Source organism: Sus scrofa, chromosome 1 (assembly GCF_054392235.1).
Source record: "Sus scrofa isolate SSC_HxYL_T2T_F1_AM1 chromosome 1, Sscrofa_HxYL_maternal_Yorkshire_Landrace_v2.0, whole genome shotgun sequence".
Taxonomy (NCBI): Eukaryota; Metazoa; Chordata; class Mammalia; order Artiodactyla; family Suidae; genus Sus; species Sus scrofa.
Genome location: NC_139383.1, coordinates 130,740,472 through 130,884,650, shown reverse-complemented (window position 1 = coordinate 130,884,650; position 144,179 = coordinate 130,740,472). Strand labels below are relative to the sequence as shown.

At 39.8% G+C, this 144,179-nt stretch overlaps 3 protein-coding genes and 2 long non-coding RNA genes across 34 annotated transcripts in view; 2 read left to right on the top strand and 3 right to left on the bottom strand.

Annotated features, from left to right (window-relative positions):
* Positions 1 to 22,293, top strand: part of SLC27A2 (solute carrier family 27 member 2) — a 48,550-nt gene extending 26,257 nt beyond the window's left edge. Inside the window, exons 5-10 of the mRNA NM_001278777.1 lie at positions 8,588 to 8,782; positions 12,727 to 12,817; positions 13,930 to 14,128; positions 15,838 to 15,935; positions 20,220 to 20,350; positions 21,823 to 22,293. Coding sequence (NP_001265706.1) covers positions 8,588 to 8,782; positions 12,727 to 12,817; positions 13,930 to 14,128; positions 15,838 to 15,935; positions 20,220 to 20,350; positions 21,823 to 21,999 — 891 coding nt within the window. The 3' untranslated portion in view covers positions 22,000 to 22,293. The remainder of the gene's footprint in view (positions 1 to 8,587; positions 8,783 to 12,726; positions 12,818 to 13,929; positions 14,129 to 15,837; positions 15,936 to 20,219; positions 20,351 to 21,822) is intronic.
* A 4,651-nt stretch (positions 22,294 to 26,944) lies between these two features.
* LOC146406369 (uncharacterized) lies at positions 26,945 to 37,646 on the top strand. Its single transcript, XR_014811840.1, has 3 exons — positions 26,945 to 28,854; positions 29,771 to 30,726; positions 36,696 to 37,646. It is a non-coding gene; the product is annotated as an uncharacterized LOC146406369 (long non-coding RNA).
* Positions 27,326 to 47,037, bottom strand: HDC (histidine decarboxylase). The gene is made up of 12 exons (XM_001925342.6): positions 46,904 to 47,037; positions 43,869 to 44,041; positions 40,338 to 40,451; positions 39,298 to 39,420; positions 37,124 to 37,258; positions 36,733 to 36,876; positions 35,922 to 35,988; positions 34,659 to 34,821; positions 34,477 to 34,567; positions 30,062 to 30,160; positions 28,946 to 29,047; positions 27,326 to 28,810 (listed from the first exon to the last, which is right to left on the bottom strand). Exons 1-12 carry the CDS (start codon positions 46,932 to 46,934, stop codon positions 28,064 to 28,066), a joined length of 1,989 nt encoding a protein of 662 aa, XP_001925377.2. The 5' UTR covers positions 46,935 to 47,037; the 3' UTR covers positions 27,326 to 28,063.
* Positions 47,038 to 64,568: 17,531 nt separating this feature from the next.
* On the bottom strand, positions 64,569 to 140,139 carry GABPB1 (GA binding protein transcription factor subunit beta 1). Of its 29 annotated transcripts, XM_084970603.1 has the most exons (11): positions 111,566 to 111,918; positions 111,064 to 111,182; positions 107,567 to 107,698; positions 97,737 to 97,844; positions 92,898 to 93,065; positions 90,377 to 90,571; positions 89,146 to 89,293; positions 88,703 to 88,816; positions 74,213 to 74,398; positions 70,871 to 70,986; positions 64,569 to 66,091 (listed from the first exon to the last, which is right to left on the bottom strand). In XM_084970603.1, the coding sequence occupies exons 4-11, from the start codon at positions 97,842 to 97,844 to the stop codon at positions 65,939 to 65,941; spliced, it is 1,188 nt and encodes a 395-aa protein (XP_084826729.1). In that variant the 5' UTR covers positions 107,567 to 107,698; positions 111,064 to 111,182; positions 111,566 to 111,918; the 3' UTR covers positions 64,569 to 65,938. The 29 variants fall into 29 exon arrangements, with proteins under 29 accessions (XP_084826729.1, XP_084826740.1, XP_020951360.1 ...); XM_084970614.1 differs by lacking the exons at positions 111,064 to 111,182; positions 111,566 to 111,918 and adding an exon at positions 139,360 to 139,539 and having other exon boundaries at positions 70,852 to 70,986; XM_021095701.2 differs by lacking the exons at positions 111,064 to 111,182; positions 111,566 to 111,918 and adding an exon at positions 139,360 to 139,539.
* LOC146406368 (uncharacterized) lies at positions 125,667 to 132,455 on the bottom strand. Of its 2 annotated transcripts, none has more exons than XR_014811841.1 (2): positions 130,560 to 132,455; positions 125,667 to 128,977 (listed from the first exon to the last, which is right to left on the bottom strand). It is a non-coding gene; the product is annotated as an uncharacterized LOC146406368 (long non-coding RNA). The 2 variants fall into 2 exon arrangements; XR_014811843.1 differs by lacking the exon at positions 130,560 to 132,455 and adding an exon at positions 129,730 to 129,747.
* Positions 140,140 to 144,179: the final 4,040 nt, after the last annotated feature.

The window sequence follows — 144,179 nt, the reverse complement described above, 5'->3', positions numbered from 1 at the left end:
CAATGACAATTCTGCCCTCCGTGTGCATGAAGGAAGAAATAAAAAACATTCAAATTAGTTGATCTCTCTCATCTAAGGTCGAGTGGGGTTGGACAGCAAAGCTATTGACTCAGATAATTTTACAGTATTGTTGATGAATATTTTGTATCTATTTTACCCATTTTCCATGGTTATATTTGGGTCTTAGCATCCAGAAGTACCTGTTTATAATGAACGTCCAGTTTGGTTCATCTCACACAGTGTACAATTGTCAGCTCCAATTTTGTTTTATGTACTTGTCCGCGAAACAATGTCATTCAGGCAAAAAGTATTTATTGGAACAAGATATAGCTACAGCTGAATGTTTCTCTACTGTGATCAGGGATTGAAGCTACAGAGAGGGGTCTGAATGAGGCTTTGAACTACCTATAGGGAATGTGAGCAGGGTGGGAGGAGGAGAAGGAGGAAAAGGAGATCAGAAAAGACTTCCAGATGTCACACCTAGAAGTCCTGGTATTTGGAAAGGGAAATAGATAGACCAGAACCCTGAAACAGCTGAAGACTCAACTCACCTCCCTAGTGTTGTCTGCCTTCCTTCCAAAATTAGATAACCTCTCTGGTCCTTTCCCAGCCTGAAATGACTGTCTCTGCAGCACCTCCCTTTTGATAGAAAACAGAATGGAGAATGAATAATTTGACCTAGGGGCACCAGGAGAGAGGTAGACCAGGGGAAGGACAGAGAGCAAAAGGGAAGATTTTCAAGAGAAGATGAGTTTTGAAGGGTGCAAAGAAGTTCTCCAGCCATACAGAAAAAAGAAAGGCTAATGGTTAACTGGAACAGCATGTGCAGAACAGTGGAATGAAGGGCCTGGCATATTGGGAACTGCAAGCAATGTGCCAGCAGGCGAGACTAATTGGCTGGGCCAGGTAGCAAGAGTTTTTCTGTGCTGAGATTCAAGTGTGAATGTGATAAAACACCATTAAAGTGCCTGAGAGTGATGTGGGAGGTGGTTTATTAAGACAGTCCCTTTGGCTGCAGTGGGACAATACACTGGAGGCAGAAAGTCCTCTTCTGTAAAGCCGAAAGGCTGAATTTCACCCTTTCGCTCCTGTCAGTGGGTGCTTTCTTTTCTCCTCAGGGAGCCATGCAGAAGTACAGCATATTTGCTGTTAAGAACACAGGAAACTATATGTAATCATTTGTGATAGAACATGATAGAAGATAATATGAGGAAAATAATGTGTATATATATATGTGTGCGTGTGTGTATATATATGCACACGCACACACATATATATATGGGTCACTTTGCTGTACAGCAGAAATTGACAGAACATTGTAAATCAACTATAATAAAAAATTTTAAAAAAGAAAAACAGGAGTTCCCGTAGTGGCACAGTGGTTAACGAATCCGACTAGGAACCATGAGGTTGCGGGTTCGGTCCCTGCCCTTGCTCAGTGGGTTAACGATCCGGCATTGCCGTGAGCTGTGGTGTAGGTTGCAGATGCAGCTCAGATCCCGCATTGCTGTGGCTCTGGCGTAGGCTGGTGGCTACAGCTCTGATTAGACCCCTAGCCTGGGAACCTCCATGTGCCACGGGAGCGGCCCAAGAAATAGCAAAAAAAAAGACAAGACAAAAAAAGAAAACAGAGTTCCTGTTATGGCTCAGTGGTTTACAAACCTGACTAGTATGCATGGGGATGCAGGTCTAATCCCTGGCCTCATTCAGTGGGTTAAGTTTCCGGCATAGCTGTGAGCTGTGGTGTAGGTCAAAGACATGGCTCGATTCCTGTGTTGCTATGGCTGTGGTGTAGGCCAGCAGTTGCAGTTCCAATTCGACCCCTAGCTTGGAAACTTCCATATGCTGCAGATGTGGCCAAAAAAAAAAAAAAAAAAAAAGGACCTCAGGAATTTTTCTAAGATGGTGAATAGCTTCTGCCTTTTTATCTCTTGGAAGTCTGCCAGAAACATAAGATCTAGCATCTTTAAAACTAAGAGACTAGGCAACCAGGAACTACATAGTTGAAAAATGAAGGTCACTGGCATAGCAGGGCTGAGAGGGGTGAAACTTGAGAGGCAGTTACCAACAAGAAGGAAGCTGATTGACTTCCTGAAGCCTGAGAATTTGGAGGGACCAGATACAACGTGAGATGAGGTACCAGGCTTGAAAACAGGAGGATTTTTCCAGGTCTCTGCATGAAACAGCTACTCCTGTCTCTCACTCCTATAGGAGACATGGGGTTTATTCTCTGGAGAAAAACTAGAGAAGCTTTGAGCTTAAGGACCTCAAGGAGGGCAGGGGTGAGGCACTGAGAGCAGAGGTTGAGTAACTATCTACTTACTGGCCAGGGAGATCCCAGCTCCCTTCCCCTGCACAGCTTCCAGAACTCCAGCGGGCAGTTTATGCTTGCTAGCAAGAGACTCAGGAGGGTTATTCTTAGAAAGAACTAAATTTTCCCAGAAAAGAAACTGGACATTGGCCCACTTCCCATCACCAGGTGGTGCAGCTCACCTGGCAGTAACCCCTCCCCACTACACAGAGCTTGTCAAACATCTTTTTGTTGCCTTACTCCTACAGATGAACAGACACCGAAAGAAAGCCTCTAACAGGGAAGATCATTTTGTTTGGTTGTGCCAACAACATGTGGAAGTTCCCAGGGCCAGGGATTGAACCTGCACCACTGCAGTAAACCAAAGCCACAGCAGTGACAATGCCAGACCCTTAAACTGCTGAGCCACCAGAGAACTCCAGAAAGGTCATTTTCAAAAAAGAAAAAGCAGCATCAAAGAACAGGAGAGGAGTTCCCGGCAGTGGTTAACGAATCCGACTAGGAACCATGAGGTTGCGGGTTCCATCCCTGCCCTTGCTCAGTGGGTTAACGATCCAGCGTTGCCATGAGCTGTGGTGTAGGTCACAGGCGCGGCTCGGATCCTGCGTTGCTGTGGCTCTGGCGTAGGCTGGCAGCTACAGCTCCGATTGGACCCCTAGCCTGGGAACCTCCATATGCCGAGGGAGCGGCCCAAGAAATAGCAAAAAAAAAGACAAAAAAAAAAAAAAAGGAACAGGAGAATAGCTCCAGAAAACAGTAATTAATATTCTCAGAGATATTAGAGAAGATTTTATATGCATGGAACAAAAATAATATGCTACAAAAAAAAAGAATAAGTCCTCCTGAAAAATAAAAATATGATTTAAAAGTTACTTAACCCATAGAAAGATTAGAAGATAAAGTTGAGAAAACTTACAGAAAATTGGAGAAAAGATAAAGTAATGGACACAAGGGGAGGCAAAGTAGGAAAATTAGACAATTAATCTAAAAGAGCCAGTATCTGATTTAAAAGGAAATTGGAGGGAAAAATAGAAAAAAATGGAGAGGAGGAAAGCATTAAAGAAATAATACAGGAAAACTTCCCAGGACTGAAGGGCAGATTGAAAAGGCCAATTGCGTACCCAATAAAATCAGTGGAATTTTTTTTTAATTTTCACTATGCTCTGATGATATTTAAGACTACCGGAGTTCCCATTGTGGTACAGTGGAAGTGAATCCGACTAGGAACCATGAGGTTGTGGGTTCTGTCCCTGGCCTCACTCAGTGGGTTAAGGATCCAGCGTAGCTATGAGTTGTGGTGTAGGTCACAGACGCAGCTCGGATCTGGCAATGCTGTGGCTGTGGCATGGGCTGGCAGCTGTAGCTCTGATTAGACCCCTAGACTGGGAACCTCCATATGCCATGGATGCGGCCCTAAAAAGCAAAAAAAAACAAAAAACAAACAAACAAAAAAAAACTACCAAAAAGAGAGAAAAAAATTTATAAGAATAACATTTGAGGCATTCCTCCTGTAGCTCAGTGGGTTAAGAATCTGACTGTAGCAGCTCAGTTTGCTGCAGAGGTACAGATCCGATACCCGACCTAATGCAGTGGGTTAAAAATCCAGCACTACCACAGCTGCAGCATAGGTTATAACTGCAGCTCAGATTCGATCCCCAGCCTGGGAACTTCCGTATGCTGCAGTTGTGGCCATAAAAAAGAAAAAGGAAGACACAGGGAGTAGTGCCTTCAAAATGCTAAGTAATATTGCCCATCTAGAATTTTATATCCAACCAAATTACGAAACTGTAAAATAAGAATGTTTTCAGACATTCAGTCTTAGACAAAACTTAGTTCCCATATACTCTCCTTTAGGAAGTTCCTAGAGGAAGTATTCCATCTAAATAGGAGAGAAAAAAAAGAGGAAGACAAAGAATGAAGGAAAAAAAGATAAAGGGTATTCCCAGGCCTAGAAAACAACTAGTCCAGATTAGAGCAGAGATAAAAGGAAGAAAAATGGTAAAAAGGAAATTAAGTCATCTGGTAGATTTCACCATGGGGAATATTGTATTTAGAGCTTTGGGGGAGTAAGGAAAGGACTTCAAAGAGAAACTAAGACAATGAAGCAAATGGGCAGGGAGACATTTATCTCAGGAAGGTCAAAACGTTTGTTCAAAAAATGTGTTCCTCATATATTGCTTAGCTCATCGGTGGTGGATTAGGAGCAAAGTAATGTGAGCACTGAACATTGATTTACCCAAAAATTGTGATTTTGGAAAAATGGGACGGAGTTTACTCCTTATCCAGCTCAGTAGGAAATCAATAAATAATGCCTAAAATGATTATCAAAAAATAAAAAATAAGTATTTAATTTAGAAATATGGAGATAAGAAATAGCTACTAGGATTAAAAATTATCTGCCTCTGGGTGGTAGGCTGGATGCAAAAGATGAGGACAGATAAGTGGAGTAACAGCATTCTGCATTTCAAAGCTTTCATTTCAATCTGATTCTTAAAATGTACATGTCACCTTTTTTTTTTTAATTAGGGAAAAGGGTGTTTTATGAAGTCATGTAGATTTGGGCTTAAATTTGGGGGCAACTATGTTGCTCTCTGTGTGATCTTGGGAAAATTATTTTAAGCTTCTCAAGGCTCTATTTCCCGGTGGTAATGTGAGGCAAACACTTGATTCCATCTCCCATCCTTACAACCTTAAGTAAAATAGTGCAGGGCAATTGCCTGTCACATAGTAGAGCCCTCAATCAAAGCTTTTGCCTCCTCTGACTACCTGGTGCCCTCATGGGACACCCTGACTTCTTACCCTTCTTCAGTTGTTCAATCTCGGTGCGGATTAAAGTCCTCTAGGTGTGTTTGCCTATTGTGCCTCACCTCTAATTGTGGAACAGAATGTTCTATCTTTGTTAAATTAAAAATGAGCAGGTGACCCTTGACCTAGAATAACAGCACGTTTGAAGGGTAGCTTTGGTGATGAAGAAATCCCGTTTCTCCTTTTGGAGAAATACCCGGAGTCCAGGATCTCCATGTCTATGTCCACAAACACTTCCAGCCTAGAGCTTTAATCTCTTCTGCTGGTGTAATAAGATCCCTCAGTTTATGGTGAAAACTGAGCCAAAGTTATTATGACTATGAGCCCAGCTACCTGCCACCCATAGGTAACAGCTGCACCTGTGAGGCTGACCCACTTCCCACTTATCCAGGGCACTGCAGCTTCTTGCACCCAAGTCCTGCCCTGATACTAATGTCCCGGCCATTAACTGCTCAACAGGGAAGTTGAGGGTTTCCTGGTGCAGCTTATTTCTTCTTTTATTACCAGAATGGCCCTGTGTGTAAAACACTCATCCAGGCACTGTGGCTGAATATAGAGCTATTTGGCCTCAAAGGAGCTTACAGTCTAATGGGAAAGATGGATGTTTACCACCCATTAGACAAGGAAATGAACTAAGAGGGTGATTGTGGGCCGCATATGGAAGAAGTGAGGTTTTAAGTTTACACACTGGAATACTACTTTGGAGCTTCTCATGCAGGTCTGGGACCAGGTCAGCCCCAAGTCAGGTGATTCTTTTTAAAAGAAAGTATTTCACACATATTTGTGATGTTTTATTCTCAGAGTGGCAGTGAGGAGGCAAGGGTGGTCTCTGGAAAGGGATGATCCTTGTTGAGGAGAGAAGTGCCTTATGGACAGGGTGACTCTATAAACCATTATCCAAACAGGAACATTTGAGAGTGAAAGGAGTGTAGTTAAAAAGCACATCGGGACAATAGGCACAAATCTAGCAAGCCAGATCCACGGTCTCCAGACTTATACATTCTTGGGAATTATAAAACAGAATTGATTCAGTGACTTTGAGATGGGCGAAGCTGGTGAAGAGAGTAGATTGCCACTTAGTCAGAATGAATAGGTTTATTCAGGTTCAGAAGTCTTCAAAGATAAGTCTCCTCAACACCGTGGTTAAGAACCTCTGGCAGTGCAACTAGAGACTCATACTAAGTGAAGTAAGTCAGAAAGTGAAAGACAAATACCATATAATATCACTTATATCTGGACTCTAAAACATATAGCAAATGAACCCATCTACAAAAAAGAAACAAACTCATGGACTTGGAGAACAGACTCGTGGTTGCCAAGAGGGAGAGGGAAGGAGTGGGATAGACAGGTAGTTTGGGGTTAGTAGGTACAAACTATTCCATTTAGAATAAAGCATTGAATCCTACTGTACAGCACAGGGAACTATATACCATTTCTTGTGATAGAACATGATGGAAGGTAGTATGAGAAAAAGAATCACACACACACATATATATGGGTCACTTTGCTGCACAGAAGAAATTGAACAACACTGTTCATCAGCTACACTTTAATAAAAAAAATAATTTAGAGTTCCCATTGTGGCGCAGTGGTTAATGAATCCGACTAGGAACCATGACGTTGCAGGTTCGATCCCTGGCCTTGCTCAATGGGTTAAAGGATCCGGCATTGCCGTGAGCTGTGGTGTAGGTTGCAGACGCCGCTCGGATCCGGTGGCTACGGCTCTGATTGGACCCCTAGTCTGGGAACCTCCATATGCCAAAAAGCAAAAAATAATAATAATAATAATTTTTTATAAAGAACCACTAGCACAAAGCCCATAGTCTCTCTCTCTACACATTACCTCCTCAAAAAGACTGCACAAGGGGCCCAGTTTTTACCAGTAACAGGTGTTAGACTCCTGAAAGAGCGTCACCACCTAAATTTTGACCATAAAGCTACTGAAAAGTGGAAGGCATCTACACTGCTCCTCCCCTGGCCCCTTGGCTCCTCTCACATGGAAACCAGTTAATCATTTGGTTGGTTTTTAAGTGCTGTATCAAAAGTCCTCCCCTTGATAGAGAACTGTCAGCCTCTCTCTTTAGTTTTTTCCTAGAAAGCATCTCTTATTCCAAAATCACTTCACAGTGATTTCACAGAGTAGGATATAATGTAGAAAAATGCTCTTTAGAGCATTTGTTCTTTTAATCAAGTTGCTGTTCAGAGAAATTCTTATTTCATAGGCAAGGAGAATCCTAGTTTCCTGGCACTTCTACCTCATTCCGTCCTGTTTTCTGTTAGAGCAAAGGTCATCCAGTTACCAGTTTTGCAAGTTAACATTAAACTTATTTACCTGTCCCTCTAGGCTGTGATCTCCTGCCTGGCATCACATTAGCTGCCTTATTAATATAAATTATCTGGGATAGAATATGATAGGGGATGATATAAGAAAAAGAATGTATGTGTGTGTGCGCGCGTATATATGTATACACACACACACATTCTGTATATATATATATATACACACACACACATATATGTATGACTGGGTCACTGCAGTGCAACATAAATTGGCACAACATTGTAAATCAACTAGACTTTAATAATAACATATATATAATTATCATTAAAATTACCCTAGGTTTGGACATATTTGTAGGGCCTCATATATATGGTTGAATGGAAAGCAACCCAGTCCTCACCCACTCCTCTTGCTGATACAGGCTGTGCTTTCAGTTCTTATACTCAGAACAGCTTTTCCTTTGTGATATTTATTTATAGCAAAGCCTATTCCTCCCAGGACACCTGAGGCAACTGGGAGCCAGCTTCCGCTGTCTCTCCTCCTTCCCGTCCCATCAGGACCGTTTCATTGTATTGGTTCAGTTCTACCTGCTCTTGTGACCTCTGGGTCTATCTGTTAAATGAGCATGAGATCAGCAGTCTTCTCTCCAGTCCTGCCAGGCCCTCCCATGAATTCTCTGTAATGACCTACAAAAGATAATTCTCTCTCTCTCCCTCTCTCCCTCTCTCTCTCTCCCTGGACTGCATTCCTATTTTCTTCTTCCTTATCAAGTGGAGGTCGTTGCTTCAGATTGTGTCAGTCTCTGACAGACCTTCCCCATGGGGCGCTTCCTTTCTGGCCTTTCCCTGAGGTTGACCAGCCTCATCAAGAAAACCATCAACCCATGATTTAAACTTCAGATTGGGTATGGATGAAATGTTGGCAGCACTTAATTCTGTCAAATTGTCTCACCCTGACTCTTAAAAATTAAAATGGAAAAGTCCAAGACTTGCGGCTTCCAAATCAGAATTCCCACCATCAGCCCATACTGTGAGAGGGAGGGGGACTAACATGTAGGGGTGACAGAAAAGGCAGGCACTGAGGTGAATTCATAACCAACATAAACACGGAGAAACATAAAGGCCACTATGAATATGAAAGTACAGGCTCCAAAGGTATTTTAATTTGGTCTCTTCTTCTTCCTGCTGCAGAAACCAAATGATCGTGACCATAAAGTGAGAATGGCCATGGGAAATGGCTTGCGAGCAGATGTGTGGAGAGAATTCATCAAGAGATTTGGGGACATTCACATATATGAATTCTATGCTTCCACTGAAGGCAATATCGGATTTATGAATTACACGAGAAAAATTGGTGCTGTTGGAAGAGTTAACTACCTACAGAAAGTAAGTATACTGAAAAACGAGGGCATCTCTAGCCAGCTTTCAGCTTTAGAGATTTCTAAAAACCTCTATGAAGATGATATTATCAGAATTCCATCCAGCCTCAGAGCCACGGCCCAGCCACATCACCAAGAGATGTTTTGCTCATTGTCTGTGACCATGACCTAAAAATGATGAGATCCTCTGATTTTAAAATCTTTATTTCTGTTGATAAGAGCCCATTATGCCTTTTTCACCTGTAACTTGTGTAAGTCTTCTAATGCCGTTTATGCTTGTATGTGATAAAACACCTGAAGTTTATTAGTTCTGGACGTTTACCACACACTGTGAAATGCGGTATTTCCCTGTGTGTTGCCATCATCTGGGGTGTGTGTTGCCATCATCTGGGGAAATTTTTCTATGTATAAGATGCAGGGACCCACCCCCTGAGCTTTAGATTCAGTTCTTTGTGGGGGCCCACACATCAGTGTTTTTTCCAAAGCTATACAGTTAAAGAACCACTCCTTTGAAATTATACACCAAAGTGTGTTTGACATAAGAACCAATGTTTTGGTTATGTGTAACTTGGTGAACTTCCTTTGGTATAAATAGTAAACATAGTCAACATGATGATGTGGAGCTAGAATGGGTCCTGGTGACACCATGGGTCATCTCCTCCTAAACCCAAGACAATGGTCCTGAGTTAAATTGTCTTTCCTCAGCCATCTGAGTTTTATCCTTATACCAAATTGTACTCAAGGAACAGGACTTAGGAAAATGCACAATTATAAATAAGAAAGAATATGTAGCAACTTCAGCTAAATGGAATATCTCTCTTCTTGTGTATTTTGATTAAGCAATGCCTTACTGTATAAAAATAAAATTGTAATCTTGGCGGGGTCGGGGGAGAACCACTCCTTTGAGAGAACCAGATGCATCCCAGTTCTAGGACCTAGTAAACATTTTGTGTTCACCTACTAACTACACCAGAAAGATACTTCTTATGTGAAAGCCAGCTCAAACAGCAGTCTCTTTTCTCTCTCAGTCATGTTATTGCATCATCTCCAGAAAATCTCTTTGCCTTTTACTGTGCTCGAGCAGTCAGTCTTCCGGATGACCACGTAGTCTGCACAATTCCAGAAACTGTCAGCAAATGCTGAACCTTCTCTGGCTTGAGCAGTCCTTACTGTTATTAATGCCTCTGGCACTTATCCCACCTGGGCATGAAACAGCCACAACAGAGCTCCCTGGCAACTTGTGTCCCCAGGGACTGATCAGCAAAGTACAAAGAACAATAGTCCATGTGCATAAAAAATCTGGTCCAGAGATAAAATTTCACCACCAGCACAGACTAGCTGCACAACTTCGGGCATGCACTTGGTGCCCAACTTCAGAATCTATAAAACAGAGATAGAAAGAGAAACTATAGAGCCTTGTGCCTGGCCAAAAGTCAGTGTTAATAAAAGGAAAGAGGGAGTTCCTGTCATGGCGCAACGGAAACGAATCCACCTAGGAACCAGAAGGTTGAAGATTCGATCCCTGGCCTTGCTCATCCCATGTTGCCTTGAGCTGTGGTATAGGTCGCAGATGCAGATCAGATCTGATATTGCTATGGCTGTGGCATAGGCCAGCAGCTGTACCCCTAGCCTGGGAATCTCTATATGACGCAGGTGCGGCCCTAAAAAGCAAAAATAAATAAATAAAAATTTTAAAAAATAAAAGAGTTGTTAAAACGATTGCATTAAATAGGATTTAGCCCAATGTCTGTCATATAATAGCCTTGAATAATTATTAACTATAAAGATTATTATCATTCCGTTCCTTATATTCTGACCTGGTCTCCAGGCATTCCCAAGTCCAAGGAACCCCTCTGACAATAACAGCCAAATCTACATGACACATGTAGTCCCTCCACTTCCTCCACACCTGTGCCAATATTTTAGTCCCTACCTACTTGTGGCTATTTAAATTGTGTCCATTTTTTTTCTTTCTACAGCCATGCCCAGGGCATCTAGAAGTTCTCAGGCTATGGGTTGAGTCATAGCTGAAGCTGCTGGCCTATGCCACAGCCACATGGGATCCAAGCCACATCTACGGGCAACATCAGATCCTTAACCCACTGAGCAAGGCTGGGAATCAAACCCGAATTCCCACAGAGACTGCATCAGGCCTTAACCCAAGCCACAATGAGAACTCTATAAATTGTGTCAGTTTTTAATCAGTTCTTCATTCACCCTAGCAACATTTCAAGTGCTCAGTAGCCACGTGTTTAGTAACCCCCACATTGAGTGGCACAGTTATAGGACATCTCCGTCATCCTAGAAAATTCTACTGGGCAGCACTGATACAACCTGAGCATTGATTTCCTTCTCACTGGGACTGCTATTGAGTCAGTCAGGCTTCTCTGTTTAGCTTCAGGCCAACCTGGACTAGAACAAACCTTGGAGATGCAGACTAAATGCAGTTCAAAGCAAAAGAGAGCAGAAAGCTGAGCTGAAGCCTGGTACAAGCTATCTATGTGGTCACTACTGACCCTCAAAAGTATGAATTGCAGGAAAATTTTTATTTCAAACCAGACCTGACGACCTAAGAAGTTGGTGCTGTATATTCCTGGTTCCTTGCTTCTCATCCATTGAGTGCTGTTTTATTGTCAGCTTTTCTACTTTAAACAAAACCATGTTTTTTAACTAAAAAAAAAAGAAGAAGAAAATGCCCTTGCATTTGATAGGGAAAGAAGCTTTAGTTACTACCCCAATTTTTTTACATTCTTGCAATTAAAAAAGATTTACATTCGTCGACTTGTTTTTAATGGCCATCGGCTACTATGAAACTGTATGATCAGTTAATTTACCATACAGATTTGAATATAAACTTGAAATGGACATAGTAATTATATTTAAAATTATATATAAATACTGCCATTATTTGTATTTTTCTGTAAAATACAGAATATACTTATTGCTCTTACTGAATTATATAACTTTAAATTCTTATGCCATTGAATTATAATGATATAAATTCTGGTGGAATTATAATAATTTTATAGCCATGGGCATGAAATAAATTATACTGTGGAATCGGAATGTGAAACATCTAACAGTGGTGTATTAAGGATACACAAGAATTTTTTTAATTTTTTAAATTATAGTTGATTTACAATATCCTGTCAATTTCTGCTATACAGCAGAGTGAACCACTTATACATACATATACTTTCTTTTTCTCATATTATCTTCCATCATGTTTTATCACAAGTAGTTGGATATAGCTCTCTGTGCTATACAGTAGGACCTCATTGCTTATCCTTTCTAAATGTAACAGTTTGCATCTACTAACCCCAAACTCCCAGTCCATCTCACTCCCTCCCCCTCCTCCTCCCCCATGGCAAACACAAATCTGTTCTCCATGTCTGTGAGTCTCTTAGACACACAAGATTTTTAAAATGCACATGTGATATGTCCACCAAAAATACATGTATGAGAATGTTCGTAAAAGCTTTATTTGTAATAGGCCAAAAACTACAAATGGTCCAAATGTCCATTAACAGAGGGAGATAAACTGTGGTCTATTTGTGCAAGGAAAGTTGCATGGCAATAAAAAGTGAGGCATTGACACAAATACCAGCATGGAGGGATGGATATCACAGGCATTATGTTTAGTGAAAGCAGCAGATACTAAGGCATGTATTTATTTACTTTATTTGATGCTTAAAACTACTTGATGGTGATAAAAGTCAGAAGAGTGGCTAAATTGACAGAAAGGGGCAGAGGGAAACTTCTTAAGGCAATGAAAAGTATTTAATATCTTGATCTGGGTGGTAGTTACATAAGTATATGCATACAATAAAATTCATCAAGCTGTATACTTAAGGTATGTGCATGTTATATACTTTACATATGCTATACTGCAATGAGGCAGAAAAATTTGTGGAAGAATGTGTGCTAAAAATAGTGTTTTAATTTTGCTAGAAAGTCGTAACTTATGAACTAATTAAATATGATGTGGAGAAAGATGAACCTGTCCGAGATGGAAATGGATACTGCATCAAAGTTCCCAAAGGTACAATAGATTTTTTTTTTCAGTTAACCTGGGCCTTTTCTTACCTTAACCAAGTGACTTTTAAGAACTAACACATCACAGCTAAAATGAACACATGGTAAAACTTATCAGAGACGGGAAGGGGGTAGGGGGAGAGGTTTATTTCCATATTCTTGGACATAGAGAAATTCCAAAAGGTAATCATTTACCACTATATATAATGTAAGTATAATTTGAAACCTAGCTTAACAACTTCTTGATTATGAGGTAAGCATTTTGCAAAAAGGGAAATGTAATTATGATTGCAAAACTATAGTTAGCTGTAGGGGGCCTTTAAACTCAGACCAGCTATGCATTTGTCTAATTATGTGTGTAAATCATTATTCAGTAACAGATGCATACTAAAAGAATTAAAGGTATATACCCTGACTCCTCCCTAATTCTTCAGAGCAATCCCGCAAATCTATCTAGAGAGGCTGTCTTCCAGGCTAAAGTCCTCAGTTCTGTCCGTCAGATAAAACAGAATTCTCAATTTTTAGGTTGGGTATTTTTTTTTTTAGTCAACAGTACAAAACCTGAAAATATATACCACTAGGTTGGTGATACCCATGACCAATGAGACATAATTTTACTCATATGACAACAGTATACATAAAGGATGATGAAAATCTTTTGTTATTTGTATATGAACAGATAGGAGGAGAGGCTTTGTTAATTGGAGAAGTGCCATAATGTGGCTACTGTGTGGCTACTGTGCCAGTGGCCAATAATTTGGTCAAAAACTACCTCTGCAAAAGGCATTCAAGTTTAAGATTGACCAAGTTTACACTCACACTGACACATATAAAGGCATAGAAACTTCTAGCTAGCTATTTTAATGTTCAAGAAAAACTGGTGAAAATGAAAATTTCTTTAGAAAATGAGAAACTGATCACTAATGAATTTTACCAGTCACTGGATTTTTCACATACTGATCATTATTTTGCTATTCAAAATTCTTTTGCTTTCTTATTTTTAGTTTATTTTTAGCCAATTGTATATGTCCTGTGTTATACAAATTGGGGAGAAGCTATAGTAATAAAATTTGCCTGCTGCTAGCACATAAAATAACAATTTACTTTCTTCTGTCTTAGGTGAAGTTGGACTCCTGGTTTGCAAAATCACAAATCTTACCCCATTTAATGGCTATGCCGGAGGAAAGACTCAGACAGAGAAGAAAAAACTGAGAGATGTCTTTAAGAAAGGAGACGTCTATTTCAACAGTGGAGATCTCTTAATGATTGACCACGAAAATTTTATCTACTTCCATGACAGAGTTGGAGATACTTTCCGGTTGGTTTCTCTGAATTACTGGGCCAGAAACAAACACATGCACAATTTGGTTAACTCCTAAATTAGAATCTCATTCCACATTGGTTATGTGTTTGATTTCCTTCTACTTCTCTGGCATGTCAGTCCAACGCCCTATATTCCCAGAAAATGAGCAAAATACATGAGGCAATGCACAGTTAACTTGGTTGAGCAACACCAGATGAGAATAGGAGAGAAAGCCTGTGTCTGATTTTGGGCACTTCAATAGCTTAGCCTGTCCAATTCCTCTCATTTATCCTCAGTTCTTACTCATCACTCAGGTCAGCCAGAGATTTTCACACTGTTTTCAAGCAGGAGGCTTTTCCTCAGATAAAATCAAAGGCAAATTTCTGTGAACTGATCTAGTTGAAGAGGAGGTGAGGAGTTCTGAGCCCCATCTGCTCCTCTACTTTCCACTCTTCATTCCCAACCAGATGGTTTCCCACAGAACCCCCAAGTCAGCACAAATGAGTGTGAAAGTCATCATAACAGTCCATGAAATTAATTCTCAACAACAGCACGGTCCTCCAGCCTCATGGCACTTTTGTTTAACCAGCTTCCTTCCTGTGTAAACTCCCTGAGGCCAGGCTCTGTGTCTGCCTGTTCACACCCTCTCCCCAACACCTAGCACCTTGCCTGATACTCATGATTACTATTTGCACGAATGAATGAGAAAAGCATGGAAGTTTTCTAGCTGGAGCAGGAAGAACATGGATATAAGTGAGAAGAGCTGAGCTCCCAGGCTCGCCTCTACACCTAAGCGGCTGGGTTATCAGGGCAGGTAACCTTCACCTACCTTGATTCCTTTACCTATGAAATGAGGGTCCCAAGAATCCTCAGGGCTCCTTCCATCTCTAATATTCCATGACTCATTATTTTATGCCACCTTCCTGTGACTAAAAAGATACTTCTGGGAGAGCTACAGAATTGTTCAATGTAAGACAAAATTTAACCCTTCATTAAGTAGAAAAATAGCTCCTGGTTGGGCACTAACATTATTCTCCCTACAAATAAAGCATTATATTTTCTTTCTTATTAAAGGCTTTTTGTTGCCTGAAATATAAGTGTGAAATTCTATTTAATAGAAATTTACTAAGTGGGAGTTCCCGTCGTGGCTCAGTGGTTAACAAGCCCCGCTAGTATCCATGAGGACCCAGGTTCCATCCCTGGCCTCACTCAGTGGGTTGAGGATCCAGCATTGCTGTGGCTGTGGTGTAGGCCAGCAGCTACAGCTCTGATTCAACCCCTAGCATGGGAACCTGCATATGCCATGGATGTGGCCCTAAAAGGACAAAAGACAGAAAAAAAAATTTACAAAGTGAATGAAATAGTGACCAAAGTTAGTAAATGAGGAAAGCAAGAGACCTAAATACAGCAAAAAAAGTCATTGAGATTGTTGCTTTCCAGTGCCTCCCCTAGGCCAAACCTATATTTTAAAATTAGAACATCCTTCTGTGTATTACATTGCACATGGCGGGGTCAAAATTGCACATCTTATTATTTAAGTCTATGCCCTAGTTTTTTATGCCTCAAGCAGGATGCCTCTGCCATGATTAAGTTGGGGAGTTTGGGGGCCAAAGTTTGGAAGACGAGTGTAGCACCCCAAAGAGGTCTGGAGGAAACACCTGCGGTCATTACAGCCTGGGCCACAGACCACCAGTGGCCTCTGCTAACCCCTCCTTTTCTTCCAGGTGGAAAGGGGAAAATGTGGCCACCACTGAAGTCGCTGATGTAGTAGGAATGGTTGACTTTGTCCAGGAAGTGAATGTTTATGGCGTGTCTGTACCAGGTATGCACAAGATACTATAAATCAATGCCAAAACCCATAGAGTAACTGAACATAATTTTAACCCCAGGGCAAAGCTTGTCATCACTTTCTCCTACCAGCTGGAGATTCAAACTCTTTCCTGGCCACAGGGGAGCAAGGGGCTTTTATGTCTGGTTTAGGTGCTGTTATAAATCAGCCAAGTTAGTATAGCTGAACCTGACCCTCCTCTTGGTTCAGCTCCCCAGCTGTTCTTCGGCTCTCAAGCAAGCCAAGTCTCTCTGAGATACAAGGTTCATGCTGCGTTCGGCAGGCCTCAAGAAAAGATGTGTCGTGCTTGATAGCTTGGAAATGGTACCTTGGCCTCTGAACTGGGAGGCAGAAATAAGAGCAAGTGCAGTTGCTAGGGGAAAAAAAAAAAGAAAAAAAAAAAAAAAACCCAAGAGGAAGCTGACTTTTTTTTTTCAGACTCTTCTTTTAAAGCAAGTCCCTGACCCCAGCTCACCCCACTGAGTTTCAGAATCATCACACAAAGTGATGTCACCAAGCCTCCATCTGCAGATCTGCTTCTACCAGCAGAGTGGGGAGTGTGAGGGCTGACTTTGGGTCCTGGCTCTTTCACCTACTGGCTGTCTGACTTCAGGCAAATCACTAAATTAGGGACAATGCCAGCCCTGCAGTTAAGATTGTTGAGAGAAGTAATCCATCTTAAATACCAAATGTGTATATACATGAGGGTTATCATGAATTTTTTTTTTTTTTTTTTTTTTGTCTTTTTCAGGGCTGCACCCACAGCATACGGAAGTTCCCAGGCTAGGGGTCAAATCGGAGCTGTAGCTGCTGGCCTACACCACAGTCACAGCAAACCATATTCAAGCCACATCTGCAACTTATGCCACAGCTCACAGCAACACTGTATCCTTAACCCACTGAGCGAGGCCAGGATCGGACCTATGTTCTCATGCATATTAGTTGGGTTTGTTACTGATGAGTCATGACAGGAACTCTTGAAAAGAAATCATTTTAATTCTGGATGCCAGAGAGGATGAAAACCTCCAAATCACTGTCCAAATATAAGGTATTAGGGGTATTGTATCCCCTAGAACTCAGTATTTGGGGTTCTCATCTATATTCAAAATGAAAACCCAAAAGTCCTTTTATCCTGAGCTATGATGACTTCATATTATATCATGCTGCCCTTTCATTTTTGAAAGACTATTCGAGGCTTTCTCTTGCCTGTTCCTCTCCAACCCTGTGACAATGACATGATAGGAAGTACAGCCACACCTCAGGCCAGAGACTCATGCTGAACTTCAGGCTGAATTAACACAAAGGCCCATGTTATATTGTCAGCCAGCATGCCATGCTGGACTCTCACAGACCCCAACTGGAATGTTGGATGCACTTCTAATTGCTGGATTTTTAAAGGGTAGCAAATCAAAAGAATGCATAGGAGAATCTGAGACATGGAATGAAAAGACCTAATCCACTGCTCTACAAAGTGGGGTTCCTGGACCAGCATCATCACCCAAGAGCTTGTTAAAAATTTGTTATTTCTCATGTTAAAAATGCCCACTCCAGACCTACTGTATTTCTGGGGTGGGGTCCAGGGAGTTGTGTTTCAGCAAGCCGTCCAGTGACTCTTAAGAACACTCAAATCTGGTTTTAGACTGCTGAAAATGTTTGGGAATAAAAAAGAGATGGTGCACAACATTGTGAATGTACTAAATGCCACTGAATTGTTTACTTTAAAATGATGAAGGTGATGAATCATATATTTTACCACAATTTTTAAAACACTAAATTCTGAGAAGCACAGAGGCCTAGTGGTTCTAAAAATCTAGCCAATCCTCAGACTCATCTGGGAAACAATTTAAAGCTCAGACCTCTGGGGTTTGGGACTCAATTTTTGTGTCTTTTTTTAATTCACAAGTGGGTCTAACAACCAGTAAAGTTTACAAGCCAGAGAACAAAGAGGAGGCTAATGAGTTTCAGTGATTGGAAGACACTCAGGTAGAGCGTCAGGTAGAACAGGGTGCAGACGTGATCATGTTGCTCTGGCGAGCAGAATGAAAACTGATGGATTGAAATGACCAGGGAGCACAGTTTAATCTGAGAACTCTTCTGTAACCAGAGGGACCAACAACAAAACAGGCCACCTCCTGAGGTAGACAATATTCTACCCACTGGGGCGTGTAAGGAAGCTGGATGTCCACTCGGGATCCTGTGAGAATTCTCACAGCCCTGAAAGATTACACTAAATTCTCCCCTAGCTTTCAGATCCTATGATTCTCAATCCCACTCTTTCAACCTAGAAATGTGGCAAGTCTAAGAGTAAGGCATTAGTCCACCAGGGTGATTCTCAGTTCCTAAAGGCTGAGCAAGGCTGAGCAGATCTCAGCTTCAGACTAGGAAGGAACTTCTAGGTTTGGGCCTAGACTACATACAGATGACTTTTTCTGGGTGTCACACCAGAACTACCCAACTACTCTCTAGAACTTTATATTATCAATAGTGCTTTCCTTTTTTCTTTTTAGGGCCACACCAGTGGCATATGGAAATTTCCAGGCCAGGGATTGAATCAGAGCTACAGCTGCCAACCTACACCACAGCTTGTATGAGGCCAGAGGTTGAACCCACAGCCTCAAGGATGCTAGCTGGGTTCTTAACCCACTGAGCCACAAGGGGAACTCCTCAACAGTATTTTCTACAATGATGAAAATGTTCTATATCTGCACTGTCTAATAAAGTAGCCAAAAGCCACCAGATGGCTACTGAGCACTTGAAATGTGGCTATTGCAACTGAGGAATTGAATCTTTCATTTTTGTTTAACTATAATGTTAATAGCTACATGTGACCAATGGCTACTATATTGAATAGTGAAGCCCTGATGGCCCTGATGAAAAGACCTAATCCACTACTCTACAAAGAAACCCTGGCCAGAACTACTGCAGACAAGAACCTTCCACCTCAAGCTGAACTAGCCCCAACCAACCTCTGGGAGTCAGGCCAGAGGCTTGACCCCCAATAGCCCCATTGACCTCTCAACTGGGCAGTGCCTCTGCCAGTGCAGGGCACAAGGAGCCACTGATGCTGAAGAGTTCTGTTGCATCAGCCTCTGCTTGAATTCTAAAAAGGGCTGATTGGAAACATTCAAGTTTCCCGAGTCCAGTACCTTTGAGACAGCTACCAGGGACCTCTAGAGAAAGAGGGTCCAGTGCCCTGCTTCTCTGCTAAGAGGCAAACCAAATGAGGATGCATTTCCTTTGTTATAACTTTCCTTTTGTTTTCTGCCTTCTTTAGAGTTATAGGTAAACACACAATCACCATGGGAGAAATTTCGAAAGCTGGGGCCCAGGTGACCAAGGGCGGCTCCTCCCCCATCTCTGATTACAGTTAAGTAGTTCAGGGAAGTGGACCCGGACTCCCACTGGGTCTACTGGATCAGGTAGAAGATAGATTAATACGTAATTACCACTGTTCTCACAAGAAAACAATGGTAATTGTTCTGAACACCTCTCCACTTAAGGCCCTGCCTGACAGGGAAGAAAACTGTTCAGCCCTCTTTTCTCTGCGGAGAGCACAGCCTCCCGGGAACAGAAAGCATCCAGTGCTCACCCTTGATCTCACCTTCATCCTCCTGTCCTGCAGCTTCTCTGAAATGCAGAGGCAAAGCTATTAGGAAGCATGATTAAATAAGTAAGTCTCAAAGGTGAAGTTTGTCCCTGGAAGCACAACAGACCTGAAACTGTAACTCAGGCACAAGCTGAGCTCATTTATTCATGACAGTGGAGCAAGACTTATTCACCAACATCAAAAAATTTCCCTTAGCCACTAGTTCCACCTGTTTGCCACTTGGGTGTTTATACCTTGGCTGCTAAGAAGGATGATGGTGACAAGCATAGGATCTGGAGACAGCCTGCCTCAGTTCTTTTCTGGCCCTGCTAGTATTTGCTACGTGAAGTTGAACAAGGCTTTAGTGTCCTTAAGTCTCAGTTTCTTCATCTGTAAAACAGAGATAATATTTGTACCTCTTCATAAGGTTGTTAGGGTTAAATGTGATAGTACATAAAACACACTGAGTAAAGGGCCTGACATATAATATTCAGTCAATGTAAAGCTGTTACTTTGCTGTTGTTATCATTATATTCACTCTGGAATAACCCCCACATGTATTTGATAAAAATTCCAGCTATCCAAAAGAAGCCCAGGCCATAATCCTGTCTGAGTTCACCGCTCTTTAAACTAGCAAAGCATCATAAGTAAAATAAAGAGCTACAAGTCAATTTTTTCTCACTTATCTTTAGGTCACGAAGGTCGAATTGGCATGGCCTCAATCAAGATGAAGGAAAACCATGAATTTGATGGAAAGAAACTCTTTAAGCATGTGGCCGATTACCTGCCCAATTATGCAAGGCCCCGGTTTCTAAGAATACAGGTGAGACCTCTTGTTATCAAGTTCAGCTATCCTCCTTTTTGGAGACCCCTGCCTCTTAGGAAACAATTCCCCTTCTACCATGGCGACCACATTAGCCAAATTTTCACTACCCTTTTCAGGAAGCTCAATAAGGAGCTTTGGCTCAGCGGTAACGAACCCGACTAGGATCCATGAGGATGCGGGTTTGATCCCCGGCCTCATTCAGTGGGTTATAAAGATTCAGCGTTGTGGTGAGCTGTGGGGTAGGTTGCAGACACGGCTCAGATCTCACGTTGCTGTGGCTATGGTGTAGGCTAACAGCTGCAGCTCCGATTTTACCCCTAGTCTAAGAACTTCCATATGGCATGGGTGCAACCCTAAAAAGAAAAAATAATAATAGTAAATAAGGAAGAAAGAAATATTAGAAAATACAGCTAGATGAAACCAAATCCTAATCCCTTTCTCCCTAAAATGACAGGCAGTTCATTCAGCAACAGTGTTAGCTAATAACTCGCAAAGTCTGTTTGTTGAGGTGTAACAGACACATCAATCAGAAATGCTCCAACCTTCTTATTTGTTGTTTCCAGTTTTAAAGAATGGAAAAATCCACTGAAGTCCTCTGCCTTTCTCTGGAGTGAAATTTAACTGGGCATCATTAGCCAGTAGTAATTACCAAAGGCTAAACTATTAGCAATAGGATTTTTTTATTTCTCAAACATTAACCCTTTAGTTAAATACTCTCACTTTTGGACCTTAGCTGAAGATTTGAGAAGTGTTAGATTAGCAGATATTGCTAAGGTTATATGGTTATACCTGCTGCTGTTCTTAAAGCACTGGCATTTGCTTCACAATGAGATGGTTGAAAGACATGAAAATTGAAATATCCTCAAATCATCTCCTATTTATTGAAGGAGAAACCAGTCTTCAGTCTAACAAACAGGCTGAAAAGACTGAGTTGTCTGTGTGTAGATGATCCTTAGTCCCACCCCATCGTTAATCAGGATATTCCAGTGATATCTGAAGCTCACCAAGCAACAGACTTCTCTACTCTGTATTCCACTGTCAGCTTCACTTCTCCCCAGGTGACCCTAAAGCTTTAAGAGAAGGAAAACTACTTCCACAAAGGGCCCCCTAGTGGAGGTTCTTTTTTTTTTTTTTTGGTCTTTTTTGTCTTTTGAGCCGGCAGAACCCACACACATGGAGGTTCCCAGGCTAGGAGTCCAATTGGAGCTGTTGCCGCTGGCCTACGCCAGAGGCACAGAAACACCAGATCCAAGCTGTGTCTGCAAACTACACCACAGCTCACAGCAACGCCGGACCCTTAACCCACTGAGCAGGGTCAGGGATCAAACCCTCAACCTCATGGTTCCTAGTCAGATTCATTTCCGCTGCCCCAAGATGGAACTCCTAGTGGAGGTTCTGAAGATAGGCTGTATTGGTATCACACAGAACTCACTTCCACAGCTCTCAAATGACCATTTGGTGTTTTTCAGGACACCATTGAGATCACTGGAACTTTTAAACACCGAAAAGTGACCCTCGTGGAAGAGGGCTTTAACCCTGCGGTTATCAAAGATGCCTTGTATTTCTTGGATGATAAAGCAGAAACGTATGTGCCTATGACTGAGGATATTTACAATGCCATAAATGATAAAGCTCTGAAACTCTGAATGTTACCAGGAGGATAACTTAGTGTATTTCCAGAAAGAACATGAAGGGACCTACCCAGTACAGCCACTTGATATAATCCAACTTTAATTTGATTGACAGTTGTGAGGTGCAATTTTTTTATGCACACCAGGAAGGGGAGACTTTTTTAAATTACACCTGAACCTTTGCAAGTGAAAAGATTTAGAGATAATTATTTTTCAAATTGGCATCTACACTTTGTATTTGCAGACTAAGCTTGTTAGAGGAAGGATGTTATTTTTTTAAATATGTAATAAAATAGATGAACACCAAGAAATGAGATGACACTGTCTTTTTCCTGACTTGATTCTAAATGCAAATCCTGAGGCCGACAGCCTCACTGGTAATTTTCACAGGTGTCCTGCTTACAGTGATAATGGTATGCTAAGAAAAAAATGGCAAGGAGTTGAGAGGTGAGAGGGTAGGAAGTCCAGCTCTAGTGTAAGGCCAACCCTCCCCCTCTAAGAGCATCCTGACCATTGTCTGCAGACCAGACAGCATTAGCCAGCAAGTGATTATGCTGCTGATAGTCTCTGAAGGAGCCTAAATCTAGAGCGTCAGAGTTTTATACATAAAAGGTGTTCAGTAAATATTTTTTAGCTGTATCAAGGGTTGCACATCCAAGCGTCTTCAGGACTCATATTAGTGATGTGGATGAGAAAAGCAGGTCAAAAATGACTATGGAAAACTTGGGGGACAGCCACTATGCAACTTCAGTCAGCTTATTTCCGTGAGGCTATATAGCCCACGTGCTTCAGAAATCCTCTGATTATTCAGAAAACAGAAATCCAGGTATTTATGTGACTCTCCCAATTTTTCATCTGTAAAGTCTCGAATTTTTGTAATGTCCATGCAACCCAAACAAAATGTACCTGTGCACCAGCAAAGGCCCAGATGTCCCACTAGCAGCCCCAGTTCCAAGTGCTTCTCAGGCCAGAGCTGGTTTCATTCCACATCCGGTCTCCAGCCAGAGAGCCTATTCAGGGACTGCAGGGCCTTTGGCATGGCAGGGGATGGTTTGGGGACTTTGAGGATCTCTCTCAGACAGACTTTCTGAGGGGAACTCCTTAAGCTCTTCATGGGTCAGTCATACAGAGTTCCAGGAGCAAGTCCTTGGTGGTGGCCCTCAAGATGACATGTTCCTCACTATCACTTGTTGTAGATCACAGGAGCATCAAGGGCACTAAGGTCACATCTAGAAAGTGTGAGTTAAGTTCACCCCAGCCTCCTTAAAGGAGGTGACATTTCCTTCCCAAGAACACCCTCAGAGACCAGGAGCTTCAAAGGAGCTCTAATTCTCCTCAATTTTGTCCCCCAAAAGCCCCAGGCAAATGTATTCAGGGGTCTTCAATGATATATGATGACGGGTGGCCATCCCCACCCCCAACATAGTGTTAGAAATATTTTTAAACTCTCTCCGCTCTTTGAAGTGACTCCTAAGAAGACTCGTGACCAGAATCCCTGCCCTTGCTCATTAGACCCAATAATAAACATTTCTTGAACACTTACTATGCATGAGGGACATGAGAAGCAGCTAAGGATAACTCTGTCACTACACCTTTGAGAATTTTCCAATAATTTAGCATAATTTCTGCTTGTGAGTCAGCATGGGGAATTTTTGCAAAATTCTAGGTTTCTCTGGCTTTGATTTATTGCTCTCCCTTTGAGAATGTGAACCCATGTGATGGGAGGTGGGACAGCCTTGGCTTTTGAGAGTATAACATTGTGCAATTGTGCTATTTGGAATCTTGTTAAAAGTGAGTCAAGCCATAAGCAGAGATTCTATTAAAGCAGTGAGGTCATTCTGTGTCACGAGGGTTATCTTTTTGGGTAAAAGGGCAGCTCTTTCGCCACTAGCCTGAACGATAGTGTTTCAATAACCAAAACCTGCTGGGGCCTGACTACCTTTGACTCACATCTTAGACTTTCCATTTAGAAACTGTCCCTCCCAGCCCAGTGGCTTCCTCTGTCTCTCACTCCCCCAAACCTCCATGGTTCAAGCTAGGAATCAAGGCTCTATTGCAATGGATAGAGGCACCAGCACAATATCCTCAATACCTGGGTTTGCACATGTGTAAACAAAATTTAGCCATCTTGTGACCAATAATCAACTGATTTTTTTCTTTTAAAAGGGTCAAAAATTCTGCCCATAGAAAGCTGTACAGATCATCTTCTTCATTTGAAAGCACAAATGGATTTTTTTTAACACATTGATACTCATGTAAATCATTCAAGAGGTCTCTGATTTCAAGTGTATTGTTTAGAGACATAATGAGTGCATAGATAGGATGTTACAGGCACCAAATAACTGGGGGGTTAAGTGTCAGCCTCTGGAATGGAACCTAATAAGGATCAGTATAGGAGTTCCCTGGTTGCCTAGGGGTTAAAGATTCAGCATTGTCACTGCTGCGGCATGGGTTCACTGCTGTTCCTTTCTATCCCTGGCCTGGTAACTTCTGCATGCCACGTGCATGGTCCCTCAAAAAAGGGATCAGCATAGAAAAGTGACTCTCCTGAAGAAATGATCTGTTAAATGTGTTGCTCCTTCATATGTCAGCTCTACAAACATTTAGTAGGTTCCTGCTAAGGACAGGGTGATGGAGTTTTCCAAGCCTCTATCTGAGAAGTCAGGTCAGGCCTTCAAGGAAAATTGACTGGAAAGATCCCTGGAAAAAAAGGCCAGAGTCCTCTCCATGTGTTTTAACTTTTCAAAAATAATTATTTCATCATTACAGTTTGTGGGGCTGCATGAAGTCTGGAAAGAGGACGCTAACAGGAAAGAAAGTGTCACTCGGCATCACCAAGGCACTGTTGAGGGGGAGGTGGGCTGACTGGCCAACACAGATCTTCTCATCGGCGTGGGTGTCATCTCCCCAGAGCACACAGAGCACCATGCTGTCATATGCATACATAGCTGATGATGCTATGTATTGTCAATTTCCCTTTGCACAGATATCATGCTTCTATGAAGCTGTAAGCTCCATGAGACTGGAGAGTCCGTCTATCATGCGCATCATCCTATTTCCAGGGCCTGGCACATAGTGTGTTGCTTTGTCATCAAGCAATTCTGATAAGCATCTGGTTCCCTTGCAAGCTTTTCTATATGTAGCTTGGGGGAGGCAGGGGGCAGGGAGGGTGTGTTGGAAGCAAAAAGGATTAGCTAAATAGATGGTCTAAGTCTGCTAGTTCATGTACAGCCATGAATCTCAAACTTCAACACCGAGAATCACCTTCACCAAGCAATCTTGCTAAGACACAGACTGCCAGGACCCATTCCCCAGAGCTGGAATTTGCATTTCTAACAAATTCCCAGGTGATGCTAATTCTGCTGGTCAAGGGCTGCATTTTGGGAACCACCTATATAGAGAAATAGCAGCCTGAGCTACACATTATATGTGCTTCGTTAGTGTAAACCAGTTCCTTATACATGGATTATCTCTCCCTGAAGCTCACCTCTTAGATCTGGGGTGACTTAAGGTGCAGCTCAGGAAATACCCAGCATAAAGCAGCACTCTGTCCTCTTTAGCCTGTAATTGTTCTTGAAAATTCACATTACCAGTATATATTTACTAGATACACACATACATATTTTTTGGTATGCAAAACTAATAAAAGCAATCCCAGAGAATGTCTAGTCAAACCCCTTTGTTTGATAAAAGAAAACAGACAGACCTGGGCGGGGGGGCCGCGTACATACCTTAAAGTCCCACAGCTCCACTAAGCTCCCTCTTAACAGAGGAGGCAACCTCTTTCCAGACTAGTGGTTCTCAGAGAATGCTCCCAACAAGCAGCATCAGCTGAGAGCTTGTCAGACATGTAAGGTATCAGGCCCCACCCCAGACCAGCCAAATCAGGACCACTGGGGATAGGCCCAGCAATCTGTTTGTTTTTAGTTTTTTTGTCTTTTTAGGGCCATACCTGAAGCATATGGAGGTTCCCAGGTTAGGGGTCAAATCAGAGCTGTAGCGCCGGCCTACGCCACAGTCACAGCAATGGCAGATCTGAGCAGCATCTGTGACCTACACCACAGCTTACGGCAACACCGGATCCTTAACCCGCTGAACAAGGCCAGGGATCAAACCTGCATTCTCATGGAGGCTAGTCAGATTCGTTTCCACTAAGCCACAACAGGAAGTCTGCAATCTATATTTTAATGAGAACTGCTGATGACTGATACAGGCTCAATTTGAGAAACACTGGCTTAAAGCAGTGCTTCTCAAACTTAAATAAGCATAAGAAGCACCTAGGAATGCCAGTGCTTCTGGAGCACACATCCCTCTTGGAATACCAAGAAACTCTAACACAGTGCTTCTCAAACATTGCTGTATGTTAGAATCACTTGGGTAGCTGCCAGAAAATCCCAAAGCCCCTCCCAACCTCATACCAATTAGATCAAGTTTTCTGGGAGTGAGAGCCAGGCAACAGTACCTAAAAAAAAAAAAAAAAAAAAAAAATGGCAATTCCAGTATGTAGCAAGGTGTGGGGATCACCAGTGGCGAACAAGGGGCAACGTGGAACTTTAAGCTCCTGACAGAGATTTTCTCCTTGCCCCAACTCTGCCCAGGCTCCTCTGAGCCCTTCTCCCTACTTGTCCTCCACCTTGGCATATAAAAACTCACACAAAAGAGTAGCATAATTTCTAACGGCGCAAGGCCCTACTCCCAGGATGATCCTATATCACTTAAAATGCCTGCCTGAGAAAACTCAAGGCTGCCCAAAGATTTTGTTGGAGTTCCCACTGTGGCTCAGTGGATTAAGAACCTGACCAGTATCCATGAGGATGCAGGTTTGATCCCTGGCTTCGCTCAGTGGGTTAAGAACCTGACCAGTATCCATGAGGATGCAGGTTTGATCCCTGGCTTCACTCAGTGGGTTAAAGATCACAGTAGCATAGGAGTTCCCGTCGTGGCTCAGAAGGCATGAGTCAGAGTGAAGAAAACAGAAACACCACCATGGAAAACAAGACAGGCTTCCCATGGACCAAACCCCTCGTCCTGCCTTTTGTAATGTTTCACTTCCCTGACTCTCTGGAGCCCCTGCTTCAACCCTCCCTCTTCCCTGCATTCTCCCACTAAAATGCCCAGTGACCGCTGTACAAATCAAAATTGAGTTCACACCAGACTCTTTACTCTATTGCAGTAGTTATTACTGATTAAAGTCTGTCCTTACACTTTAACTAGTGTCCAGCTTTGTTTACCTTTAACATTGTTAATGTAACCAGTTTCAGAACTACTCCCTGTAAAAGTGCCATCTGAAATGGATAGAAAATGATTGTTTTGGCCTATGAATTCACCATGGGTAAGCTGCTTGTGAGCACAGTGTTTATTTGACTACAGAATCCAGAAGAAAAAGAGGAAGTGCACAAGTTTCAAAACCAGAAAGAGAACATTTAACTGTAGTGAAGGACGAGAGGGACCTGCTGAATGGTGAGCTTCTGATCAAGTTCAACCTTCAACAGTTCAGTCTGGTGGGAACAGCCAGGACTTTATTGAAGACAGAGGCCTGAGTTTGCCCTTTTATAAGTCATGTGACTTGGGGCCTCCATTTCCTCATTTATAAACTGGAAGTCACAGTGCCTGACTCAAGCTGCCTGCCTTCTTCATATCAAAAGTGTCTCCAAACTCTTTTTTCTCATAATCAAAGTCATTTAGTCTCCAGAACATGCCCAGGTTAATTAATCAATATTTCAGTGGTCAATTATGTGACGCAGGACATGCTTTTTTCAGGGACAATCACAATTTATTATCACATTATAGTTCATGTCACAAGCTAAACCACAGAAGCTGCCTCTCAGTACACTACCCTAGACCCTTTCTCTCTCACCAGCCTGCTAGAATCTTTTGGACCACGCTGGCTTAAACTCTCCATTTCTATCATATCATGAGTCATGAACCCCTATGAGAACCTGATAAAAAATTATAAGCTTTCTCCCAAGAAAAATGCACACACAGAGAAGCACATAAATTCACCCACAGAAGCATACAATTTTGAGGGGTTCAGAGACTCCCTGAAACACATTCATGGACTCTGGCTGAACCCCCTGGTCTAAACCATTGCCTGCAGGGGGCAGCAGGGCAGCTGGAACCCACATTGAGAGCTGCATTCAGGAAAGCTGGGGACACTGTAGAACTTGATTAGTTTTTTGAAGGCACTTTTCTTTAGCACCATCATCTCTTCCGGAAACCTAGAAAAGATTCTAACCCGGGAGGAGCCGCCATTCTTCACAGAGCCATCTGTGGGCAGTGGCTTCTGAGCACTTACAGGCACGCTGTTGCAGCTGAGGGAACGCACTGCCTTCTTCTTATTCTGCACAGACAAATAACTGAACAAAAAGGAGGACAGCTTGTGCTTGGTGACATCTGGGGCCTCTTCTGAAAAGCAGTCATCAAATGGGTCCTGCAGGATTTCAAGATGACAGCTACCTCCCCCTCTCACAAGACTGGCTCCCACACTCGGAGGCTGCCTGATGATCTTCCTGGCCTGGGCTGGGTCATCTTCTGCCCCGTTGACAGATGGAAAGGACATTTCCTTGGCCAAGGCTCTGGGGCCCTGGGTTTGGGGGATGAGGTTCCCCAGCCGAGGGCTAGGCTGGGAAGTACAATGCTGACTCAGGATGAGAGTGGCGGCATCATGAATGAGGTTCCAGTCTCTCAGGATGTCATCCCTGGTGGTGAACTGGGATGTCACAGTGAAACGGATGATCAACTTGTCCTGGATCGTGGCTGGGATGAGGAAGAGATGGCCAGCTTTAGCTATTTCCTTTAGCACACTTTCGGTGAGACAATTAGGACCCTGTTTGAAGGATAAAGAGAAGTCAAGTCTGTATCACATTCCCTGTAAGTATCCCCAGAAGCCCAGCATTTACATTTCCAAGAGGCTGAAAATCACCAAATGACCCCCTTCACGTGAGATGGAAGATGGCATTACCTTTAGACGAAAAACCACCAGGCCGAGGTGCCTCTTGGCAGGAATTTCAAAGAAAGGGTCATTTCTGACCAAAGATTCAAAATATTTAGCCATTTCAATACCCTAGAGTTGTAAACAGAGAGAGAATTGAGATTATTATCAGGCGAGGGATGATCATGCGTAAACTTTCACACACTGCTAAACAGGTTTAAAAGAGTCACACCTTTGAACCATAGAGGTGTAAGTGGCTTCTGCCTGCGATTTGATTTTGCTCATATTCCAAGCTATAAAACCTTCAGTGGTTCCCTGTGTCTTGTCCCATTGGGTCTACACTGAGATTTCATGTCTCAGGGCCTTCTTTCAACTCACCCCCCAGAACCAGAAGGCATGTGCTTTGCCTCAAGGCAACGTGCCTTCACAGTCCAGCCTCACATAACTTGATTCCAGACTGGCCAGGGAGGCTAGCAAGGGCCAAAACCCAGCCCATGAGCATCCCAGCCAGATGCCTCGTACAGGCTACAAATGCTCAGAGAAAGAGATGTTTGTTTCTACTGCACAAAAAGGCACCGGGTGGACTGTCCACAGCCCCACCTCCAACCGTTAGTAAAATAAATTGTACTAAATATGCCTTCAATAAATATCTATTAACATAAGGGAGGGATGTTTGTTCCAGATTTGATAGGTCTACATGTCCAAGCCAGGAAAGCCTTGTTTCCATCACAACTGTACTAGTGACTATAACTTTCGGACAGCCTTACAATCAGAGTAATTTTTTAAAATATAGGTTCCTACCCTGGCCACATGCTGCACTTTGATTTACTTACAACTTCTTTCTCTGCAAACCAGGCTCTCAGGCCATTGCTTCCCAGTGCTCAGTGATGGCAGAAGGAAGGATGAGACACTCAGGCAGAGGAGACACCAAACAGCCCTCAGTGTCAAGTTCTGCTCAGTGAGATCCTCTAAGAAGGAGACGTCTGCCCTGAATAGTTAAGTCCCAGGAGCTCTTGAACAGGCCCAGACACCTGAGCCATACATCACAGGTCCCCCGGGGCAGGTGTGCAGAGAAGAAACCAGCCCTCCTCCCTGCTACATCACAGAGGGAGCTGAGGCTCCACCCACAGTCCGCCCACTACATACATGTCTAACGTGCGCTTGAAGATTCTTCACCCCAAAGGACCGAATCACAAACCAGAGTTTAATAGAGCGAAACCGCCGGCTCAGAGGTATCTGCCAGTGCTAGAACAGAGGAACACAGTGCACACAATTAGAAACAGGGACCTCCACTCCCCCACTCAGCACTCCTGGGCTTCATCATCTGCTGTCTGCACAGCCCTCCAGGGATGTGCAGTGTCACCATGGCTCCCAAGGCCATTGCTAAGGAGAAGCTGAGGCGAGTCACCCAAAGGCTGCCTCATCCTGTGACCAGACCCTGGCGAAGATGGCCAATAGGCCCTTATCCAAGAGCAGGACAGGTGGAAAACAAGTCCATGACCCTGAACCGAGGAGAAGACACTATGCTATAAATGCTGCTTTAAAATTTCATCCCTGGCTGAAATTCAAGATAGGAGCAAAACATTTTTTTCTGTGAAAGAAACCAAGTCCCTTGAATAGAAGAAAATAAAATTCCATTCCTACTCCCCCAAAAACCATAAAGTGTAGTGGTCAAAACCTCAAATGCTGGAGCCTCACAGAACTGGGTTTCTCCTCCAGCTCTGTCTCTTACTGGTTGTGACCTTGAGCTTTGACATCTCACTAGCTCCTCATGAGACAAAGAATGAACAGAGCTTCACAGGATGTTTTCAGTAAGTACTGGCTACTTAGATGATAAAAATGTAAATACAGGAATTCCCACTGTAACTCAGTGGGTTATGAACTGGACTAGTACCCAAGAGGATGAGGATTTGATCCCTGGCCCCCCTCAGTGGGTTAAGGGTTCAGCATTGCCATGAGTTGCAGTGTAGGTAGCAGTCATGGCTTGGATCCCGCATTGCTGTGGCTGTAGTACAGGCCAGCAGCTGCAGCGCCAATTTGACCCTTAGCCTGGAAACTTCCATATGCCACAGGTTCGGCCCTAAAAAAGAAAAGGGGAAAAAAAAACACATAAATACAAATCACAGTGGTATTTCTGCCTAGAACTAAGATGAGCATGATTTAACCTCACTGCCCTGTCCTGATTTTGCCTGTGACATTCTTGTGCCCTCAGGAGGGAGCACCCAGCCTCAGATTTCAGATAAGCATCACACCTTGGTCTCTGTTAGACTAAATTGACCCTTTGTTTCTGGTGATGAAGTCCAACAGAGCTTAAAGTTCAAGGTTGCAGGCACCAATGGTCTGACAATTTTCTAACCAATTCCAAACCGATTTCCCAGACCTGAAAACAGAGAAAAGGGTTTGGAAAACATTTGCAATGATTAGTTAGTGTGATTTGTAATGACCTCTTCCTCACATATCAGAAAGCTCCACCAATTTCTGTTGGCTAAAAATAAATATTTGTCCAATTAAATTTTTATCCACTGCACCAGAGGGTTGCCAAGTCCTCAAAACTGTGATCACCTCCACCTCAGATTCCTGACTTAGGCACAATTCAGACATGACCCCTTGGTTGATGGACAGTGTTTCTCCTCTATCAAATACTAAGCTTTTGATTTCCAAGCAAACACACTAGTGCTGAGGACTAGCTTGGGGACTTTCCTCACCAGCAGAGGGCGTCCAAACCTGGACACGGGACAAAATCCCCGTAACAGAGAAAGCATCCATTCTACCCCTTGTTAGATGGATACTATAGACGAAGAAAAATGAATGGATAAAGCAGCCTTCTCTGAAAACATCGTTTTCCAGATTATGATGGACAATTGACTAGTTTACCAGCAAGTTAAAATGAGCTACAGAGGTGATTTTTTTTTTAATATAGCCAGGCTAGGGGTCAAATCAGAGCTGTGCCAGCCTATGCCACAGCCACAGCAATGTGGAATCAGAGCCGTGTCTGTGACCTACACCACAGCTCATGGCAACACCGGATCCTTAACCCACTTGCGGGGGGGGGCAGGGATCAAACCCAAATCCTCATGGATCCTAGTCAGATTGGTTACCACGGAGCCAGGACAGGAACTCCTCAGCAGAGTTGATTTTAATTTTTATTTCTTTACTCTCTATCCATATCCCCAGTTTTTCCTCTTGTCATTATTCCAAAACCACTCCATGCTGACCCAGTAGGGGGGTTCTTGCCAATATTTTCTGTTGGAACAGGAAATTTGGACAGGGATCTCCATGAACTCCAAGCATTCCCAAGTCTCCCCTGCGTCCTTTCAAAGTTTTGCCGGTTTCCTTGCCTAAAACAAGACACTATTTGAGGAGAGAGGGAGATTTCCTGATGTCAGAAGAATCTAGGCCTGATTTGGGGTGGCCCCAGGGCTCCAGGAATTGAGCCCCAAAGTCCACTCTCCCAGAATGCTGCTCTATTTCTGGCTCATCTCAAACCTGGCTGGGCTTCTAAAGCTGCAGCCACCTGCATGAAAAAAAGCTTGGGGCACAAGTCAGAGTAGCAGTGAAGACCCTCAGGATCATAATATAGAGCAGCTTCAGTTTTCTAGGAGTTTCTTCCAGACGTGAAATTAAATCCTTTGGCTTCAAGGTAAGGGGAGAAAAACATAAAACAGCACCTTCTGGATATAGAAATGTACATGGTAAGTTTCTCCTGGACCAATGCTAAGAAAAGTTTAATTTAATGGTTTTATAAGGGATTTGGAAGAGAGCAAGCACTATAAAATCTCCAAACTGATGGAAATGAACCACAAGAGGATCCCGAGATACTGCTGTAGACAAAAAACAAAAACATAAAAATGTAACATAAAATCCAAAATGGGCTAGAGTGAGGAAATGCCCTTAAGTTATGATGGTCCAAGGTCACTTATAAGAAAATGGACATCATTTCACATTCAGGAGACAAAAAAGTATTATCCCTAAAGATATCTGCTCCTTGGGCTGCTGTGAAAATGCTTTTTGACTTAAAAATTGCTGGAAAACCCAGCAGACTGGGTAGTGGAGATTAAAAACACCATTATTCTTTCACTTTTATCTACCTTTAGAGGATCTGTCCCCACTATTGCAAGCTTACTGCCTGCAATTCCAGTCAAAAAGCTTCAAAAAACCTAAAGAGTATGAGCTGGTCCAAGGGAGAACAACTAATATCAAGAGGCAACAGAGCGACTATTTTAGGACTAAAGGGTCGAGATACTTTTGTCCAAGGAAAGAAGACAGAACTGTTTCTTTGCAAAAAATGACTCACAGCACAGGAGTTCTCCTGTGGCATAGTGGGTTAAAGATCTGGCATTGTCATTGTGGTGGCTTGGGTCACTGCTGTGGTGTGGGTTCAGTCCCTGACCCAGGAACTTCTGCATACCTCAGGCGCAGCCAGGAAAAAAAAAAAAAAAAAGACTCACAGATTTCAGGCATTGTTCTCTCTATGTCACTATATTAATTCATTTAATCCTCACAGCAAGCCTAAGAAGCCAGCACTGTTATTGTCACTCTCATTTTACAGATGAGAAAACCAAAACAGTTTAAGTCATTTGCCCAAGGCCACACAAGTTAATAAACAGAAGAGTCAGAATTCAAACACAGGCCATCTGGCTACAGCACCTACATGCTTAACCACATCACTATATGACAAATCTCTGCAGCTTAAAAGAAGAGCTTTTAGAAATACCATGCCTACAATTTATTGGGCATGTGCCACATTCCCAGCAATAAGTGATCTACATGTATGTTCCCACTGCCACCTCACAATACCCTAAGAAATCAGTGCCACTATGCCCACTTTACAGATGAGAAAGTCAGGACTGAAAGAGGTCCACTGTTTCCCAAAGGCCCAAACCAAGCTCGTCTCACTCTGCCTCACGTTATATGTAACTTATTAGTTTATATTCCCATCTCCCCTACAATTAAAGGGTGGGCTCCTCTTCAAACTGAGGAGGAGATCTGAAAAAGTGTTTCCCCCCGCCAACAGACAGTACAGATTGAGGATGTGGGAAGGGTTGAAAGACTGAGGTGCTTGGAGTGGGCAGGCCAAGAATGCTTGGAGGTATCCAAAACCTTCAGGAAGGAGACCCAGACCCCATCCCCACCATGGCGCCTCCCACAGTGCCTCTATGGGGACAAAAGGATAAAAAGTTTAAGCAAGAAGGCTGTTTTCCTATCCTTAGAAATTCTCCACCCTGCCCTGCTGCTGGGGAGGAAGCAAAAAAGATGATGCAGGATGGAGGCAGAAGGGAAATATCATGACTACTATTTATTGGTCCTGTTGTGGGAAGGAGAATTTTTAAATGTCACAAATATTCAGGAAATTTGCATACTGCCTCAAAGGTTGGTCTCCCTTTCTAGGGTTTTTAAAGTTTTCTGGGTTTCATCCTATATGCCTATAGGCACAACTTGAAACCAAAAGTATCCAGTGGGATGGGCTCGAGTGTGCTGTTCTCTGATGGAAAGAGACTTGCAGGGGTCAGAGCAGGTTCCCATGTCAGAGGCCGCCAGGTTGCCTGTTCCTAGCCACTCACCATGAAGTCGGTGGCCGCGCCCGAGTTGGCATGCCTGAGGTAGACAGGGTTCACGCTGAAGGTCTGCTGTAGCTTGTACTTGTCCTTGACCCTGAGGGGTTCCAAATGGGCATTAGTGTCTGAGAGCTCTCCAGAAGAAGCAAGGCTTTCCTGCAGGCTGGGAGCTTGGCTGCCACACTCACCAGAACCCAGTACAGTCAAAGTGCACCATCATCCACTTAGAAGGATTAAACGTGAAGGAATCAGCGTACTCGATGCCCTTCAGAAACCCCCGGAACTCGGGGCACAGGAAGGCGGTGCCTGCGTAGGCAGCATCGATGTGGAGCCACAGCCCCTCGCTGGCACCTGAAAAGGCAAACATCACCTGGCTGGGAGGCGGCACTGGGGGTAGGAGTGGGTTGCTTCCAGCCAGCTAAAAGCGTCTCTCTCCTGGCCTAGCCAGCTGGTGGGTTGCAAGAAAGGAGCTGGGAAAGGATGGGTCTCTTTGGCTAAATGAGTCATGGAGGCAGGTGGACATGGGGGGAGGGTGTCAGTGCAAGAAGTAGGGTTTAAGAAGCAGGGCCACCCCCTATAGGGAAAGCCTATAGAGCCTGACCCTCATAACCTCCACCTAGAGCTTTCAGGAACAGTAACCAACTTAACCACTGGCTGGGAGAAAAATGTTAGTGCCTTTGATACAAATGTTAGAGAGGGGGTATCTCTCTTTCCTAGTGGATTTCTTGCTTGAGGATTTTAAACAAATTTGGGTTTCTGTTCTGACTTTAACTCCCCCATGGTTTCCCCTGCCCTATCCTTTTCATTTTCTTTGCCTAGATTAGAAAATATTCCACTCTGCCTCATTCACCCTGTATTTTGTTTTCTGTTTCGTTTTGTTTGCTTGCTTTTTTCTGGGGGGGGCCGCACCCACAGCATAAGGAGGTTTCCAGGCTAGGGATCTAATCAGAGCTACAGCTGCCGGCCTACGCCACAGCCACAGCCACACCAGAAACAAGCCGAATCTGTGACCTACACCACAGCTCACAGCAACACTGGATCCTTAACCCACCGAGCAAGGCCAGGATCAGACCCGCAACCTCCAGGTTCCTAGTCAGATTCGTTTCCACTGTACCATGACAGGAACTCCTCACCTTGTATTTTGGATACGTCCCGTTTCAAGCAGATTTCAACACATAGGTGAGAGGGTGAGTGACCTGCGGCCTACTCCCTGTGGCCTCCTAGGACAGGATGCAAAGAGCGCAGCCCTAACCCTTGGTCTCTCTACTGGGAAAACCAATGACCCAGCTGCCTGGAAGAAGGTGCTCTTGACCTTTGGGGGCTCCTCCCATGCTCTCTGCACCAACCAAAGAGGGACAAGATAATTCCACTGAGCTGGTTTTAGGCTCTGGTTCTCAGGAACATTTAAAACTCATTACTTATCTTCCTAGGCAGACAGGGTAGACACTTACAGATGGGGCCCAGCTCCGACAGGCAGTCAAATGCACAGACCCCAGTGGTCCCCAGTGTTGCACAGACCTAGAGGAAAACAAAGGAAGTTAACATGGGAAGGTGGGATCCTGTAACACTTTGGGCCTGAAAAAAGATTCCATCAGATATCCCACCCTAGCAGAACAGTGTATATTTCACACTACACTTTATCATGACCCATAGTAAGAAGTACATTTTATCTAGCAACCTAGGACATACACACATGTATATCTGAAATAAATATTTTACCAAACAATGTGTATTCTCACTACATGAATGTACGCTGATATTTTTCACTCTATTTTCTTTCTTTCTTTTATTATCATTATTTATTCTTATTTTATTTTATTTTATTGCTTTTTAGGGCTGCACTTATGGCATATGGAGGTGCCCAGGCTAGGGGATGAATCTGATCTGCAGCTGCCAGTCTACTCCACAGCCACAGCAATGTGGGATCTGAGCTATGTCTGCAACCTACACCACAGCTCACAGCAACGTCAGATCTTTAACCCACTGAGCAAGGCCAGGGATCGAACCTGCATCCTCATGGATCCTAGTTGGGTTTGTTACCCTAAGCCACAACAGGAACTCTTCTTTTTTTTTTTTTTTTTTTAATGCTGGTTATGACCCACAAAATTTATTTTCTAACACACTAACTCATAATTTGTAATAACATTGTGTTTGAGGACATTCCTGCTTTTGTTTGCAGCATGTACTTACCTGAATTCTGCCAAAATTCCTTCCTTACCTCCCAGCTCTATCGCTCTAAGCTCAGAACACGGGCTGACTTACAAAGACAGGCACCAAGCCCCGCTCCCTGTCCTCCTCAATGGCTTTCTGAAGAGCTTCCCCCCGGAGCGAGAAGTTGTCATCCACAGGCAGAAATTTCATCTTGACCAGAGAAATCAGACCAGCCTTTTCCACTGAGGAGTGGGCCTGAAAGGACCACAGAGACCTGTCAGCACCACGTTCTGGCATGAGCAAGCCCCAGAAACTGCTGAAGCCAGACTAAGGGAAAAAATTTAACATTTGAGTCTTAAAGTCCCCTATGGTTCTTGGACAACCTCCAAGGCCTGAGCTGCCCTGAATCCAGGAGGCTCAGGTCTACAAGGAAATCACTCAGAGATGAAGACTCCAGAAGCCAAGCACTGCCTGGAGGTTCGACCTGCGCTGGGCAACTCACCTGGTCGGAGGCATAGGCGATGAGCCGGGCATTCAGGCAGGACTCATCTGCCCCAGGCTCAGATGCTTTCATTTCCAGGATTTTGTTCTTCCGTGCTGCCAACAAGGCGATCAAGGTGGACTCACTGACTGTGCTCTGCAGCAGAAGAAGAATTAGCAGGGACAGCATCTCCATGTACTCTCTTGGCAAATTCCCAGGCTTCATATGGGTGGGCGTGTGTGTGAGTGTTTGTGTGTGTGTGAGTGTAATAGCTATTCTTAAGGAAGTACATAGCTCCTGCCTAAGGGGCTGTCCTTTCCGCCCCCGCCAATTCACATGCCTATTCTGCATTTTCCATTCACGACTTCTTATGCATTCCTGGAACACCTTCCTCTCCTATAATTTTCAGGGAAGGGATGAGAGTATATTTTTTACCAACATCTTTATTAGGTCACAGAAACCAAAAATAGAATGTTCAGCCCCTATACATTTGCTTATAGATATGTTTGCTCCCTATGTTAAAAAAAAAAAACAAAAAAAAAAACCAAAAAAAAAACTTTCAACCTTTTGGGTATGGAAACGGAGTAGTTTCTGCAGGGACGTCCCACAGAGAAAGGGTCCTGGCCTGTGCGAGAATGCTCTGGCCTCAGTTTTGTTGCCAATGGCTCTTGTGACCTTGAGCCAATATTGCCCTTCTGGAAGGCTCTTTTATATTTATAGAGTGGAGAGCATCCCTTTAGGTGCATCCCAGAGTGAAGCATCAATTAGCCAAAAAAAAAAAGGGTTGGGTAGGTTTCTGCTATGGCCATGATTGATGGAATCCTGGGGGCCATCTCAGCAGCCTCACAGGAATCTTGATAGCTTCTGACCACATCCACGGTATATGGAAGTTCCCCAGGCCAGGGACTGAATCTGAGCCTCAGCTGCAATCTACACCACAGCTGTGGTAACACCAGATCCTAAACCTACTGCACCACAGCAGGACCTCCTAAACAGGCCTGAGTTTGAATCAGCATTCTTCCATTTACCATCTGTGTGACCTGGAGCAAGTTTTTAACCTTTCTGAGCTTCAGCCTTATCTCAAAAATTGAGGATGACACTATTTACCTATAGGGTTCTTGAGATAACAAGGATGACACTATTTACCTATAGGGTTCTTGAGATAACAAGATGAAATCAAGATCATGCCCAGCAGCTATTTAGCATGTTCTTCCAGATATATATCTGAAGCTGTGACTATTTGCTACAACCAATAAGGTCCACAACATGCAGTAATTTGTCTTTCTTGTGAGGTTCAGATTTTAATCTTGGCACAAGACTGGATGGAGAGAGAGAGTCACTTAGCTGAGAAATGGGCCCAGCAAACTTCCCAGCTCTCATCTCAGGGCAGCATGGCTCATTTTATTTAATAGAAGAATTCACTGAATCCTCACATCCATCCTTAATATTAATTATTAATATTATTATCATTATGTCTCCATCATATATCATAAAATCAAAGAAATTACATATTACAGAAGAATTCAAGAATTGGAGGAGTTCTCAAAGAACTCAGAACCAAACCCTCATGAATCTCAAGGGTCTATGGATGCGTAAGTACTTAGCAATGTGTGTGGTCTATAAGAGGCACCCAGCAAGCTCCACTATGCTGCACTACTCGACAAAAATAAGTATTTTAAGAACCATCACTTGACAGGTATTCAAAAGACAGGATCACAGATTAAGATAAGTGGATCTACAATGATAACTTCTTTCACAGCCCAGCATCTCCTGGCCCTAGGAAGAAGGGAAAGAAGTCTCTACTTGCCTTCTCTTTTCCACTTACCATAGGGGTAAAATGGGACAAGGAGGGAGGGAGTTGTCAGATTTGTAAACTAAGAAACTTGAATGAAGTATTACTGGAAATGTGATAATATGTTGAATTTTCATCTTTTTCAAAGGAAAACTAAAAGAAGAGTGGAGACAGTGGTGGCAGCAGTGTAAACACAATGGAAGTCAAAAGGGCAGTGGCCCCAGTGGTGGTGGCAGGGTTGGTGGAGTCAGTGATGATGGTGATGAGGGTAATGGTGATGGTGGTGGTGTGAGTGACAGGGGGGAATCTCCATGGAAAATGTAAGAATTTCCCAGGCAAGAGTTTAGGCTTCCCCTCCACTAGTTATCCCCGATGCTAGCAGAAGCTTTGCCAATGGAGGCACCTGCAAGACGCCTCCCCCTTGGCTGCTGGGGTGATGGTGCAAGAAGTGGTCAGGGAGTCCCAGCATTTTTGCCAGCCAGTCCATGACGTTCATCTCCAGTTCTGTGCACACAGGGCTGGAAGCCTGAAAGAGGGAATGCAACTTCATCCACATTGCCCAAGGGCTCCAAGATGCCCCCCACCAGCCCCAGAAACACATCTGTCTCTGCCTTGACCCTCCCTGGGCCTCACCTATCTTGTCCCTGGAGAAGGACCCACTGTCAGGCCCTGTGCCCAACCGATTCCTACTCAGTCCTCTGCCAAACCAAAAAAGGGAAAGGATGTGGGGCTTTGGTTCATGTCACCCTCAATGAGGTGGATTCTCCTATGACTCCAAGGGTCTGTGGAGAAAGAGCCCTAAAAGTGACTGCCTCCACTGGCCTCCCCAAGTCCCTAAAATACCCAGCCGAGAAGCATGCTAAAGGCCAGGGAGAAGTTCTAGGACTAAGAAAGAAAGCACTTCCTCCTGGAAAATGTAGCAACTCTCCCAGCTCCTAACCTCCCCAACACCCCCTATAACAGTTCAGGCTTAAAATATAAAGTTGTTCTAGAAGAATTCTGGCACAATTTAAAGCTGGTTGGTGCTTAAGGAGTCATTAAGGGAAGTCCTAGGGCATATCCCTAACTTCTTGAAGATGACAACACGGGAGAAGTTGTACCAACAGGCACCAAAGTGCTTAGTGAGAATCACAAACTGTGGCAATAACCAGATCTTAGTCTAAATCTCATCTCTGTCTCTATGAGCTGATTGGTCTTGGGGAGATAAATCACCTAAGCCTTAATTTCTTTATTGGCCTCTACAAGATGGGGCCAATGCTCATAATTCCATAGGGTTAAAGGATCATATGAGACAATTTATATAAAGCTTAAGCTCAAAGAATATAGACATTGTTAGTATTTAACTTGAAATCCCATTCAGAGACCAGGACTTCCTGCCCCAGGATGTCACTTTCTGCTATATTCCTTTTGCTGCTCGTTAGAGCTACAGGCATTGCTACTCACCCAGGTGAATCCCAAGCAGTTAATGGCATCAGCCAGCATGTCTCCCAGCAGTGATGGCCAAGAGGTGAGAGCTGGGTAGTAGGCGTGCATATGGGGGCTTTGCCAATGTACCACCTGGAGGCAGAGCATGTACACAGGTGACACCAGGAGCCAGGTCCTGGAGGCTTTCTTCCTCCAGAGGCCCTCCTGGGTAAGGGGAAGCATCCACTATAGAGACTGGCTGCTGCTTTTAAGACAAACAAAAAGTGACATAAATCCATAAAAATAAGACATATTCATGGTGTGTTCTAGCCACCCACATCTCTCATACTCTGAGCTAGTTCTTCAGTGGAGCATTTGCACATATGCAAAGACCAGAAGGGACTATGCAAAATGAAAACTGCTCTGGGAATTAGAGCAGTGGATTCTGGGTGGTGTTTTTATTAGTCTCCAGTATTTATCCCTCACTCCACTCCTACCCAGTAATAAAAGGGAGGGGAAACTGTGAGCTCTAGAAGATCAGGTTGCTCTCATCCAGTCTCTCGCCAAAAGCATCCTGCGTTCCCTGGTCACACAGCTCCTGTAGAGGGTCAGTATGCGTGGGTTCAAAGTGTCTTTAGCTTCTCAGTGGGGATCGACAGAAGAGAGGAGAGGGCAGAAGTGCCAGTCTAAGGGCAGGGTAACTTTGAATCCACAATGAGATTAACCCGTGGTAAGGAAGAGCCAGTAGACAGGAAAGGCCCCCTGTAGCAGGTCTCAGAAGCATCTTCAGTGGCTCACTGGCTTCATTAATTATCTAATCTGGCTTCATCTCACTGTTCTGCAAACATGCCCTGTTCGTTTCTGCATTCATGCCTTTGAGCAAAGCTGTGTCCCTGACAGGAAGGCACTTGTCATACAGACATGACCTTCTCAAACCTGTTAATTCTTAGAAAGCTACTAAATATTCATTTCCTCCATAACTCCTTCCCCAAGCCCATGGAACAATCTCATTCTAGATGTTTCACTTTACTGAGAACTCATAGGATAACATTTTATTGTGTCATCAAATTATTTAGTGTACACAAATTCCTTTACCTCTTCAAGAGCAAGGAGAGTGTCCTGGACAGTGTGAATGGTAGGAAGGAGCATAATATTTAAGTCCAAGGACACAAGTTCCTGCCCATAACCAGCTGAGTGACCTTGTAGATTTATTGTGAAGCTAATGAACTTAAGTGGCAAGGTCCTACGTTTGTGTGGGTCTCTTTCAAGATCCATTCTTTTTTTTTTTTTTTTTTTTCTGAGAGTGGGTGCCAATTTTTGCATCCAATTCAGACCTCAAAAAACCAGTATCCTCCTCTGTACCTCTGACAATCTCAGTTTCTCATCCAAAAATAAATTTTGTCTCCTGAGATTGCTGAACAGATCAGCCTGGGAGGAAGGTTGTAAGATGTCAAGGACTAACAATAAGCTAATCACATGGTGAAAGACACATCACATATCCAGACTTGACTCTTAGATAATCCAGACCTCTTCCTCTGATTTTCACCAGGCAGAAGGCATCATAGGTAATAACAATATCTTCCACTTTCCAATTGCTTTATCTAATTTCAGTCTCACAACAGTCCTACTAGGTAGATGTTACCATTATCCCTGTTTTACAGATAAGAATTGGGGCTGGCAGAGAGAAGCAGCCTCCCCACAGGCACACGCACACCTCATAGAGACAGATATCAGAAACTCAAGGCTGCCTGCCTCCGGAGCCCAGCATCCAAACTGGATGACACCCTGCCTTCCCTCCCTGCTCTGCTCTCCCTTCCTCATGAATAGTAGGTGGGGTTTCTCTAACCAGGGTTGGAATTAAAGCAAAAAGACAGTTTTTCTTCTCCTGGCATCTAGGAGCCAGCATGGAGAGGAAAATTATTCCAGTTTTCAATGAGGTGCTGACCTAAATGAGAAAGAAAAGGGCCAACTGCTCTCAGGCCAATTCTTTTGAGGCTGGTGCAGCCTGAGATGAGATGAAAGATTGGATCTTTCATCTGTGCTTTCATCTGTGCTTAGTGACAGTATTTTGGAAACCCCAGAGAAGGGCTTCCACCTCCTCACCTTATCAAGAGGCAATTGTCTGTTCTGAGGAGATACATAAGATAAGATAAGCCAGAGGAATGCTTATCAAAACAGACAGACTTCTGTGTCCAGAAATGAGCCTCTTTAACCACACCCCCAGCAACTGCTGGAATTACTTTCAGTCAAATGAATCAGCTCATTTTCACCTCTTCTGACAGTTGCTTTCAGTCTCACTACCAAATTACAGTTGGCCCCTCCACAGATTACATTTTACAGAATGAAATCCATGAGATAATCTTATCGGAGAGCTAGCCTCCTTGGTAGAGCTTTACTGATACAGAAATTTTCAAAAGATGCTTGTGAAATAGGCTGCATGGTCAGAAAGAGATGAGTGTTTGGCTCTATGCAAATTTGCCATCACTTTCTGAGTTTGAATAATATCTCTCCCCTGCCTCCAAGTGGATTTCCGTCACATCTAAATCCAAAGCTCGTGAGGGAGGATGGAAATAAATATCAAGTCATCCTGGGGAAAAGCAGCCGACACCTGCAGTTTATAACACCTGAGCACCAAGCAGGAAGACCCATGAATTCAAGAAGACAACCAACTTCTCTGAGCCCCAGTTTCCTCATCCGTAAAACAGGGATAGTAGGGTTACCCTCAGATAAAACGAGCTTGCCTATAATGTGGTTACTGCAGGGCCTGGCACATGGCATGGAGCACAATAAAAGGCAGCCCTTCTGTGGGAAGACAATGGTACCGGTCCAGCAGGAGCACCAGCACAGCTCCTCACCCTGGTGGAGGGGATGTGACCACAGTCCCAGGCATCAGTCAGCCTCTGTCTGTTCCCTGGTCCCACCAGTGCTGTTCCCAGGCTATGCCCCTTGTCACTGAGAGTATAGCTGATTCAGAGAAAGCTCCTTCCTGCTGCTGAAAAAGCAGTTCAACTTTGAGACCTCCCTTTGTTAGGAAGGACATGGCTCCCACCTCACAGAGGAGAATGGAGGGTGCTGACAGGGACTCTCTCAACTTCCCGGACCCCTTGACCTGACAATCAGGGTGCCCACTGAAAGGTGTGCCCTTGGCTCCCTCCTTCCCTTGGGCATGCTCAGGATTCTGGAGGAGAGTCTGTGGCTCTTCCAACTGGGGCTTCAGGTACAATCTCCAACCTCCTCGCTCCATCTTGCTCCCCACAGTCATTGCGTCCTTTCCCCTCAGACCCAATTTTCATTAAGCAGCTCAACTTGCACCCTTCTGTCAGATAGGCTCTGGGACGCAGCCCTTATTTTCTCCAGCTCCCCACCCAACTCTCCAGGGCAGTCCTGGCACCAGAAGCCTAATTTCAATGGGAGTCCTGGCCCTCCATGTGCCCAGGACACAGACTAGGATGTTGGTGACCAAGGGGCTGAAGGACCATCCCAGGTTTACCCATGGCAGGGTTTCCAGGCCTATCGCCCACCCTGCTACACCCCAGCATCCAGAATCACCCTGTGGTGCCTGCATCTCACCCCAGGCATGATGATTCGCTCTATGTCTCCAAAGATGCTGTCCCAGCTGTCAGGCTCCTCGGGAGCACGCTCCGGCAGCTGGCCTCGCAGGTAGCCAGGTCTCACATCTGGAGTCACACGCCGCTCCCGCACAGTGCTCAGGTACTGGCAGATGTAATCCACCATCTCCTTTCCTACAAGGGAGGCAGAGAAACTCAGGTCCGTAGACGGGGCCTGGCCAATTACTGCCCATTGTGCTGGGGTAGGGGCCAAGGGGATTAGTGAAGAAGGAGAGGGATTCATGGGCGGAGTTGGGGGGGGCCTGAGCCCCAGCATAGAGCTTGTCTTCAGTTAAAAAAAAATGAGTAGGGAGTTCCCGTCGTGGTGCAGTGGTTAACGAATCCGACTAGGAACCATGAGGTTGCGGGTTCGGTCCCTGCCCTTGCTCAGTGGGTTAAAGATCCGGCGTTGCCATGAGCTGTGGTGTAGGTTTGCCATGAGCTGTGGTGTAGGTTGCAGATGCGGCTCGGATCCCGCATTGCTGTGGCTCTGGCGTAGGCCGGTGGCTGCAGCTCCGATTTGACCCCTAGCCTGGGAACCTCCATATGCCACAGGAGCGGCACAAGAAACAGCAAAAAAAGACCAAAAAAAAAAAAATGAGTAAAGGAAGAGTCCTCACTGTGGCATAAGGGGATTGGCAGCATCTTGGGAGTACTGGGATGTGGGTTCAATCCCTGGCCTGGCACAGTGGGTTCAGGATCTGGTGTTGCTGCAGCTGCTGCTTAAGTCGAAACTGCAGCTGGAATCTGATCCCTGGCTTGGGAACTCCCATATGTCGTGGGGCAGACAAAAATGAAAAGAAAAGAAAAAGAAGTGTAAAGGAATGCATGAATGATGGAGTGTGTGACTGAATAAATGAACAAGAGGGGAAACCTCCAAGGCATCAAACTCCAATACCAAAGAAAAGCACCTTTTTTCGCCTTCCCTTCCTTTTATCCAGATCAATCTTGTGCAGCTCTCTACTTTTCTTTTCTTCTTGAAAACAGAGCATCTACTCATTTTTCACCTGGGAGATTTAGCAGAAACGGTGTGCCTCTTTCTATCCAGATATTGCACACACACACACACACACACATATACACACACTCCATACTCTTTGTTGGCTGGCAAAGATGGCAAGCTTCCATGCCAGGTTCTGAGAAAAGGTTAAAATGCACACACACACACACACAAACACACACACACACACACACACACACACACACACATATACACACACCCCATACTCTTTGTTGGCTGGCAAAGATGGCAAGCTTCCATGCCAGGTTCTGAGAAAAGGTTAAAATGCACACACACACACACATATACACACACCCCATACTCTTTGTTGGCTGGCAAAGATGGCAAGCTTCCATGCCAGGTTCTGAGAAAAGGTTAAAATCTGTTTGTTCACCATTCCCCCTGGACCAGAAACTCCCCACCTTCTGGACCCCTGAACTTCTTTAAGAATCTCTGTAAAACTGTAGGCTTATACACACACACACAAATGTGTGTATAATATTGTGTATAATTTCTGAGGCTCATGGATTCCCTAAAGCACAACCACAGGCCCAGACTAAGAAGCTATACTGGCCTGAAATCCTGGGGAAATGCAGGACCATGTCTCTATCAATTTATCTCTCTCCCTTCTGCCTCTACCAACACCTCAGTGCCTAGAATAGTTTTTAAATACTCAAAACTTTTATCAAATCAATGAATAAATGAATAAGGAAGAAAACCAGCCAAGTTAAATATCTGAAGCCACTGCAAGTTTTTGCTTTTTCCTTCCCTTTCGTCTCTCCAGGAGAGGGTCTCTGTGTTCAGAGCTTCTGTCACCTCCTCTCTTCCCCACACCTCCCCCAGCCACTCTCTCTCTCATTGCTTCTCTCATTCTCTGTCTCTCTCAATATCTATCATTCCTCCTTGTACTGCTCAGGCTCCTTTTCCCCCTGCAGAGAAGAAAGAGAGAGAGACAGAGATATGAGGAAAAGGAATGCAGTGTCTTCCCTCTGCATCAGCTCATGTAACGCTCTTAGGAGCTGGACCAGCCCCAGACAAAGCTGTGAAAACTTTCAGCACCCTTCTCTCTTCTTGGTGCTCTCCTCCGACCCTCCCACGACCTGATGCCTCTCGTGACTGCAGTGGCATCCTTCCAATGGCTCCAGGCTCTGACAGCCCTGAACCCTCCACCTTTCCAGGGACTCTATGAAATGTATTCATCTTCCACTCACAGGATAAACGCCACAGGAACCTGCTCTCAGCTGAGTGCCTTTGGAAAACAATGGAATAAGCTAATGCTAGTGTAAAGACTGAAATGTAAAGATAGCCACTTATGAGTAATGTCTGGATGGAGGAATGAGCGGAAAAGTTGGACTTTAACATGGGTCCACGACTTATAGCACAGAAATTTTAGGTAAAATAACTTACTAGCGGGGATGAGGATTAAAAAAAACTTACAGAGGAGAAATTATAAGCAACTACCCGCTTTCCCTGTTAGGACAGCCATACCTGAAAACAGGATAACCATTTGATTTTGCTCCTCACACAAGACTTGAGACATAAGAGGTGCCCTTTAAATATTTATGGAATGAATGACTAAATGAAAGAACACTGCAGACAGATTCTTGCCTAGAGAGATGAATAGGAAGAAAGATTAGATTTTGCAGCGACTGCAGAATACACAGGGAAATTCTTTCCTATTTCAGAATATGAATAATCCTCTTTTTTCCCATTTAGTGGATCAGAAAGCCAAGTCCCCCATTCTGTGGCAAAGTAGAAAAGAAAAGCATGGCACGGTGGTGTGCAGTTACATGACAGTTGGTGTACGAGAGGGAGAACGAGAAAGAGGTTGAGAACAGTTTTAAACTCTGATCTCACAGTCCCTTCTCAGGAAAGAGTTTCCAGAAGCCACCTCTCAGAAGGCAATTCTTGGGCTCCTGTCAAATGACACCCCAGATGTAAGCAGCAGTTTCTGCAACGGCAGCAGCGGGGAGGAGGGCCAGGGGTGCTCTGCTCACCTCTCTCTCTGTACTCCTCGGGCCCCATCATCTCCCTCGGGCTTGGCTCCTTCTCACAGGCGACGTGAAGGAGGAGGTGGACAGGGGTGCGCTCCTGGGCAGCCCTCGCGCCCTTTATTTAAAGGGTACTCTTCCCTTCCACCTTAGCTCCGCCCTTCAAAGGCCCTTCCTCTAGGCTGAATTAATTCCACCCCTCCTCCCCTGAGTCCTTGTCCGGAACAGTGACCACAATTTCAGCCAGTCCAGAGATCTAGGATAAGAGGCACTTCTAAATTAAACAATGCACTGAACAGGCAGCCTCCAGGGGGGACAGGGTTAAGAGCCCTCCTTTCTTTCAGCCCCTGGGTTCACACAATAGACTCCAAGCCTCACACTGAGCTCCAGGCTCAGTATCCCAGAACAAAGCCAAGGGTGTGCCGAAAAGTAGCAACAATTATTAGTATTATTCCTGCCACTGTGTGCTGTGGGTGGCAGGAAGGGAGAAAAACGCACCTGGAGTGATGCTGCTCTGCTGCCCTCATTGTGCCCTGGAATAGGCAGATGTTATCCTCTAACACAATGGATTTTTTTTTATTATTATTGTTATGGCTACATAGTACATATTGCTGTAGAGAGATAAGAAATTACAGATAAGCAAAAAGAACAAAAATTGAAATATCACCCAGGTGTAACACTTATAGCTTTTAAAAGGCTGTGTTCATGTGTGTTCGTGTGTTCGTGTGTGTGTGTGTGTGTGTGTGCGTGTGTGTGCAAAGGGACGTGCAGAAACTCCTTTGGAGGTTGGGAGAGAAGCACCGCTCTTAGAGCTTGTTTCTCAGTAAAAGTGATTGAATGCATTCAGGTTGCCAAATAGAAGAGACTATTTGGTGTTTTCAGTCTTTATCTTCCTGGTCTTCTGCGGGGAGTGTTATGGTTACTCCCCAAAGGAGCCCCCTCTAGGGCTCCTCATCCCACCACTCTGGATGTTTTATTTTTCTTTTTTAGGGCCACACCTGCAGCATATGTAAATTGCCCTAGCTAGGGGTGGAACTGGAGCTACAGCTGAAGGTTACACCATGGCTATGTCCAATATCAGATCCAAACCGCATGTGTGATTTATGCCAGAGCTTGCGGCAATGCCAGACAGATCCTTAACCCATTGAGGGAGGCCAGGGATCAAACACTCATCCTCACAAACAGTATGTCGGGTTCTTAACCCACTGAGGCACAATAAGAACCCCCTGCTGCTATTTGTCTCCTCCATCAGGCCCTTAAACGTGGGCATGCTTCAAGGGATTGCCCTCCTCCCGTCTTTCTTCCTAGTTGGCCTTATCCATTTCTGTGACTTTAAATGTTACCAGGTGACATTCTTACAGGTGTAAACCACTTGTCAAGTTTATACCACAAAGTCCTCCCAGTCTTCTGAGCTCCAAAACCTTACATCCAACTGCATACCTGACAAATCCCCTTGCATGGCTCTTAGGCACCTCAAACTTAACATGATACAAAACGAAATTTTAGTCTTTCTCCAAACACTTTCTTCTCCTTCGGTCTTCCCTATCTCTGTTCATTGTATCTCCATCCATCCAACTACCCAGCCAACCACTCATCCATCCATCCATCCATCCATCTATGGATCTACCTATCCAAATACTCAAGGCTTAACCAGAACTCTTGTTTCCCCTACACACCCTCACCCCCTGCCTAAAGCCAATCTGTTCAGATCCAAAATAATCTTCTCATTTATCAGGTTCTCCCCACCTCCAAGGCTACTATTCAGTATGGTCCAAGCCAGCATCGGCACTCACCTGCACTAACGCAGGAGACTCCTAAATGGTCTTGTCCATTCTGGACCTCCTTCAATCTCTTCTCTACATAATAGAGTGATCTTTTCAAAAAAACAAATATGATCATAATATCCCATGATTAAAAAGGCTTTAGCATCTAAAAAGCTAAGGAAATTCAGTAAGGAATGTGATACAAAATTAAGAGTTTTTATTTCTTTTCTTTTTTTATTTTTTTATTTTTCATTTTTTTATTTTTTGCTTTTTAGGGCCACACTCATGACATACGGAGGTTCCCAGGCTAGGGGTCCAATCGGAACTGTAGCTGCTGGTCTACACCACAGCCACAGCAACATGGGATCCAAGCATCGTCTTCGACCTACATCACACTTCACAGCAAGGTCGGATCCTTGACCCACTGAGCAAGGCCAGGGATCAAACTTGCAACCTTGTGGTTACTAGTTGGATTCTTTTCCACTGTGCCACAACGGGAACTCCAAGAGTTCTTATTTCTATAACAATAACTAATTGGAAGATATCATCTTTAAAGACCTTAATTATAACAGCAAGAAAAAAGTCTATGAAAAATTTTTTAAAATGTCTAACACCTATATAAAGAAAACCTAAATTGTTACTCACCAAAGAGGATATAAGAATAGCAAAGAAGTTCATAGAAAGATGTTTAAGATTATTAGCCTTTACAAAAACGCAAATTCAAAATATCTTGTTATATCAATGCATCTATCTTGAGACTGGTTAAAATAAAAAATAATGATAATACCAATGCTGATAAAGATATGGAAAAAATGGTTTCTCACATATTGTCAGAGGGAATTTAAAATGGAAGAGCAATTCTGGAAAATAGTTTGCCAGGTTCTTAGAAGACTAAACATATGCTTCCTATACAAACTATATACTTCCTAAACAATTAGGCATTTATCCCCAAAAAAATGAAAACTTATATTCACATAAAAACCTATACATGAGTGTTCACAGCACCCTAATTTTAAGATCCCTAAACTGGAAATAATCCACATGTCTTTCTATGGTGAATGATTAAACAAACTGGGGTATATCCACACAGTAGAACACATCTTGCCATGAAAATGAAAGAATTGTTGATACATGCTACAATTTAGATGAATTTCCAGAATATTTGCTGATTGAACAGAGCCAATCTCAAAATGTCTGATAAAATGCAAACTAAGACCTGTTTTAAAATGTTAAGTGTTTATTTGAGCATGTTGGATTCGAATCAGGCAGTGCCAAACCAAAAGTGTTTTGGAGCACAACAACAGGAGCTGGGGGCAGGGGCGGGGGGAGGCTTTGTAGAGAAGATGTGGAAGGAAAGCAAGGAAACCATTTCATTGGTCATATAGCATCAATGGTTGCTTTATTTGGGAAAGCCTAGAGGGCTCTGAATTGGGTGCTCTTCGGTGCACTGAAATCTCTACTTCAAAAAATCCATGCACCCTAGTACTCATAGCAGCATTATTTACAATAGCCAAGACATGGAAACAACCCAAGTGTCTATAGACAGACGACTGGTTTAAGAAGGTGTGTAATATATACATAATGGACTATTACTCAGCCACAAAAAATAAAATAAAATATTGCCATTTGCAGCAACACGGATGGACCTAGAGAATATTTTGCGTACTGAAATAAGTCAGAGGAAGACAAATACTACATGATATCATTAACATATAGAATCTAAAAAATAAAACAAACTAGTAAATATGAGAAAAATAAATAAATGGGAAGATTTAAAGTATGGTAACATCAATAAAGCTGTTGATGAAGAAAACAAAGAAGAAAAGAAGGAAGAGGAAGAGAAGGAGGAGGGAGAGAAAGGGGAGAACAGGGAGGGGGGAGAGAATGCCCCAGAAATATAAGGTCTTTGGCAAAAAACATGTCCTTGTGGATTTGGACTCCACTGATACTGCCAATAGTATAAATCTTTCATAGGTGCAGAGATAGGAAAAATAATAATGTTGACCGTGATAATAGCTGATATTAATGGAACACATGAAAACCAAGTTAGGGATTTTAAAGGAAAAAGCATCAGCAATTTTCTGTTCAAGCATTGTTTCTCCATTATCTCTCTTTCACTCTTCTGCAACTCCAATTATGCCTGTGTTAAAAACTTTTACCTTATCTCATATATATTTGTGAATGTATATATACATATTGTATATTATATAACATATAATATTGTAGAATATATATTGTCTTAAATAACATAATATATAAATTATATAATATTATTTTCTTATTTTCAATATTCTTTTTTTTTCAAAGATTACACATTTTTTTAAGGATACCATTTATAACAGCACTAAAATGTATTAAGTGCTTGTGGACAAATATAACAAAGATGCATATGCATACATTTTTAAAACTATAAAGTTTTAATGAGAGACATTAAAATAAATGCAGAGATAGAACATGTTTCTACATTGAAGAGTCAATATTATAAGCATATCAGTTATATTCAAAGTTTTTTTTGGCCACCCAGCATGTGGAAGTTCCTGGGCCAGGGATGGAATGAATGTCACAGCAGCAACCCAAGCTACTGTAGTGACATCATCAGATCCTTAACTCACTGCACCACAAAGGAACTTCCACTTATATCCAAATTTTGATTTATACATTCTTTGTTATTTCAGTAAAAATCTCAGAATACTTTTTATTACATTTTTTTCGGGAACTCGTCATGATAATTCTAAAGTATATATAAAACTGCTAAAGCTTAGGCATAGCCAAGATACTCTTGAATAAGAACTTTGTGGAAAGACTTGCTTTCCTAGATCTTCTTTTCCCTCTGAGTTTCATTTGGAAATTTTTCTCCAACCTTTCTTTGATTTCTTTCTTCAGATATACCTAATATGACAATAAACCTGTATATTGATTCCTTATATCAGTATTGTATTTTTTCCTGTGGTCTTTTTCTCTCACAATTCATATACTCAACAGAGAACACACCCAGAATATGTAAAGAATACCCACAAATCAATTTTAAAAGACAGTATACCCAGTAAGGAAATAGATAACAGATTTGAATGGGTACTTTTTCAAAGAGGATATTTAAACAGTCGATAAATATTTTAAAAAAAAAGACGTTCAAACTCATTAGTCATTAGGGAAATGCAAACTAAAACCACAAAGGCATATTACCACAAACCCAGAATGACTAAAATGAGAAAGACAGCAAATATCAAGAGCAGTTGGAGCTCATGCACTCTGGTGGGAGTATAAATTGAAACAACTATTCTGGAGAATATTCTCTCATAGCATCTCCCAAAGCTGAACCTATATAGACATGCTACAACCCAGCAAGTTCACCCCTAGGTACTTAACCAATATAAATACTCTTATATGATCAACATAAGACATGTGTAATGTACAAGGATGCTCATAGAAGCTGTATTCATAACAAGTAAACACTGGATTCAAATGTTCATCACGCTATAGATAAATAAATACATTCTAGTAAGCCAAAAGAGTACATGTGGCACAATTCCATTTTGCAAAGTACAAACTGATGCAAAACAAACACGTGATATTATGAGTCAGGACAGTAGTTACCCTTTATAAGGGAGTGACAGGAAGGAGACTCAAGGGGTCTTCTGGGGTCTTAATTTTTTTTTTTTTTTTTTGTCTTTTGTCCTTTTAGGGCTGCACCTCCGGCATGTCGAGGTTCCCAGGCTAGGGATCTAATCGGAGCTGTTGCTGCCAGCCTAAGCCAGAGCCATAGCAAGGGCGGGATCCGAGCCAACACCACAGCTCATAGCAGCTCCGGATCCTTAACCCACTGAGGGAGGCCAGGCATGGAACCCACAACCTCATGGTTCCTAATTGGATTCGTTTCCGCTGTGCCATGACGGGAACTCCTCATTTTTTGATCTGGATGCTGGTTACATGGGGGCGCTCAATTTGTAAAAATTCACTGAGCTGAAAACTTAGGTTTTCTTTACTCTTCTGCATGTGTGTTATACTTCAATGAAACCTCAGAAAGAATCACTGACATGTTTTATTATAGCTCGGAGTCCCCTAGTTGGTTGTGGTATTCTTTGCATGCGGGCTAGCAGGCAAATAAGTTCTTTGTTTCTAGCTTATCATCCAAAAATGAGTTCGTATTTACTCTGTTTTGTAGGAATCTATGAGGTTGAATTAATGAATTAATTAGCTGTAAAGGCATTTAACGAAAGGAACATATCTGAAGCAAGTCCTATTATTTAATTGAATGTTTTATCACTCATTTTCCTCCTACCCCATTGGAAATAGGCACATAGCCTACAGTCCTTTCCAACTATTCTTATTATTTTCCATTTATTTATACTGGCAGTCCTTATTGCTCACAGTAGCTATGTAAGTTATACAAAAAACAAAACAACCTGGACAATTGGTTATTTTTTTTGTATAGTTTTCAACCTCTTCCAAATTTTTTAATCTTGACTAGCATTTTCTTGAACATAATAAACAGGGTTTTTTTAATTGCTACTGAATGATTTGAAAGAAGGCTGTATGAATGGAAAGACATGCCATCTTCTCAGAGAGTAATACTTAACATCACAAAGCTATAAATTTTTCCCAAATTAATTTGTAAATTTAACACAACCTGAGTGAAAACACTGACAGGTTTTTTGGGTGTTCTGTTTTGGAATTCAGTAGCCATTTTAAGGAACCTCCATCAACTAGAATAATGAGAAAAACTCCGTAAGAGAAGAGGAGTAAGACAGTTCTTCTCCTACCAAGCAAGTATTAAAATACTTTAAAAAGCTTTCCCTGGTGGCTCAGTGGGTTAAGGTTTCCCTGCTGTGGCTCAGGTTGCCACTGTGGGGCAGGTTCAGTCCCTAGCCTGGGAAATTCTCATGCTACAGGGCCAGCCAAAAAAAATTTTTTTAACTTTATGAAACCTTAGTAATTAAAACAATGCAATACTGGTATATGAAGAGGCAAAAGGAATAAATAAATTCAAAGATATATGATAAAGATGGCAACTCAGATCAGGAGGAAAAAAAGATGAACTATTTAATAAATCGTGCTGGAACAAAAGAGGTATTTCTGGAAAAGAAAATAAGTTGCATCCATTCCTCCTACCGTGTCCCTGGATAAATTCCAAAAAAAATCAAAGATTTAAAAGTGAAAAATAAAAGCATAAAATTACATGAAACCATCACTATAATCAAGGTAATAAACAGTTGCACAGGTGTATGCATATATCCAAGCTGATAAAATTATATGTAACAATATGTGCTTTTTTGGTATATCAATTATACCTCAATAAAGTTAAAAAATAAATATGAAAAATTAGGATGTTTTTGTTAGATCAATCTCAGAGTGAAGAATACCTTTCTAACCATGTCTCAAACGCCAGAATCTATAAATTCAACCAAATTAAAAATTAAGAAAAGTCAAAAGATAATGACTGAGCGAAAATATTTGCAACTCATAGCACAAGTCAAGAAGAAAAAGATCAGCTCTTTGATAGAAAAATGGGCAAAGAATAGTAAGAGAAATTATCAGAAAGAAAATACAAAACCCGTAATGGAGAAAATCAACTTAAATCTACACTGAACAACTATGTTTTACTTATCAGAAGAGCAAAACCTCAGTTTGCTAATAAAGCCTGTGGGAAAGGCTGTAAGGAAACAGATGCTCTCATAGAAGGAGATGTGGCAGGGCATTCTGGAAATATCTACCAAAACTGCAAATGTACTTGCCTTTGACCTAGTTATTCCACTTCAGGATATCTTTGTACATGTGTGAAATGACAAGCATATGAGCTTATTCTTTGCAGCACAGTTTGCAGTAGCAAAAGCTTGGAAACAACACAGATGTCTATGGCAAGGAAACTAATTAAACTAAGGCACATGGACACATGCAACTCTACCGAAAAAAAGGACCTAGCTCCTGGGGAAGAGAAAAAGAGCACAGTGCAGAATGGAGTGTACCATTTGTGTAAAGAACAGCGGGGAAATGTAGATGCAGCATATATTTGCTTTTATGTGCTCCCTGCCCCTGTGTGGAATTATTAGTAAGCAATTAATAATGGTAGTTACCTAGAATAGCAATTTAGCAGATGGGCCTGGTGATAGAAGGAGGACTTCTCACAGATGCCTTTTATAACTTTATTTTTTACTGAATTATTTGTTTACTTTCTTATTTACTTATTCAATGAGCATTTAATATCTATTAAAAATTAAATCACTTAAAATAGTATAATTATAATAAAATTTCACCTTCTTAAAGTGGCCTTCAAGACCTTCAGTGACCTGACCCCTGCCTTTTTCACCCTGAGCTTCTCCTTCATCCACACCCCCTACTCCCCTCTCCATGGCCTCAGAATCTCCTTTTAACTTCTCAAAAACTCCAATTATGTCTCACCTCAAGGGCTGCTTGTCTAAAAGGTGTAACTCAAAATTCAGCTTAATAAGCTCTCTTCAGAAAGACTAAAACAATGAAGCTGGACACCATGATCAGCTCCGTGGATTCCCCCATGGGATCCTTTTCCCAGGTGGATGGAGGACCTGGGTAGCAAAACATTTCCAGTAGTTTGTGCAGAGGACATTTGGCAAAATCTGGAGGCATTTTTGGTTTTCAAAACTTGGTGGAGCAGGAGGTCTTACTGGCATCTACTGGGTAGAGGCCAGGGATGGTGCTAAACACCTCCCAGTGCATAGGAGCCCCAGAACAAAGAACTCTTCAGCCCAAATATCAATAGCGCCAAGCAAGGCTGAGAGACCCTAATCTCTGAAAAAAAGGGTGAAAAGAGGTAGGGTTTATTTCTCACACTTATTACTTGGGGAAATGCTTTTATCTCCCTCATTGCCCTGTGTGAATTATAGCTCTAGTTAACATTATTTCATTATTTTAAAAAACAAATTTCATCTAGAAAAATTAGGAACTCTGATACAGAAGGAGGAGAATGTAAAAATCCCACCGTCCAAAGAACCAGAGCTGACACCCATTCATTCATTCAGCAAGTGATTTTCAGGGACTTTCCTTGTGCCAGGCATTCTTCAAGGCTGATGACTTCAGGGTGAACTCTCCATGAAGCTTACATTCTGGTGGAACAAAGAGAAAATAAACAATGGAAATACATAATATGTCATAAGTTATAAATGCAATGAGGAGAGAGAGAGAGCCAGGGAAGAGATAAAAAGCGTGCGAGACGGGATACATTAGAAAAGCTCTCCCAGGAAAGGAGAAAAAGTCAGAAGGAGGTGAGAGGAGGGCCTTACATATATTTGGACAAAGGGTGCTCCATACAAGGTAAAGAGGTGAGGGGGCCCCCTTGTGTTTGAGGAACAGCTAGAAGGATACTCGGCTTGGATTTACAGTGATGGAGCCAGAGACTAGGAGGAAATGGGGTCAGAAAAGTAATGGGAAGAGGTGGGTCAGATCAGGGAGGGGCTTTCAAGACACAGTGAGCACTTTCACATGTACTTTGAGCAGGTTAGGAAACCGTGAAAATGTCTGAGCAGAGAAGTGACATAAGCCAGCTTCATTCCTGAATGACTCTGGCTACCCTGTTGGGTGTTGATTTGGGAGAACAAGGAATCAGGTAGACCAGATGGAAAGCAATTATAATTATCTAGGTAAGAAATAATGGTGGCACTAATGGACCAGTGTGAAGTGATCAGATTCTAGATGTATTTTGAAATCAAAACAATCAAGATGTGCTAACGGTTTCGCAGATGTAGGAGTTGAAAGAAAGATAAGAGTCAAGAATGACCTCAAAGTTTGGAGCCAAGATCCCGGAAGGAGTCAAGAGGAGTTCAGTTTTGAACATGTCAAGTTTGAGATGCGTATTAGATGTGTAGGTGGAACTGTCGAGGGAGTAGTTAGATGAGTTTGGAGTTCCTGAGAAAAGCCTGGGTTGGGGATATAAACTTGGCAGTCACCAGCCCACAGATGATATTTAAAGCCTTAAAACTGGATGAGATTACTGAGCAAGAATACGGAGATAAAAGTACAAAGATGTTATGTCTCCTGACCATCGGAAAATTTTGTATTTAGCGTTCTCACGCTATTCCCCCTCCACCACCCACTCATACTCTTATTTTCTTCCCCTCCTTCTCACCTGCCATACTCATATTCGCTGTGCACCTTCCCTCTAACTCCCTCATTATCACTCCAGGTATGGGCTCATCACACAGACACACCTCACATTTATACATCTACATAAAGTTTTTAAAAATTTAATTATACTGTACTCCAGAAAAAGTATCTGTTTAACATTTTAATGGTTATAATAATAATCCATCGCATGTATATACTGCAATCTTCAACCAGTTCTGTATTTGGACAATTCAGTTTTGGGGGTTTTGTTTGTTGCTATTCATAAGAATGAGATAGACCAGCCCACAGGGACCTGCTGTATAGCAGAGGGAATTCTATCCAATAGTCTGGCATGGTCTGTATGGGAAAAAAAAAACATGTATGGATATGTGTACGTGTATAACTGAAAGGCTTCATTTTTCAGCAGAAATTATCACAACATTGTAAATCAACTATACTTCAATAAAGCTTTAAAAAAATGAAATAAGGAGTTCCCATTGTGGCTCAGCGACTAAAGAATCTAACATAGTATCCATGAGGTTGGATTCCTGGTTTCACTCAGCGGGTTAAGGATCTCGAACTGCTGTGTGCTGCAACATAGATCGCAGATGAGGCTTGGATCTGGCATTGCTCTGACTGTGGTGCAGGCCGGCAGCTGAAGCTTGGATTCGACCCCTAGCCTGGGAACTTTCATATGCCGCAGGTGTGGCCCTAAAAATAAATTAATTAATCAATTAGTAAAATTTTTGCAAAGGGAAAAAAAAGAATGAGACAATTTTGCATCCTTAGCTATTTCCCTAAAATAAATTCCCAGAAGTAGAATTGCTGAATGAAAGAGTTTTGAGTTCATTTTTAAAATGCCCCTCAGAAACATTAAGCGCATCAGTATTTCCTCATCTCTCCACAAGGGGGATATTGAGTTCTGTTACCTTCTTTTAGATGTGATCAGATTACATAAAATAAAACTATAAAATGTACGGACAATTCTTTATTTTTACACAATTTGCTGTTTGGAAAGTTTTAAGTTCTTCTTTAAAGAATTGAGTTGTGAAGTCTCCCACATGTGGTCCATCCTTTCCCCGTAAAATTGAGTTTAGGAAAGAAAGAGGTTAGTGGCATGTGCCTTAAAGCCAGGCAATAACATGAATAAAAGCCTGGAACTCCAACTTCACTGAGAAACTCCACAAAGAAGTATTATGCTTGCCGAATTAACAAGGGAAGTGTGAACTGTAGATGAAACAGTGCAATTGTCACCAAGGAAACAAGAGATTTTACTGGAAACAGGGACTTGAGACAGGGAGCTATGCCTTTCAAGGAATTGCTTAGAACTGAGGAAATGGTTTCATTTTCAACCATGTACTGAAAGGGGATTTTTTTGCCCATAGTAATAGTATTTTGCCCCTGAAAAAGCACTCGATACAGATGTGATACAGATGTGAGCTAGCATCAGTCTTCAAGAAGCTTCATGATAGGAGGGTAAAGGAAGTCCTGCTTCCTCCAGGGAGGAACCAGATGTACAAAGAGCAATAAGGCTTAGTTGCTCACTTGGGAAGGTAGCATGAGGATGAAGCTAACAGACAAATACTACTTTAGGACAGCAGAAAAATCACACATTTTGTCCAGAGGGAGAGGGTGGGACTAGGATGACTGACAGTGTTTTACATACTTTGAGTAGAGTTCTCCCTCTTCTACACATTTCTTCAAAATATACTTAGCAAATGTTTACTATATACTGACCACTATGGCTGACACTTTCAATACACACAATTTGATTCAATCTTCACAGCCTAGGGAAAGCCATTTTCTGCCTCATCCTTGAGAAACTTAGTCTCAAGGAAATTGAAATATTTGGCTAAAGTTATGCAAAGTAATAATTGAGTGGTCCAGGATTTGAACCCAGGACTATCTAATCCAATACCCATGTGCTTTCTCTCATACCAGGCTGCTTCTCTTGGCTTTGGTGTTTACATTAAGACATCAGACCTCTAGGATCAGGAGCTAGTGGAATTTTTTGTGGTTGTTGTTATTTCCCTGAGCTAGTGGAATTTTAAATGAAGACTCTGCTTAAATGCTTCTGAACACTTTAGTACACATCACGTGCAATAATCCAAACACCCACTGTCCTTTCAAATATAATTCAAAATGCAGAACTCCAAATATCAAAAGAAAAACAGAGCAAGAGCTGAAAAAAATTACTAAGTAGTATATCACATCTTCAAATTAAATATTTCCCTCACTAAATTATCTGAAAAACCATACATTATAAAAAGGAGATAGTATTCAGCTAAAAGAGAAAAAGAATCGAGTTGTAAATCAATTTTTTTTTTTTCTTTTCTAGGGCCGCACCTGTGGCATATGGAGGACCCCGGGCTAGGGGTCTAATCTGAGCTGTAGCCACAGCCACAGCAATGCCAGATTTGAGCAGCATCTGCAACCTACACCACAGCTCACTGCAATACCAGATCCTCAACCCACTGAGCAAGGCCAGGGATCGAACCGGCAAGCTCATGGTTCCTAGTGGGAATCGTTAACCACTGAGCCACAGTGGGAACTTCAAAAATTAAAATTTCACTCCACTTTTAATTATAGGCTCCTTCAGTGTTAGACTGATATAACACTTGGAATTCTAACTCATGCTGGCATTGAGAGTTGTGCATAATAGACATTCAATAAACATGTACTAATTGAGACAGATATTTTTAAAACATTTTTTACTTATTCTTTTTCTTTTTTCTTTTATTTTTTTAAATTATCTCCCCAATACAATTTTTTTTCTACTGTACAGCATGGTGACCCAGTTACACATACAGATACTTTTCTCACATTATCATGTTCCATCATAAGAGACTAGACATAGTTCCCAATGCTACACAGCAGGATCTCATTGCTAATCCATTCCAAAGGCAATAGTTTGCATCCATTAACCCCAAGTTCCCCATCCACCCCACTCCTTCCCCCTTCCCCTTGGCAACCCCAAGTCTATTCTCCAAGTCCATGATTTTCCTTTCTGTGGAAATGTTCATTTTTGCCCTGTATTAGATTCCAGTTATAAGAGATATCATATGGTATTAGTCTTTCTCATTCTGACTTACTTCACTGAGTATGAGAGTCTCTAGTTCCATCCATGTTGCTGCAAATGGCATTATTTTGTTCTTTTTTTATGGCCAAGTAGTATTCCATTGTGTATGTATACCACATCTTCCTAATCCAATCATCTGTCGAACATTTGGGTGGTTTCCATGTCTTGGCTATTGTGAATAGTGCTGCAATGAACATGCAGGTGCATGTGTCTTTTTTAAGGAAAGTTTTGTCTGGATATATGCCCAAGAGTGGGACTGCTGGGTCATATGGTAGTTCTATGTATAGATTTCTAAGGTACCTCCATACTGTTCTCATAGTGGCTGTACCAGCTTACATTCCCACCAACAGTGCAGGAGGGTTCCCTTTTCTCCACAGCCCCTCCAGCACTTGTTATTTGTGGACTTACTAATGATGGCCATTCTGACTGATGTGAGGTGGTATCTCATGGTAGTTTTGATTCGCATTTCTCTAATAATCAGGGATGTTGAGCATTTTTTCACGTGCTTGTTGGCCGTCTGTACATCTTCCTTGGAAAAATGTCTATTCAGGTCTTTTGCCCATTTTTCAATTGGGTTGTTGGCTTTTTCGCTGTTGAGTTGTATAAGTTGCTTGCATATTCTAGAGATTAAGCCCTTGTCTGTTGCATCATTTCTAACTATTTTCTCCCATTATGTAAGCTGTCTTTTTGTTTTTTCATTTCCTTTGTTGTGCCAAAGCTTGTCAGTTTGATTAGGTCCCATGGGTTTATTTTTGCTCTTATTTCTGTTACTTTGGGAGACTGACCTGAGAAAATATTCGTAAGGTTGATGTCAGAGAATGTTCTGCCTCTGTTCTCTTCCAGGAGTTTGATAGTGTCCTGTCTTATATTTAAGTCTTTAAGCCATTTTGAGTTTATTTTTGTGCATGGTGTGAGGGTGTGTTCTAGTTTCAATGCTTTGCATGCAGCTGTCCAGGTTTCCCAGCAATACTTGCTGGAAAGACTGTCTTTTCCCCATTTTATGTTCTTGCCTCCTTTGTCAAAGATTAATTGACCATAGGCATCTGGGTTTATTTCTGGGTTCTCTATTCTGTTCCATTGGTCTATATGTCTGTTTTGGTACCAGGACCACACTGTCTTGATGACTGTGGCTTTGTAATATTGCCTGAAGTCTGGGAGAGTTATGCCTCCTGCTTGGTTTTTGTTTCTCATGATTGCTTTGGCAATTCTGGGTCTTTTGTGGTTCCATATAAATTTTTGGATTGTTTGTTCTAGTTCTGTGAAAAATATCATGGGCAATTTGATAGAGATTGCATTGAATCTGTAGATTGCTTTGAGTAGTATGGCCATTTTTACAATATTAATTTTTCCAACCCAGGAGCATGGAATATCTTTCCATTTCTTTATGTCTTCTTTAATTTCCTTGATTAATGTTTTATAGTTCTCGGCATACCTCCTTGGTCAGGTGTATTCCCAGGTATTTGATTTTTGGAAGTGCAATTTAGTTTCTTAAAAGAAAAGATTTGAAGTAAAGAAGGTAATTTTAAGATTTATTAAATTTGGGTGGTAGGTACATGGATTTTGTTAAATTATTCTCTGTGCCCTTCTATATGTTTTGAAGTTTTCATTGAAACAACAGCTGAGTATTGAATTGTATCTAACAAAACTAGTAAACATTCTTAATAAAATACGCTTCAGTGTTTGATGTCAAGAATCTATTACATGCAGCAGAAATGTTTGGAAGTACAGTTAGTTCTGTGGCAGACTGAGAATTTTTTTTAAAAAAAGAGTGTAAGTTCATGAGCTGTAACCTTTCTTAATGTACATTATTTTTCTATAGCAAAATATCTGAATGCAATTTAAACCTGAAATAATTCTTGAGAGTTAAAAGGATAGGAAGTAGAAGATAATTATGAAAAACAGTAATATAAAAATGAATCTTTACTGACTTAATATGGTATACAAAAAATATTTTCTTCCAGAAAAATCAAGGAGACATTAAAATACTTTATAAAATTCAAAATTATAATCCATGTGGTCTATCAATAGTAAGATTGGAGTTGTATTATATAGTATTATACATTTATATATGTAGAAAACATACTATGTATCAGCTATACAAAAGAGACCTAAACTATTCAAATGAAAAACTAAGTAGTTAGTAAAGAATAGTGGACAGAATTGCAGAGATCAGGTCAAAAATTTTTCCAGTAAGAAAACAGTAGTTTTTGGGGTAGTTATAATACTTAACCAAAAATGAAGAGCCCCAAGAACCATATACAAATTATATTCAATATTTATTTATCATTAAAGTGAAATATTTTTAAGGTAGCTCAGAGTATCAAAATGATTTTTAAATCTATAATACTATTTGGAAAATAGTTTTAATAAGTCACAAAAATATAGATATCAAAATTTTGATTTGGAACCAGACACATATTTCCAGTGATGATACTGTGTTTTCCATCATAAATTACAGACTAATCTGAGAATGAATTTATAGAGCTTACGTCAAACTGAATCCACATGCACTGAGATGTTCTCACCTAACACAGAGAAAGCAAATAACAAACATCAATCAAAACTACAAGAGACTAGTTATCTATAATGAAATCCAAGTACAGTAAATATTACTTAATGAAGTAACAAATATATTATTTAGTTCATTCCTAAGTTGATCTGACATGATGGAAGGAGATATTTACTCAATAGAAGCTAGGTGAATAGAAAACATTTTTCCTATTTGTAATATAAGCCTGAGTGTTAATGCCTTGGGAACCCATCCATATGGACATAAAGGTTCCTACAATTGTTCTGTGATTTTATCTGAAAAGGTTTTTCTTCTTGATACATTTTGAGTCATCATCTCTCAAGATCTAGGTATTAAGGCACAAACAAACTTTTAAGTTTTATCTGGAAGAAACTGTATATAGATTAATACAAAATATCAGCCATAGCAGCATAAAGCAGCATTAAATATGTCTGTCAATGGACATCATTTCCTGTTATGGACAAGGGCTTATTTTAAGTTTCAATAAATATCATAAATGACCATGTTAAAGAAATATACTTGCATGGATTTTCATTTGCAATATGTATATATATATATATTTTTTTTTCTTTTTTCTCTTTTTGCCATTTCTTGGGCCACTCCCACGGCATATGGAGGTTCCCAGGCTAGGGGTCCAATCGGAGCTGTAGCCACTGGCCTATGCCAGAGCCACAGCAATGCGGGATCCGAGCAGCGTCCGCAACCTACACCACAGCTCACGGCAAGGATCCTTAACCCACTGAACAAGGCCAGGGATCGAACCCGCAACCTCATGGTTCCTAGTCGGATTCATTAACCACTGCGCCACAATGGGAACTCCTGCAATATATTTCTTTGTTAAAACAACTACAGTCCAAATTATATGGGATTTCACATTTATTTCATTTTCTCTTCAGATGTTCTTTTGAATGTCACAGCAGAAAGCCCTCTAACTTCCAAGCCTCCACCATCATAAACAAATAGAGAAATCCAGTGGTAGAGTAAAACAATAACTACTCTGCTGTTGAAATCAAGAAAGACTGACATTATAGCTGCTAAAAGCTGATAAAGATAAATGACATCACAAGCCCTTTGAATAAATAACAATAAATGAAAATTAGTTGAGAAGCACAGTCTCTGCAGGTACCAGTCATCAGATAAGACCTTTGGCAATTACAGACCCAACCCAGAATGTGTAACCTCAAGAGTACCAAAAACTCTACACAGGGAAGTTTTAAATTTTAATCAAGTAATTAGGCAATCAAGACATCTAATGAGTTGTCTAGATAGTACATAACCAGTACTATCCAGATGTGTGGGAAAGAAACTAATTCATCACAAGAAGTTAATTCATTAGGCTCTAAGGTTTGGGAAATTAGGCCTTGATTCTCTCTCAGAACCCTCGTTGAGAAGGGCTGCTCTTGAAGGTGTTTGTTCACACATAAATGGAAATAATTAACTATCATTATCATTATTATGATGACCTTTACCAACAAATCCATCATTACGTAGTGGAAAAACATTAAGTGTGGATTTATGAAAAACCTTATTTTATTCTGTCAGTTCTTTTAATCCTCTGCCCATAATACCATGGAGAATAACTAGAATGCAAAGCTTTCCCAGGCCACCACAAAACAGAAGCTTAAAAAAAAGAGAGAGAAAAGGAAACCCTTTTTTAGTTACAAATTCTTGTGATGATGACTGAAGAATTAAACAAGTCCAACGTGACAGACATCCCCCAAAGACATTTCAATATCTACCTGATACTTAAGTACCAATTATTTTCTCCCGTCTATGCCAAATGTTACTGTAGAACAAATTCTTTCTTGCACCAGGTAAAGTCTCTAGCAGGACAAGAGACTAGAAACCAAAGGCATTAAATTTGCTTTCAGAAGTTTGTTTCTAACACTGTCTCAAGGTTCTTCAAGGTCAGTCTCATCTTGGAAGCAAAACTGAACAGTGGTTGCACTGGGGGGTGAACACATTGGCCCTTCTCCATTCTGACTTATGTCAGGGTGCCCTGCCTCAACAAATCCATAAACACACAAAGATAATAAAAAGCAGACATAGAAAAGTAGCTTCGTTTGACTGAAAATATGACTTGGCATTTGTAAAACCCAGTTTTAGATACTTCTAAGACAGCGTGAAAAGTGTGTAGTATTTTCACATGCTGAAATATGGCTCAAATACACAGAACTTTTTAATGCGTGAACAAAATGTGGTCAAAATATAAGTCTACACTGAACATATGTGGAAAAGATATTTAATTGTAAAATAGAAAAGTAGGCCAGAGTACAGTTTTAAGGGTAATTGCTTCTTTATACAGTATTGGTAATCTAGAAGGGTTTTAGGGTTAAACATTTTCATAAAGCAATAAAACATTAAAAAATAAAACAAGAAAAAAGGGCCTGAAATTATGTTTTACAAAAAAGGGACAGTATGTCAGAGTTTAATATCCATACATTGTGGAATTCAACAATATTGCAATGAGCGCCAGTCACAGCACAGACATACAGCTTTCACAGGGAAAAGTAAAAGTTATGTTAGACGTATCTATAGCATCACTGTAGTACAAAACTTCTTATTCTACATACAAAAAAGCAATTTTTTTCCATAAGAATAATTTCATGGGGGAAGGGGGGGAGTCCATGAGATATTTCAGAAACCTATATGCTCTGAGTTTTCCAAAAACATTATCTTAAAATCCAGTGCCTTGAAGTGCTTTCATGTGGAAATCATGATGGAAGGCACAGAATACAGTTTCACGTCCCCACTATGAAATTTTCAAATAAGCAAAGACTTTGCAGTTTGCAAATTCAAGGTATCTTGTAAGCTGCTCCTTCCAAGAACATTGTCATTCCAATAAAAACAGCCGCTAGCTTACTTAGATTCAATGACCTATACAATAAAAGGGTTTCTTTTTTTCCAAGTAACTTTCATCATCTTTTATGGGAAAAATACCTATGCAAGTGATGCATTTTGAAATTATAAAACATGCAGAATATGTACAAACAGAAAGTTTTAAAAATATTTGCTCCATATACATGTAAATCTACTTGGGTATAGCTGAAATTGAACAAATATAAAAATTTGCTTTCTAAAAAATGTTTTCAGAGAATCTGAGACAACTTAAAGCTGTACAAAGACTTCCTGGGAGAAATCTTCTCTTCAGATAGAAGTTTATACCTACAGGAGTAATTCCAGCATCAGTCCACCACATAATTATTACACAACATTTGGTCTAATCAACAACGATCACCCTTAAAACTGTTCTGTTTCTGAGAAATTAAGGTTTGTACTAAAATCAAAAAGAATTCACAAAAACAGTGGCTTCTTGAGTTTTTGGATCTCTTCAACAATCTTTATCAACTCATTTGGAACTGTAAAAAAAAAAAAAAAAAGAAAAACTATTTACAGAATTCAGTTTTAAATACATTTAACAACTTCTATAGTAAAGTTTTATGTTACAAGAATTCAGAGCTCATGGCTTAAGTCCAATTATCAATCTGCAGTCTCTCCTATTATCCTGTCTTCCCATGACTGCACCTTATCATGTACAGTTCAATATTGTATTCTTCCTTGACCAAAAGTAAACTCAAACTACATGTTCACTTCAGTTAAACAGCTTCTTTATTAGTCTGAAGACGAGTCATGGCTTCTAACTTCTGTCTGTAGGCCTCTGCTTCCTGTTCTTTCTTTAGAAGCTGCTGTCGATATTTTTGTGCTTCTCGATTAGCTTCATCCAGCTGTTTCTGAAGAGCTTCTCTCTCCTAATTTAAAAAAAAAAGGATTTTTTCAATTGTTGCATGAATACATTAACACACACAAGCATGCATCCTTCAAGTAAAAAAAAAAAATCTGTAGTAGCTCTAAAAGCAGCCACCTATCGGTATTTCCGAGACATCTTGCTTTTTCAACCAACTCATCTATAATTAAAGCCCTAATTTTGAGCTCCACACTGCAATATCCAGATTAATTTCTGACCTCAAGGAAATTATTTCCTAATTAGAAATAGGACTAACATCATGAATCCAAATTGATTACCTGTACTTTTATAGATACTACAAAAACTAGTGAAGAACTTTAAGAGGGAAATAACAACCATACCTCTTCACATCTTCGTCTATGATGTTTTTATCTAAAGCCACTAATTATAAAACAATTAACACTTATTGAACACCAATTATATTGACTAATGAGGTAATTTCCAATAACAAGTCTCTAAAATAAATATTACACCCGCTTTACAGTTGAGAAAAATGATGCTCAGAGATGATGCAGCTTTCCCATGGTAACACAATAGGAAGTCAGATTTATGAGATTCTAATAGTATTATTTTTTAAATTTCTTTTATGGTTGCACCTGCAGCATATGGAAGTTTCCAGGCCAGGAAGAGAATTTGAGCCACAGCCGCAACTTATACGGCAGCTGTATCAATGCCAGATCCTTTAACCCACTGCACCAAGCCAGGGACCAAACCCGTGCCTCTGCAGCACCCCAAGCCACTGCAGTCGGATTCTAACCCACTGTGCCACTGCTAATATTACTGTTTTTAAAACTATCTTTCCTTATGATAGCAAGCAAAATTCATCAGCTTTAAAACAAAGAGTGCTGGTCTAGATAAGTGTTTCCTAAATTATGCCATTTTACAAACCAATAAAATACTAACTTCTCTACTGTGATTCATTATATTTATACATGTGTAAAATATATGTATTAAATTCTTTAATACATTGAGAGGAAAAACAAATCTGGTCCAATAAAAGTGGTATGTTCTCCTCCTCCTTCTCACTTTGCCCCCATATAGTTGTGTATGGAAAAACATTTCAAAGATTCCTTTTCTATAGCCCTAAAGAGTAAACATAGGGACAAAAACTCCACTTGCATAGGCCCAAGCTCAACCTCATGACAGAAACCCAGGCCCTCTTAATAAAGTGCGGGCTTAGGGTAAGACTACTAATCACAAAAAAAAAAGGCCAGGTTCGCACTGGACAAAACACCTGCCCAGAGAGAACAGAAGGTGAAGGCAAAGGGTTGGCAGCTTGCTGGGGAAGAGGACATTAAGAGGGTCTCTTCCACGGCCTCCTTGACCCTTCATGAACACCGAAAGGCTCCATCCCCTTCACTATTCACAGGGTCCCCAATGAGGTACACATATAATACTCCTGCCCTCCTGTGATCCCGCTCCCTTCCCCATTCTGGGAGTGAAGCTAGATCCATTTCTTTTTCCCATGGGTCCATCAAATGTGGGCGTGATGATTACACAAGCAGTCTCCAAATCTTCCAATTATACCAAACGTTAAAATAGAGAAGAAAGGTGTGCCCCTCATCTCCAAGTTAAGAAATGCCTAAGCCCTACCCTGCTACCCTTCTCTTCTTACTACAGACATAACACCAGTCCCTGGCAGTGAACTATGCAGGACTTCCAGCACCAATAGAAAGGATGGGAGCTCCCCACCACCACCTCTTGCAGGAGCACCCACAGCCATGCAAAAATGTCTTACAATTTTACATGTACTAAGTAATAAGATCCTTTGGCAGCCAAATTTTTGAATACGGATAAAAACTTGCCCTGATTTGGCAGGAAATATTAGAAAAGATTAACTCTAAAGTATCTTCTAGTATGAGCTGTTTATGCACATTTAGAAACAGCAAGAGACTCATCATTTCAAAAGTTGCAAGCAATAAAGAAGACATTTATCTTACACTTTAACTCCAAACCCAAGCAATATATTATTACGATGTTGGGCAGCAGAATAACAGCAAAGAAACACTTTGAGTTTGCTTTTTTTATTTTTCCAGACAAATTCTTGAATTTTGCTTCAGCTATTAGCAATTATCTTTTAACAGTTTTATCACTTTTAATATGTAATTTTCTAATATTCAAATTTGTTACTTTAGCTATTATAAAGAAAAAATCATTATAGCAGTTTATCTTCTGCTATACCTCAAAATAAATTTTATGAGCAACAGTTACTGAACACCTACTATATGCCCACTACTGTACTAGTCTTTCACATGCATTCTCATGTAAACCTTACAACAACAATGTGATAATGTCTGTGTTATTATTTCTCCTTTTTTACTGATGGAGAAGCCAAGCCTTGAAAGGTTAAATCACTTGACCAATCACTCTCAGAAAATTATCATTCAAACCTAAATCTGATTCCAGGCTCATATCCTCAACCATTACATTTAAAAAAGAGAGAGAGAGAGAAGAGTTCTTCTGTGGCATAGTGAGTTAAGGATTCAGTGTTGTCACTGCAGCAGCTTGGGTCCCTGCTGTGGCACGGGTTTGATCTATGGCCTGGGAACTTTCATGTACCACAGGCACAGTCAAAAAAAATTTTTCTTAATAAAAAAAATAAAGTGAGAGAAACTGGGCAGGGTGTATGAGCTGCCTGTTTGTGCGTAAACAGCAATTTTGTAACTGCCAAGGGCCAAATATAATCCTGTTTTTTATTATTAATAAGGTTTTACTGAAATACTATTGTACCCACTCATTTCCAAATTGCCTATGGCTGCTTTTCCACTACAATGGCAGACCTGAGAAGCAAAACACACACTGCAGGATATTTAGCAGCATCCCCAGCCTCTACCCAGTAAAAGTCAGTGGCATGTCCCTCACTGTGTCAACCCAAAATGTATCCAGACATTGGCAAATGTCCTCTGAGGTCAAAATTGCTCCAGTTGAGAACCACTGCTTTAGAGAAACTTTTGGGGTTAATGGCCAAGCTATCACTTAGAAAGAAATATAGAAGTAAGCCCCCAAAGACAACTCTATTGGTTATATAAGAAAATGAATTCAAAAGAACTACTTCAGGTATTATAAGGAAATGATTACCTGGTTTGATGAAAACACTGGAGGTCTCTCTTCATTCTATATCCCCTGCCTATCTCTACCATCTCTACTCACTGTATGCTTCACGGTCTCTCTGTAACAGCTCTAAGATCATGCAATATTGGCTTGAACATTTCCAGTGATGAAGAATAAGATTTCCACTACCAGAAAGCTCTAATTATCAAAAATTATGCTAAGATTCTAACTCCCTGAAGTTCTTCATCAAGCCAAAAGTCCAACTCCCTTAAATTCTATCTCCTTGGTTCTAGTTAATTTACATACCTCAACTCATACTTTCTTGTTATTTGCAATTATTCTCCTTGGTCTCTAAAAGACTGTCAGAGTTGAATTAGGCTGTCCTTTGAAGAAAAGAGCAACTCTCATGGGTTCTTAGGTATATAGAGGTACAGGCTGCGATTCATTGTTTTCAAAATGTTGAACTAATGTAAATCAACTATATACTTCAGTTTTTTTAAAGAGGATGAATTGTGTCAGTTTATATTCAATAAAAATTCAAGTAATTTAAAAATGTTTTTTTATTAAATAAAGTACATGACAAAATCTTTCTCACACTATATGCCAGAAAAAAAACTATCTGACTTATCAGTAACATATATTACACATTACTAAATAATATGTATACTTATACCATTCATTGAAATAAACTGTCAGTCCGTAAGAACTTTGGTGTACTGAATATCACTTTACATTTAATGAAACAAAACTCACCCTCAATAATTTGTCATAATTTTTCCAAACATTCTAATTAAACCATGAATCATATTCTTCTTAACTCAATAGTATATTCTTAGAGACTGTGGCCAAAGATCTACCAGTCTTAGATTTAAATGAATTTGGGAAAGGATGTTTTCTAACTGTCCTCAGTCAAAATTATGTTGCCTTGAAGTGACATTTTAAAAAATTCTCTTTCATAACAAGAACCTTAACAAAGAATTCATAAATATTGACCAACATTTACTATTCACATATATTCAATATTATGAATATGTATATAATGAGTATGCTGAATTTTTCAATTCTCATAAAAATCCTAAATTCCAATGTGGGAGAAAATAAAACAGAAACTCACAAAGGTAAGATAACTTGCCACAAAGCAAATAGGGCACGGCAAGAGGTGGGATTCAAATCCAGTTTAATTTCAAATCTGAGATACTTTTCTTTACACTGCAGTTGCTCTTTAAATTATTCAAGAATTACCTATTTTCACTTGAAACAAGTTACCATCAAATTTTGGGGTCACAATTTTATTTACAGTAATGTGAGAAAAAAAAAACAAAAAACCTAGGAGGTAACTACGGTTTGGTTACACTTAGAAACTAGTTACAATTACAAACTACTTTGAGAGAAGGAAAACAAATGACATTTCCTCTAGTGACTTGTGAGAATGACATATTAACAGAAAATAAAAGGATGGAGTGCAAGAATCAAAGACATTTCAATGTTCCATATTGATAGACTTTGTTACAAACAAATTCTTCACTCATTCATTCATTCATTCAATATTTATTTATTAAAGGCTTGCTATATGGATAAGGCAAAAACACTAGACAAAAAAGTACTATGTTATTTGATTCTATATCAAAACAATATCGTAAGTAATAAATATAAAAAGAAAAAAAAAAAGAAAAGAAAATTGAGTTTATTTTGGATGACTGCAGCAAAACACACCGGGTAAAAGACTCCTTACTTCTATTTCTGCAGACTCCACCCGGTTTTCAATTATTTCGATACATTGTCTCTTGGCTGGTGGTTCTTCACTTATGACAGTTTCTTCAGCAATGTCTGTTGCTGGTACTGTTAATACTAAAATGAAAAAAAATGTACATATTACTTCATTTTCAGATAGGTTTAGAAGAATTAAAGATTCTAGTCTTGAGACTGTTGACGCAACTCATCTAAAATATTTTCTAAAAGAATTTCAAAATACTGATTTGCTTATTATAAGAAATGTCTAGCTTTGTCTTCACTTTCTTGCCTTTTTACTAAAAACTATATTGTTTAAAGTAGCTACTTATTCTTTCAAATTTTTATAGACAACATATTCATTCATATGGCTCAAAACTGAAATAATATTTAACAAGAATATTTTAAGAGGTCTAACTCTATCTCTGCTAACACAGATAATCACTTTTATTGGTTTCTCTTATATGGTTCTTGTGTCCAACTACATAAAAACAAACATGAATACATACTGTATTTTTTCTCTATTACACAAAAGGTAGCATACATATAAAACATACATTCAAACATACATACAAAAGATACACTGTGTCTTTTTTTCACTCCATATAGCTAGGGTATCATTCTTCTATACAGAGAGCTTTCTTTAATTTAGCTGCATTATTTTTTTTTATGGGATTTTTTTTTTTATGGCTGTATCATAGTATTCCATTGTGTCTTTGTACAACATTTCTAATTTATCTGCATTATATTTTACTGTATGGATATACCATTAGGAACTCTGTTTGCAAACTTTGCTTGTTTTCCCATTGGGTTGTTGACTTAGTCCCAATTTTTAATATCTCTTTACATAAATGTAAATATAGAGAGAGCAAGAGGCTATCCTTGCTTTGCACAGCACTGGCGGAACATAAAAATGACTGTGCAAGATGACCATGCAAAGCAATCTTAATAATGAGGAAAATCAAAACTGCCTCATAGGCTTTAAAGTTTTTTGTCAAAACATTCCAAGCTCTCCTACTGTCCTTTATAAATGTAAACAAATGAAAAAAAATTAGTAAAACTATCACTTAGTACAATGTAATTAAAAACATTAAAAATATTCTGGTAGTTTGGGATTAGTAGATGCAAGCTATTACATTTAGAATGGATAAACAGTGAGCTCCTACTATACAGCACAGGGATCTAGTCTCTTGGGACAGACCATGATGGAAGCTAATATAAGAAAGGGAATGTGTGTGTGTGTGTGTGTGTGTGTGTGTGTGTGTGAATGGGTCACTTTGCTGTACATCTAAAATTGGCACGACAATGTAAATCAACTATAATTTTTAAAAATTAAAAAAAAAAAACCAAAAAAAAAAAATACTGAGAATTACAGTATTTCTTTTAACTTATATCACATTACACTTATAAATTTACCCAAGAAACGAGAACCTTTTATCTGTTTCATTGGACTGTCTACAAAGTCATACTGTCATATGCCAGTTATACATTCTTAAATTTTGGAGGTTGAGATTTATTTTAATATTCAGTATGTTCCTCTCATTGCTCTTCTTTTGCAGTGTTTCTTATTCTTCCCTCCCTCCTCGCCCCACCCCATCAATACAAACTTGAGAATCTGTTTGGCTATTTCCAAAAAAAGACTGGTCTTTACAATGGCCTGAATTATGCCCCCCTCAAATGTTTAAGTCCTAATCCCCAGTATTTCAGGATATATTTGAAGATAGGACCTTTAAAGAAGTGAAGAAGTAAAATAAGGTCATCTGGGTGGGTCCTAATCCAGTATGCCTGGTGTCTTTCTAAGAGCTTAGGACACAGACAACAAACACAGACTGAGGGAAGATTATGTGAGGACAAAGCAGAAGGCAGCTATCTGCAGCTAAGGAGAAAGACCTCAAGAAACCAAACCTGCCAACACCTTGATCTTGGACTTCCAGCTTCCAGAACTGTGAGAAGATTAAATTCTGTGGTTTAAGTCACCCAGGCTGTGGTATTTTGTTATGATAGCCCTAGTCTTTTTTTTTCATATCACATTACATTTATCAATTAACTCAGGAGGCATTGAGAGCTTCATGATAGTGACTCATCCTATCCAAAAACTTAGGTTTCTTTCCATTTGTTCATCAATGAGATTAGAGTTCATGTATAATCTCAGGTTTTAGAAACAATGTTATATTTGCTTAATGCAAATACTTTGGAAGTTTCCTCTCTTCCATATAATTAAAATTAGTTCTTTAAAGCTATGTGAAAGTACCTGGGCTTGATCCAAACCTTGGACCATGAGCAGATTTCTGCAGAGCAGGAGAGAAATGCCTCCCAGGCTTTATGGGTCAAGGGTTTCCTCCTCCACTGCTACAGGGACAAAATCTTTCCTTGACACCTGGTCTCTCTGCAGGGCCATACCTCCACTGTCAACTTAAACCAAACCTGATTTAGGAGAACTTCTACCTCTAGGCATTCCCGTTCCCAAGTCTTTCACAGGCCATGAAGAGACTCAGTCTCTGCAATCCTAGTCATTTTCTAAAAGGATGTATGTGCATGTACTTTTTGGGTGAGGGGGAGGTGGTACTGGGTGCAAGGGAAACCTTGCTCAGACAGTAACTTTCTGCTTCTCTTTCTGCTTCCTCCAGCTTTCACGCTCCAGTCTATTTTCACCCTACTTGACGGCCTTCCTGCTCAAACTGGGCCCTGTCTTGCTGGGAGTACATATTTATTGCTGATTTCCGAGCTCATCCTCTTTTCTTGATGCATGATTGTGGGTTTCTCTGAGGGTTGTCCTGCCCTGGTTTAGACCTTAGATGCTTTTGGCAGCACTTAAAATATGGAATTGTGCCATTTTCTCAGCCTTTTAGTTTCATTGAAAATGTAACTGGGGCTTATGTTATGTCCCTCTTATTACTAGTTTCATTACTCAAAAGGAAAAAAAAATGGGATAATTATCAACAAAGCTGCTAAAAGTTGCCACCATGTTCCTTCTCTAAGTGCTAAGTCCAACTTCTTTTTAAGTAAGTAGCCTTTTCTAACATGGTATTTTTAAAAGTTGGTATGATATTTGAATTACATTAAATGGCTTAGGAAAGTAGTGTCCAATGCTGACTTTGAATTATTTATTTAAGCTCATTTTCCAACCAGGATACTTTGGGGCCAATTCTTCTTTCCACCTAGTATACACTCAGAGCAAGCAGGCAAATTTAAGAGTGGCCTGAACAAATAAAATTAGGCAATTAAGTCTGTTGTAAAAGGTTACTAAAACATTATTTAAGGCAAAAATGAAGGCTTTGAAAAACATGTCACAATTTCCTGAGAATTAAAAACGAACACAAACTTTATGTAAATGCCTCCTACCAACCTTGTTGTCCATCTGGCATGGTCACAATGATGGGCTGACCTATTCCACTGGTTGGAATGGAGTGCAAATTTCCAAGCTGAATTCCATCTGTAACTATCGTGATGACCTGTTGACCCCCTGAACTAACTACTTGCTGAATTGCACCATCCACAGATTCTGCAGTAACTACTTCCTCTGTAGCCACTACTGGAAAAAAAAAAAAAAGTAAAAATCAATGAACATATATAAAAGTATGAACAGAAGTTTATTTTTGTTCTGCTATCTTTGCTGTCCTCTTTCTTATTCAGAAAAGCTTTTACATGGTTTTTAAATTCAGCTTCCAGGGGTGCTGTACATATCTATGTAAACAGTGGACTACAAGTCCTACAATTTACAATGAATTTCAACTATCTATGCATCAACATTTTAATTAAATAAACTATCTTCGGGGGTTCCCATTGCGGCTCAGCAGTAATGAACCCAACTAGTATCCATGAGGATGCAGATTCGAAGCCTGGCCTCGCTCAGTGGGTTAAGAATCCAGCATTGCCATCAGCTGTGATGCAGGTCACGGACATAGCTCAGATTCTGCTTTGCTGAGGCTGTGGTGTAGGCCAGTAGCTTCAGCTCCACTTTGACCCCTAGCCTGAGAACTTCCATATGACACATATGCAGTCCTAAGGAAAAAAAAAAAGGCAAAAAATAAACAGATAAATAAATAAACTATCTTAATTTAGTTCTATGAAGTATGAAACTTTTAAAACCTCCTAAGGTCACAGACATGACAAGTTACACCAGCTGAACAAAATTCCACAAAAGAGAAAAATACTGTATGTGGTTATATTCCATTCACACTTACATATGAGTTAATAAACATTTCCATATCCAAAAAAATATGGAAATTTGTATTTTTCAAGTAGAACCAAGAGTATTTCCCTTCTGGACTGTGTGAACAAGGGTTGCCTTGACAGTAAGTGGCATATAGATCTGGTACTGTAGGCTAGTGAATGATGCAATATATTAACATTTACATAAATAAAATCTCAAACTATGCTCTTGATACTTTATGAGGGGTTCAGAGAAGATTCTGGCAGCTGAAAACGGCACTTCTGGTCTTGCTGAGGTAAAGAAACTGCCAAAATCTTCTCCCAAAGGCAATCCTATGGTCAACTATTGATCCCAAAGGACAGACACAGGAACATTTATAGAAGCTTTACTCAAAAACATGAATAAATCATATATTTGTCAAAAGTAGAATGAAGAAATAAACTGTGGTAGATGCACTGGAATACTACACAGCAATTAAAGTGACTAAATGCAAAACATGGATAAATTGACAAAAATAATGCTGAGTGATGTAAATCAGACACAAAATACATATTGTGTACTCTCCGTTTATGAACTGAGCAATGATTACACAGAAACGATCACTAAATTGTACATTTACGAACAATGCACTTTTCCATGTGTCCATTACATGTCAATAAAAAAGCATCAAAAGGAACAATCACAGCAGTGGATTATAACACACTGAAGTTTTGTTTCATTTTGTTTTAGGGGCATACCTGCAGCATATGGAAGTTCCCAGGCCAGGGGTGGAATCAGAGCTAGAGCTGCCAGCCTACACCACAGCCACAGCAATGCCAGATTCAAGCCACATCTGCAACCTATACCAGAGCTTGCAGTAACACTGGATCCTTAACACACTGAGTGAGGCCAGGGATCAAACCCACATTTTCATGGATACTAGTCAGGTTCTTAACCTAAGGAACTGCCAATAACACACTCAATTTTTAAAAATCCATTTATCTGTGATAATACGTCATGAAAAAGGAGAGAAAGGGGGAAAGAGCAAAGATCTTCTTGATAGAGAAGAATTACATCTAATTAACAAAATGAGAAAAATTATCATTGTAATTTCCCAATGTAATAAATGATTCAGGCAAGCATCACCAATGGATGTTAAAAACACTGGTGATATGCTTTTGCCAAACAAATGTTCTCAAAGTATCACACCAAAAATTTGTAGTAGTTACAAAAGGGAGGATGTACCCATAACAACCTGGCAGTCACCACTCGCACCAAGTGTTCATTACAAGGATGGCCTGACATTATGTGCCGTCTGATGTGATGCAATGAGAGATTACAAAATACCACCTCTGTTCTTCCTGGAAATGTTTGGCCTGAATCTAATTATTAAGAAACTAATGAGGAGTTCCCATTGTAGCTTAGCAGTAACGAAACTAACTAGTACCTATGAGGACATGGGTTCGATCCCTGGCCTTGCTCAGGTTAAGGATCCACCGTTTCTGCGGCTGTGGTGCAGGCCAGCAGCTACAGCTCAGATTCAACCTCTAGCCTGGGAATTTCCATATGCCATGCGGATGGCCCTAAAAAACAAAACAAAATAAAACAAAACAAAAAAAAGAAAGAAAGGAAAGAAAACTAGTGAATCCAGGGTGATCCTGCAGACAAATGGCTTAGACTACAAAGATTTCAATGTCATAAAGAACAAGTGAGGCAGTATTACTGTCCTAGCCTGGGGGAGACTAACGAGCCATAATAATTAAATACAGTATTAGAACTTTTATTGGATCCTGATGAAAAACAGTCATAAAGGAATTTGGGGATAATTGAGGAAACTTGAATATGAACCATATGTCAGATAATATTATTAAATTAATGTTGATGGTTTTAGAAAATATAATAGAGCCGTGAGTATGTAGGAATGTGTTCTTGTTCTTGGTAGATACATGATGAAGAATTTAAGGATGAAGTGTCACGATGTCTGTAGCCTACTTTCAGATACTTTTGTAAAATAAAAGTGTGTGTGTCTATGGATGTGAAAGTGTGGCAAGATGTTAACAGTTGGTGAATACAAGTGCAAGGTATAAAATTCGTGCTCCAATTTTTCTACAGGTTTTGAAAACTACCAATATAAACAATGTTTTAATATAACTAGTTCTGAAAAAAGAAATGATAAAAAAACTATTTCTAAATGATATGCTTTTTTTTTTTTTTTTTTTGGTCTTTTTATCATTTCTTGGGCTGCTCCCTCGGCATATGGAGGTTCCCAGGCTAAGGGTCAAATCGGAGCCGTAGCTGCCGGCCTACGCCAGAGCCACAGCAACGTGGGATCTGAGCTGCGTCTGCGACCTGCACCACAGCTCACAGCAATGCTGGATCCTTAACCCACTGAGCAAGGTCAGGGATCGAACCTGCAACCTCATGGTTCCTAGTCAGATTAGTTAACCACTGAGCCACGACAGGAACTCCATGATATGCTTTTTTGAAGTGTGTGATTTGAGGCAACACTTTACTAAAAGTGTACTGAGATAAAATCATTCTCTCTCAAAGTCATGCTACCCTTCAGATTTACAGATGCTCTGAAACATGCTAAGGTGCTACCAACTTCCAGCAGAATGTCATGGATATCAGTGACCACAGAATATGCTAAATACAAAGAGACTCTAATTATATAAACTCCTTTGGGGGAAAAAAAAAGGCAAGTAACTCCTAGGACCCTAGTTTTTAAGGATGAACTCTTAGCAACAGGCCTGGCTGCAACTCTGTCATTGTATATTTTAGGTAATCAAGGGTCACAATACAAACCTCAGATGATATTCAAAATGCAAATAACCTTTATGTTCTGAGTTCTCTCATTTTTGTTTGTCTTAAGCTATAATTAGGCCTTATTACCAAGCACTTAAGAAAATTTCAGGAAGATAATTATAAAATGAAATATAAGGCATAAAATAGTAATATATTCAATAGAACAACTACTGAGGTTTTCAAACACATTAACTATTGCTTTGATTCTTTTTAAAAATATCCATATGAAAAAGAAATATTCTCTCCAGTTGAATGTTAACTACAAGTAGCAAACATTTTAAAGTATAATCACATATAAGAAATTTCTGAGATCACACATAATCAAGGTACAACTCAGAAACTTTCATCTCTGCACTATTTGCAATGACAGTCATTAAGACAATAAAGTTTTTGCCTTTCATCTAAAAAGCTTTCTTTTCAAGTTGTGCTATAGTAAGGAATTTAAGAAAAAATTATAAGGAAATCGATCATGTAAGAAAACAAAGTGCCCCCCCACAGTAACCCTAAGAACAACCCAACAATGAAATGTTGAAACACGTAAGAAATAAAACAGAAAGCCTAAAATCTTTAAAGTATATTTTTAGAACACATACACATCCCCAAATTAAAAAACCCTATATAAAAAATTCATAATATTCACTGATTAAATTTTAAAGTCAAGTATAATTTTAAAGTCAAGTATAACATATACAAAGGGAGCCTAGATAATCTACAGCATTTTGAACATATTTGAACTCTCTTATTTAACATGACTTTTGAATTATAATGCCATAAAAAGTAGAGAAAAAACTGACTTTAAATGTTATGAAAGACGAAAATTCTGTAAGTATATAAATATTTCAACAATAAAATAAAAACTATGTTTACTGAAGAAAAAATGACATTTCAAAAGTATGACTGTCTGCAACTGAACCTGAAATTTAAAAAAAAGGAAAAAACAAAATAATCTTATGAAGCCCAGCAACTTATGCCTAAAAGCTAATTCACATTTTTGTTCTATTTTAAGAACAGTCAAAAAACAAATTTCATTGTTAAAAGAAAATAGGGAAACAGCCACCAGATGCATTAAACCTTTGGAAAAAACCACCTTATTAACAATTAGCAGGAATTCCTGTCATGGCTTAGCAGTAACAAACTTGACTAGGATACGGGTTCAATCCCAGGCCTCAGGCACTCAGTAGGTTAATGATCAGGTGTTGCCATGAGCTGCAGTGTAGGTCACAGATGCAGTTCAGCTCTCAGATTGCTGTGGCTGTGGTGTAGACCAGAAGCTATAGCTCCAATTTGACCCCTAGCCTGAGAACTTCCATATGCCATGGGTGTGGCCCTAAAAAGACCAAAAAAAAAAAAAAAAAAAACCCAAAAACACACAAAAACAACTAGCAGAAGTTGCTCTAAAGACAAAAAGACGTCCATTTAATCAAGGGATTATATAGCTGGGCTAGAAGAAAGAATATGGCTAAGCAATGAAAAAAATCAATATAAGACTGCAGGATAGCACTATAAAATAATGTCTTATGAGAGTTAATTTCAAAAGGACCAAACTACATTGCAGATTTAAGGCCTACATTTAACCAATTTTAACTTTTGATTCTACATCCAAATTAACTCTCAAATCTATTCAATTCTTACTATCTCTTTGCCAAATCTGAATCCATGCTGCCATTATTTCTTCCTCAGGTGAGTGAATGCATTATTAGACTCCTAACTAAACTCCTTTCCAGAGCCACCAAAGTAATCATTTTAAAAGTCCTACATAGGGAGTTCCTGTAGTGGCAACAGTGGAAACGAACTGACTACTACCCATGAGGATGCGGGTTTGATCCCTGGCCTTGTTAGGTGGGGTTAAGGATTCAGCATTGCCATGAGCTGTGGTGTAGGTCTTGGATGAAGTTCAGATCCTGCATTGCTGTTGTGTAGGCTGGCAGCTGCAGCTCCGTTTGACACCTAGCTGAGAACCTCCATATACCAAGGGTACAGCCCTAAAAAAAAAAAAAAAGTCCTGTGTAATCTTAGCTTCAATACCATGAGTTACTCTCTCACTGGCTGAGCTCAGCCACAGTGGCCTCTGAGTCCTCTGAAAGGAAGTCCTTCCTGCCTCAGAAGCTTCACATGTGTCCCCTTTCGTAAAATGTTCTTCTCCCAAGTTTCGCTCCACTAATTCCTATTTAATCTTTAGTTTAAACGTCTCTTCTTCTAGAAAGATTCTCTGATCCACTTACTAGGTCAAAATCCTGTCTAAATTCTTTATTTACAGCATAAATCACAATTATTTATCTAGGTGTACAACTGTTTAATACCAAGAGATTAGCAAGTTCCACAACTATTTAACTACCAAGAGATTACATGTTCCATAAAGGTTGGGACTGTATCTGATTTTCTCTCTAGCACCCCATACAGTACCAAATACATAAGAACTATTCAACAAAAATCAGTTCAAATGAATGAATAAATAATATTTTTCTTGTAAATGAAGCTATTTGTAAACCAATAAATAGAAATTTTGGCACAAGAACAGTTTTGACTTATTCCTTTAACATAAACTGTGATATACCCCTCCATGAATTTTTATTATTTGTGCATTTTTGTTTTGTTCTAAAGCAAGAAGAAAGGGAGTAAGGGTGAGAGTTTCCTGGAATTCTGATTTTTTTCATAAATAACTTATTTACCAATTTCTTATATAAAATTTTTGAAACATTTTAAACTACTTTAAAAACTCACCCATATTTCTTTAACAAGATTATATGTTCCTACTACTAAAACTCGCCCCTTACCTATTCCTTGGTTTCAGTTTTCCTTCTAACTCCTACACTGGAATGCTAAATTTCAAACTTGTTATCAATTTTAAGGAAAAACAGTAGCTACCAGCTGGCTCCAAAGAGCTGCCTGATCATTCTACTTCTGAAGTAGAGACACCTAAGCTCCAAGATTAAAACCTTGAAATGAAACAAAACCTCCCTGATGTATAGTACCTGTATGTATTTGTAACTTTTTTTTTTTAAACTGTTTTTTGTGGGTTTTTTTTTTTTTTTCGTTTTTGGCTTTTTGTCCTTTTAGGGCCACATCCAAGGCATATGAAGGTTCTCAGGCCAGGGGTCCAATCACAGCTACAGCTGCTGGCCACAGCCACAGCCACAGCAATGCCAGATTTGAGCCGTGTCTGCCACCTACACCACAGCTCACAGCAACACCAGATCCTTAACCCACTGAGCAAGGCCAGGGATCAAACCCGCAACCTCATGGTTCCTAGTCAGATTCATTTCTGCTGCACCATGACAGAAACTCTGGTATTGGTAACTTCAGAAAGAAGAAATAAACTAAAAATCCATTCATCTGTAGATGGACGTTTAGGCTGTTTCCATGTCTTGGCTATTGTGAATAGTGCTGCAATGAACATAGGGGTGCAGTATCTTTTTCAAGGAATGTTTTATCCAGCAGATGCTGAGGAGTGGGATTGCTGGATCATATGGTAGTTCTATACTGAGTTTTCTGAGGTACCTCCATACTGTTCTCCATAGTGGTTGTACCAATTTACATTCCCACCAACAGTGTAGGAGGGTTCCCTTTTCCCCACACCCTCTCCAGCATTTGTTATCTGTTGACTTGTTAATGATGGCCATTCTGACCGGTGTGAGATAGTTGTGATTTGCATTTTGCTAATTATTATTGATGTTGAGAATTTTTTCATAAATATCCATTGACAGACGAATGGATTAAGATGTGGTACATATACAAAATGGAATACTCAGCCATAAAAAAGAACAAAATACTGCCATTTGCAGCAACATGGATGGAACTAGAGACTATCATACTATGTGACGTTAAGTCAGAAAGAGAAAGACAAATACCATCCAGGAATATATCTGGAATTATATCTGGAATCTAATATATAGCACAAATGAACCTTTCTACAAAGAAGAAACAACTCATGTATATGGAGGACAGACCTGCAGTTGCCGAAGGAGAAAGGGAAAGAGTGGGATGGAATGGGAGTTTGGGGTAGCAGATGCAAACTACAGCATTTGGAGTAGATAAGCAATGAGATGCTGCTCTGTAGCACAGCGAACTATTTCTAGTCACTGTGATGGAACATGATGGATGATAATGTGAGAAAAAGAATGGGTATATATACATACACACACACACACATAGTACGATGGGTCACTATGCTATACAGAAGAAATTGACAGAACAATGTAAATCAACTATAATAGAAAAAATAAAAACAAAAAAAGGAGAAATAAACTAAAAAAAATTGCATTGGAACACAGTGACTCATGGTAGCTCAAGTTTTTGTTTCTGCACATAGCAGGCATAAAATTTAGTATAGAATACATGCTTAGGTACTTTAAAAAATAGGCTGGCCAAAAAAAAAGAAACCTTAGAGTTCCCATCATGGCTCAGCGGAAATGAATCTGGCAAATATCCATGAGGTCACAGGTTTGATCTGTGGCCTTGCTCAGTGGGTTAAGGATCCGACATTGCCCTGAGCTGCTGTGTAGGTTGCAGACATGGCTCAGATCTGGTGTTGCTGTGGCTGTGGTGTAGGCCAGCAGCTACAGCTCTGATTTGACCTCTAGCCTAAGAACTTCCATATGCCATAGGTGTGGCCCTAAAAAGACCAAAAAGTAAAAATAAAAACAAAACAAAACAAAAAAGAAACCAGCAGTCACAATGTTTAATCCCTTTACTTTCATGCACAGGAAAATACACTATGAGAATACTTGGAATATGTTTCAAGAAAATACATTTCTTGATGGAAATATACTGGAAAATACTTCTTCCAAAATTAGTGAAATGAGAGCATAGGAAAAAAATAACCAAGTGTATTTTAATGTAGTCTCTACCAATCTCACCGGTCAAGTGAAATGTTCAATTGTGTCTAAACATGTAGAACTTGTAGATTATTTTCTGATGTTAAATCTCCTACCTGGCCAGGTAACTACTGTGAGGAATCAAATAAGGCAAAAGGGGAGTTCCATTGGTGGCTCAGTGGGTTAAGGAACCAGCATTGCCACTGCTGTGGCTCAGGTCGCTGTTGTGACGTGGGTTCAATCCCTGGCCTGGGAACTTTCACATGCCTTGGGCATGGCCAAAAAAATGAAACAAAACAAAAAACCAAAAAGAAATAAAGGACTCAAATACCAAAGAGAAAAGAAATGAACCAAAACAGGATTGCAAATTGGACAAATCTGGCACTAGAAGATGAAACATCAGTGAAAAGAAAAATATAATTCCTAAAGTTATCAAGCAAAAAGATGGCAACTTCCAGCAAATATGATAGATACCTTCTTGACTTAAAGGTAAGTGAAAAGATGAAAAAGACACACATTCCTTTAGTTTAAATAGGTAAAAACACTTGGTTCCATGAAGCAATATACTTCTTCAATATTTTTTAAAAGAAGAGGTTAGTAATATTAATTTTCTTTCTTTCTTCCTTTCCTTTCCTTTCTTTCTTTCCCTCCCTTCCTTCCTTTCTTGGGCCGAACCTGGGGCATATGGAAGTTCCCAGGCTAGGGGTTGAATAAGAGCTATAGTTGCCAGCCTACACCACAGCCACAGTAACGCCAGAACAGAGCCACATCTGCAACCTACACCACAGCTCACGGCAACACTGGACCCTTAACCCATTGATTGCATGGGGCCAAGGATCAAACCAACATCCTCATGGATACCAGTCGCAGTTTCCACTGAACCACAACGGAAGCTCCTAATTTTCTTTAAATCATAATTTTATCAATGCTTTCTCATCATCCCCTATTAGAGATAAAATTTCATAGGAATTGCTGTAAACTACAAAATTTTTCCAATTTGAGCAGAAATCAGTCTGGTAGGTATCAGTATATATAAATAAGAGAAAACATAAAGAGGCACATAAATTAGAGGTAAGTAACCCTACTGAGTCTACAGACTGCTGGCCGTGCATAATTACTGTTTTATATTTAATGTACTCGAAATGATAACATTCTTCTCACCTCAATTTGAAAAACAGGGTCTTGATAATCAGTTTCACATTTCTGTTTTAATTATATCCTAACTACCTGAAGCTGTTTCTTAATTAGTCAATTCTTAAAATGATTATGTAGCAGGCATACAGATATACTCATCTATTAAAGCTATTAAGAAAGACATTTCTCTCTTTCACATCTTTTCCTAATTAGAGATTCCCTATGCACCCCAAAAATAGATAAAGAAATATTAAATTATACATAAAACTGAAATAAGAAATGTGTATTATTTAAGCAAATTTTTGCTGTAGTATACTTACAATCTTAGATATTCACTATACTAATTTATCAATAGTAAGAAATAGATCTTTTAAAATTTGAACCAATTCTTCAATTTTGGTGTGCCATGAAAACCCACTTTCGCATGTTAAACATACAGATGTCACAGGGCCCCACCCCAAACATCCTGGATCAGAATCCACTGGGGCAGAAGTGAGGCAAATATATTATTAAGAAGGTGATTCTGATTCACACAAAATTTAAGAACATTCCTCTTATTGACATTATCATATTAATTCAAAGTAATTGAGAGGACTTCAAATTAGTAGAAAACTTGAATTACAGAATAGTTAAAGGACTACAGCCTTCTAACCATTGGGTACATAAATTAAGAAGATTATTCCCAACTATTTCCAAGCAAAAATACCACTAGTTCATTTTAATAATGTAAAAGAGAATGACAATTCTTACAGTAATGTTTGAGCTGCCTGGTATTTCTCCTGAATTATTCCACTCCAAAATTAGGGATGTTTTACACAAGTATTGTGAAAATTGTGTGGGTATACTCTGAAAGGCTATAAATTTTCTCATTGATTTATTTCCAAAGTGATTAAGTTAATTTCATGTATCAAAAGATAGTTGTATCCTCCCAGAGAAAGAAATTTAAAATAAATAACTCAGCATTTTGATTTATGTATCACTTTCTTATGAGTTTGCTGAGTGTGAATAGTCCCTTATATTAACTCAGGATATACTAATAAAATATTTTTGAAACCTCAAAGCTGAAAACTAAACATTAGTCAATGATCAATAACAGTATCAGATGACTATTTTGAGGATAAAATGAGATAATGCATGTAAAGCATTAGCATAATAATGAGCTTATACTAAGAACCCTATACATATTAACCATTATTTTAAAAAACTGATTATGCCAAAATAACCTTATGACTCACATCAATTGTTTCATCATCTTTTTATGGCCTGGCCTGGACTCAGAGCTAATGATTATTTAATACAACTATGCACATTAGCACAGGCCTACGGGCTCAAGAACTGAAATAAAAATTCCCAAAAAAACCAATTTAATAAAAATGAACATCAACAACAAATTCTTCAGGGTTTACTGAGACTTATCAATTTTTTTTGTACTTCTATTAGACAAAGAATCATGAAAAGTATGCATGGGGATTAAAAAAATTAATAAGGAGTTCCCGTTGTGGTGCGGCGGAAACGAATCCGACTAGGAACCATGAGGTTGCAGGTTTGATCCCTGGCCTTGCTCAGTGGGTTAAGGATTCAGCGTTGCCATGAGCTGTGGTATAGGTTGCAGATGTGGCTCCAATCTGGTGTTGCTGTGGCTGTGGTGTAGGTGGGCAACTGTAGCTCCAATTCAACCCCTAGCCTGGGAACCTCCATATGCCACAGGTGCGGCCTTAAAAAAAGGCAAAAGGACAAAAAAAAAAAAAAAAAAAAAAAAAAAAAATTAATCAAACAAGTGAGCTGCTTGGAAAAACGAAGGTTTATGAGGAAAGAATAAAACTAGAAACATTTACATGAAAAAATGCTAATAAGAAAGCAATTCAGTGAGATATTCAATTTGAAGTTGTATTTGCTTATAACATCAAGAAGGTAGAGATATCATTTGTTTCACAATGAAAGCATATGCTACACTGATTTCCTTTACCCATTCCTATTGCACTAACAGTAAGATTTGTTTTATAGGAGTTCCCATGGTGGCACAGCAAAAACAAATCCTACTAGGAACCAATTTGACCCCTAGCCTGGGAACCTCCATATGCTGCAGGTATGGCACTAAAAAGCAAAAAAATTAAAATTAAAATAAAAAATTAAAAACTAAAGATTTGTTTTATATATCTAAGATGGTCCTAACATAATCATGAAAGAGCTATTTAAAGCCATGGTTCAGAAACTGCATCATATCCTAGACTATCACAAGTACATTTCCTCTATATATAGGACCATGTCAGCCAGTTAGCCTCCATTTCAAATGTAGTCCATTTGCTGCTACAGTCTGGCTACTTGGTATCAGAAGATGTGTTTTAAAAGGAGGAAAAGTGATGCTTTTGTTTCATATAAAACAAAGTGAAAATTACACAAATATCTATTCCTATCACCAAACCAAGTTATAAACATTCTCAAAGATACTGGTCCACTGATCACCTGAAGAAACTGCATAGAGGAGATAGTACACTTAGCGGTCACAGACACACAGCTTGGGAATCAGATTTTCAGCACAAACTTCCTTTCACCACTACTACTTTGGGTACTTTCCATGCTACTTTGGGTAAAAATATTTAACTCCCACAAACCTCAATTTCACCATATATAAAATGGGGAGTACTACTTTATTTACCAGATCCTATTATGTCCTTGAAAAAACATACAAACACTTCCAAATTGGGATGAGTCTGACAACTGATATTAAAAAGAACTGGTCGGCCAAGAAGCAGAAAAATGACTTGAATGAGCACGTGCAAACTAAGCTGCAAGAAGATATTTCTTTATGTGATTGATTACACACCTCAGCTAAATTGTTTACACTAGTTAGTGGCAATGTACTCACCTGAACTTTAACTTAATTCAAGCTCTTAAAATATCTTCAAAAAAGATTCCACTATGACATAGCATTGAAATGAAAGATTATTGTGCTCATAGAAGACTGTAAATCATATACAAGAGAAGTCAATTAAAGTTACTAATTCTCTCAGACTAGCCCACACAGAATATTTTCAAAGGTAGAAGTTAGAGAAGTCAGTATGACCAATTCATGGAGTCAAACATATAACTGTAAAAACTTCCAGCTGACTTTGAAGAAAAATTTAATTTTCATAGATATGTACTTTAATAAAGACAAAAATGGGAGTACCCATTGTGGCTCAGTGGAAACAAATCTGACTAGCATCCATGAGGACGTAGGTTTGATCCCTGGCCTTGCTCAGCGGAGGATCCATTGAGCAAAGGATCCAGTGTTGCTGTGAGCTGTGGTGTAGGTCGAAGACATGGCTTGGATCCAGCTTGGATCCTGCATTGCTGTGGCTGTGGTGTCGGCCAGCAGCTACAGCTCTGATTGGACCCCTAGCCTGGGAACCTCTGTATGCCGATTGGTGTGGCCCTAAAAATACAAAAAAAAAAAAAAAAAAGGACCAGTTTAATCAAAGAAAAATCCACCAATGAAATTAATTTTCTTTGATATGCTTATGCAATTGTAAAAGTGCTAAAGAGATCGAGGCATAGGTTATAAAAGCAGCACATCAATGCAATGATACACAGAGCTGCTAAAGGCCAAAAGTAATTCAGAAAAGTCTTAAGACTCCCAAATATAAAGGTTTAGATTCAAACATTGATTAAGATGCTAAAGAAGCTGGAGAAGGAATAAATGTTTATTATCACCAGTTGGGAGTCAGGGATGGTGCAGGGAGAGAAAGAGGAAGAAAGGAGAGAGATAGGTAATCCCCTCCCCGAGCCCCCCCCCCCATAAAACACATCCTCCAATCGTAGCACCTTAAAGAATCAAATCAATAATATATACCTTTAATTTTTCTGATGAGGATTAGATGAGATCATAAGTAAAATCCCTGCCACAGCACATAGCACATACAATAAACATGCAGTGAACTGTTATTTTCTTATTATCATACTTCAAAAAAACATTAATTTAAATAATGAATGACAACAAATTATTATTTACTTTTATAAGCACTCACCCAAATATAATGGCTTAAACTACAATAAGAAAACAATTTTGTGAAGTTTTTTTAATTCCCAAAGTAATCATATACTTTTATTTTGGTTAAGTATTAACAGTAGACCTTATCTAAACCACCTATTAGTACTGTTTGCCATCACTTAACTCTAGGTTATCCTTCAATGGTGTTTGTTGGTATGCTATTTCCTAGTTCTGTTAGTCATTAAGATTTTATATCATTTTAATAGAACTGATAAAAATTAAGCTATGAAAAAGACAGCAAGTTGTATATATTTATCTATTTTATTTATATAGAAATAAGACTAGGAAAACAAAACTAAACAGGGTACACAGGCACGTTTTCTGTGAAACACAAATATTTGCTTTTAATTTTAATTAAATTAATTTTAATTTTAAATAATTGCTACAATTTAACAGCCTTTTAAAAATCCAGATTTTCGGAGTTCCCATTGTGGCTCAGTGGTTAACAAATCCGACTAGGAACCATTAGGTTGTGGGTTCGATCCCTGGCCTTGCTCAGTGCGTTAAGGATCTACACCCCAGCCTCACTCAGTAAGCTGTGATGTAGGTCGCAGATGTGGCTTGGATCCCAAGTTGCTGTGGCTCTGGTGTAGGCCGGCGGCTGTAGCTCCGATTAGACCCCTATCCTGGGAACCTCCATGTGCCACAGGTGCTGCCCTAGAAAAAGACAAAAAATAAAATAAAATAAAATAAAATTCAGATTTTCAGCTTTCTATGAAAAATTCAAATCTGGCAACACTGATTGAGCATCTGACTGTAATCAGCTAGAGGTGAGTAGGAGACACACCCCTGCCCTGCCCCAACTCTCCTCAAACGGCTATAATCTCAACCCTGCCTTTAGCCTTTTATAGTTCCTTCCTGACCTTTGTCAATATTTGCATCTCCAGCTTTTCATGTACACATTTGACTGGTTTTTCTAACCTGGAGTTTCTGAAGAATTGGACAACGGAGCAGATGCTTCGGCTAAGGCAGCTAGTGTAGCTAATACTGATGTGGAGGAGTTTCCAAACTGAACAGCAGATACACCCGTCTCATCTATGAGAAAGGAGAGAACAGGTATGAATTTTTAAGGAACTTAATTTAGTGCATTTTTCTGATATCTATTTTACTTTATTAGATAATACTAGTTTTGTTAGAAACAAGCTCAGATAATATTAGTCTTTGAAAGGTAATTTTGCAGTATGTTTTGCAATATCACCTTTCTTTATTCTGTCTCATAAAAATTTGTTTTTTTGCTAATTATAACCAAGAAAACCAAGGTGACTGATATAATCTTACCCTCATTCTCCAAAGTCCTTTCTTAAAAGGATGAATACCTACTAAAGCATAAAATCCCAACCGCTAGCCTATATGCATCTCAATACCTGTTGCCTTGGATGAATTTTCTGAAGATACCAGACCTGTTAGGTTCACCACCCCTCCAGGTCCAATGATAAACTGCGGTGTGGCGGCATGTATCGTCACAGTGTCGGGACTCTCTGGGTTTGTGTTGATTTGGTTCTGCATAGCAATCTAGGGGACAAATTACCACAATGATTTCAGAATTATAACCAGAATATATAGCACAGACTTTCAATGGAGTACAAACAAAAATATAAAGGAACATCCTGTAATCTAAGAAGAACCATATAATATAAATGGCAATCTTTGTTTACAGTCTACCAAAAGTATAGTGGTAAAATACAGGTATGGATTTATATCCAAAGCTTCCCTATTAGGTAAAGCAGCAAAATCCCACGCAAGGAGAAATGGTTATCTGAAAGGTTTTTGGAGAACACAGTTGAAAGATATTATGCTGCTCTGTGGCTATAGAAATTTAAGTATGTCCTCTACTATATTCAGCAATATTAACACTACCTATATAAAGCATGTCCTTACCAATTACTTATTCTCCATCCTCAACCCTAAGCCCCAAACTGCACTCTTAGGAGTAAAAGAATTGGAAGAAGCATGGCAACATTCATTTTCCTAAACATATAACATCTTTTAAGTAGCTAGCTGAAGTTCAACAGACCCAGATGGTCTTAGAGAAGAATTCTACAGGGAAGGAGAACAAGAAGATAGGCAAGAAGAGGAAGTAAGTAAAGAAGGTAACATATATCAATGTTGTCTAGCTGAAGAAAAGAGAAGGAATGTTGGTTATTACAAAAACTTGTGCCAAAGCCCTAAGTAACTGTGTTTAAAAACAGATCTTTTGAGGATGGTGAAAAAAATAAGAGAAACCAATCAGAATGATGAAGACTACATCACTCACCCTGGGGACATTATCATGGTTGCTAAAAAAATTTTTTAGTGGAAGTATAACAGACTTGAAAAACCATGTGGCAACCAAATATGCAATAAAAACAACTAATAGAATAAAATGTCTAGGAGGGAATTCAGAACCTTAAAAATATTGAAAGTCATCACTTTATCTAATGTTACATGCAAAGACTGTCATATTACACTCAGGAAAATCAACACTAATGAACAAAGAGGAAGTGAAAGAGGAACAGCCTGTCCAAAATAACCAGGTCTAAAATGAAAAGCTACAAGCTATATAGTTCAAATCATCCATAAGACTGATCCTTTCATTTTCTTAAAGTCAAAAGTTACCTGTAGTATCTCTGCTAAATCTTCGTTCCCATTGTCTATTGAAATATCAAATGCAGTTTTACAAAATTTACTTTGCGTGTGTACATCAGCACCATATTTGATTAAAAGTTCCACCACTTCTTGATGATTATGTTCTGTGGCCCAATGTAGAGCTGTCATCTTCAACATGTCCTTGGCATTGACATCAGCACCATGCTACAAAAATATTTCAGAGTAAGAAATTTATAAATTATGTGATATAGAGATTTCTTTTTTTCTCTTTTTTTAGGGCTGCAGCCGAGGCATATGGAAGTTCAAGGCTAGGAGTCAAATCAAAGCTGTAGCCTCTGGCCTACACCACAGCCACAGCAACACCGGATCCAAACCGTGTCTGCGACCTACACCACAGCTCACAGCAATGCTGGATCCTTAACCCACTGAGCAAGGCCAGGGATTGAACAGGCATCCTCATGGATACTAGTCAGATTCATTTCCACAGAGCCACGATGAGAACTCCCTAAAGAATTCCTGATTGAAAATACTAACCACCATGCTTTAAACTAAGAATTTGCTACTAACTTCATCAACTCTTTATTTTTGTGTATTGAAATATCTACATGTTCCAGGAATCACCACACGTCTGTCACTTAATCAGTTTTTTATCATGCTGGTTTTGTGAACTGCTTTCCTTCTAATTTCTTAGAAGTATACCAATTACTTATTCAGTCATCCAGCCATAAGCATGATGGGCTTGAATGGCATAAAAAGTGAAGGAAAGCTATGAGCTTTCTCCCAAACCCTCCAGTTCCTTATTTATATGAAAAACATCCTTTGCTTTCAAAACCAGTGCAATATAATGAATTAACAGGAAGGTAGCTAGAGTATACTATCTATTATGATTGTCACTAGACACATGTGGGTATAATAAAGCACTTGAAACAAAGCAAGTCTGAATAAAGATATACTGTTTGTAAATATACACTGGAATTCAAAGACCTCACATCAGAAAAAGGATATAAAGTAACTTATTAATAATTTTATACTGATTCCATATTGAAATGATAATATTTCACATACCGTGAGTTAAATAAAACAGTAAAAAAAATTTTTTAACCTTTTTTTTTTTTTTGTCTTTTTGCCATTTCTTGGGCCACTCCCATGGCATATGGAGATTCTCAGGCTAGGGGTCTAATCAGAGCTGTAGCCACCGGCCTATGCCAGAGCCGTGGGAACCGAGCCGTGTCTGTGACCCACACCACAGCTCACAGCAACGCTGGATCCTAAACCCACTGAGCAAGGCCAGGGATCGAACCTGCAACCTCATGGTTCCTAGTCAGACTCGTTAACCACTGTGCCATGACGGGAACTCCTTTTTTTACCTTTTTAATGCAGCTGATAGAATATCTAGAATTACATGTGCTTCATTTTTGTGGCTTTTATGTTTTTTGAATAAGACAATCTAGAGGCTAGAATAAAAAAGATTAAGAGTATCTAAATAGGAGTTCCCGTGAACAGAAAGGAATCTGACTAGGAACCACGGAGTTGTGGGTTTGATCCTTGGCCTCACTCAGTGGGTTAAGAATCCAGCATTGCCGTGAGCTGTGGTGTAAGGTGGCAAACATGGTTCAGATCCTGAATTGCTGTAGCTGTGGCACACGCCAGCAGCTGTGGCTCCGATTTGACCCCTAGCGTAGGAACCTCCATATGTCATGGTGTGGCCCTAAAAAGAAAAAAAAAAAAAAAAAAAGATTATCTAAATCTATCACTCTCTGTTTCAGAATTTTCTCCTTGGCATTTAAATGATTAAAGAAAAAGCCCTAGGAGTTCCCTTCATGGCTCAGCAGTTAACGAAACCAACTAGGATCCGTGAGGATGCAGGTTCAATTCCTGGCCTCGCTCTTTGGGTTAAAGATCCGACATTGCCATGAGCTGTGGTGTAGGTCACAGACACGGCTTGGATTCTGTGTTGTTATGGCTGTGGCGTAGGCCCGCATCTGTAGCTCCAATTCAACCCCTAGCCTGGGAACTACCACATGCCACAAGTGTGGCCCTAAAAAGCCAAAAAAAATCCTGTCTGTATTATTTATTTGTTTGTTGATTATCAAAACCTAACATTCCCTTCTTTATGCATTTTAACTGTGTTGAGAATAACAAAACTTTAGTCCCTCACCATAGCAAAGACCAAGACCTAAGAAATCAACTGGTTGACTTAAATAAAAACATACAAAGAGGAAGTTTTTTTTCTACCCACAAAAGAAAACTTTAAGATAATCTTCATTCAAATGAATGCTTATATTCGACCCCCCAGGCTAGGGGTCGAATTGGAGCTACAGCTGCTGGCCTATGCCACAGCCACACCAGATTCGAGCTGCGTCTATGACCTATACTTACAGCTCACGGCAATGCTGGATCCTCAACCCAACGAGCGAGGTCAGGGCCTGTGTCCTCATGGATACTAGTCGGGTTTGTTTCTGCTAAAACCACAACAGGAACTCCCTGGGGGTTTACTTTCAAAAGCAAAGTTTAAAAAGAGAACACATACCTTAAGCAAAACCTCTACTATGCTGGCATGGCCCTCAGAAGCTGCCATATGCAGTGGCGTGCGGTCAACTTTGGTTCTGGCATCCCTACTTACACCAGCTCGAAGTAGTACTTCTGTGGTGGAATAATGCCCGTACTGTGCTGCCAAATGAAGTGGAGAAGTTCCCAGCTATATACAAGAAAAAAAGCCACATTTAGAGTCATTTTTAATACACTTCTATTCCCACTTTCTCTAATGTTTTCTGTTTTCATAGCAAACAGGTTATCTGTCTACCAAATGTTTACAAAGTAACTCAAAACTGAAAAGGGATAATTTTTGCAGATCACAATCTCTTCATAGAAGCTTTCAAGAATTCCCATTCATTTCTCAGTGAGGAAGAAAAATCAATATTTCATTTAATTCAAACTTGCTTTATTATGTTTAATCAGATTAATAGCCTAAATAAAATTAATTTCATCAGGAATTAGAGATAATTAGAGTTTGAGCAATTTTTGAGTATTAAAATGTTTTCCTCATACAATCACACAAAAAATTTTCAACTATGAAATTCATATGAAATAAATTTAACAGTGTACATTTTTACATTAAACTGTTCTGTAGGACTTAAAAATAAATTAAAGCACCTCAGTGATCTTTTTAAAGGAGTTCATATAGTCATTTTCCAAGGGAAGGATCTGATCTGAGGTACACTTACCAAAGGTAAGTTACAAGAGCCAAAACAGAGCCCAGGTCTCTTGAAATCCATTCCATGTAGACTAGCCATTACAGTAAGGCTACACTCATAATATTTAACAGAAGTACATACTAAACTGCGAAGAGCCTTGTCAGAGGTATAATTTTTAATAGGTGAAAATCAGAATTAAGTTATAATACATCACATGCATTTAGAGGCATTTGTCCCTACAACTTTCTGATGACCAAGATACTCAGTTCTAATGAACCAAGAAAGTTCACTAGAATATGAAATTTGCTAAGACCATTACTGTAATAGAAACTAAGGTTTTTGTTTAAGCACTTTCCATAGCAAGCACTATTCTAGGAACTTTACACCTATTATCTCATTTAATTTCCTCGTAACGTAGGTACTATTACTATCCTCATTTGGCACTAAAAGAACCTAAGGTACAAAGAGGTTACTAATTTGCCTGAGGTCACACAAGTAAGAGTTATAATATAAAGCTAAGCATGTGCTCTCAATACATGGTAAAAATGGAAATCATTTATCCTGGGAATAATTATTTTATTACTATTAAAAACCTTGTATTTTTATGGGAAAGTTATTCCAGGTGATCAAAAAAAGATTCTTAAATAATCCTTTCTTTCTCCATGCTCTATTATACTTTTGTATAACTGGTCCTTTCTATATTCTTTTTTATTTTTATTTTTTTTTTTGTCTTTTTAGGGCCGCACCCACAGCATATGGAATTTTCCAGGCTAGGGTTCTAACTGAAGCTATAGTTGCCAACCTACACCACAGCCACAGCAATGCAGGATCCAAGCCACATCAGCAACCTACACCACAACACACAGCAATGCTGGATCCTTAAACCCACTGAGCAAGGCCAGGGATCAAAACCACATCCTCATGGATATTAGTCGGGTTCGTTTCCACTGAGCCACAGCGGGAAATCCTAATGGCTATGTAACAGTATTTCAAGATTTTACTCTGCATTTGCCTAGTTATTAAATAGCTGCGCATCTTTTTATGTTTACTGGTCATTCAAACTTTCTCTTTAGTAAAGTAGCATATCAAGTCATGTATACAATCTCCTCTGTCTTGTTTTTCATTACTATCATGGGCATCCTTATGAACTATGGACACTAATCTTCACTAATCTTTTTTTTTTTTTTTTCCTGTCTTTTTTTAAGGCTGCACCCGTGGCATATGGATGTTCCCAGGCTAGGGGTCAAATCAGAGCTGCAGCTGCCTGCCTATGCCATAGCCACAGCAATACAGATCCGAGCCATGTCTGCAAACTACACCACAGCTCACTGTAATGCCAGATTCTTAACCCACTGAGCAAGGCCAGGAATAGAACCCACATACTCATGGATACTAGTAGGGTTCGTTACCACTGAGTCACCACAGGAACTCCGATACTAATCCTTCCTAAAATCTTTTTGTCTTTTTTTTTTCCAGGATTCACATATATGCATACTTCTATTTAATTGAGGTATAGTTAAGTTACAATATTATATTAGTTTCAGGTGTACAGCACAGTGATTCCATATTTTTATAGATTATACTCCACAGAAATTTATTACAAAATAATGGCTATAATTCCTTGTGCTATACAATATATCCTTGTTGCTTATCTATTTTATACACAGTAGTTTGTATCTCTTAATCCCATACTCCTATTTTGTCCCTCCCTTCTTTCCTCTCCCCACTGGTAACCACTAGTTTGTTTTCAGTATCTGTGAGTCCAGTTTCTGTTTTGCTATATACAATTTTAAAAATTTTTTAGATTCCACAAATAAGTAGCATCATACAGTATTTTTCTTTCTCTGACCTATTTTACTAAGCATAATACTCTCCAGATCCATCTACATTGCTGCAAATGGCAGAATTTCATTCTTTTTTGTAGCTGAGTAATACTCCTCTCTCCCCTCTCCCCCACACCCACGTGTTTGTGTGTGTGCGTGTGTATGTACACATCTTCTTTATCCATCTGTTTGTTGATGGACACTTGGGTTGCACAGATATGAAACAGGGCTTCTATGAACATTGGGGCGCATGTATCTTTTCAAATTACAGTTTTCATTTTTTTCAGATATATGCCTAGGAATGAAACTGCTGGATCATATGGTAGTTCTATTTTTAGTTCTATGTGGACCCTCCATACCATTTTCCATAGTGGCTGTACCAATTTACATTCCCACCAATATGCACAAGGGTTCCCTTTTCTCCACATCCTTGCCAACATTTCTTATTTGTAGACATTTTGATGATAATCATTTTGACAGGTGTGAGGTGATTATATCATTTTGAAGGCTCTTTTTGTCTTGATACACTATAGGATCACTATGATGTATCTAGATATAGATTGTTTTATTACTATTTTATTGATCCTGCTGGAAATTGCTGGGCTATTTGAATCTGTCAGCTACCAATTTTCATCAGTCTTGGAAAAATCAAAACCATTATCTTTTAAAATGATTTCATCCCTATTCTCACTCTCCTGGTAGATTTATGATTACATATATTTTAAGACTTTCTCACACAGTAGCCTTCATGACTCCTGACATCTTTTATATTTTCTATCTATTTTTCTCTGTCTGCACTCTGGACAACTTTTCTTCTCTTTTAGTTTGTTAATTTTCTCTTCAACTGTCCCTAATCCACTATTAAAATCTATCTGACTCCTTATAGGTGTGCCTTTGTTGTCCACTATTTCAGTGGGTTATTGTCCAAGTTGCCTTGTGTCTCTATGTGTTCAGTTATTTTTGACTCTTCATTTCCCTTGGAATTTAATTTGTGGATAAGAAGCCTGGGATGAAGATAGGTTCATCCTGAAAGGATATTCATTTGCTTGTGTCAGAAATCTGGGGTAATCTCTAATCCAATGATCACTTTAAATTCACTTTTCAGTTCATAGTTGTGCACGAAACACAAGTATTTATGAGATCAGGCCACAACTGTGTGCAAAAGATGACTTTAGACTCCAAATTCTCATCAACAAATTTTTTTCCTCTCTCCATCTGGTACCTTGGTTCAAGCCAATTCATTTTCCTTGAAGTACCCTAAAAACAGAGGTAGGATCAAGTAGGAGGAGAGAGGGGCTATTTCTGCTTTACTCTTAGAGTGAAGGTACATCTCTTTGAGATTCCAGAACTATGGGGAAAGGATCTCCTAGGAGACTTCTCTCTACAAGCAGTTTTCAGTAACTTATGCCAGGGAGGTGGAAAAACCAACAGGCAAATTTACAGAGTTTAGCAAATGTTCTAAGGGTGAAATTTCTCTGGGTTCTGGCCTTCACTTAGTTTTGCAGGTTGAAAATCCTTTACTTTATAATTCATCAGTGCCCTTAAGTTGATTTTTTTTTAATATTTAGTCAAAAAAATCTTTATCTTTTAAAGACAGATGCTGAAATATATGGATGAAATAAAATGGTTCCTTAAATTTGTTTTAAAATAATATAATACAAAGAATGTAAATGGGGTTATAGAGGAAACAAGATGCATCATGATTTGATAACTTTTAAAGCTGGATAAAAGGTATGCAGGGGTTGATACAGGTTTGAAATTTTTCATACTAAAAAAAGTTGTTTTGTTTTGAATGAAAAAAAAAATATATGACGGGGAGGACATGGAACAAGTAAGCCAAAAACAAAATCAAAACTCTAGAATTTTTAGTTGTTACCAGTGGAGGAGTTAATCTAGACTCCTAACCCTCCATGTTCCCAAAACTATCTTTTATTTACTTGCGGAATTAAGTAGAATTGTGATTTTTGTCTTCTTCACAACTGCCTTCTGTAGTTACTAAGAAGAACTCTTTCCCATTCCTTTCTTCTTTCTGGGTTACACATTTACAATAGTTTTACAAGTATCAATTGAAATGCAAATAAATATCCTTTTCTTTTTAGAATCAATTATAACATTAACTCCAAATTTGTTGTTTTCTAAATTATAAATTCTACCTGTGCTATTTATAAGGCTTTTAAATTAAATCCAAAGTGGCTACATTTTACATTCATCCTGCATTAGTGAACTCCATCGTTTAAAAGAAAAGTTAATTTTTCACCACTTACAGTAAGCACAATACTGACTAAACTTTTCACTGGAAAAACTCAAAAATGAGAAGAAGAAAAATCCCACAACATTAAAATCATTCTTTACCCAGTCTGTAGTAAAAGGAGCTCCATTAGCCATCAAAATACGAACTTCATCATCTTGACCTGCTCGTGCTGCTTCTAAAAGCTTCTTTCCCAAATCTACCAGGGACATCTAAACAAAACATAGATGAATTTAACATCTCCATTTATATGTTATGACATAACTTTTTTCCCTTCTATCTTTATTAATAAGTCAATTTTCAATTATTCACAGAGTGGTGTATTATTAACCTGAAACTACAGCTCATACAAAAAATTTACATTTGAATTTCGGAAATAGATTTTTCTTTCCTAAATTAATCTTATTACCTAGGATAATAAGATTAATCTGAATTCTCCAAACATAGCTGGTAAAAGATAGAAGAGGTAAGTGGTACAGAAAGCTGTCTAAAATTAAAAACTGGAAACTGTTTTCACTGGAGGAGTTGTAGCAATAGAGTTTTTCACAAATGTAAGTAGAAATAAGGTAAATATATTGTCCTTTTTAAATAGTATTCATACTAAATAAACCTACTGTGACTTTTTTCTAACAGTAAATGTGCTCAGAATTTGAAAATAAGTATTTTTATTTATTTTATAATTATTATTTTTTTAAGGTCCTACCCATGGCATATGGACATTCCCAGGCCAGGGACTGAATCCAAACCACAGCTGTGCCCCAGGCCACATCTGTGGCAACACCAGATCCTTTAACTTACTGCACTGGGAAGGGGAATGAACCCACGCCTCTCAAGCCGCTGCAGTTGGATTCTTAACCCACTGTGCCACAGTGGGAACTCCCAGAAATAAGTATTTTTAACATGTACAGGCAATGCACATGGAAGTTCTTTCAGAAAAGGCACAATTCCTTTCAAAGAAAATAATGAAAAGAGAGTCTAATTGTATTATCAATAGAGTATGTATCTCACTAAGAACCTAGAAAGTAAGTCTGCCTAGTATCTTGAATACAAGAAATCTGAAAAGACTACCATAGCAGCCTAGGGTGTGTGTGTTTGGTGGGGGCGGGGGTGGGTGTCCTGAAAAAGAAATATTGAAATATGTGTTAGGGAAAGATCATGATAGGAGCACCTGTGGGAAGAAAGATTTGAATGTCTCAGAAATGCTCAAATTCAAGGGATGACAGTTCTAGAAGAAAGTTGTCAAATCCAGAAAGACCATTCAATGTATTATATGGAATCTGGAGGAAACACAAACAGGTAGAATTTGAAGCTCGTAGGAAAGGGAAGATATGGAAAGCCTGAAATTTACACCAGAAAAAATGTACCTGGGGTGCTAATTTGTCTTAAAAAGTGAATACTCTTTGAGTCAAGGGGAAATAAACTATAAGAGAAGAATGTCAGGTTGATTAGCGTATCCCAATCTGGTATGAATACGTATTACTCAAGGAGAGGGACGGTGACAGACAGAGCTTAGGGAGGTTACTTATAACAGAAAAGGACAGGATACATCACATAATTAGAGGTGTTACGAAATCTAAAAGGGTTGATCAGAGGTTGATAAAAGATGTCCCCGCAAGAACCCAAGTTTGTGCTTAAATTACTGTATTTTTTTATAGTACATTCCCCAACACACACAAAAAAAACAAACATAAAGAATCACCGGGAATAGATGTTAATATTGGGAGGCTAACACAATGACAAGGTGAGATGTTTATGTCCAGGCATTCATCACTAGACAAGAGAGAATTTCTTAGAGTTGTTCTATTTGTAAGGATACAAATAATTCATAATATATCCTATAGTGAAGAATGAGAAAAACAATCACACGCACTTGTGGGTTTTATGGGGGGATGGAGGGTTATATGCTTTTTTGTGACATTCACAACATTTTCACCCTTGAATTTCTGATTTCCTTTCCTTTTTCCTCCCATTCTCTGATTTGCACCATGATGGAGTCACTGGAATTCAAAATACTCCTTCATCTCACTAAAAGCTCTATGATCAAAAGACATTACTGTTCTCTAATGAAAGATTTTCCCTAGGGAATACATTCCAGATGGATATGTATTAACATCCTATTCAATAAGCAAAGAATCTGCAATAGTAATTTCCTACTAAAGGCAGGATAAGGGGAAAAACAAATGACTTCTACAGAAGTACAGTAAAATCTAAACTGGTCATACTGACAAATATAGTGTCTATACTATGGATGACCAAAATTTAATATTAATCTGGTTTTACAACAAAGTTAAGTCTTTCCTCCAAATATACATTGTTAAATATGTCTTACACAGCAATATAAAATCATTTTGCATTCATTCAACAGATGGTTTAGACATCTGGATATCTTTTATAAGGTGATGGTTTAGGGCTCTTCCTCATTCATTTATTTATTTAATTTAGGGCCACACCTGTGACATAAGGAGGTTCCCAGGCCAGGGGTCAAATCGGAGCTGCAGCTGCTGGCCTACATCACAGCCACAGCAATGCAGGATCTGAGCCATGTCTGCAACCTACACCACAGCTCATCACAACCCCAGATCCTTAACCCACTGAGTGAGGCCAGGGACCAAACCCACATCCTCACGGATACTAGTCAGGTCCATTACCTCTGAGCCACAACAGGAACTCTTCTTCCTCATTCTTTAGAAATTGGGTTTTCTTCCTGTTTCTTAAAGATTTGTAAGCATTCTTACATACATTTCAGATATGAGTTCTTTGTCAGATATAAAATATTATACCTCCTTCTACAACCCTGATTTCTTGACTCTCCATCCCATGTTCTTTCCTTCACAACACATACTATCTTCTACAAGTAGATAAATGTCGTCTCATAAAAATATATAAAAATCAAACTAAAATCAAAGACAGCATAAAAATTAATGTAAGAAACTTTTTTTTTTTTTTTTTTTTTGCTTTTTAGGGCTTTAGGTGTGGCATATGAAAGTTCCTAGGCTAGGGGTCGAATGGAAGCTGCAGCTGCTGGCCTACACCACAGCCACGGCAACACCACATATCCAAGCCACATCTGCGACCTACACCACACCTCATGGCAATGCCGGATCCTTAACTCACCGATACGGCCAGGATAGAACCAGCATCCTCATGACTACCAGGTGGGTTTGTTACTGCTCAGTTACAGCAGGAACTCCAAAAAACATTAATATTTTAATTATTTAAAAAGTCTGACTCCACTTCCTGTTGTGGATCAGCAGCACAGCTTGTAGATGTGGCTCAGATCTGGTGTTGCCATAGCTGTGGTGTAGGTGGGCAGCTGCAGCTTCCATTTGACCCCTAGCCAGGGAACTTTCATATGCCACAGGTTCAGCCCTTAAAAAAAAGAGGAAAAAAAAAGAAAGAGTCTGACTCAAAATTAATAGAGAAAAAAATAAACTCCAAGTACTAAACAGCTCAATAGTCAAAGGGTATGACTACATACTTTCCAAAAGAAAAAACATAATTCACAAGAGTAAAAACGTTCAGCATGAGTGATGCTCAAAAAATGTGAATTAAATAATTTTTAAAGTCAATTTGCTAATATTTAACAAGTTACAAAAATGTTCAAGCCTAATTAAATGACGCCACTTACGAAGACCCAACCTTAAGGAAAAACGACAATATACTGAAACAGATAAGAAATATATACGTGTATGTTTTTATAATGTGAACAAACTAAAGGTAGAAAAATAGTTAAATTGTGGAATCTTACCAGAATAGGAGGTAGTAATTTAAAATAATAGTTTTGAAGTTATGTAGTAACATAAAAAAGTTAGGCCATGTTAAGTGAAAAGATACAAAACTAATTTTTGAATGTCAAAATAATGCACATACAAACAAAATACTGAAAGTATTAACAATTGTTAGGGTGGTATGATTATGGGAAAATTTGCCTCCATTTCACAAAGTTTCTACAATATTTTATTATTTTCCTAATTTTTTTTTTTTTTTTCCTCTTTAGGCCACACCTGTAGCATATGGAAGTTCCCAGGCTAGGGGTCAAATCAGAACTGGAGCTGCCAGCACTGGCCACCGCTACAGCAAGAACAGATCCTTAACCCACTGAGCAAGGCCAGGGATCAAACCCACATCCTCATGGATACTAGTCAGGTGTGTTACTGCTGAGCCACAGCAGGAATTCCTATCTTCCTAATTTAAAATGTGGGGGGTTTTTTTGTTTTTTTGTTTTTTTTGGCTTTTTAGGGCTGAACCCATGGCATGTGGGGGTTCCCAGACTAGGGGTCGAACTGGAGCTACAGCTGCCCGCCTACACCACAGCCACAGCAACATGGGATCCAAGCCATGTCTGTGACCTACACCACAGCTCACGGCAATGCCAGATCCTTAACCCACTGAGCGAGGCCAGGGATCGAACCTGCAACCTCATGGTTCCTAGCTGGATTCCTTTTGCTGCGCCACCATGGGCACTCCTAAAACAGCAAATCTACTGATATGCTTATAAGAACTGAAACAAAACAATAATGCATTTGACCAAATCAACTTCTGCCACAATTCTGCAATTTTCTTATTTAAAACATATTTAAGGACCTAAGATGCTTCAGTTACTGTAGTTTTCAAATTCCACAAGCAACATAGGTGTGTAGTAGATTAATGGAGCTAGATACTTCTAAATCTGCAATTCTCAGTGGTAGCAGTACTGCCCCCTAGAGGGTCCTTGGGCTATATACAGAGGAATTTTGGTGGGGATGAAGGCTTTACAAGCAATTAAAGGGTAAGTGCCAGGGATATTAAAGGTCTGGCAATGCAGGGAATAATCTGGTATGGCAAAGAATTGTCACATCTCTGGATGACTCTCAAAGGTCCCACTGAATATGTCTAAGACTAGAACTTAATTAATAAGTACACAAAATATATTCTCCAATAGTATTAATGCACCTCCAATTTTCTAGAACATGATCATGCTATAAATCTTTGTTTTATTCAGAACTTTACTAAGAGTTTTTTTTTTTTACCATTTTGGAAAATCATTTCACCAATGCCAATGCTACTTGGGTATCTGAATCACCAATATAACACTGTATAATCAGCTTTCACAGCTATCACAGTCACAGTGATTCTATGTACTGGTGCAAGCATTTGACTACCTCTTGTTTCATCTAGTGTAATCTACTACAGTACTTAAATACTAAGATATACATTTTACTGTAGTTTCTTTCTTTCTACTTATCCTTTATATTATAATTAGGGCATCATAACGATTTTTAGAAATACACAGACAAATAATATTAACTATGAATTTTCATTTCAAGTTAGCAGAATGGGCAATACAAAATATTTACTATATCAGAATTCCCATTGTGGCACAGCAGAAAAGAATCCAACTAAGAACCATGAGGTTGCAAGTTCGATACCAGGCCTCGCTCAGTGGGTTAAGGATCCGGCATTGCCATGAGCTGTGGTGTAGGTTGCAGACACGGCTTGGATCCTACGTTGCTGTGGCTGTGGTGTAGGCTGGCAGCTACATCTCTGATTGGACTCCTAGCCTGGGAACCTCCATATGGTGCAGGTGCGAACCTAAAAAGCCAAAAAAAAAAAAAAAATATATATATATATATATATATAGTTATAAAAAGGAACAGTGGTTCTAACATTGAAAAACTAATGAAAGAAAATACATGTGAGATCAAGTAAGACCAAAATCATAGATGCTCTAATTTTCTTGTCAAGATAATTAGTAAAAAATGACAAAAATACCAAAATGTAGGAGTCCTGTTATGGCTCAGTGGTAACAAGCCAAACTAGTATCCTTGATTCAATTCGATCTCTGGCCACTCAGTGGGTTAAGGATCCGGCATTGTGATGAGCTGTGGTTTAGGTCAGATCTGGCATTGCTGTGGCTGCTGTGTAGCGGCAGCTTGAAGTTCCAATTGGACTCCTAGCCTGGGAACTTCCATATGCTGCAGGTGAGGCCCTAAAAAGACAGAAAAAAATATACAGTAATTTCACTCCTGATTCTCGCAGGATAGGAACCATGAACATCACAGTAGGATGATTCTGACCCTTAGAGGAATTCAGTTGCATTAGGACAACAGAATTGACTGCTGGGACCACAGCTCCAGGTTGAGTCCTCAGTTTACTTAGTTATCTATATAGTTAATCCTCAGAGATACTGTTAGATTTAAATAAAATCAATTAAAGGCTTAGCAGTAAAGGTAGCTTTTTTGTGTAGCAAATAATTTTTCCACAAGCAAATGGAGAAGCCTAAAATTCAATTGAATAAGTTTTAATGAATGTTAAAAATCTTACTGAAAACATATTATGTGTATGCTACATTATGTGTAAGGTACTGAATTCCACCTAGGTGGTTTTGTTTTTTGTTTGGGCGGGGGGGTTGGCTTTTTAGGGCTACAGGTGATGCATATGGAAGTTCCCAGGCTAAGGGGTAAAACTGGAGCTGCAACTGCCAGACTATGCCACAGCTGCAAAGTCAGATCTGGACCACGTCTGCAACCTACAGCACAGCTCATGGCAACACAGCTCAGCCTTAACACACTGAGTGGGGCCAGGGATCAAAGCTGCATTCTCATGAATACTAGCTGGGTTCACTTCTGCTAAGCCACCATGGGAACTGATGCCATCCAGTTTGATACTCCCTTTTTCTTGAGAAGAAAAACCACTGTAATAAATTCCATCTTTAATTACTTTATTACTTCTTTAAAAATCTTATAATCTAATGTAAACCATTTTTTAGTGGGGTCTTTTTGTCTCTTTAAGGCTGCACCCTCAGCATATGGAGCTTGCCAGGCTAGGGGTCAAATTGGAGTGTCAGTGGCGGCCTACACCACAGCCACAGCAACACAGGATCCAAGCCACGTCTGCAACCTACACCACAGCTCACCGCAATGCCAGATCCTCTTTTTTTTTTTTGTCCTTTTAGGGCCGCACCTATGGCATATGGAGGTTCCCAGGCTAGGGGTCTAGTTGGAGCTACAGCTGCCAGCCTACGCCAGGGCCACAGCAACGCCAGATCCAAGCCACATCTGCGACCTACACCACAGCTCATGGCAAAGCCAGATCCTTAACCCACTGAGCAAGGCCAGAGATCAAACCCGCAACCTCATGGGTCCTAGTCGGATTCGTTTCCACTGAGCCACGAAGGGAACTCCTACTATAAACCATTTTAAAACTTCAATTAAAATGTACTTTAATAAGAGCTATAGAGAAACTTCAAAATATCTATGAACTAGCTTTTACTTAAAAGTACACGCTGAGAGGGCCATCTAGTGGTAACAGGAATTACAACCAATAATTACATTTGTAGCCCTTCAAGTCTATTTTGTTTTGACTTTCTATAATCCATAGTTCATAAAGCTATTGTGAGAAGTACAGCATTTACTGGACATGAAAACTCTTTATAAAACTATAAAGTACTAGCTTCCATGTGAACTGTTACTAGCACTCAAAAAAGAATATAAAAACACTTAGAAAATTCAAGCCTACTATAATATACTCAAATAGTAAACTGTCTCATTAAAATTCTTAGAATAAAATTTGCGATATCACTCCTATGCCCAGTGAGTACAATTATAAATCCAATAAAATTCTTCTGAAGTTCTTCATCAAGTTTAGCACTGTGTATGCATCAAAAGCTTTTAAAGTGTTCAGTCTTTGACCTAGTAATTCCACCCATATAAATCACGAGAACATAAATAATAATATTAATAGTAATGTTACTAGAAACACAAAGATATTTGAATCACAAATATATCAATAGTACCATTACTTAAAATAGGAAAAAAATGAAATGCTGTACAAACAAGTAAATTAAAATAGATCACAATAGTATATCATAGCATTTTATTTACATTTTTTACATCTTATTATAGAAAAATTTGCAAATATATAAAATAGACACAATAATACAATGAAACTCCACATAGCCACCACTTAGCTTAGGTATCAATTATTTCCAGTCCATATCCCACCCACACTCAAAAATACCAGACAATGTAATAGGGAAGAACAAACCTGACTCCATATTGGATCTGTTTCTTTTACTTTAACCTTTGTTATTCTATGGCTTCTGCTACAAGTTAGGAATGTTGTGACAGCCTGAAATATACAGGATAGCCCATCCTCAAGGCTCTGACCTTTAAAGGTAAAACAGCTTTCCATTCATAGAGAGATAAAAAGTTGCAGAACAGAGAATAACATTTGTCTTGTTGGAGGTTTAAAGGAATATCACCATCTGACCTATCTGGACAGATTCAAGAGCAAAGGATTTTGAAACTGAGAAGTTTGCAACAACCAACCAGATGCCCTGCCTTTGTAATATAAAAGAAGCCTGAATTCTAACTCAGTAAAATCGTTCTCTGGGACACTAATCTACCATCTTCTTGGTCTGTTGGCTTTCCAAAAAAAGTCACTATTCCTTGCCCCAGTAAATCTCCTAAGAATAGAGTAAAAGTTTTCTCTTTTTTGAGATGGGTAAATGATGTATATAAGAAATCTCCGCAAAAGAAAAGGCTAGACAATTTTTCAGAGGGGAAAAAATACACAAGAAAGGAACTTTAATCCCAATATACATGTATATGACATGGATCAGCAGAGAATAATAGTTTCAGGGCTGCAGTAACCAGTGAAAACTAATCCAAGCAAAAATTTTGAGAGTTCCCATCGTGGCTCAAAGGTTAAAGAACCCGACTAGCATCCATGAGGACTTGGGTTCAATCCCTGGCCTCGATTAATGGATTAAAGATCCAGCGTTACTGTGAGCTGTGGTGTAGGTCACAGACGCGGCTCAGATCCCACATTGCTTTGGCTCTGGTGTAGGCCACTAGCTAAAGCTCTGATTGGACCCCCAACCTGGGAACCTCCATATGCTGCAGGTGCAGCCCTAAAAAAGACAAAAAAAAAAAAATTGGTGTAATTCTATTGAGATAATGAATGGCAAGGAAAATATTCATGGGGAGGTTTAAGAGAACTAAAGCTTCAGGGCGTTTCCATCGTGGCTCAGCAGTAACAAATCCAACTAGGATCCATGAGGACGCAGATTCGATCCCTGGCCTCGCTCAGTGGATTAAAGATCCAGCGTTGCCCTGAGCTGTTGTGTAGGTGGCAGACAAGGCTCAGATCTGGTGTTGCTGTGGCTGTGGGGTAGGCTGGCAGCTACAGCTCCAATTAGACCCCCTAGATTGGGGACTTCCATATGCCACGGGTGTGGCCCTAAAAAGCAAAAAAAAAAGAGAGAAAGAACTAAAGCTTCATCTTCATAAGTAGGAAGCCAAAAATATCTAAAATAGAAAAATCAAGAAATAGCATAAGCTTGTGATTTAGAAATATGAAAGGAAGTACTAAGGAAAAAAAAATAAAACATAAAATAGATGACTGTGGGAAAGATGGTTCTGAAATGGGAAGAGATGACACAATGGACTGCAGGGTTTTTTACCACAAACCTTGTATTTTTTACTTTTTCTACAATGTACATGTACATTTTCATAAAAATAAAATTACAATAAACAAATTTATGTCCACTGTACATAAAAAATATATAGTTCAAAGTCAAAGTCATCCCCATAACTTCCTATGTTCTTACTCCTCAGAAGTCACCATTATTTAAATGTTCAGTGTGTATTTCTCCTGATCTTTTCTATGCATGTAGAAACACATGTACATACAATGCCTATTTTTCTTTTTAAACAAACAGCAAACAAAAACCAAAAAAAGGATATTATATTGTTTTGCAACTTGCTTTTTTTCCACTTAACAGGAGTCCTCTTGTTTTCTCAGTGACATCTTTCTATGTCAGTACACACTGACCTAAACATTCTTTTTTTAGTGGCTGCACAATATTACAGGGTGTAGTAGATAGGCTGAATAATACTCCCCAAATATATCTAGATCCTAATTCCCAGAATCTGTGAATATGTTAACCTACCTGGAAAAAGGGACTTTGCAGATGTGATTAATTAACTTAAGGCTCTTGAGATAGGAAGATTATCTGGATTGTCCAGGTGATCCTAATGTAATCACAAGGGTCTTTATAAGAAGGAAGCAGGAAGGTCAGAGCCTGAGGGAAGGAAGCAGAGATGAGAGAAAGAGAAATCTGAAGACGCTATAGTTGAAGATGGAGGGGGTCACCAGTTAAGAAATGCAGGTAGTCTTTACAAATTAGAAAAGGAAAGAAAATGGAAAAGGCTCTAGAGCCCACAGCCCTGCTGAAATCTTTTTTTTTTTTTAATTAATTAACTTTATTTTTTTGGCCACTCCCATGGCATGCCGAAATTCCTGGGCCACAGACCGAAACTGTGCTACAGCAGTGACCCAAACCACAGCAGTGGTGACACTGGATCCTTAACCTACTGTGCCACCAGGGAACTCCTTTCTTTAAAAATGTATTTATGGGAGTTCCCATTGTGGCTTAATGGGTTAAGAACCCGACTAATGTCCATTACGATGCAAGTTCCATCCCTGGCCTTGCTCGGTGGGTTAAAGCATCCAGCATTGCTGTGGCTGGGGTATAGGCTTGTAGCTACAGCTCTGATTTGACCCCTAGCCCCTTCCATATGCTACAGTTGTGGCCCTAAAAAGGAAAATAAATAAAATTTTAAAATTTATTTATAAAATCTTAATTTTACATCTTCTGACCTTCAGAACTGTAAATTAATACATTTGTGTTGGTTTAAGGCACTAGGTTTGTGATGATTTTTTACAGCAAGTAGGAAACTATTATTACACTATAGACAAAGTATAAGCATACTAATCATTTTATCTTATTTTAATTTTTCATTTTTACAAACAGTGCTATAACACACATTCGAGATACACTTGGATTAGCATTTTTATGGAAATTATTCTTAGTTTAATTGCTAGTTTTTTAAAATTACATTTTAATTATAATAGATACTGCCAAATTAAATTATCTACCAAAAAACTATACCAATCTACACTCCTACTCTCAGTGTTTAAGAATGACTGTTTCTCCATAAGGTTCCCCACTCCCTTAAGAAATTTGATCCCAGGTCCAGAACTTCCTAAAGTCAAGGCCAAGCATCCAGTGAAATCATACTCACAAAACTGATGAGAAAACTTCATTCCAGAATAACTTTCTTCAGGAACCATGACCTGAGGAAATTCCACTACCACAGCAGGAGAGCAAGACTTAAGACTAAAGTACAAGACACAACTCTTTACCATTTTTAAAGCATCTATTAAAAGGACATTCTGGAGTTCCTGTTGTGGCAGAGCAGAAATGAATCTGACTAGGAACCATGAGGTGACAGGTTCAATCTCTGGCCTCGATCAGTGGGTTAAGGATCTGGCGTTGCAGTGACCTGTAGTGTAGGCCTGCAGGTGTAGCTCCAATTTGACTCCTAGCCTGGGAACTTTCATATGCCGTGGGTGTGGCCCTAAAAAGACAAAATTAATTAATTAATTAATTAAAAATTAAAAAAAAAAATAAAAGGACATTCTGCACCCAACTGGGAGTCAAGGAGAAAATGCCCTTCTTGGATTCTCCCAGGACATTTTTCACTCACTTTATCAGTGAAAGTCTGCTTAAAACCCTGTGCCCTGTGTGTTCATATTAAGTTTCATAGAGGGAGCATTCCTTCTCAGGGAAACTTTCCCTTCTTTAATGCCTACCTATTCTATCCAAAACATGGGCCCTCATTTGACCCACCAACTCACCAATTATTAAATGAAAATAATTCCTAACATTTATACAATAAACAGAATCTAAGAATTTTACATATATTAACTCAATCAATCTCACAATATATAAAGCAGAAATTATTATCATCATCATTTTACAGATGAGGAAACCAAGGCACAGATCACACTGCTTAAGGTCAGACTGCTAGTGGGGATTTGAACCAAGGAAGTCTGGCTCCAAAGTGAAGGCACATGGTCATTACGCTATACCTCTGGTCTGATCCTCCTAGTAACCATAGCCCAGATGTCCCCACCGGTGGCAGGCGCTTCTACTGCTACTTTCTGACCTAAACACTAACCACTATCTCTACCCACCTGATTCTATTTCCCACTGAACATAGAGGTGGAACAACAAAACTCGCCACCAAATTATACTCTGTCATACACTGGTCACACATGGTTCATGTTTATATGTCTTATCTAAATTATAAAATGCTTGGAGGTGAGGATGGCAGCTGAAGGAATCAACAGGCTTCCTTTTCTTCTCTGCTTAAATACTGGCAGTTCCTCAGTGTTTCATTTTTCAGCTGTCTTCTTCTTTCTCTACATTATCTTCTCTGGCAGATTTTATCTTTGTTAGCTATGATTACCTGATGATTTCCAAATCTATCTTCAATCCTAGCCTCTATCTAGAGCACTCGACCCAAGTATTCAATTCCATAGACACCTTTACCTGCAGATCCCAAGGCACTTCAAAATCCAAACTGTTCAAGTACTGGCTTGTTCCCTAGGGTCACAAACTTCAGAGTTGTCTTTGACTCCTCCTCCTTCCCCAAACCCCGCAACTGTAATTAATCAAGACCTGTCACTTATATCTCCTAAATCCCTCTCAAATTCCTCTACCTCTTTCCACTGATATGGAGTAGGCCTTCGAAAAATATTGTTGACTGGGTTTTCTCCTCTGCCACAATCTTTGCCCAGGCTTCCACCCTTTCTTTCTTAGAGCACCTCTAAATGAGCGTCTCTGCCTCAGCACTGCCTTGCCATAATTTATTCACCACTCTGCTACCAAACTTCTTAATCATTCTTGAAAAGAAATCAAGTTCCTCCTCAGTTAACTCAGATTAAGTCAAATTCTTTGCCATGAGATATAAAGCCTTTCACATTTGGCATCTGCTACTGTTGCCCCTTCTCCCCCACCTTACCACTCACCACTTCTCACAATGAATTCCATGCTCCAGACAATATGCGATAATAGGCTCTTTTTCTCTTTTGGACATCTATACACAACACTGACTTTGCCAAAAAAAAAAAAAAATACATATATATAAATATTATTCTCTCCATACCTCCCCAAAATTTGCCATATTTATTCCTACCTGTTCTTCAGAATTCAGTTTATCTCCACAGAGATTTCCCTGATGGCCCCAAAACTAACACAAGTATTCCTTCTGTGTGTTCTTCTGGCATCCTAAATTTATCTCTATCAGGGCATTTATCAAGCCACATTAAACATGCCCATTTACTTGGCTACAGCTTGTCACTATGCCTGGACTGTGGTGCCTGGTAAATGCTCAGTTAAGTATTCTTTCACTGAGTAAAAAAAACATGCTTGCCACACTGTACAAACTCCAGAAATACTTGGGATAACTAATAAAGTCGCAACATTTGGCTTTTTAAATGGAAATTAACCTGACAGCTTCACAAATTCTAGGAAATAAATTTATCAATAGCATGCTCAGTGAATACCTATCAGCCTTATTGTAATTAAAGTCCTCTTACGTGAATGAGATGGGAACTTGTCTGGATATTCTCCTTTTTTACTGGCAGCAACTTAAATTGACAGATTTGATCCAACATTATCTGATGTCAGTCCGATGCTGCTGAGTCAAAGGGGAAAACTGTGAAGGTAATCAGTAAGTATGGATAATGGCTTTGTCTGGGATCCTCAGAATCATTCTTGGACCTACTAAATTAGTAATCTGGACAGGAAACCAGAACTTATCTAATAATCGGCAACAAGACTGTGAAGCAAAATCAGTTCAGGGTCATCCTCAATGACAGCAGAGCAAATCAGTACCAAACTGAGTTCAAAGGTTTCAACTCAGTTTATTCTAGAACTGAGTTGTCCAATATAGTAGCCACCAGCCATAAGAGGCCTACTGAGCATTGGAATGTGTTTAGCCCAAATGTAAAATATCTCATTAATAGTTTTTATACTGATTACATGTTGAAATTGTAATATTTTGGATATATGGGGTTAAATAAAATATATTAAGTTTACCTGTTTTTATTTTTTAATATGACTACTAGAAAACTTTAAATATGTGGTCCACAGTATATTCCTATTGGACAAAGCTGTTCTAGAACCACTAGTCAAAACTTCTTAAAGGGACCCACTTGACAGTTTGCAAAAGTTGCAACATTTTAAAATAAGGAAGAGGGGAATTCCCCTCGTGGCGCAGCAGAAATGAATCGGACTAGGAACCATGAGGTTGCAGGTTCAATCCCTGGCCTCACTCAGTGGGTTAAGAATCCAGCGTTGCCATGAGCTGTGGGTCGCAGATGCAGCTTGGATCCTGTGTTGCTGTGGCTCTGGTGAAGGCCAGAGGCCATGGCTCCTATTAGACCCCTAGCCTGAAAAAAAAAAAAAAAAAAAAAAGGAAGGGTAATGGGAGAAACAGACTATTAATATGCACAAACTTCCAGTTAAAAGATAAATGAGTCATGGGTATGAAATGGACAGTGGGGAATATAGTCGATTAATAATTAATATCTTTGGTGATAGATGGTAACTAGACTTACTGTGGTGATAATTTTTGTAATGTATAGAAATATCAAATCACCATGTTGTGCGCCAAGATACTACCATAGTGTTATAGGTTAATTACACTTCAAGGACAAATAAACCATCTCATAGAAAGAGAGAAGATTTGTGGTTACCAGAGGCAGGAGAATTGGATCAAAGTAATCAAGAGATACATACTTACACCTATAAGATAAGTACTAGGGATATAATGTACAACATGATTAATAAACACTGATATATATTACATATAAAAGTTGTTAAAAGAGTAAATCCTAAGAGTTCTCATCACAAGAAAAAACGTTTTTCTTTTATTCTGTGTATATATGAGATGATGGATGTTCACTAAATTTACTGTGGAAATCATCTCATCATGTATGAGTCAAATCATTATGCTGTACACCTTAAATTTATATGATGCTACATATCAATTATATCTCAATAAAACTGGAAAAATAAATATAAGCATATATATTCAAATACATGTATATAAATATTCATATATATATATATATATATATATAGAGAGAGAGAGAGAGAGAGAGGCATTCTTTTAGAAAAACTGCTTCTGTGGAATTACCCCTATTAAGATACTGGACAGACTTTTCCTCTAAAAATATGAGGACATGGCCTTTGTCCCCATAAGACTTCACAAAGTGATTTGCAGGTGAAGGCATATACAGATTCCACTAAGTTCTCCTCATCTTTGCAACCCATTGTCCCTTTATCCCATTCAACTACTAGTCTCTCTTAAATCACCTGTATTTATCCCAGAAGAGACTGAGGCTTGAAAAGAATATGTGCAGAGGATGAAGATAGGCTAGAACTCTATTAGACCTGGACCAGGAGTAGATGGTTTCGAATTAACCAAGAAAGTATAACTTACCTGTCCACTGTACGGTGAAACCAACAAACTGCTGGATGTTTTAAGTTACAACAGTGAACCATCAATATCTTGCCCAATAATAAGAATGAATACACTTCAATCTTTCCTAAGATTTCTCTCATATTCATCACTTCCTCTCCACTACCTCTAGTCTTACACACTCATTGTCTCATACTTTAAAACATCACAATAGCCTCTTAGCTGACCCAACTCTAGTTTCTCCATCCAGCTGCCAGGGACTTTCCCTAAAATATAATTTCATTCAATTTAAACATTTCTATATGTGAGTCTCTACATAGTACCTACCCTCGAAAAATTCCCCATCTAGTAGGGAAGGCATACATTTCATGACCCCTTTGTCTAAAATTCTCAACAGTAAAATCATTTTGAAGAAAAATTTATCAATATCTAGTAGAGTTGAAGATGCACCTACCCTTTGATCCAGGGATTCCACTGCTAAGACACTATCGTATTTCCTTGTATGCTCTACAACATGTATACAAGGAAAGGGACATGTAGTTATGTCGTGAGCCACACGGGAAGTCCAAGGAAAGGAACATGTATGCAAGGGGAGGAACATGTATAAGACCATCTATAGAAACACTATTTGTAATAGAAAAAAAGATACTACAAACAACTTAAGTGTCCATCAACAGAAAAATACTTAAGTTTTTATAATGAAAAATTTCAAATATAGAAAAATATATGTAATGCCTAATGAGTGTGTGTGTGTCTGTGTGTGTATGTAAACACACCCATATGCCCAACCCAGAGTCTTTTTTTTTTTTATTTTTAGGGCCACACTTACAGCACATGAAGTTCCCAGGCTAGGGGTCAAATTGGAGCTGCAGCTGCTGGCCTCCACCACAGCCACAGAAACGACAGATCCAAGCTGCATCTATGACCTACACTGCAGCTTATAGCAACACCAGATCCTTAATCCACTGAGTGAGGCCAGGGATCGAACCCACATTCTCAGGGACACTAGTCAGGTTCTTAACCCACTGAGCCACAATGGGAACTCCCACATCACCCACATTCTAAATTAACAGTCAATACCCTTGCTTCATTCTACTCCTTTCTAACAATTGTACATTACAAAAAAAAAAAAAAAAAAAAAAAAAAAAGGAGTTACCATCATGGCGCAGTGGTTAATGAATCCAACTAGGAACCATGAGTTTTGGGTTCAATCCCTGGCCTTGCTCAGTGGGTTAAGGATCCGGCGTTGCCATGAGCTGTGGTGTAGGTCGCAGACATGGCTCGGATTCCAAGTTGCTGTGGCTCTGGCATAGGCTGGCATCTACAGCTCTGACTGGACCCCTAGCCTGGAAACCTCCATATGCCACAGGAAGCAGCCGTAGAAAAGGCAAAAAGACAAAAAAAAAAAATAAAAATAAATAAATAATTTAAAAAAAATTGTACATTACAATTGACACACTATGCATTTCATTGTTACATCTCTCAATTAGTTTTATTCTAGTTCAATTTTCCTTTCCCCTATATACCCAACCTGTTTTTCTCCCTGGACATTGAATGACCAGTTTATCTGTATCTCATATTCTGAATATTTCTAACTGCTTCTTCAAAGTAGTATTTAATTTTTTTCATCTTCCATATTTCTTTATAAACTGAAAGTCTTAAAAGTCTGATCATTATGGCAAGAGGGGCATATGAGAGTAGTGGCAGCAGTTTCTTCCTGAGATAAATTTCTTTTCTGCAAAATTAAGCAGAGGTGGTTTCTGGTGCTTAAGAACTTACTCTGACTGTTCCTAGTGATCCAAGGGAGATGCAATGGCAAGTATAAGGGCTCTGAGCTACAATGAAGCTAGGTAATGAATACATGGTGTTTACTACACTCTTTCTTTTCCTTTTATATACTTAAAGTTTTCACATATTTTTTTAAAAATTACCCTCCTTCTAAGAGTTCCTGTTGTGGCTCAGCAGTAATGAACCTGAATAGAATCCATGAGGATACAGGCTCAATCCCTGGTCTCACTCAGTGGGTTAGGGATCCGGCATTGCCATGAGCAGCAGTGTAGGTCAAAGAAAAGGCTGGGATCCCACATTCCTGTGGTTATGGTGTAGGCTAGCAGCTACAGCTCGATTCAACCCCTAGCCTGGGAACTTGCATATGCTGTGGGTGCAGCCCTAAAAAAAAAAAAAAAATGCCCTCCTTCTAGATCAGAACCTTAGAACCTAGAGTCCCACTTATCCCTTCCACTACTGCCTTGTTTTTTTAATCCATACTTTTACTGTTTTATACAGTAAATACTAATTTTCATTTTCTAAATATACATCACTTTACTTTTCAGCCCTTCACACATTTTATTCCTACCAAGTGCAATTCATTCAGCCTGATGTATATCCTTTGGAACTGGATTAATATGGTATATATGACCATTTAAATTAACTTTTAAAAATTCACTTCCTTAATCACACAAGCCACATTTCAAGTGTTCAATAGTTTTATGTAACTTGTGATTACAATACTGGAAACATAAAGAATATTCCTATCATTACAGCAAATTTCTACTGACAGTGTTGGTTTAAATTTATCTTTAATGAATGTTGGTAACAATCTAGTTTTGCTTAAAATATCTTTATTTCACCATTCTTCTTTTACTGTGTATAAAATTCTAGGTTGACAGGTTTTCTTTGTTTTGTTTTGTTTTCAGGGCCACGCCCACGGCATATGGAAGTTCCCAGCTAGGGGTCAAATCAGAGCTGTAGCCGCCAGCCTACACCACAGCCACAGCAATGTCAGATCTGAGCCACATTTGTGACCTACACCAAAGCTCACAGCCAACACCAGATCCTTAACCTACTGAGCAAGGCCAGGGATCAAACCTGCAACCTCATGGTTCCTAGTCAGATTCATTTCTGCTGATGCATGACGGGAATGCCCAGGTTTTTTCATTTCATATTGTGGACATCATTTCACTACCTTTTTATTTTCATTGTTGCTATTGAGAGTCATCTGTTAGCCTATTCTTTCTACTCTGATGGTTATCTTTTTTTTCTCCAGCTACGTTCAAGATTTTTCTCTTTTTTAAAATTATTTTTAAAGTTTTTTATTTTTTATTAGCGTTGATTTACAATGTTGTGCCCATTTCTGCTGCATAGCAAAGTGACCCAGTCATTCATATATATATGAATATGAATGCATATATATATGCATACATACACACACAAAGATTTTTCTTTACGCCACTGATTTTCTGAAATTTCATTATGGTGTGTCTGGGTGTGGATTTACTTCCATCCTAATTAGGATTCACTGGGATTCTCAGATCCTGGTTTGGTATCTTCCATTGTTTCTGGAAAACATCAGCCTTCACCTCTTTAAATGCCCCATTTCCTCTGTCCTCTTCTTCTGGAATACCTATTAAGACCTTCTTAATATACCCTCCATCTCTCTTACTCTGTCTCCCATATTTTCCATCTTTTTGCCCCTAAGCTACCTCTTGGATAATGCTATCTGATCTATATTCCATTTCAATAATTTTCCTGATGTGTCCAATCTGCTACAAATTGCACCAAGTTTTTAATTCACTTATTCTATTATTTTTTTATTTTTTAATTTTAAATATTAAACTGAAGTTGATTTACACACTCTATTTATTTCTAGCAGTTGTATCTGTTTTTTTCAAATCCACAATACCACTTTTTTTTTTCCTGTTTCCTGTCTTCAAGTTTTTTATTTCTGTAAACATAATAATCATGGCTATTTTATCATGCATCTTCTAATTCTAACATATGCTTTCTTCTAATTCTAACCTATGATGCTTCTGACAATCTTTTTCCACTGTCCATTGTTTCTACTGGTTCTTGCCCATGCTTCCTTGTCTCCTTGTATATCTGGTTGTCTCTGACTACACATCCTTCAAAAATTATTTGTAGGGAGGCCTAAGATAAAGCAGCATTCCTCAAAGAAACATTTACATTTGCTTCTGCTAAGAACCTGAGAGACACTACCAGTCAGAGATCAACCTAAATTAAGTCATGACTGGGGGTTCCCTTACCTAGCTAGGCTGTGAACACAATTTTGTAGAGTTTTGTTTCCTTTCTATTTTTTCTCATGTTCTGCTCAGAACCAAGACATCTAGTCCTAAAGTCCCTAGATACTTGGTAGGGAGGTAGGCAATACAAGGGGTGTCAGGGGTTAGTTCTGGCTCTTCCTGCCCCCTCAGGTGTAGACATATGTAGTTCAAGTATAACAAAGAAGGATCTCTTATAGGACTACCTGTCCACATGTTGGGTAGGCCCAGAATCAATTTCTGTCCATCTAACCCCACAAGGCTGATAAACAGAAACTTAAATTTATTGATATTAGCAAACATATTCAGGGCAAAAGTGGCTTCAGTTCTCTAGGCAGTCTTTCTTGGTTTATATTTGCTTCAAGAATTTCCACTATCAGTTCAGGGGATTAAGATGGCAAAACAGAAGGAATGGCACTCACCTTCTCTCATAAAAACAACAAAGTTACAACCAAATGCTGAACAACCTTCAACCAAATGGACTGGAAACTTCCTTTCATTTTTTTTTTCCCCTCTTTTTATCTTTTCAGGGCCATACCTGAAGCATATCAAGGTTCCCAGGCTAGGGCTCTAATCAAAGCTGTTGCTGCCAGCCTATAACAGAGCCACAGCAACCCTAGATCCAAGTCACGTCTGCGACCTACACCACAGCTCACAGCAATGCCAGATCCTTAACCCACTGAGCAAGGCCAGGGATTGAACCCACAACCTCATGGTTCCTAGTCAGATAGGTTTCCGCTGCACCATGATGGTAACTCCCTGGACTGGAAACTTTCAAAAAAGATATCCTACTCCAGAAGACAAAGAGGAGGCCACATCAAGAGGGTAGGAGGGGCAATTAGGTGATAGCAACCCCATATCTACCAGGTGGGCAGCCCACAGACTAGAAAGTAAATATCACAGAGACTCACCTACTTAAGTGACAGTTCTGAGCCCCAGACCAGGTCCCCATGCTTGGGGATCTGGCATTGGGAGAAAGAGCAGCCAGAGCATCTGGCCTTAAGGGCCAGTGGGGCTTGTGCATAGAATCTCCATGGGACTGAAGGAGACAGAGACCCCATTCTTGAAAGGTACACACAGGCGTTCATGTGCACTGGGCCCCAGGGCAAAGCAGAGACTCCATAGGAATCTGCATTGGACCTGACTGCATTTCTTGGAGGATCTCCTGGGAAAACAGGAGGTGACTGTGGCTTGTTGTGGAAGAAGGACATTGCAGGCAAAGCTCTCAGGAGTGTTCTTTTGCATGTGTTCCTCTAGAGGTAGCCATTTTGGGAAAATCTGGCCCCTCCCATCAGCGCTGAGAAGCCCCAGGCCAAACAATAATCCTGGTGAGATCACAGCCCAACCAGTAACAGGCTGCCTAAAGATCCTCCAGGCAAAGAGCCGCCTCTAATCTCACCCAGAGACAAAGCCCCACCCACCAGAGAGAGAAGAATCAGCTCCACTGACCAGTGGGTAGGCACCAGTCCCTCCCATCAGGAAGCCTATACGAAGCCCCCATAACAACTGCAGCCACAAGGAGGGCAGACACCAGAAGTAAGAGAGTCTACAACTCTACTGTCTGCAAAAAGGACACAACACCAAAAACCTATAAAAATGAAAAGGCAAAGCACTATAACTCAGATAACGGAGAAAGAAAACACCCCAGAAAAACGACTAAGTGATTGGGAGATTATCAGCCTCCATGAAAAAGACTTTAGACCAATGACAGTGAAGATGTTCCAGGACACTGGAAATAGACTGGAGGCAAAGACTGATAATTTAAAGCAAACACTGAGCAAGGAAATACAGGACTTAAAACTTAAGCAAGCAGAGATGCGAAATACAATAACAGAAATAAAAAATTCGTAGAAGCAACCAACGGCAAAATACAGGAGGCAGGAGAACAAACAAGTGATGTAGAGGACAGCCTGGAGGAAGCCACTGATGCAAAACAGAAGAGAAAAAGATTGAAAAGAAATGAAGACAGTCTCAGAGAACTCTGGGACAATGTTAAACATACCAACATCCATATTATAGGGAGGAGAGAGAGAGAAAGGGAGAGAAAAAATATTCAAAGATATAATAGCTGAAAACTTCCCTAACATGAGAAAGAAACCACTCACTCAAATCCAAGAAGCACAATGAGTACCATATAAAATGAACTCAAGGAGGAACATGCTGAGACACATATTAATCAAACTGATCAAAATTAAAGACAAAGAGAAAATATTGAAAGCAGCTAGGGAAAAGAAACAAATAACATACAAGGGAACCCCCAATAAGGTTATCAGCAGATTTTTCAGCAGAAACTCTGTAGGCCAGAAGGGAATGGCACAATATACTTAGAGTGATGAAAGGATGAAAGGAAAAAAACTCCAACCAAGATTACTTTATCCAGCAAGGCTTTTATTCAGATTTGAAGGAGAAGTCAAAAGATTTACAGACAAGCAAAAGCTAACATAATTCAGCACCACTAAACCAGCTTTACAACAAATACTAAAGGAACTTCTCTAGGCACAAAAGAAAAGGCCACAACAGAAAACAAAAATACCACAAATGACAAGGATCACCAGTAAAGTCATGTACACAGTAAATGTAGGAAATCATACACGCATAAATATGCTACCAAAATCAGAAATCGTGAGAAGAGGAGGGTACAAACGCAGGACACTGGAGATGCACTTGCAATTAAGAGACCAACGACGTAAAATAATCTTTTGTGCCAAAACTTCAGGGTAACTGCAAGCCAAAAATCTACAATACATATACACACAAATAAGAAAAATCAACTCAAGTACAACACTAAAGATAGTCAGCAAACCATAAGAGGAGAGAACAAGAGAAGAAGGGAAGAAAAAAAGAACAACAAAAACAAATCCAAAACAGTTAAGAAAATGGCAATAAGAACATACATATCAATAATTACTTTAAATGTAAATGGACTAAATGCCCTAACCAAAAGACATGGACTGGCTGAATGGATACAAAAATAAGACCTATACATATGCTGTCTTCAAGAGATCTACTTCACTTCTAGGGACACATACAAATTGAAAATGAGAGAATGGAAGAAAATATCCCAAGCAAACATGAATCAAAATAAAGCAGGAGTACCAATACTCTTATCAGACAAATAGACCTTAAAATAAAAATATTATAAGAGACAAAGAAGAACATTACGTAATGATCAAAGGATCAATACAAGAAGATACAAAAATTGTAAATATATAGGAGTTCCCGTCGTGGCATAGTGGAAACAAATCCAACTAGGAACCACAGGGTTGCAGGTTCGATCCCTGGCCTAACTCAGTGGTTTGAGGATCCGGCATTGCTGTGAGCTGTGGTGTAGGTCCAGACACGACTCAGGTCTGCGGTTGCTGTGGCCGTGGCATAGGCCAGCAACTGTAGTTCCAATTTGACCCCTAGCCTGGGAAGCTCCATATGCCTCCACATGCCTGAAAAGACAAAAGCAACAACAAAAAAATGTAAACATATATGCACTCAACATAGGATCACCTCAACATATAAGGCAACTGCTAACAACCTTAAAGGAGAAATTGACAATAATACAATTATAGTGTGGGGTTTTAACATCCACCTCACTTACAGCAATGAACAGATCATCCAGACAGAAAATTAACAAGGAAATACAGGCCCTAAATGAAGCATTAGACCAGATGGACTTGACAGATATTTACAGGACATTTCATCCAAAAGCAGGAGAATACACATTCTTCTCAAATGCACACGGAACATTCTCCAGGATTGATCACATCCTTGACTACAAATCAAGCCTCGGTAACTTTAAGAAAATTAAAACCATATCAAGCATCTTTTCCAACCACAACGCTACATAACTGGAAATCAACAATAAGAAAAAAACTGCAAAAAACACAAGCATGTGGAGACTAAACAACATGCTACTAAACCACCAACAGATCACTGAAGAAATCAGAAGAAATTTAAAAATACCTAGAAGCAAACAACAACAAAGGTACAACACTCCAAAACCTATGGGATGCAGCAAAAGCCATTCTAAGAGGGAAGACTATAGCAATACAAGCCCACTTCAGGAAACAAGAAAAAGCTCAACAACCTAGCTTTACATCTAAAGCAACCAGGGAGAGAAGAACAGAAATGTAGATCAGTGGAACGGGATAGGAAAGCCCAGAATTAAACCCACGTACCTACAGTCAACCTATCTATGACAAAGGAGGCAAGAAGATACAATGGAGAAAAGACAGCCTGTTCAATAAGTGGTGCTGGGAAAACTGGACAGCCACATGGAAAATAATGAAATTAGAACACTCTCTAACCCATACACAAAAATAAACTCAAAATGGATTAAAGATCTACACATAAGACCAGATACTGTAAAACTCTTAGAGGAAAACATATGCCAAACACTCTAACATAAACCACAGCAACATCTTCTCAGATCCACCTCCTAGAGTAATGACAATAAAAGCAAAAATAAACAAATGGACTTAATTAAACTTAAAAGTTTCTCCACAGCAAAGGAAACCCTAAACAAAACAATAAGACAACCCACAGAATGGGAGAAAATCTTTGCAAATGAATCAACTGACAAGGGATTCATCTCCAAAATTTATAAACACCTTCTGCAGCTCAATACCAAAAAGACAAACAACCCCATCAAAAAATGGGCAGAAGATCTAAACAGACAATTCTCCAAAGAAGACACACAGATGGCCAAAAAACACATGAAAAGATGTTCAACATCACTCATTATTAGAGAAATGCAAATCAAAACCACTCTGAGGGACCACATTACACCAGCCAGAATGGCCATCATCAAAAAGTCTACAAACAATAAATGCTGGAGAGGATGTGGAGAAAAGGGAACCCTATTACATTGTTGCTGTGAAAATAAATTGGTGTAACCACTGTGGAAAGAAGTATGGAGATTCCTCTAAAAACAGAATTACCATTTGATCCAACAATCCCACTTCTGGGCATCTATCCAGAGAAACCCATGACTTGAAAAGATACATGGACTCCAATGTTCATTGCAGCACTATTTGCAATAGCCAAGACATGGAAACAACCTAAATATCCATTGACAGAGGACTGCATAGAGAAGAGGTGGTACAGATACACAATGGAATATTACTCAGCCATTAAAAAGAAAGAAATAATGCCATTTGCAGCAACATGGATGGACCTAGAAATTATCATGCTAAGTGAAGTCAGTAAGACAGTGAGACACCAACACCATATGCTATCATTTACATGTGGAATCTAAAAAAAAAAGGACACAATGAACTTCTTTGTAGAGCAGATACTGACTCACAGACTTTGAAAAACTTATGGTTTCCAAAGGAGACAGGTTGCGGGGTGGGTAATGGGCTGGGGGTTTGGGAAGGAAATGCTATAAATTCAGGTCGTGATGATCACTGTACAACGATAAATGTAATAAAATTCACTGAGTAATAAAAAATTTTTTTTCCATTATCTCCCCAGTTCTTCAAAGCTCTTAAGGTAGTGTTTTACATATCTTATCCAGCATTTTCAGCTGTTTTCAAAAAGAGGACTGGTTTAAATAATCAATCCCATCATTATCCAAATACAAGATATATCTCAAAGTAGAGTTAAGAGGTCTTCCTGATGTATCAGATGTCAATGTGCAAGAAAAAGAGGAGTCAAAGACGACATCTAAGTTTTTGGGCTGAACCACTTCGTGAAAAGTGGGATTATTTACTGAAATAAAGATGGCAAAGTGGGAGTGGGTAGGTCAGGTGTTAAGAGTTTGCCCAGAGACTTAAACCTGAGATGCTTTACCTAGATTTTAAATTTCTTGTGGGTAGAGACAAGACTTTTAGTGTCTTTTGCACCCATAAGTACTTTAGAACAGTGCTACATACATAGTGGGTATTCAACCAAGCAAGAGTTCCTCAGTATTTAGCAGCATTCCTAGTCTCCACCCTTAGATGCCAGCAGCCCCTCTCCCCATTTTATGACATCAATAAATGTCTCTAGATATTACAAACTCACTCTAAGAATCACTAATTAAACGCTTCTTGAGTTGAAGTTAATTTCTATACACTGTGCTCACCATCTTTTCATTGAACTGGACACATCAAAGATACGTAAGAGGTAAGAGTCCATCCAAATCCAAACCCAAACTGTGGCCAAGCCCAATTCAGCATTCCCCAAATTGTTTCCCAAATCTCAAGAGGACTGCAGTACTGACAAAAATGGGGTGAAGGGGGAAGTATAGGTTATAGGTTACAAAACAGATTCACACTCACTCAAACCATACCCTCTCTAGTTGTTACAGGATTCTATACATAACATTATTTGTAATTCTGTAAGCATTTTTAAAAACTATTGCCCGTAAAACATCTTCTCATCAGATATAAAATAGTTAAAATTTTAAACCTCAACCAAGAATTACTTAACAGATTTTTTATTGCTACTCCATATCCAAATCCTTATTAACATAAACTCAGAAAAGAACCACTAAATCATTTGCAAGTCATGACATGTACGTGCTTTATCTGTGCTCCCCTTCTATTTTTTCGACTCCAGCAAAACAAAAATCAAGTAAAAGTCATATGGATAAATTAGGACCTCTAAAATCAGATTCTGAACTATAACTCATTCAAATGAAGTTTAAAACCAAAATTAAATAGCAAGAGCTTGTTTTAGGCAGCATTCAGCATTTCATGATTCTTTCCCTACATTAGGTTACAACCTCTTTGTTAGAGTTCCCATTGTGGCTCAGTGGTAACAAACCTGACTAGTATTCATGAGGATACAGGTTCAATCCCTGGTCTCACTCAGTGGGTTAATGATCTGGCCTTGCCATGAGCTGTGGTATAGGTTGCAGATACACTTGGACCCTGCATTGCTGTGGTGTAGGCCGGGAGCTGCAGCTCCAATTCAACCCCTAGAACCTCCACATGCTGTGAGTGCAGCCATAAAAAAAAGACATAAATAAATAAATAAATAAATAAAAATAGAATAATAAAACCTTTGTCTTATAGTTACTATCAAATGTATGATATAAAAAAATACTTTTATGTTCTACTATAAACTTCCCTAACCCAGTTTTAACACTGTTTTAAATATTACAATGTAATCTCAACTACCCTACAGATCACTTTCTTATTCAAAAGCCATTTTTACTTCAGGCACCGAAAGATGTAATCATATTGGACACATGCTAATAAATTGAGTTCCTACTTCCCACATAAGCAATGTATTTATAAGATATACATGCTCTATTTCTCTATCTCCATTCTATATTTGTATATCAATGTCCCTATTTGACTATAAAATTATGACATCATAAAGCTGCTCTCGAAAAAAAAAAAAAAGACCCTGAATATAAATGTCTATCTAAGGATAAAAAGCAGAATGACTATTTACTATTTGTGTTTAAGATAGGCTTGAGTTCCATATCTATAGCACACAAATCCTACACACATACACACACCCACACACAAAAACAAAACTAAAAAGGAGGAAGTGTTCAACAAATGGCATGACCAGGACTTCCCATGCACATGCCAAAATCTAGTCTTCTTCCTGCACCCCTGATGACACTACTACCTTCTTTACCTCCCAAACTGGAAATCTGGGAGCTAACTTAAACACTTTCCTCTCCCTTTATGTCTCTACATACAGTTGACCATCAAGTCCAACAGTCTACTTTAGCTCTCCCTATCTTTTTTTCAATAGCTCAAAAACCCAAAACACAGAAATGTATATATTGAAAAGTCTCAATGGAAGCATTTATGCTAATCCCCCCTTCCTCTCAGCCACAAGTATTCACCTTTACTAGTTTCATAGATATCCTTCCAGTAATTTAAAGTTATCAAAGTATAGCATTACTGCCCACACTACTCTATACTTACTTTTCTTACTTAACATATCTTGAATCTTTTCCTATTAGTTCATAGAGTTCCTCATTTTCTGTATAGCTGCTTAGTATGCAATTGTACGGATATGCCTCATTTTGTTACATGTGGATGTTATTGTTGCTATAAACAACACTGCAATTAATAACTTTGTATATGTATCATTTCATTTCATATAACTGCAGGATAAATTCCCTAAAGTAGGATTGCTGGGACAAAGGTAAATACAACTGTAAATCTGATAGATATCAAATTGTCCTCACGTTTTCTTTAATTAATCCTCTACTCACCCTTCTCTTTGACACTGCATTCTCGTGCCTATATTAATGAAGAACCCTTTTCTTTCTTTTTTCTTTCCTTTTCCAAGCATTCTCCATCCTGTCAAACTGATTATTTTTAATAAATTTTAAGTATACACTCTAATAATTATAAATTTTAAACTTTAAAGATTACTGTAAAGGCTAAAGTTCCCTGATCATCCCCCCCATCTTTATTGCCAAACCCAATCTTTTCTCCACCACCCGAGTTAAGTGCTATTACCAGTTTAGTATTTATCTTACCTGACCATATTATTTGTATTTGCACGTATATGTATGTGTGTATGCCCTTCTCCAAAATATAGCATTGTTCTGGATTTTTTTCCTTATTTATATAAATCATACTGTTTGAACTGCTCTACAACTTATCACTCAATAGCATATGTAATTTATTCATGTTTTAAATTGTTACATGTTATTCCATAGTATGAATACACCAATTTACTTTGTCATTTTCCTAATTATGACCAGTTTTTTATTTTTCCAGTTTTTTATTATTATAAACAATGATGTAATGAACATACTTGTACACACCCCCTTATGTACATATATAAAGTGTTCCTCTAGTGTAGAAAATGGACAGATTTGTTGAGAATAGCATTTTAAATTAGTAGGTACTGGAGTTCCCGTCGTGGCACAGTGGTTAACAAATATGACTAGGAACCATGAGGTTGTGGGTTTGATCCCTGGCCTTGCTCAGTGGGTTAAGGATCTGGCGTTGCCGTGAGCTGTGGTGTAGGTTGCAGAAGTGGCTTGGATCCGGTGTTGCTGTGGCTGTGGCATAGGCTGGCGGCTACAGCTCCGATTAGACCCCTAGCCTGGGAACCTCCACATGCCCCAGGAGAGGCCCAAGAAATGGCAAAAAGACAAAAAAAAAAATTAGTAGGTACTTACCAAACCACCCATATCAATTTACATCTCCAAAGTGGCTATAACAACTCACGCTCCCAAAAATAGTTTATAATATTTATTATTTCTTCACCACAGCCAATTTTAATATTATCAAGCTTTCTAATTTTTGCTTGTATGATGGATAAAAAAATTAGCTTTCTGTTCTACATGTATTTCTCAAATTATGATATTGTGTATCTTATCAAATGTTTGTCAATCACTTATCTTTCCTCTTTTGAAACTGCCTATTCATATTATTTACTGTCCTATGTCACTGTTTCTTTGTAGGAGAGTATTATGTACATTTCCGGCTTATTATATATGTTACAAATATTCCTCCCAGTCCGTTTTAAATTTCTACATTTTTAATACTGCTACTGTCTTAAACTGTGGTTTGGCCAAAATTATCAAAATATCTATCTAAAATATAGATATAATCATGTATTCAATCACTGATAGAACACAACAGAATTTAGCCATATGAATATTTAACTTGAAATGAAGAATACTTTAAATAGTTGGCCACCTGCCAGTCTACTTTCTAAACATAAGTCCCAGAACTAGCCTGAATCATGAATCTGCCCCATTTCCTCAGTAGTTCTTAGCCCTCAAATGCGTCTTATAAAGTGAACTGTACATTGCAATGGGTAAAAAGTTTAATGTTTAAAAATATTTTCTTTTTGGTACAACATCACCCATAAACGTAGGCCAACTTCCTCCAGCACACAGCTGAAGAAACAGCAATATGTGTTCTCACCAAAGGAAAAAAATGGCTCTACTGGACTTTTTGAGAGATGCTATCTCTACTTGCCATGTGGCAAATTCCTACAAGTAATTTTGACTATACATAATTTTCACCTAATGGCATAATCATTGAATAAGTGATGACTCCGATGCACTTCAGACCAGGCTTCACTGCAGCATCTTGAACTAACTCACCATTTCCCCCTTGGATTTATACTTTGACAATAAAGAGTTATCTATAATTTCCCTGGCATACCATTCTGTTTCATCGTACCATTCTTTTATTCATTATTCTGTCTGAGAAGTATTCTTCTTACCACAGGTTACCTGACCAAGTATTCATATTCTTCCTCCAAAACCCAGGTCAGACATTACCTCCTTCAACAAGCTCCCTTTGACCTTCTTAAAAAAAGGAATTACCCATTTCTTTATTCTCTCATTATGCCCTGAACCTACTTCCATTAATATATGGATTCTATCATATTAGGAACAATTGTTTACAAGCTCTCTTCTCCCATAAGCCTCAGGTAATCAGGCAGGTCTTACCTTATTTTTATATGTATTTTAGTATCCGGCACTTTCTAGCATCCCACTCAACAGTTATTTCCTAAATCAAACAAGTCTTTTACATTTGGGGCAATAATAAACACTAAAAACCTACACATACAAAATAGAAAGCATGATCTTTAACCAAAAATACTTTACAACCTGAAAGAACATGTGGATTAATAAAAAAGTAGTCTGAAAGTTCCCATTGTAGCTCAGCCAGTTAGGGACACGACATTGTCTCTGTGAGGATGTGGGTTCAATCCCTGGCCTTGCTTAGTGGTTTAAGGATCTGATGTTGCTGCAGGCTGAGGCTTAGGTCACAGATATGGCTCAGATCCAGTGTTGCTGCAAGCTGTGGTGCAGGCCCTAGCTGCAGCTCCAATTCAACCCTGGCCCAGAATTTCCACATGCCACGGGTATGACATAAAAAGAAAAAAATAGAAGTAAATAAAAATTAAAAATCAGGGAGTTCCCATTGTGGAGCAGCAGAAATGAATCTAACTAGGAACCAGGAGGTTGTGGGTTCCATCCCTGGCCTCGCTATGTGCTGTGGTATAGGTCACAGACACAGCCCAGATCCTGCATTGCTGTGGCTGTGGTGTAGGCTGGCAGCTGTAGCTCTGACTGGAACCCTAGCCTGGGAACCTCCATAAACCTCAAATATGGCCCTAAAGAGTAAAAAAAAAAAAAACAAAAAAAACAAAAAAAATTAAAAATCAGTTTGAAGTTTAATTTTGGGAGTTTATTGTTGTTGCTGTTGTTTTTAAATAGGTGTGTACCATAGTGTTTTTCAAACTGTGGGTCATGACCCATTAGCAGACTATGAAATAATTTTAATGAGTTAAAGCCAACACTTTAAAGCAATCAGCACATATCAAGTGTAGTAAAGATAAGCCATATTTGAAGTTCCTGTAATGGCTCAGAGGTTAATGAACCTGACTGGCATCCAGGAGGACGCCAGTTCAATCCCTGGCCTCGCTCAGCAAGTTAAGGATCCGGCATTGCCGTGAGCTGTGGTATAGGTCGCAGATGTGGCTCAGATCCCACATTGCTGTGCCTCTGGCATAGGCCGGCGGCTACAGCTCCAATTCAGCCCCTAACCTGGGAACATCCACGTGCTGCGGGTGCAGCCCTAAAAAGACAAAAAAATGATAAGCCATGTTTCATGAATTTCTTTGTTACACACATGCGCATGTAGACATGTATACAGCACATAACACACATACAACTATGTGTATATACGTTAATGATATAAAATACATTTCTTACCGTAACAATAAATAATTTGAAAGCTATGTCCATAGTTGCTATATTGGTTTAGAGAAGCTTTAAACTAACAAAATTATGTAGTCAAAGGTTTCTTCAATGAGAAATTGAATCATTTGAAATATGGAGTTCCCGTCGTGGCGCAGTGGTTAACGAATCCAACTAGGAACCATGAGGTTGCGGGTTCGGTCCCTGCCCTTGCTCAGTGGGTTAACGATCCGGCGTTGCCGTGAGCTGTGGTGTAGGTTGCAGACGCGGCTCGGATCCCGCGTTGCTGTGGCTCTGGCGTAGGCCGGTGGCTACAGCTCCGATTGGACCCCTAGCCTGGGAACCTCCATATGCCGCAGGAGCGGCCCAAGAAATAGCAACGACAACAACAACAAAAAAAAGACAAAAGACAAAAATAAATAAATAAATAAAATAAAATGCCAGCTATAAAAAAAAAAAAAAAAAAAAAAAAAAAAAAAAAAAAAAAAAAAGAAATATAACCTGACTCCCCACTACCTCTCTAATCCATCTATCTCTATCTCTCCTCCGTATTCACTCTGTGCTAGCCACAAAGATCTTAATAAGAATCCAAACAAACCAAACATGTTCCCACCTTAGGGTCTTAAAGATGTTGTTTCCTCTGTTTAGAAAGCTCTTTACTTGGCTAACTGCATAGTTTACTCCCTCATCTCAGGACACCCAAAGAGAGAAGCTTTCAAGTTGCTAGGTCACCTATAGTATGAACCATTTCCTACCATTCTATCCCCTTGTACAGTTTTACTCTTTTTCATTGCACTCATTACTACCTGACATTTTTGCTGTGCCCTCTCCCCCCGACCCTCAACATCAGCTCCAAGAAAACAGAGACTTTGTCTTCTGTTCATTACTATAACACCAGAGATTAGAACCGGGCCTGGCATACAGAAAGCATTTCTGAATAGGCTTTGACAGGCAAGGAAAGGAAAGAACACATGGAGTTATGCCTAAGCATGGTAATTAAAAAGGGAACACCAGCTTGGTAATGTTATGGAGTCAAGAATAAGATTGAAGAGGAGCTCCCGCAGTGGCATAGTGGTTATCGAATCCGACTAGGAACCAGGAGGTTGCAGGTTCCATCCCCGGCCTCACTCAACGGGTTAAGGATCCGGCATTGCCGTAAGCTGTGGTGTAGGTCACAGACACGGCTTGGATCCTGAGTTGCTGTGGCTGTGGTGTAGGAGGCAGTTACAGCTCCAATTCGACCCCTAGCCTGGGAACCTCCATATGCCGCAAATGCGGCCCTAGAAAAGGCAAAAAAATAAGACCAAAAAAAAAAAAAAAAAAAAAAAAGAATTAGGTTGAAGAAGCAGAATGTAATACAAAAAGTTTTGAAAGCCAGAGAGTAGTTTGGACTTTATCCTGCAGACAAGTGGAAGTCATTCTATGTTTTGAGCAAATGGTAACCCATTCAAACATTTATTCAGCACAAGTTCGATTCACTTTGCTTGGCACAATGAAAAGTGCAAAGGTCAAGAGTATGTGTTCTTTCCCTCAAGTCGCTAAGGTTAAGCAGCAATGGGTTCAAAATGGAAAATTATTCAGCAGCCATACAAAAGGTGGATTGAAGGAGACTCTAAAGTTAGAAATGGCAAATAATAGGCAATACAGAATCCTAAGAAAACCTGAGATCCAGTAAAGAGTAATCTAAAGAACTATGCTGACTGATGAATGTAAGAAATAAAGAAGGAGTTCCCATTGTGGCTTAGTGGAAATGAATCTGACTAGTAACCATAAGGACGCAGGTTCGACCCCTGGCCTTGTTCTGTGGATTAAGGATCTGGTATTGCCATGAGCTGTGATGAAGGTCGCAGGCATAGCTCAGATCTGGCCTTGCTGTGGCTGTGGTGTAGGCCAGGGGAGCTCTGATTTGACCCCTAATCTGGGAACCTCCACATGCCTCATGTGTGGCCCTAAAAGACAAGAAAATAAAAATAAAAAATAAAAGGATTTTTTCAAAAAAGAAATAAAGGAGAGGTGTTCTCCTGTGGCCCAATGGGTTAAGGATCCAGTGTTATCACTGCAGCTGTTTGGATCACTGCTGTGGCACAGGTTCAGTCCCTGGCCTGGGAACACAAAAAAAGAGAGAGAGAAATTAAGGAGCAATATGTATCACAGACAACTTAAGATTTAAGCATGATAAGAAAAAGAAAAACAGAGTATGTTGGAAATTGTATAATAATAATTGAAAAGCAATGGAAATTCCTTAAACCTCTCAGTGGAAATATTCAGTAAACCAATGAAGATAAAAACCTGGACAGCGCACATTTAGGAGTCATCGAAATATAAAACATGCACGTTAAGAAAAGACAAAGAGAAGTGAGCAGAGGGTCAAGAACTGAGAGGAATAATGACAGTGGTAAGAGGATTATGAAACAACAACAAAAAAATCCCAAAAAAGTAGTAGCCAGAAAGGGAAAACCAGGAAGGCACACTAATATGAAGGGCAAGGAAAGAATGTTAAGAAGCCTAGGTGGAAGTCAACACTAACTTATACACTGATGAAATAAAATCAGGATGAAGTCAATACCACTGGAAAGAAAGCTATCCCTTGAAGCAAGTCTGAATATGTTACATGTTATGTCATTACAAAATTGCAGTAAGTTAGGGAAGAAGTAGTAAAAGAGCTGAGGGCAGCAATTTTGTTGCTGTTGGCCGCACCCACAGCATGTGGAACTTTCCAGGCCAGGGATCAAATCTATGCCATAGCAGTGACCTGAGCTATATCAGTGACAATGCTGGATCCTTCAACTAAGGTCTTAAATTTTTTGAAATAAAGAAATGAGGGAGAAAGCTAGAAAGAACTGTAGCAGCAGTTAAGAGGAAAGGTTAAGTATGGCATTAAGAGTCCTAGAAAAGCAAGATTCCTCTTCCATTCAGTTTATAAAATAAGGTCAAAGAACTGAGTTTTGTCATGGTGACAATGAAAAAAAAGTGCAAGCTTATACTCTATTTTATTTTTCGGTTAAGTATTAGTCAATGGCACCTTTTTAAAGACGGGAAGAATATAAATGTTGTCTCATAAGACAACAGCAAAATATGAGATTAATAAAACGACTGCGAAATAGCAAGGACCCACTGGAATTGTTCAACATAAATTCAGAGTTGCCAAGAAATCTTCATAATTACCCACCTTCCTCCACAAACACATGGGCAACTTATGAGGAAAAACAGAGGATATAGATGAGTAGGAATATCTGATAACAGGAGCCCAGTAAAATATGAAAGAAGTGACTGATGTCAAGCTCAGACAATATGTACTGCCTACGGGAATAACCTAAGGGAGAAAAATTGAGGGTTCCTAATGAACAGAATAGCTAAAGGAACATAGGTAAGGCAATGACACAGGCAAAGATCAAATAGTTCCCACAAGCTATTAGGACAGAAGACAAAATTTTTAGATCATTCACTTGTATACCATATTGTTTGTTATGGTCTGAATGTTTGTATCTCTCTCACCCCTCAATTTGTATGTTTACCTCCTAATACCCAAAGTGATGGTATTAGGAAGTGGGGTCTTTGGAATGTCATTAAGTGTTGAGGGCAGATCACGAATGAGATTGACATCTTCATAAAAAAAGATCTTAGAGAGCTCCCTCTGCTTCTTCCACCATGTAAGGATACAACAGAGAAGTGTGCAACCTGAAAGAGGATCTTCACTAGAGCCCAATGATCCTGGCACCTTGATCTTGGACCTCCTTGATTCTAGAATTGTGAGAAATAAATTTCTGTTTGTTTATTGGCTACCCAGTCTCTGATATTTTGTTATAACAGCTTGAACAGACGAAGACATTGTTTAAAACTTTTTTCTGCATTTGGATACATAAGGCTGTAGACGCAAAGGTATAGGAAGGGAGTTCCCGTCGTGGCTCAGTGGTTAAGGAACCAGACTAGGAACCCTGAGGTTGCGGGTTTGATCCCTGGCCTTGCTCAGTGAGTTAAGGATCTGGCGTTGCTGTGAGCTGTGGTGTAGGTTGCAGACGTGGCTCGGATCCCTCCGTTGCTGTGGCTCTGGCGTAAGCCGGCAGCTACAGCTCCCATTCGACCCCTAGTCTGAGAACCACCACGTGCCACAGGTGCCGCCCTAGAAAAGACATAAAAAAAGAAAGAAAAGAAAAGGTGTAGGAGAATCAGAGGTGCTGAACATTCAATAACTTTATCATGAGAGGAAGTGACATAATTCCAATGTCCAGTTCCATAATATTATTACATACGGTAAATATCTACCTCAGCTTCCACGTGGAGACAATGGAAGCCTGTTAAAAAGAGATACTATGGTGGCTTCCACTTACCTCCTTTAAAGAGTCACTGCTATAGAAAACTGCCATAGTTTAGTGTCTTATTCCTCAAGTAATGACACAAAAAAGCTGAGTTAGAAGAACTCTTGGGCCTCTTACAGAAAGGTTCCCTACTATATAATAGAATCAGAGTATCAGTGAATTCAACACCCTTTTTCTTTTTTTTTTTTGGTCTTTTCTAGGGAGGCATCCACAGCATATGCAGGTTCCCAGGCTAGGGGTCTAATCCGAGCTGTAGCCGCCAGCCTACACCAGAGCCAGGCAACGCGGGATCCAAGCCATGTCTGCAACCTACACCACAGCTCACAGCAAGGCCAGATCCTCAATCCACTGAGGGAGGCCAAGGATCGAACCCACAACCTTATGGTTCCTAGTCGGATTCGTTAACTACCACTGAGCCACGACGGGAACTCCTCAACAGCTTTTTTTAAACAAAAGGAATAGAAGTGAATATCTTGTTAAAGTTTTTAAACTACTATGGATTATAAAGCTATATAACAACATGAAAGGGTGTTATGTTTTAATATTTAATAAAATATTTGAAATTGAGTAAATATTCTACGGTTCCTTAACTGCAATTCTAAAACGCAAAAAAGCTCTGAAACCCAAAATAACTCATTTGGCAGTAAAACCTTACTTGAACTGACTCAAAGCTATTTATAGTTTTATTTACTCCATTTAGCAAAAACATTCATACGTTTTGCTGCAGAAATAGTAACTTAATTGAAGAGGGCTACTGCACTGGACTGTTGAAAGGTTACATGACACTACCTTAGCTATATTCAAAAACTTCTTTTTTTTCTTTTTAAGGGCCACACCCACAGCATAGGGAGGTTCCCAGGCTAGGGGTCAAATTTGAGCTGTAGCTGCGGGCCTACACCACAGCCACAGCAACACCAGATCAGAGCTGCATCTGCGACCTATACCACAGCTCACAGAAACTATGGATCCTTAACCCACTGAGCAAGGCCAGGGATCAAACCTATGTCCTCATGGATACTACTCAGATTTGTTTCTGCTGAGCCATGACAGGAATTCCTACATTCAAAATATTCTTATTTCCAAACCTATTAGACCCCAAGGGTTTCAGTAGGCTATGATCCTATAATAATATTCACTGATCACAGACACTGTTCTAATCATTTTACATGCAGTAACTCATTTATTCCTCCCAACCACCATAAGGCAGGTATTATAATTATTCTTATTTGGAGTTCCCGTTGTGGCTCAGCGGGTTAAGAACCCAACCAGAATCCATGAGGATGTGGTTCAATCCCTGGCCAGCTCAGTGGGTTAAGGATCTGGCATTGCTGTAAGCTGTGGTGTAGGTCACAGGCGCAGCTCAGATCCAGCACTGCTGTGGCATAGGCCAGCAGCTACAGCTCCAATTCTACCCCTACCCTGAGAACTTTCATATGCCACAGATGCAGCCCCCAAAAGCAAAAAAATAAATAAAATAATTATTCTTATTTTAGAAAGGAGGTGAGGCACAGAGAGATTAAGCAAGTTGCCTAAAGTCACATAGCTAGAGGATGACTAACCTGGAATGAATACATTTAAAATATTACACATAAGGTGAAGAAAACTAACCAAATATAGAGCTAATTATAGTGGGGTAGTAGGAGTCAGTGATATTTTTCTCTATTCAATTAATGAGAATGATATTTAGATAATTTAGAATGATAAAGAATCAAACTGAACTATGGAACATTTCATTCACTTACAAATTCTCATTTATGTGCACAAATCAACTTGCATAAACTGCACAATATAAAAAAAATTCCTCAGCTTATGCTAATATCTTTAGTTTTTATTGAAACATAACTTTAATATATCTTTTTAATTATAAGTAATACACAATAATACATATTTCATTTACTGTAGAAGTTGGAAAATTATTTGTATGAAAATATTCACAAATATTACACAGAGACAACCACTTAACAATGTGGCACATCTCCTTCCAGATAGCAGTATGTTTTTTTAACCAAAAATGAAATCATGGTTTGTTTGGGTTTTTTGGTCTTTTTAGGGCCATACCCACGGCATATGGAGGTTCCCAGGCTAAGGGTCTAATCCAAGCTATAGTGGCTGGCCTACGCCAGAGCCACAGCAACACAGGATCCCAGCCGCATCTGTGACCTATACCACAGCTCATGGCAACACCGGATTCTTAACGCACTGAGCGAGGCCAGAGATCGAACCTGTGTCCTCATGGATGCTAGTCAGGTTCGTTAACTGCTGAGCCACAACAGGAACTCCAAAATCATGTTTTTATATTTACTTTTTCAACTTAATAATCACTGTAAGACATTTAGGTTGTTTACAATTTTACAGCATAATTATCACGAATCTTGGATCCAAGTCCTGGCTCCAACTCCACTACCTTGGGCAAGCTACCTAATTTCTCTATGCCTCAGTTTTCTTTTCTGAGAAAGAGAACTTTTTCAGCTCCAATTAGACCCCTAGCCTGGGAACCTCCATATGCCCCATATGCCCCCTAAAAAAGACAAAAGACAAAAAAACAAAAATTAAAAAAATAAAGACTGCCATCATTTCTCAGATGAGCTTCTCTTTTTGGAGCCAAATATCATGTTTTTTCAACCTTTCCTCCTTCCATTTCCCCAAGATCAAGGTTCTCTGGATATGCTCTATAGTTCACTGGTTTTTAAATTTGATTGTCTATCACCTAAGGAATGTGAGAAAAACAGAGTAGCCCAGTTCCTAAGCTCCATAAGCTTGCACCCCCATGGTGTTTTAAATTAACTCTCCACGTGATTCTGATATAAAGTTTGAGAAGTGATCCAAGGTCCCACTTAGAATGATAGTATGCTACCTGAAAAGCTGACATAACTGCCCAGGTACAACACAACCAGTACAAAGTAAAGTGCTCTTTCCTCATGCTATTCTACCAATTTCAAAATGATATTTACTTTTTTAAAAATCATTAGTGTTGATTCATATTAAAAGTACAAGTCAAAATGCTAGAGTCAGACTTCCCGTTGTGGCGCAGTGGTTAACAAATCTGACTAGGAACCATGAGGTTGCGGGTTCGATCCCTGGCCTTGCTCAGTGGGTTAAGAATCCGGCGTTGCCATGAGCTGTGGTGTAGGTTGCAGACTAGGCTTGGATCCCGCCTTGCTGTGGCTCTGGTGTAAGCTGGTGGTTACAGCTCCGATTAGACCCCTAGCCTGTGAACCTCCATATGCAGAGGGAGCAGCCATAGAAAAGGAAAAAAGAAGAAAAAAAAAAATGATCGAGTCTTTTCACATTCTCTATTTATGCATTAGCATCTTGTGCCCTAACTGCCAACCTTTATAATCATTTCTGGGACAGAGAACTAGAGCTAAGAGTTTTAGATTTCCATTTCTAAATGGATCAATGGCCTTGCATATGGATTTATCTTCAGTGGTGAAATCACTTCATTTTTAAACCTCTACACTCATAGCATGGACATATTTGCGCCCCGCCCCCCCCAAAATGGTGCACCAGCCCACCAACAACTGAACTGACAGCTGACCTACAGCAAAGCATCTTCTCTGTGCCAACACTGTGAGGTAACACACAGGCCCTAATACTAATATACACTGACCTTACAGACAGCATGATGGAGCAAACACCTTCAGAAAAGTTAGGTATAATACTAATTATAGTTGCCCCAAGGTAGACATATTAATGCTATATGATTACTAGTTGGAAAGCTCTGGGCTAAGAGGCCTAGAACTCTAATGTTTTGTTTGGGTTTGTTTTTTTAGGGTTTGCAGAGAAGAGATGGAGCACATCCACACTCAAGCTATTTGCAAAGGTGCACTGCACCCTCAAAAATGCAACCTCAAAATGAATCCAGGATTCAAAATTTCTTGTAATGGATGCTGAATTTCTCACAACTTATTTGCTTTACCTGTTACTATTTCTAACTTGAGGGACTCAAGGATGAAAAACAAACAAACAAAATAGGTCCACTATATGGCCCAGAAAGCCCATTATAAATGTATCTTAGAGTTGAGGATGAGGAAGACAAATCAAGATTCAATCTGGTATTTATTTTCATTTGAATAGCAAACATCAAAAATATACCTGGCATTTTCTAACAGTTACATCAAGAATGACCAGATGCTTCCTGTTGATGGAACAGGAGAGAACTACAGACTGAACAGAATCAGAGTAAAGTTCACAGAAACAACTAGAAATGAGTTTAGCTTCATTTCAAAAGCATTAAACCAAAGTATGTATGACCTTAAACTTTCACTTTTCAGCATAATTGTACCCCAAGGTAGAAACCTCAGATTAATTCAAAGAGACAGAGAAGTCACACTTTAACTTAAGCGTTAATTCTGAAACTATACTCATTAAAATACAAAAAATACAATACACATTACAGTACAATAAATTGTTTCACTAAAGCTTTCATTGCAGGATTCCTTTTAAATCTGGCACTCCTACAGTGTCTGAAAGTGTCCTATCTTTAAAAATTACATGTACACAAGCATATCTATTGCAGAACTTATGTTTTACTTGTGAACATCATAAAAATAAATTGTGGAATTAAACCTTCAGTTTAATCATTTAAAAATTTTTTCAAACGTTCCTGACTCTCTCGGATTATATGCAGATTATGCAATCTTTATTAATGATATCGTTTATGGATCTAAATCGTAAGCTGAAAAAAAAGAGTTCAAGAAAAAAGTATTAGCAGTCAACTGTTTTATCCGTATTTTTCAAATGCACCTTTAATACCCTGATTTGACTTGTATGGTGAGCGCAGGATAGAAATGGCACATTTTTAAGTTTTTTAAAAAAAGCAGGAGTATATAGTTGAGTCTTACAGTCGTTACATGCTGAGATAACACAATGAATGCAAAGGTATATTTAAGAATCTACTATGTTCTGTTAAACCAGACAGTAAAAAGACTTGAAGAAATGCAAAACAGTTATCACTCTCACCTAATATGTCACTGACGTTAACATGCAATGGATTTTTTTGTTGATGTTATTTTGGGAAAAATAAACATTTCAAAAGAGAAAATTTAATCAAAAAAATAAAGCTGTTTTTAGTTTCCCTAAATTCAAAGTCTAAGCCTGAAAGTGGAAGTCGATGACTACATGTCAGTGAGAAATTTAAACTACGCTGGGTGCGTCTGTGTGTGAGATAAACGAACTGCAAAAAGCACTTCTGACCACTAAGTTCTGCATAATAACGTATGGTGCTCCTTTAATTCTGGGATGGCAAATTACTGCAAAGATCACTTACATCAAACCACTTTCCAGATAAAAATTGTACTTCAGAAAGTAACTTGCCTCAATCGAGACAGCAAATCATTGTCCAGAGAGAGCACTTAAAATATTTCCACATTACCAAGCCCCCTTCAGAAGTACTGTGGTCTCTGCCCCTCCTCTGAACAGATGTCTGCTCGCCACAGTCCAATCAGGTTTAAAGCAACAGTATGTGTACTGAAAACAGGCTTCAAATGGGAAAACACACAAAGCAGGCCTACATCATTCCTTTGCTTTGTTTTCACGCTGCACCCTTGAGGCTAGGCATGCTGGTTCAACACGGTAGGAGAGCTTCAACGAAACACACTAAACACAGATTAACTGTGCCCAGGCAGAAATGACCTGGCAAAATTCTCAACTTCGTCCCCGAGGCCGTGCACCCGCAGATCTCGGCGGCCAAGTCCCAATAGCCGAAGTCCCCATCATCCAGAGCAGCTGGTGTCGTCCCCTCAGGGATTCGCGGTCCCCGAGGCCGAGTCGCTGCGGCGGCCCCGCGCGGGACGCGCCGGGCGCTCCCGTTAACTCTGTCCGGGCCGCGACCCGAGCGCCTCCCGGCCCCGCGGGCCCCGCAGCACTGCGCGCCCGAAGCCGGCTGCCCCCGCAGCCCCTTCCCCGCTCCAGCGAGCCGGGCAGTGCGGTCAGGCCGCCCAGACAAAGACGGCGGCAGCTTCCAGGGCGGCGGGCCCCAAGGCCGCGCCAGCCTCCCTCCCTTGCCCGCCTCCCGGCGCCCGCACAGCCCCCACAGCCCCGGCTAGACCCCATCCTGCCCCGGGGCCGCAGCTCAGGACTCGCCCGGCGGGAAGTCGAGAGGAGGCCGCGGTGCGCCGGGCCGAGGAGGGGGCGGCGGCCGCCACCATGTCTGCCCGCCCCTCCCAGAAACGGGGTGCCAGCGGACAAAGCACCGCGGAGGCGCGGGCGGAGCGGGGGCCCAGGCCGACCCCGCCGACCCCCGCGGAATAAGCGGGGCCAGGAGCCCCGGAAACCCGGCGCCTTAATGCAATAAACAGGAAATCGCGGGGATGATCTGGGTTCCGGGGGAAGTGGAATTATTTTTTACCAGCGAAGAGATCAACTTCCACATCCGGTGGTAACAGGGCCCTACACAGACCCGCACTGACCTGGAAAAGCTTCGGGAGCGGCGACGGGGGAGCAGCAGGAGGTGGTTAGGGGACCTGAGGCGCCTCGTACCCGGCCGGGCTGACGCGGCCCCGCTACACACAAAGCGCTTCAGCTGCACAGGGCGCTATTTTCCGAAAATGCCGCGTCTGGTCGGCGCCCAAAATCCCCACCGAAAAGTCCCCCGTGCTGCGCGCGGAGGGACACATGGTGTGCGAGTGAGTCAAAGCTCCCAGCATCCCTCCCGAACCCGGCCCTCGTCAATCCCTCGCCTGAGCCTTTCCGCCCTACCCTCGTCAGCAGATCCCTTTCCCACCCACTCCCCGATCCCATTCTAGCGGGAGGAAGAGGACGAAAGAGTCTGATTTTTTTTTTAACAAAGGGGAAGGGAAAATGCCATTTCTGGAGGTTCGGACACACAAAGAAAGCGGCGGAATGATCCGCTGTCAGCGACCGCAAGTCCCGGCTCGCCCGGCGCCTGCGCGGCACGGGGGTGGGCGCTGCGGACCGCCATGTGCGCGGCGGAGCTGTAGGGCCGGCAGCTTAGCCTTCCCGCCTGTTTCTGCGGGGACTAGGTGTGGGCGAGTGAAGTCCCTGCGCTTACCTTATCTCTCCGACTTGAACACAGAGAGACGGGGAATCCTGACTCTTTTGAGATTAAGTTGAGCCATCTAGCAGAGTCCTGGGAGACGGAAGGGCAGCCAGGAGCCTAGGATTTAACTTGAAGTGGCCCTAGATTCAACTAGGCTGACTGGAACAGAAGTCGCTCTTAAGGTACAAGGGGAGGAACTACAGATGTTCTTTTTCCACTTCACATGAACTGAACAGTCAAGTTCTTGACGAAAACGTACATATTCCTGCAGGCCTCTCCCACACTTTCTTTTTCTTTTTTTTTTTTTTTTTTTAAGCATTCTGATGGTGCCTTATACTTTGTAGAAACCAATAGCTGCTTGCCGAATTCCCTTGGACTACCTTTCACCTCAGAGGTAGAAATCTTGTTTTTCAATGGCTGGAATGTGAAGATTTTTGTTCTCTTGTATTAAGTAGCAAAAGTTTTATTTGGGGATAATGATTTGCAAAGAAAGAGGTTTTTTTTTTTATTTTTTAAGAAAGTCTTATGAGTTTAATTTACTTTGATGATTGGCTAAAAAACCCACCATACTGATACGTTTTTTATGAGAAGAGGCTGAAAATGACTATTTCCAACCTTGTAACCTTACAGTTTTTGGCATTGTATCTCCAGGAATGGGGAATATGTGAGACAGCCCCAAGGTTTTAATCTAGAAGAGTTTACAAACAAAATACATGCTCACTGATTTTGGGTGGCCTCAGAAAAACGTTCTTTCTCCCTTTACCCTTTTTGTGATATTGATGTAAATATTTGTAAAGTCTTTGTTAACTTAATGAAGCGTTGTGCCTAAAATAGAAGTAAAGTGAATGACATAGGAACTCTTACTCTTTTTTTCATTGCTTTTTTTGGATACTTATGTGCTTTAAACACTGAGTAAACATTCAGCTAATAGTTACAGAATCCTTGCCCTCATTGATCTTATGCTGCAGAATGAGGACAAGTAAATAGGCATCATCTGTAATATAATGAGGGTAAATGCTGAATGCTGTGAAATTTCATACAGGGGGAATCCCTTATCTGTGAGGGAGGCATGGAATGGGACTGGAGAAGCAATTAGCTTTAGTAAGGGATTTGGGGAAGGACCTTCCAGAGGGAGCAATAAATACAAAGGTTAGGAGGTAAACTCTGAAGAGATTGTTGAGTGAAGAGGATGCTCTTTCAGAAGTGTCCAGAGAGATGTCTGAAGGGGTCTAATCATAAAGGCTTTCAGTGCCACATGCAGAAATTAGCTTTTGAGAGCAAAGAGAATGCCATTGAGTTTGGAGTGGAAATAGAGTGGATGGATTGAAGATACATTTTGTGATTAGAACTGAGCTATATTGTTGATGAATCAAACAGAAACGGGAGAATCAAGAGTGATTCCTAGACTTGGGTCATGATTGTCTAGGCCAATCTAAATATATAAATAAAATGCAAACCAAATATGTAATTTTATAGTAGCCACATTTAAAAACTAAAAGAACCAAAAATAAATTAAAAATAATTTTTTAAAGTTTCCTGGTGGCTCAGTGAGTTAAGGATCTGAAGTTGTCACTGCCGTGGCATGGGTTTGATTCCTGACCTGGAAATTTCTGCATACAGCAAGCGCAGCCAAGAAGAAAAGGAAAGAGAGAGGAAAAGTAATTTTTTTATTTAACCCAATATGTCCAAAGTAGTATTTTATATGTGATTGATATTAAAAGTATTAAATATTTTTAAATGTTTTGTATTCTTTTCTCATTACTAAGTAAGTGTTCAAAATTTGGTGTGTCTTTTACATTTATAGTGTATCTCAATCATTCAAAATTTATAAAATTTACAATTGAAAAAATTGGTTATAATCCCAGGTCATTCCAAATATATTTTAAGTTTTGCAGTAATTGAATTATGTGTCTGTTTGTTTGTTCTGGGTCACATCCCCAGGCGAATGGAAGTTCTCAGGCTAGGGATCTGAATCAAAGCTACAGCTGTGGCAATGCTGGATGCTTAACCCACTGCACCACATCAGGAACTCCCAAGATTTTTTTTTAAAGTTCATAGTAAAATTTCAGTTCCTAAATTAGCTGCATTTCACATGCTCAGTTGCCACTTGTGGCTAGTTATTGCTATGCGGAACAGTGCAAGTCTGCTGGATTAAAGAATGGTGGAAAATAAGACCAAAAAGTTGTGGGACCAGTCTTTGATGCCATATTAAAGAATTGGGATCTTACTCTAGAGACAAGACCATTGGGTGGTTTTTAATTTAGAAAGTGACACTAAGTTGTCACTAGGTGGCCAACTAATGACTTGGGATCAAGAGCAACCCCTCAGTTGACTCCCCAAGTTCCAGGCCCTGACCTCAGCCCTTCAGATTCAGAAGTCTGATTTTTGTCAGTGCTCTAGAGCAATGCCACTAAAAGTATGGGCCAGAGGCCACTGCCAGTCTGAAAACACTGTTACTGGTCCAAGACAAGGCATTTACAGAAATGAGAGTAAGAATTTAGAAACTTTGTAACAATTAGTTACACTAATTTTATGTCTTTGGTTCTAATAAATATTGGGGCCTTGTACTGTTGTATATGTATTCATATATATTTTATGGAAGTGCCCAATCTGGAGTTCCTGTCGTGGCACAGTGGTTAACGAATCTGACTGGGAACCATGAGATTGCGGGTTCGAACCTTGCCCTTGCTGAGTGGGTTAAGGATCCAGTGTTGCCGTGAGCTGTGGTTTAGGTCGAAGACGTGGCTCGGATCCCACATTGCTGTGGCTCTGGCATAGGCCGGTAGCTACAGCTCCGATTCGACCCCTAGCCTGGGAACCTCCATATGCCGTGGGAGCTGCCCTAGAAAAGGCAAAAAGACGAAAAAAAAAAAAAAAAAGAATAAGTGCCTGATCTTTCACTACGTAATTTTTGAAGCACTGTTCCAGAGACACTGAGATGAAGGGAGTCAGAGGGACCAAGTTCCCAGAAGAGTTATCTAAACCCATTGCCATTCTTTTTATTTTATTTTATTTTATTTTATTTTTATTTTATTTTTTTGACTTTATAATGAGAACTATAATGACTAAGCGGGGAGTGAACACCTGCTCAGTTTCTCCTACCACATCAAGATAGAAGGCTACATGAAATTACCAAATTTATAATAGCTACCACTTATTAAATGTTCCTGTTTGCCAGCCACTGTGCAAAGCCTGTTACATACATTGTCTCATTTAATCCTCATAACATCTCTTAAAATAGGGATTGTTAGCCCCATTCTTCCAAAGAGGAAACTGAGGCTAAAACAGGTTATATGACTTGCCAAAAGTCACCAACCTGGTAAATATTAGAGATAGGATTCCAGTAGAGGTCTCTTTCCAAAGCTATTGTTCCTAATCACTTTTTTTTTTAGCCATTATATTCTAAATGTCTAGCAAATTTCCTGGCACAATAACTACATTGTTTTAGAGAGAATACGTGAAGTTAACTACATTACCTCCCAGAAGGTTTCTTAGTGAATTTGGGGCCAGTAAAGGGAGTTAGTGGTATTCTAGTAACATCAGGCAAATGCATTCATTTTTACAGTAGAAATGTCTTCTTTGCTCCTATTCAGAATTTATAGACTTCCACAGGTCCATTAAAAAAATAAAAAGAATTCAGTAGAAAAATTGGTAAGAGATTGAATAGTCACTTGAGGGTATGGCCAGTAAGCATGTAAAGATGCTCAACTTCTGTGATCAGTAGGGAAATGCAAATTAAAATCACAAAGAGATCGGAGTTCCCATTGTGGTACAATGGTATTGGCGGCATCTCGAGAGTGCCGAGATGCAGGTCCAATCCCCAGCCCTGCACACTGAGTTAAGGATCCAGTGTTGCCACAGCTGTCACAGCCGTGGCTTGGATCCAGTCCCTGACTTGGGAACTCCAACTGCTGTGGGTCAGTCAAAAAATCACAATGAAATTGTGGTACACACCCACAATAATGGCTAAAATGGAAAACACAGAAAATGCCAAGTATTGGAACAATTAAAACTATGTTGTAGGAGTTCCTGACGTGGCACAGCAGAAATCCGACTAGGAACCATGAGATTGCAGGTTCGATCCCTGGCCTCGCTCGGTGGGTTAAGGATCTGGCGTTGCCATGAGCTGTGGTGTAGGTTGCAGACGCAGCTCGGATCCTGCGTTGCTGTGACTCTGGCATAGGCCAGCAGCTACAGCTCCAATTAGACCCCTAGCCTGGGAACCTCCAT

Coding starts and splice junctions, on each gene's coding strand:
- GABPB1 (XM_084970598.1), bottom strand. CDS start 111,141: ATGTTGGATCAAATCTGTCAATTTAAGTTGCTGCCAGTAAAAAAGGAG. Junction 93,066..97,736: donor CTCCTTTTACTACAGACTGG/GTAAAGAATGAT, acceptor TCTTGTATATAG/CTGGGAACTTCTCCACTTCA. Junction 74,399..88,702: donor CAATTCTTCAGAAACTCCAG/GTTAGAAAAACC, acceptor TTTTTTTTCCAG/TAGTGGCTACAGAGGAAGTA.
- HDC (XM_001925342.6), bottom strand. CDS start 46,934: ATGATGGGGCCCGAGGAGTACAGAGAGAGAG. Junction 37,259..39,297: donor AAGGGGGAGGCGTCTTGCAG/GTGCCTCCATTG, acceptor CTTCTGCTGCAG/AGCACAGTCAGTGAGTCCAC. Junction 35,989..36,732: donor GGGGCTTGGTGCCTGTCTTT/GTAAGTCAGCCC, acceptor GTTTTCCTCTAG/GTCTGTGCAACACTGGGGAC.